This window comes from Rhinolophus sinicus, chromosome 15, assembly GCF_057876585.1.
Source record: "Rhinolophus sinicus isolate RSI-liver-muscle chromosome 15, RSI-T2T, whole genome shotgun sequence".
NCBI classification, from domain to species: Eukaryota; Metazoa; Chordata; class Mammalia; order Chiroptera; family Rhinolophidae; genus Rhinolophus; species Rhinolophus sinicus.
The window spans coordinates 110,335,190-110,474,860 of NC_142515.1; the positions used below are offsets into that span (position 1 = coordinate 110,335,190).

At 37.2% G+C, this 139,671-nt stretch overlaps 2 protein-coding genes across 8 annotated transcripts; one reads left to right on the plus strand and one right to left on the minus strand.

The window, feature by feature from the left end:
• Positions 1-3,812: 3,812 nt before the first annotated feature.
• Positions 3,813-86,922, minus strand: ARFIP1 (ARF interacting protein 1). 7 transcript variants are annotated; one of them, XM_019722648.3, is made up of 10 exons: positions 86,685-86,807; positions 73,061-73,140; positions 65,153-65,254; positions 50,099-50,207; positions 46,441-46,536; positions 44,800-44,912; positions 38,609-38,830; positions 31,416-31,573; positions 26,346-26,520; positions 3,813-5,674 (listed from the first exon to the last, which is right to left on the minus strand). In XM_019722648.3, exons 2-10 carry the CDS (start codon positions 73,136-73,138, stop codon positions 5,519-5,521), a joined length of 1,209 nt encoding a protein of 402 aa, XP_019578207.1. In that variant the 5' UTR covers positions 73,139-73,140; positions 86,685-86,807; the 3' UTR covers positions 3,813-5,518. The 7 variants fall into 7 exon arrangements, with proteins under 7 accessions (XP_019578207.1, XP_019578199.1, XP_019578222.1 ...); XM_019722640.3 differs by having other exon boundaries at positions 86,553-86,696; XM_019722663.3 differs by lacking the exon at positions 73,061-73,140 and having other exon boundaries at positions 86,685-86,818.
• A 7,290-nt stretch (positions 86,923-94,212) lies between these two features.
• On the plus strand, positions 94,213-96,035 carry TIGD4 (tigger transposable element derived 4). The gene has a single exon (XM_019722622.3). The coding sequence runs from the start codon at positions 94,357-94,359 to the stop codon at positions 95,893-95,895; it is 1,539 nt and encodes a 512-aa protein (XP_019578181.3). The 5' UTR covers positions 94,213-94,356; the 3' UTR covers positions 95,896-96,035.
• Positions 96,036-139,671: the final 43,636 nt, after the last annotated feature.

Here is a 139,671-nt window from a genome sequence, read left to right on the forward strand (position 1 = left end):
ATTTATGCAAACACATACACCTGTACCAAAAGCAAGATATGAAAGTCTAAGTCATGCAAAGTTACTTTTATCTAAGATCAACAAAAAAGTATCTTGTTCCTCTTTCTTCTTTCTTATGAATCAACAATTCATGATAAAACATCGTTGCAGAAAGGTCACAATATTATTACAGAATTGTACACTTGAAATCTATGCAACTTTACTAACAATTGTTGCCCCAATAAACTTTAAAGAAAAACAAAGCAAAAAAACAAAATAAAACAAAAAGTCACAATCTATAACAGAGGATCCTTATGGCCAAGCATAGCGTAGGCCCAAACAAAACAAACCATGGTTTTGATTTTTCTGGAAATTTCACTTGTAAAAATGTTATTGAAATTCCCAGAAAGGATAGTATATTAATCAATTAACTGCACAGAAATAGAGTTACAGTTCTCAGAATGGGTCTAATTTCCCTTCCTCATATGGATGGTCTCCTCTTTCCATATCAGAGTTACCACCAGAATAACAAATAATTCTCGTTTAATTTACATAACTAAGAGTCAACCTTTATTCCACAAAAACAAAGCTGAACTTCATAGTTTCCTGTACATTAGGAGGACCACTTAGTAATTTATTATAAAGACCCATTTGTGCCAGGAAACCTGTTGAGCAGGAAACCTTCAAGTGTAAACATAGAACAGAATTTAATGAAAGTCCTCAAAAGAGGAAAGTTGTTTGCATTGCCATTCTATTTTAATAGGTCTTGCTATATTGTAAAAATAGTCAAGGACCTGTGGCCCTTGGAAAAGCTTTGAACTAATGCAAAATATAACTGGCCTTTTGATCAGGAAATAGCCTATTCACAACTGGATAGTCTTCATCAATATAAAAATCTATAATCTTATAGGGGGAATCAGGTTTTTTAAAATATCTAAATATGATTAGAATTTAGTAATGAAAGCTCTCAGATGGTCTCAACTCTCCCAGACAACCCAAAAGGTTCAAGAAAACAGCTACTGGCAAAAGAAATTTAGGAATATTATTACAAAATAGGTCATTCTTAGTTACTTCACAAAAATTAGTACAAACTATATACAAATGCTGCACTGTACTAGCAATTTAAGTAAATTAATTTTTCACACCTATAGTCATATCCAGTGAAGGATAACAGAGCATGGGCACATTATGAGGTAGAAACATTCTTCTTCAAATTAACAGTCCCATGATTAAAAGACACTTATCTTTAGCTTTTCAATATACGTAATTTCACTTTATGTAGCACTTTTCAGGTTCACATTATTTCTTTTTCAGAATACCTTAAGATCAGCAGATTGAAAAGATGACCGTCAGACACACTTTGAAATGTACCTAGTATGAATCCATTTGGGGGTGAATGGATTATTTTTTTCGAACTAAGACATTGAATACACATGTATTTAACTTTAGAAGACACAACACTTTTGACCCATTGTTTTACTTATGCAGTTGAAACGGCAGGATTTAAAGGGGGAATTCATATATTTAGGGGCCTTCCTGTCTTCATCTGTAAAAAAAGGGTGTTAAATAGATAATCTCTATGGAACCTTCTATTTCACACTCTATGGGATAAGCTTCAGTAACATTATCAGTGCTTTGAGTATGGAAAAGATGCTTCTCAAAGTCTAGCTTTCAGCTAACTTGCCTCTGCAGGCTGTGGTCCTTCCTGGGCCCTAAGATTTGGAAGCTTTGGGATTGTTAATGAAGCAAGGGGACTATTAGATTGAGGTGCTTTCAATGCTTTAGTAACCTTGTAAGCCTGAAATGCCTCAAGATTAAGAAATCAAAATAACCAATCACAAATCGCCAACTTAGCCTTTCCCTAACCACTTAAGCTACAGCCAATCAAATAACTTCCTTGCTTTGCTTCCACCTCTTCTTTATAAAAGTATTTCCCCTTGCTCCTCTTGGTGGAGGGCTCCTAACCATTTCCGGTTTGGCACTGCCTGATTTGAATCAATTTTTGCTCGAATAAATTCTTAAAATTTTGTAACAGGCCTCAGTTTATTTTTAACAGGATGAAGAGTTCAATTTCACAGGCATGCTCTTCAGTGCATTTTTTTTCTTGAATAATTTCTATTTTAATAAAAGTCAACCATCTCTCTGCCCCATACTCCGTAACTCCCCCGAATCCTGACTGTTCACCGTTCCTTTCCTGACAGCTTTTCCCTCTCCACTTAAACCATTCATAAAGTGATGTTCTGATGGTTATATGCTTTATGTCCTTTTATGCATATTGGCTTTAAAAACATGCTAAACAGTCGTGTGTATGCTCTTGGAGGCATAACTTGATGAAATCTTTCTTGAAAGCCAATTGGCAATACATAACAAAGTCTTAAAATACGTAACACTTTGAGAGCTCATTTTCACTTCTAAGAATCTAATCTAAGGGAATAAATAGGTAAGAGTATAAAAATGAATGCATGCGTGTTAAAGGATATTCAAACTACAGTTTATAATGTAAATAATTGGTAACTAAAATAGGTAACTTCACAGGAGTTAGGTGGTCCCATGCAGTACTTATTGATGTGGGAAGTTATTTTGAAATTAACTTCTAATTTTTTGCTACAATGAATATGAATTACTTTCTTAACAAAGTAAATACGAGGTATAATCAAACAACATGGTGAATGTTTAATTAAAAAAAAATTATTACAGTAAAAGACACATTGCCATTTATCCCCCTCAAAATACCACCCCCCTTCGAATACACTTATCCCATTGTTCTTGCCACTTTCTGAAGCAGTTCTGGAAGTCCTCTTTCGTGAGTGTCTTTAGTTGCACTGTTGTGGCTGCCTCCGTGTCCCGAATCATTTTGACTTTGGGGAAGAGTCAGAAGTCACACAGTGCCAGATCCGGTGAATGAGGACACACCCTAATGTTTTTGACAGAAATTGTTGTACCAGAAGTAATGTGTGACACAGAGCGTGGTCATGATGGAGGATGATTTACGGCACTCTTTAAAACCTTCTTTCAACCGACTGACTGCACTGCACAAGTTGAAACTTGTCACACACTGTTACTAACTTTCAATGCGCCACTTCCCTATTGAAGATCCCTGCCTTTCCGTTGGATGGCACTGGGCAGCAGCATTCACTGTATTTTTTATCTCAATGTCACACATCACTTCTGGTATGGCAATTTCTGTCAAATAAAAACATTATAGTGTGTCCTCATCCACCTTATTCACCAGATCTGGGACCGTGTGACTTCTGGCTCTTCCCCAAAGTCAAAATGATTCGGGACATCGAGGCAGCCATGACAGCACAAGTAAAGATACTCACAAAAGAGGACTTCCAGAACTGCTTCAGAAAATGGCAAAAACAATGGCATAAATGTGTTCGAAGCAAGGGGGAGTATTTTGAGGGGGATTATTGGCAATGTGTCTTTTACTGTAATAATTTTTTTTTTTTTAAATTTAAACATTCACCACATTTTTTGAGCACACCTTGTATACTACTGGCTAATAAGTTAATTTACTTCCTTCTTTTGCACATGGACCCATGACTCAGAATCACTAATATTTTTAGTTTATTCTGAAAAAAACTCATCAATCCATGAAACTACTTGATTCCTCAGCTACTACAATTGTTACTCAAATGTGGTAAGAGTGGACATGTTCTCCCAAAAGAGATGCCAATTGAAGGAAAATAATAACTTACTGAAATAAAATAAGTGACAGAAGCATCATTTTTTGTTATTGTTTTTAAAGTTCAGAAAAGACAAATCCTATGTCTCAGAATTTCCGAGTCATTGCTTATTTTAAATTATGAATAGCCAGAGAAGCAAGGCACTGCAGCAAACACTTTTAATAAGAATACAAAATTCACACCAGAGGCACATTCTGGGGAATGTAAATGCACTATCACAAGTAGTAATTCTGCTGGAAGAATAAAATAAGGCTCTCTGAGTACAAATATACAGGAGGGAATGATTAAAACAGGTTTATGATTTACAATCACATTACACTGTATTAAGCACTGGAAACAGGCATATTATTTTAAAAGCCAGCTAGAAGGCATTTGAACATATATAACAAATCTTACAGTCCACAAAGTTCGTGTATAACAGTAATTTTAAGTACTTCATTTCAACACAAAAGAAATGAACAGATGAAGGGATACCTCTCAAAATATTAATTTAAATCTATGACAAAAATCAGAAGAACTTATATTTAAAAAGGATTACGTTCCTGATACAACCACGAAGCTGACAGGCCAACCACACACCACAAAAACAGTGCTGAGCAACTACGACAGCTATGGTCTCATCAATCCCCTTCTTGTTGCCACCACAATGGCCCATATGCTTTTCCATTACTCAAATGAAAAAAATCCCCCTGTCTTCCCATTCCACAAGAGGAACGAAGAAAAACCAAACAGCAAATTCAAAAGTTGGTTTCACCATAAACCCTAAACGTGGTTTAACAAATACAAAGAAACCCAACAGGTATACACAGTGCTCCTTTCCAAGGAAGGAACAGACATGTTGTACATTATCTGAAAGGGATTTCCTTAGGATTATGTACATTGGTTGAATGAGAATTACTGTATCTGAGAAGGCACATATCTGTGATTTAAGGCTTAACTGGTATTGTTACATATGGAAGTCAATGAAAGCTGTCTAGGAGTTCACTTCTGTCAAAATGGAATTTACCAAAAAATTAGCTTTCTAAGCACAGATTTCTATCCTAGGAACCATCAAGAATTTCTATTCCCAAATCCACCTGTCAAAAAAAATTCTCTTAAGCAGGTTTCATTATGAATCAAACGAAACTGCTAACACAACCGTCCTATGACTTTGGATAATGCAAATCCATAAGCTCAAATGCCTCATAGAAATGACAGTGTGATTCCTGCGTCTTAAAAAAAAAAAAAGTCTAAACAAAATTACAGTGGTACAGATTCATTTTTAAAAAGGTATCTGCCACAACTCCACAAGCCAATCATTCATTAGAGTGGCCACTCTGCGTGGACGCCGCAAGGACACCATATAATTTTACTCTGCAAAATAGGTTCTTTTTTCTTTAAGACAATACATGAAAATGAATCTCTTAAAGACGTTTAATATATTCATATATAAAATATCTGATGTTGATATAAATCATGTAAACCTCCCTTTGGAAAAGTTACAACTGGCCCTCATCATTTCCAGGACCAAAAACCTTGAATTTTTATCTGGTTAGTGCAAATCTACATTAGATGGTTTCAAACTACAGAAATAGCCATCAACCCTCACAATACAAAAGGATTTCTCAAAAAGGAAAATTTTTGTGTTCAGATTATAGAAATTCTGCTTAGATTAAAACCACCCATGTTCCCATCCAATTTAACAGTTTTTTTTTTTAAATATGAAAAAGGGATAAAATTAAAACTGTTTGTGCAAGAATCTCTACAATGGTTGTCACCCCTTCTTCTTTTCCCCAACTCTGCTTAATTCTTATTAGGTTTGTTTAGAAATATGACAACGTGACTTTCTTTCTTTTTCTCCAGAAGTGATTTTACTGTTCTTCAAGCCAAGATGGGGCATCCACTCCAGGAGTTTTCAATTTGATATGGAACTGTTTAAGTGTCTGTTCAAGCTGCTTCTGATTCCCAGCAAAGTAAGCGGCAATGGCATTGTGGAAAAGGACCAGCTGGTTGTGCAATACTTTGACCTGTGAACAGGGCAGAGTTACAAGACCAAGCATTAACACAAATGACAGTGAAATATAAGGTGATTTATTACATGTCTTAATTAGTGTCTCTCTCTTCAGGAAAAGCTGTTTCAATAATACAAAGTTAATTCACGCACACCTACAGTACACTGCTTTGCAAGGTCACTGAGCCTTTGAAGACTTAATTTCCCTAAAGGGAATAGGTCAGTTTAAGAAGCTAAATACGTATAGGGATACCTCGTTTTACTGTGGTTCACGATATTGCACTTCACAGATGTTGCATTTTTTACAAAGTGAAGGCAAACCCTTCACCAGCAAAAAGCTAACGACTCACTTCATTGTGGAGTGTGGGACCGAGCCTGCGATATCTCTGAGGCACACTTGTACTCTGTTAACCATTTTTAAACATTATTGAGGGCATTAATTAAAAACGTCAATCTCCTCTCAAACTAAGACTATTAAAAATCAAACACTGAAGAGGGAAAATTATATATAAATGATGGCTATATTACATATAGCTACATACCAAGTATGAACATCATTAAGTTAACTTTATGTAAAACTGAGCAGACTATACTTCTAAATACTGCAGTTCTCTGCAAAGAATCAAGAAAACAGCAGGAAGTGCTGTCCAGAAAGCCAATTTATTTAAGGTTCATGAATCTCAGTTATTTTCAATTGTTTATTTCTTGTAACGATATCAGGAGTATGTTTTTAACCAAATAACACTACCTCTATGAATCTTTCTTAAAGAAATCAGCAAAGCATCACAAAGACTTATGTTTCCAGGGGTCTTCTTTATAACTGTAAAATGTTTGATAGAGAAAGTACAAAATATACTCTTATTTAACCATCCAATCCAATTTTCATTGAAACTGAACTTTAATAATTTTTAATGCTGTAAGAATGTCTGATACATGTGCTAAGTGAAAAAAATAGGATATAACATTTTACATATATGACATCTGTAATTACTATATTATACACACATAAACACACACATGAATAGTCTCTCAAACCATATCTTCATCTACCTACTTCTATGAAGAAAATAACACAACATGCTTATATTGGATATTTTTGATTTGTAAAGTCTTTATTTTTAAAATTAACATATTATAAAAATAACATATGCTCAAAATTATAAATTAAAATCTCCCGATCCTCGATCCTCTCTCTGTACTTGTTGCCCTCCCCTCACAACTGAGAGGATCACTACAAAACATTTTATGGTGTATCCTTTGAGAAATTTTATACAATCTTTAAAAATACAAATGGACTGCACTATGCACACTTTCGTAATTGGTTTTTACTTGACATATTTTAGATATCTTTTTATCCCATTCATTTATTCATTCAATGAATATTAATTATCTTCTTGTATGTTCCAGGTATTGTTCTAGGTTTTGGGGATATAGGAAAAAAACCCATTCCTCACGAGCTTACACTCTTAGGGGATGGGGAAAGGGAGGGGGGAGGCAAGAAACCAGATCCGCAGTGACACCCTAGGGATTCGTCTGAAGCTGGGCTCACCTCTCACTCCTCAAACCTTAGGGTGCCTGGTGCTGCTGTTCATGTAGAAGTTGTTAAAAACAAAAGGAATGTTCTCTCCTCCTCTGACAAAGAAAGTTTCTGGCAGGAATATAGTTTAAGAGCACCAGGTAGCAGGAAGCAATGAAAACTAACAATATCTGTACGAACTAAAAGACGTATATCTTGAATTTATCTGGTCAGGCATTTGAGGCCTGCAAGCTTTCTAAACGAAAACCTTTGGTGCCAGTTGCAGCAAGGACCACAACTAAACATTTCACTGTATACAAGGATACATTTCACTGTGTACAAGGATACAAGAACACGAGGGTAAGTAAGGCACAAAATGATGATCACTGTGATAAATGGGTAGTAGAAATACATCAAGTGAACTTAAGAAAACCGCACGTACTATGGAGAGAAGAGGGTTTTTCCAAGATAGGCTGGAGAACATTGGGACACGAGAGCTCTACCTACCCTGACCCCTGGTTTTGAGGTACGGGGGATATTCAAAGGATGATCAGACTCAACCTAGAGGCAATTATTTAGTTAATAGGATAATTACAGGAAAAGCAGGTTTCTAGATGGTAATTTAGGAAGTGAGTGAAGTATTCTATATATAGTAGACTGTTACAGTAATGGCCCCAAAGAATCACCTCTCTCAATATCCACACCCTTGGTGAGTATTCCTCAATGTGTTAAAAAGAAAAAACCCCACAAACTCAAGATGGCGTGCCTCGCTTGTGCTAAAAGCCCATGATACCAAACCTGGATTTAATACTTACCCTAATTGCAGTTTCAGCCTATACCAGGCGTGGAATTTTAAACTCATCAATCTGAAATTTCCTGATCACTCTATTGAGGTAATCTGCCTGATAAGACCCCCTAAGGGAAGGGATCCTTGCCTGAAATAATCCACTCTTAACTTAGTCCACGCTCTTCCTGCACATAAAATCCTCCCATTTTGTACAATGGACCCCTTGGAGCACTCTTCTAGTTGTTAAATGGGATGCTGCCTGATTCATGAATCACTTAGTAAAGCCAATTAGATCTCCAAATTTACCCGGTGGAATTTTGTTTTTTACCAAATGAAAGTGAGCTTGGCCATGTAACATTAGAAAAGGAGGCCTGAAAACACCACCTTGTGAGGAAGCCCAGTCTAGCCTCCTTCGGGATGAAAGCCCCCAGGGAGAGAGGACCAGTCCACGCCAGCTGTGCCCAGCACCCAGCAGGCCTTCCAGCTGAAAGCGAACCCAGAAGAACCCACCTATCCAACCCACGTAATTGTTAAGAAATAATAAGTCACTGTTGTTCTAGGCCACTAAGTTTTGGGTGTCTTGTTATACATCAAAAGGTTAAGTGGTACATCTATGAAAAAGGTTAAGAACGCAGTTTCCTAGCAAGGAATAAGGGTTTTCGGTAACACAGCGAAAAGGAGGAAATCTAAAGGTGGAGAGGTTTGGAGAGAGGATAGGCTAAGTGGGTGATAAATAAAGGAAGTGAAGAAAAGCCTGTACCTGGGGAGGGTAGGAGTCAGGGGGGAAATTAAGAGAGAAAGCAGCTAGGGAGCACAGATTCAAACACGAGAGGGGAAACTGCTATCATCAGCCCCAAGATCTAACTGCAGTTTTGGAGTAAACGTAATATAGTATCTTTTAAAACTTTTACTTCCACCTCTCTGGGAAGACCTGCGTTAGGCATAGTCTGATACTGGTCACAGCCTTCCCAAATTCGTGTTGTTATTAATCAGGTCATTAGTTACATATCCCCATTATTAGTGCTCTTCCTTTATAGAAATTACCAGAAAGAGCTCTGGAATCAGGAGGCATGTGTGCCAATCTTGCTTGTACCACTTTCTAGTTGCTTCGTGACACCAGGCACAGGCTACTTCCAACTTCATTGGCCAAGGTCTGTATCTGTGTATCAGGGGTGCCGTTACCAAACGGAATTTGTAGTGCTGTTGTGAGGGTTAAATGACACGAGATACCACCTAGCGCACTGACACAGAGTAAGTACTCATTCAGTTTCAGTGCAATCTAAGTTTACCTAGTGGACAGTCAAATCTTCAAACGACACTAACTTCTTGTATATAGTGAGATATACTTGCATTTATTTAGAATCCACTGATTAGGAACTTGTAAGAAGTAAGATTATGATACTGTGATTCATAATAAGGAACATATACTTGGTTTTCTTCCTCATTCCTGGCACAGAGTACCTAAAACCCTTGTAGTTTCCTAAGTGATAAGATAGATGGGGGCATTTTTTATTATAATACTCGGTCTCTTGCCCTGTTTCTGCAATAGCCACAGAGCTATAAGGGTGAAAGGAGTGTCATCTGTTATTCATAATGAGTCCTTTTCAACTATACCCCACTTTATGTTAATGAGGTTTTTGGAAACTCCCTAGATAACCACAGGATGGGGGTTGGTTGCCAGGGGAACTAAATTGTGATTAGAGGTTGGGAATTTTCACCTCTACAGCCCAAAACTCCAGGGAGGCGAGAGAGGCTACAGACTGAATTAATCCCCAACAGTCGATGATTTAATCAATCGTGCCTCTGTAATGAAGCCTCCATAAAAATCCCGAGTACGGGGTTTGGAGAGCACCTGGGTTAGTGAACGCGTCCACATGCCAGGAGGGTGGGGCACCCCAAACTCCATGGGGAGTTTGTGCTCAGGACCCTTCCAGACCTTGCCCTGTGTACCTCCTCTTCATCTGGCTGTTTATTTGTATCCTTTAGTATTTGTACTAAACTTTTTATCAAGTAATAAACTGTTTTCCTGAGTTCTGTTAGCCACTCTAGGAAATGATCGGACCTGAGGAGAGGGTTATGGAAAGATGCCCAAGTGACAACCTGGACTTTCAACTGGTGTCTGAAGGTGGTGGTGGTGGTGTCCGCAGTGTCAGACTGAATTGAACTGTAGAATACCCAGCTGGTATCCAGAGAATTGGTCAGTGTGGGGAAAAAAATCCCACACATCTGGTGTCAGAAGAGTTTGAGAAGCGCTGTGAGTGTGAAAGAAGAGACACAGTTATTTCCTTTTCAAAGACAGAAACTGATGTGAAGTTTACTGAAGCACAATGAAAAACAGGGGCAGTGTGGAGGAGAGGTGGATTTCAACAGCTCAGTTTGGATAAGTGAAGTTTCAGATGCCTTTCAGGCACATACTTGGAAATGTGAGTAGGGAGCTGCATTTTGGAGACTGGATAGAGTTCAGGATATCAGTCAGGGCTGGAAATGTAAAATGGGAGTCAACAGAACACATCAATATACCGATGATATGCAAAGCCACCTGATTAGACAAGCTCATCAAGCGAGTGGGTAGACAGAAAACAGATCCAAGGATGGAGTCACGAAAAATGAACCTTGACCATTATACCTCACAACACCTACAGAATTTACCTTGAAATGGATCACAGGCCTAAATATCAGAGCTAAAAGCTATAAAACTTCTTAGAATAAGAAGAAAATCTTAATGGTCGGGTTTGGCAAAGATTTTTAAATAGTACAAAGCATAAATTATTTTTAAAGAATTAATAAACTGGACTTCATCAAAATCAAAATATTTTTCTCTTTAAAAGACACTTATATAAATGAAAAGGCAAGCCACATATTGAGGGACAATATTTGCAAAACATGTTTTAGACAAAGAACCTGATGCCACAATATATAAAGAATTCTTACAATTCAGTAAGATGACAAACAACCCAACTGAAAAAATGGGGAAAAGATCTGAACAGGCATTTCACCAAAGAAAATAGGCATACGGCAGACAAATACATGAAGATACTCAATGTCTTAAGTTATTAGAGAAATTCCAATTAAAACCACAATGAGATGCTACCGCACACCCACCAGAATGGTTAAAATTGAAGAGTAACTACACCTTATTGGTGAGGATGTGGAGCAAATGGATCTCTCACACACGATAGTGGGTATGTAAAATGGTATAACCACCTTGGAAAAGCCTGCCAGTTTCTTCAAAAGTTAACCATGAACTTACTATTCCCATGTGTATATATACATACAACACAGCTATTCCACTCCTAAGTACTGACCTGAGAGGAATGAAAATTGTATGTCCACACAAAGACCTGTGCATGAATGTTCATAGTAGCTTTATTTGTAATAGCCTACAACTGGAAACAACCCATATGTGTATCAATGGCTTAATAGATAAATTGTGGCATTTCTATACAATGGAATATTACTCAGCAATAAAAAAAGAAATGAACTGATATGTATTCAACATGAATGAATCACAGAAACATTATGCTTAGTGAAACAAACCAGAAAACAAACAGTAGAAACTGTTTGATTCCATTTATGTCAAATTTAGAACATTCCAACTAATTTATAGTAGCAGAAAGCAAATCAGTGGCTGCCTGGTAATGAGGATTTAGAATACAAAGGGGCTCAAGAAAGCTTTTGGGGCTGATGAACTTACTATCTTGTTTTGGTGATGGTTTCACAGGTGTCTGCATATTATCAAAAGTCGTCAAACTGTACACCTTAAATATGTGCAGTAATGCATGTCAATTATACTTCAGTAATGCCGTAGGGAAAAACCGTGGTGCTAGGAAAACTGGTTATCCACGTGGGGAGAAAACTGGATACCTTAACTCACATAATACTATAAATAAACCAGCTCAGGGTGGATTTGGAATTGCAAAAACCAAAAAAATTGAAAACTTTTAGAAGAAAATATAACCAAAAATCTTATAATGCTGGGGTGGAAAAGATTTCTTAAATAGGACACAAAAGGCATGAACAATATAAGATTGATAATTTAATCTACTTTAAGTTAAGACCTTTGGTTTGTCAAAAGCCATTGTAAAGAGGGTAAAAATCACAAGTCACAAAATGGTAGAAGATATCCATAACACATAACCAAAAAAATATTTGTATAAAAATATATGAAGAATGCCGACAAATCAGGAAAAAACCAACAACCTAGTGGAAGTATGGGCAAAGGCATAAATTGGCATTTTATACTGGAAGAAATAAACGTGGTCAATAAACAATGAGGGAAATAAAAAATGAAGAGCACACAAAAATATACCATTTTACTCACTTCGTTTGGAGAGCATGTGGACCAAAGGGATCTTGTACACACTGCTGGTGGGAACATAAATTGGTACATCCACATTGGAAAACAATCTGGCTTTATCTTACAAAGTTGCACACTCACAATATCCTAACAGGCATGGTCAGGAACATTCATAGCAGACACAGAAACAATGCAAATGGCCTTTAAGAGTACAATGAATGGATAGAACGCGAGGTATGGGGGCAAGGGGATGGGTCAAGGAAGGAACACGCAGAGAGGCACAAATCATCGGTAATGCTCTAGTTCTTGGGTTGGGTGGTGGGGTCACAGACGCTCATTATACTATTATGCTTTATAACTGAAATACACATTACATATATTATTTTATATGTATATCAAATGTAATTTTTTTTAAAAGATAAAGAAAACAGGAAAATGAACGAAGCATTATGACTCATTTCAGATATAGGATAAAAAAATATAAAGATGAGTTAATAGATCTGAAAATGAAACTAAATTAGAAAGTTTCAAACAATCTTTCCAAATTCTAATTCTCTGTATAGCCATAAATCAATTCTGTTTATAATCAAGACGTTCACCTTTACTTGTAGAGCCTGAAGTAATGGACCTCAGAGAATTCAAGAAAACTCGTATCTATCCCTAAAATACGATGTTACAATCCTCACGAACTGCTGCTATGTGATGCATTTTGAATTTCTGCAAACCATACTTAAGTAAAATTTCCTTCTCTAAAATGGCATTATCCAGATCAGGAACAAGGCAAATTTACGACAAATTAAACCACTTACTGGTTTTCTACTTTCTCTGTCCATTAAGTAGATAATCTTTTTTTTTTTTTTTTTGCCTGTGGAGACTCTTGTTAAATGCAGAAGGAAGCTTATATAGCTGAAGGATAATAAAAGACAGGAAAATCGGGCACCATTCCCATATCTGCCCCAAGTTTACTACAAGTTTACTCTCTTCTCATTTACATCATGAAGAAACTGAGATTAGGATAATTTTTATGGTTCCCTGCTAATAAAATTTTCTGGAAAAAGTAACTGCTTTCTAAATAGAGGTATATATATATTTGGAAACTCAAAGAGCTCTCAAAAATAGCCTTCTTTCTCTCAATAGAGAAACAGTATTCCTATTTATTTAAATTTGTTTTTTATTTTTTATTGGGGACTATTGGGGGAGTGTGTTTCTCCAGGGCCCAAGCAAGTCATTGTCCTTCAGTCTAGTTGTGGAGGGTGCAGCTCAGCTCCAAGTCAGTCCAGTTGCCTTTTTCAATCTGAGATGCAGAGGGCACAGCCCACCATCCCATGCGGGAATTGAACCGGCAGCCTTGTTATTAAGAGCTCGGGCTCTAACCAACTGAGCCATCTGGCTGCCCCTCTAGAAGCTCAGCAGCAGCCTGTTGTCTTCAATCTAGTTGTGGAGGGCGCAGCTCACTGGCCCATGTGGGAATCAAACTAGCAACTGTGTTGTTCAGAGCTCACGCTCTAACCAACTGAGCCATCCAGCTACCCATATTCCCATTTATTTTTAAGGATAAGAAATGGTTCCTCTTTCAGAGATTTTTTTTTTAAAGGCTTTCACACTTGTTGCCTACCTGGGTTATAAAGTAATTTTCTACCTTGCTCTATGATTATAATTTGGTTTTTCTTGTTTTACCTATTTCAGCTGATCCTTGGCTCCTGGAATTACAGAGCAACTAGGGGCTTCTGTATGTTCAGCGTGAAATACTCATTTTCAGAAATAGGTTCTAGCCAATTTATTGCTCTTTGAGTCACAAAAATGTTTTGACTTGAATTTTAATTCTCATGTTTTAGAATTAGAGGAGACAATAAAAGCAGAGTACAGGATTTGATTCATGTACTGGATCTCTAGAGAGCTGTTACAACAGTCTAGAAAGTTAGAGAGTCAGAAATAAAGTGGAGGGAGTGGCCTGATGGCTCAGTTGGTTAGAGAGCTCGCAATAATAAGGTTGCAGGTTCGATTCCCGCATGGGATGGTGGGCTGTGCCCTCTGCAACCAGATTGAAGGACAATGACGTGGAGCTGATGGGCCCTGGAGAAACACACTGCTCCCCAATAGTCCCCAATAAAAAATTAAAAAAAAAAAGTGGAAAGGGCATTAGACAATCTTTAGCTAAGTCTACAAATGTCAACATAAGCCAGCTTCCCCATTCCTTGGGGTAGATGACAAACCGAACACAGAGACACACCTCTTTTTGTAGCTGAGGAAATCTTGGTAGCTCACTAAAAAGCCTCAAACCAGGTGTTTTCAAAATGGCCTCCTAACCCCCAGTGAAACTTAATCCACGGGAAACCAAGGAAAGAAGGTGCTTTTTAGGACTGAATTCTAGTTTTCACAACAAATGATACAATACCCATTTTCACAAAAACATTACCCAGTAATTGTGAGAAGGTTGATGTGTAAAGCCTTTAAAAGCACACACACTTCAGAGCAGTTCCGTGGCATAAAGAGAGGCTTCGGGGATTCACAGCTTTTCAATTATAATTATGGAAATAAAGTATAAAATTTCATTGTCACTTTAATTGCAGAAGCTATTTTATACCAAAAGAGGTAACTTACTCTCATTTTTCTATTAGCACCGATTATGTGTTATCCTAGTACAAATTTTAGTTTTGGTAGTATGTCTTCAAAATCAGATACAAATTTAAATAAGAATGGTATTGACTCTTTTACCCAATCAAACCATTACTAAATAAAAAAGGGAAATTAAAATAAACTAATAGATCGATTTTTGATATGAATATACTTTCTAAATGAAATGAATTAAAAACAAAGTATTTTGCTTTTCTGGATATTTTTGATGAACAAATTTACACTATAATACGTATTCATAAAATGTCTTCAATGCAGTTCTGACTGGTATGCCACAGGAATTCTCAGAATATTTTGGTTATCAAATAAATATAAATTATTACCAATTAAAGGGAAGAATTAAGTAATATTAGAAAAGCAGCTGCAATACAATTTTAAAGATAATTAAGTTTTGCAATCTTGGTAACGGCTGTGCTGTTGTCACTATATATAAGGTGTTTTAACAAGACTTAAAAGTATTAAGTTACTTGGCTCGTTTATCAGGTTCGTTTTACTAGGCTATTTGGTTTTGTAAAGGTCAATCTAGGAAAGATTCTGGTTTATCAAACAGAACTGGCTTAGGGAGAAAGGAAGAAAGTGAGGCGGGAGAAAGGTCAAACCCTACTTTTGGGCAAAAAAGCCAAAATGTTAGAGGAAATATTTTAGGGTCATTACATTTTTTCAATTTACTTCTATATTTATGCTATCCAATCATGAGAAGTGATGAGCACACAGAATCAAAGAAACAAATATCTTTGGTAGACTATTCTTTGATATGGTAGATGCCTAACTTTTGCGAGGCACTTCCTATGTGACAGATAATATGTTACCCTTATGTCTACTCTGTACAGTCTTCTATTCTCTCCTTTAAAAAAAGCAGACTGAGACAGTTAAGTAACTTGCCTAAGGTGAGACCACTAGGAAGCAGATGGGTTGGGAGCTGGGAAAGTCAGGAATGTCTTCTTCCAAGACTGGCCCATGCTCTTTCACCTATTCCAACCCGCCTCTATTCATAAGGCAATTAACATTTTGGAAAGCTTTTAAACAAAGTCTGAAAAAAAAAAGAGATGACAGAGCACTTTTAAAGGAAAGGTAGAAATGTAGGAAATAAATACTTTAAGCTCCTCCCTAATTTTGTCTCTGCCCTGAAATTGCCTTTAAACATCCTCGGAACAAGGATCTAACACGAGGGTTAGAGCAGATGAAAGAAATGAAAGTTAATTTCTTTCTAAAATGATGAAGAACACAATATTAAATAAACTTTCATATACTCTTTTCATAATTACAGAGCAAGCAAAAAAATCTATGTGGAACTATTTATTGATGTATGTCACAACTTAGAAAAGATATAAAGTAGTTATAGGGATAAATAAAATACAACAGAAAAGCTGAAATTTAAAATAGGAGCAAAAAGAAGACAGAGGTAACAATTCTGGCCAGAAATGGGATGATGACAAATTTGACAAATTTTCAAAACCTAACATCAGAAACAATTATAGTAATTTACAAATACACGAAATCACTGTGAACTCAATTACAAAGGACTTTCATAAAGATCTGCCAAACAATGAGCAACCCAGATCAGACATAAGCAAAACCACTATAGCAACATCTGGTGAATGACCTAAAATGTAGCACACAATACTTTAATTGTTAAAGGGCAAAACAAACTTCAACACTGACTACTAAGGCAGAGACAAGTTGGGGTTTTAAATAGAAACTGGGTAAGAGAATTTTAAGAGCAGGACTGATAGATGATGTCAAGTGGATTACAGTGAAAACTTTCTCCTGCCTACACAGCATGTATCAATTTAAGATAAATACCATTTACAAAGTTACTGACTGAAAAACTTGAAGTATTACTTCATAGGCATCAAATCCATAAAAAGGCACTTCACTTCTACCAAATGAACTTCTTTCCAAATCAAATTTAGATTACATACCTTAACAGAGATACTAAAGTAATTGAGAAAAAGAGGCAATTTCTAGCTAAAAGTTATTAGTTTTAATATATTTACAATTGTTAAAGTCTTTAAACTAATTATTGGCTCTCCCAATAATTCCATAAATTGGTGTTAATATCACGTGTACAATAATATTGGGGTAGTAGCTTGGCTTAAACATGTGAGTAAAACCTGGAAGAAAATTGTTCTTTAGTGAGATGTCGCCAACCATTAATATGTAAAGTATTAACTCTTTTCTTTACCCCCAACTATTTAAAAATGTGTAATTACACATTCCTCTGCCCATCATTGACCCCTTTTCAGTAAGTAAGAGACCAGAAGAGTGACAAACAGGAAAGTATACCTGTCTTAGTCTTTCATTGGGTTTGTGATTTTATTACTTTGTAATAGATTTGGAAATGCCTGTCATGCCACAGCAACTACCAGTTAAGGCACTATCAAAAATAAGGGTGTGGGCACTGGGAGTCAGAGAAGGAAAGACAAATATGAACTACAAATGGAGGTGAAAGAACAGATTTTATTTTTCTGACTCATTGGGATAGGTTTCAACAAATCACTACAAGCAGGTTAAAAAAAAAATCACCGTAAGAGGGAAAAACGGGCAGTCCACCACTGACAAGAAGATAACTGATGAAACGTAATCTGTAAACTCCAGTAACGACAGGTCACAGAACTGTGGTAATGTCTTACAATTCTTTATTTAATGGTACATAAAATTCTCAATGCACAGGTTTTCTCCTCCTTAGCAAAAATGTGTCGACTTTTTGTTCTATGGTTTCCACTGTTAGCTCCCTCCCCTTCCTCCCGTCCTTCCAAGAGCTCCAGCTTTAGATGTGACCAATATGGCTTGTGTTTTACAAGAATCTATCTTCTTTCTCTGCTATTTTAAGAACCTTACGTGGAGCAGCATTGTAACTTCATGTCACTTAACTAAAAGCAGGCTATGAAGTCAAACAGTTCTATAGTTGAATCCTAGTCTGGCTGTGAAGCTCTGAGCAAGTTACTTCACCTCTCTGAACTGTAGCATCGTCACCTGTATACTTGTACCTGATCATCTAGGTCCCAGATTAGGTGGATATACCTATAGATGTTACACAAAACACTTATGGAGAGCTTCCTCCACATACAGATTACTCAGAGTAATATCAACTCCGTTGCTGTAGGAAGGGAAGGCTCTACAGATCATCCACGGAGCTTAGTTCTAGGGCAGGGGTGTCCAAACATTTTTCAACGTTTTTCACCAAGGGCCACACGCGGTAAAATACAGAAACAGCCGGGCCACTCACTCGAGGTGAAGTAAGTAGTGCCTCACCTGGTTTATTTAAGTAAACTATATATTTTTGGAATTTGCTGCGGGCCAATTAACAGTGGCTCATGGGCCGCAGTTGGCCTGCGGGCCGCAGTTTGGACACCCCTGGTCTACGGGAAGAAACATTAGCAGGCAGCACAACACAGTGTGACAGGCGCTTTAGGTGGAGAAGGCTCTGGGCACTACGCTAATACTTAGGGGAAGAAAGAAACTTTCAAGTTGCTAGAGGAAATATTAAGTAACATAAATCATTCAAGTTAGCATCTGCGCTCCTAGTTCCAAATCAATTTAGGTGCAGAAGAGTAGTTAAGAAACTAGGGATGTCCTCTCATTTGTTAGGTGACCCTTTCCTCACTGGCCTTAGGTCACTGGGCAACAGGAACTTACAGTTAAACCAATGGTCTATTCACACTCATCTTCACATTCACAAAATAGCTTTCCTTCATAAATACGGTTCTATAGTATACCTTGGAAAACTGTTTTTAAGATTGAGACCTCAATCTCTTATACAACTTACAAAATTCTGATCCTATGTACCTAACAACTATTTATAAACTAAATGGACAAGTTATTAAGATTTATGATAAAGCCATTATTTTTCTTTAAAAAATCCACAAGCAGTACTACTATGCTCTGTTTTCAGATGAGAACAGAAAATTTACCAAAAGTTAACAAATCATTTAAACTTATGATCCAGGGTTTCTTCAAGAATTTTTTTTTCTGACCTTTTCCCACCAATGCTCATGTTCCTCAATCTTGTGTGGTTCTGCTTAAGTCATGCTGCCACCATGCTGCCACCTCGTCATGCTGCCACCTAGCCTGGCAGGGATTTATCAGATTCGGTATTTCTTCTTTCTTATGCTTAACTCAGCATTTTGTATATAACAGATTTTACTAAACGTTCTCCATTAGGTTGTAAGTCACTTGTCAGCAGCGAGTTGGTCATAACACCTTCATACGATATTTTTTAGGATTAGGCATTATTATAATAGCTCAAAACAAGCACCATAAAAAAACTTACTGAATTTAAAAAAGAGCCTCTTTTGAAAACTTAAAGACAGAAATAACAACAGAAAACCAGGATGTTATAAGGTTTGAGAGGAAGAAAGGAGAAAGCTATTTATCAAATGATTTTTTTTAATCTAACAAAGTAAAATGTAGATGAGTCATGGAAGGAATACACACGCACACACACGCACACGCACGCAACAAGAAAGTGCCGAGTCATTACTGAGAGGACTTCAAGGAAAGGTTAAAGAGAACAACGCAAAGTCAAATTCTTAAACATTGCGAACGTCTTCTAAGATTTTACTCGGAAATACTATATAAAGGTTTTACTTTTAAGTAAACTGAAGAGACTGTAACTACTAAGAACTAAAAAAAAAGTGCAGCAATGCTACCACCAACAAAACAATGCAGATAGATTATCACTGATTTGTTCAAATTTTACACTGATCACTTTAAAAAAATCAACTTTATCACAAAACCTGGCCAATGACTTGGGAGATACCCAAGGTTCTTGGCAATATAAATGAAATGTGCACTTCAGTAGTACACAGGTATCAACCATTTTTACAGAATAGATACACTGCCGCAATAATGGTTAAGTAAATTTTTATAAATCAATCCTAGTCACTCAACGTAAAAGAACCAAACAATCCCCTCCCCTCTAACATACACAACAGAAAAATGAAATCCAGACCCTACCCTCCAAATGAGTTAATCACTTCTGACCAAAAAGCGTCAGAAAACACAAGAACCTCATAACTGCCAGAAAAAAAGGAAGCAAGTCAAATCTATAAAAACAGCAATTCATGATTATAAAGCTGTCACTCTTGGGAGGCTTTCAAATCGCCCTTATCTACCATCACCCTTATTCAAGCCCCCATCATCCCTTATCTAAACTACTATATTCACTCTTAGATTCTACTGAAATCTCAGCTCCATATTTCAGTCCTGTCATTTGCCAAGAATTCTTTCAATGGCTTCCCACTGATATTAAAATAAACTTTTCCTTCATGGGTCTATAAAGCCTGCATGGTCTGGCCCCTGCTTACCCCTATGCGCTTCTCCATGCTCTAGTCACATGCACTCTTTGAACATACCACATCCCTTCCAGCCACAGGGCTGTGACATATATTGTTCTTGCTATCTGGAATACTCTGCTTCTCACTTTAGTTAGCTAATGCTCAACCCACTTTCTCATGGAAGCTTGCCCTGACTACTACTTAACTGATCATCTACCTCTCCTTGAAAACACAGGTGATAAGCAAAATTATATGTCTATATTTTTGGTGTGATTTCATCAATGTTGTTTCTTTTACTAGCCTATAAGCTCTTCGAGGATAGAGTTTGTTTTTACTTTTGCTCACTGGATATCACCAATATCCAGAACACTTCCTGGTGAGGGGGTACTGAAGTTTTGCCACCCCAAACTATGCCTTTTGGAATACTGATTTTAGGCTGGTTATTCAGAAACAAAATACAAGGAAGAACCCTTACCTGAATCGCTTAAAGGAAGAGAGAATCACCTTAGCATTACAATGTAAACTGTGGCAGACAGGGAGAAATCCAGCCAATCCTGTTTGCGGAACATCCCTCTGCTGTGTGCTATTGTTTCTGGGTGGCCCAGCAAAAATTTATTTACCACTTCTGTTCTTTCTCATTTACCTGTAAATTGCCTACTTTCTCTTTGAAATCCCAGACCCCTGCCTCCCTTTTGTGTCCAAAATGACATATAAACTTCAACTGCCCAGCATCTTCGGGTCTCATATTCTTATGGCACCTCCGCACATACATCGTAATAAATTTTGGACATTTTCTTCTGTTAATCTGTCTCATGTTAATTTGATTACTAGCCCAGGTAGGAGAATTTATAAGGTAAGAGGGAAGTTATCCCATCTCCACTGGCACACAGTATGTATGTAAAAAAAAAGTTTGTTGAATGAAAAAAATAACAGTAACAACATGAAATTATGTCAAATTACATGATGAAATATACTCAGGAATTAAGTCTGGAAGTAAAGTTGCCTGAGTAAGGGAATGTTTCACAGGATCCAAATGTAGGTAATCCTATTTGGCACAGTTGTTGAGCTTGCTTATTACACTTACACATGTCAATCCATAAATGCTTATTTTTTATCTAGAACTAGCTAGGGTTCTTTTACCTATAGAACTTAATTTCATTTGACCTATGAGTAAATGGCAAGAGCAATACTGTTTATGCCTCCAGTTACAGAAGTAAAGACAACAATCAGTAAGTCATTGGAATGAATATTTCAAAAGTATCAAGAGTAAGAAGTTAAGGTTATTTTGTCAATGGGTAAAAAGATTTTCGGAATGTATCTGCTCATACATATTAAGTAATGATTAACGTGCTCCTTAAAATTTGGCAACAAATACCCATTATTTTAAATTCAGAGGGTTATACTTTTTCCTCTCAAAGAGAACTTTTAGTAAATAAAGAATACCTTTGCCCTCCAAGCACTTCCAAACATTTACAGCATATTTTTACAAAAATGAACTAGGCTTTGAGTATTTCCTATTACATTACGTATTTGTATAAAGTCACTGAGTCATCACAACTAGATATACAGTTGTCTCATATTACATAAGTATGTTTACTTCGTTGTACGTTTTTCATTCTCTGTGTATTCTCCTCTTTCTCCTGCCTCACTTCAGTTCACTGAATTTTCCTCTGAAAGTTAAACTCATAATAAGATGCATATGAAATAAGTCTGTCATATATTAGACAAATCCTAATATACGGATTATTACTGTATTATGATTATATGTGAAACACGGTGTGAATGAAAATGACAGTTATTTTCACCAACCTAAGATTCAGAATGACTATGATTTTTGAGAACAAAAAATTTAAGTAACTATATTAATCAAATACATACCCAGGACAGATCCCAAGTCTGTTCATCTTTTCCTGCCCGCCCACCCCCACTGACCGCCATCCTGTAAGTCATTAAACTATATTAATGGAAAAAACAATGCATGTAGTGGTTATAGCTAATTCATAGCTAATTCACTGACATTACCTTAAAATAAGAGTGTATTTTGTCCTTCTTGAAATAACAATATAATAAAATTAATGGAGGCCTTACTTTTTTATATGCTAAAACACTTTGTTGAATCTTTTGATACATTCAGGGTTTTCTTTTTTTCCCTACACTCCCAAGTTAAATTATAGTCATCTTAAGGGAACATTAATCTTAAATTACTTTTTTCACATTCCATGTGGTTCCAAGCCATATAAAAAGTTGTTTAAAAAAAACAAACATGGTTTGCTCAAAATGATCTGCATATTTTTCTCTTAAGTTTTTGCCTTCTCTTTCCATGCAAACAGTACCACTCAGACAACAGAAGAATTTCAGAGAGAGGATGCTTTGCCTTCATTAAAGCAGAGTGAGGTAATCAGGATTTGCCTTTCACCCCATGATAGTTGACTCTCATTTACTTCCATCTCATTCACTTGCCTTCAGCGAGCCTCTAATTCTGGGAAGAAATTCAAATGCACATTTACTAAATGATAACACACATGTAACAGCAAGGCCAGGCATCATGAGGGCGGTAAAAGAAGCCAAGGCACCTCTGCTCAGTCTACAAAGCACCAGAAATGTCTATTTTCTTTCTCTTTACAAAAGTAGCCTAGGTTTTGTTTTGAATCTTGAAAGGAACAATCAAAGGCAAATAAACTGCCTTAATCCACAAAATAGCTCAAGTTATATTATTTAAAGGTGTAGAAAAAGAGAAATATTGATGAAAGGAGAAACACTAGAAGAGCCTAATTAACTTTGTCCTTAATGCTATGCAACTCAGTGTTGTTTAGGAAATGAAGAAAAGATTATCAGAGAGTAGTAAGGGTTGTTTAGGTTATAGATAAACACAACATATCATGGGGGGGGGGTAGAGAGTATAGATTATAAATAGAAGAATCCAAGGTTTTCCATTCAAACTATTTGTAGAAATGTTAGAAATCTGAGACAAATACAGACATGTGCACATATCACTCAGGATTAATGCATGCACATAGACAGGAATGTGTGTATTTTACATACCTATTCTCTTTGTTTTGCCAGAGAAGGAAGGTTAGACTAACTACATATAAACACCTCAATTTTCTAAAATATAGCTACGAATCTACCTCTCAATCTCTCTCAAAATATTTTAAAAACATGTTCTAAGAACGAAACAAAAACATTCTCACAATGTTTGTCCACTAAAATTGACTGCAATAGTCACAGGACTGGTTCTTAATTCTTTACTCAATGACTATTTGCTTTTACTTTATGCATATTCTAGGTGTTTGGTTATCTGGCATCTCATTTTAGAAAAGAAGTGTTGCTATGGGAAGACACTTTCAAAGCCATGATATATGAACCAAAAGAAAGCACCCCTACTGCCTGCCCCAAGCTGCAAAAATAGCTTTAAAAAAAAACAACAGCAATGGTCAGGACATCAAGTTAGAAAACAGCATACTCATTGATGTTTCTGATAAGTTTTGTTTATAAAAAATGCAATATACAATATTTAAGAAATAGAGTGTATCACATTTTGTTAAAATTCAAGTGTTAAGTAGATTACCTGACAACGGCCTTTAAAAGAGATGTCAAGGTACAAATTCGGCTGTAGTTTAACAAAAGAACAAAAACCCCCTAGATTTGAGGCATTTCAAACTGCCAAGAAAGCAAACAAGGATGATAGACAGCTCTGTGGCCTAAAGGCTTGCTTTGTCTTCCCTTTGTTAGAGATTTTAAAGAAAAGGGTAAAAAGTTAACAACAACAAAAAACAAAAGTTTTCTCATGGATCTGTCTTTATCCAAATTATAGTTATTTATTGCTTAAAATAAATAAAAAAGATCAACACAATCTCTTTATAGTTTTGAAGAGTTAAATAAAAAAGGTAAAAAAACGTCATAGTTTTTTATAGATTCTATTTCAGACATAGCCAATTACTGAGTTCAAATTGACACTTAGCTTGATGACAACTGTGGAAAGCCAAAAACAAGTAATATCTCTAGGCTATCCTAGAACAGAAAATCCTTGAGAATAAAGGCAATTTAATTTTTTTATTTTTATAGTAAGGAAGGTCAAAAGAAGATGACAATGACGACGTTATTTTCAAAGCAGTGACTTCCAAACCTTGATCTCTGAAGCCCTGCTCATCCAAACTCCAAACCCACATCATTAACTTCTACCAATTCTTTCCACTTGAATATTTTGTCATGGTCTCAAACTAAACTGGGGTTAAAAAGAACACATGCCCATCCCTCTTCCCTCACAAACTGCCAGCCAAACTAGCTTCCTATGCTGATTTCCTAATCCCTGTCATGTAGTCTTGAAATCACTGTGTTCTTTCCTTTCTACAGCTAGTGCAATGAAGGTTGTTATGATTAAGTGAGAAAATTTATGTAAAATGCATAGTCACTGACAAATAAGAAGTGCCTTCTCTGATTCATGTTGAAATCTGGAGAGTCAATGCCAAGTTTCAAAAACAGTTACAGTAATGAGAAGTAACAGTCAATGGCCATTGTTTATCCTTGTGCAATTTGCTTATTTTTACTTTGGCAAGAACCATATAAGCATAGTAGCTGGTTTAAGGTTATTGATTCTTTCAAAATAAGTTTCCTTCCTTTTTATAAAGGCAACACAACCTTTCATAGAAATTGTCTAAAATACAGAAAAATTTATAGGCAACAAGAATGACCCATAACCTCACTATCCAGAGAATAGCACACAATACCATTAGATCCTAATGGAGTGCAATTACCATTGTATAGATTTCTAACATCATTTTCTCTATTTGTAGACATCCTGAACCCCCAAATTCTTTCTCTTCAAATTAACCTTGGACAAAGCCGTTAAAATTCTAGCATACTTCATTTACACTACACTGTCTAGTACTGATCCATTATAGGGCAGTATGTCAAAAATATTTTTATGTTTAAAATATACTTCTGTATCTAAGTATTGATATATTCCTACCCATCAAAATACTAAACAGTGTAACGCATCTATTATAAGGATAGATATAGGAATGACTAACATGAATGCCATCTTACATGCTCAGCTAATGAATGCTAAAAGGCTGCACTGCGCTCTTATTTGAATGATGCTGGGCAATCTGTCTGATAACTCTGCTGAAGTTTCCTTTATCGCCACTGCAATGTTTTTTACATGAATACTTTTCACCCATTGTAGCTAAAAAAAAGGGGGAGGCAAAGTGCTGGACTTGGCAGGTCTCAAGGAAATGTATCATTCCGCATTTTTTATGGGAATCAGAAGAGTTTCTAAGAAACTGTTAAGGAAAACAAGAAGATATCAATACACAATTAGAACTGAAGAATAACTTTAAGAGGGTACCTGGAAGAAAGCAGAGTTGAAGGCCTATCATAACTTTGGAGGATGTGAAAAGCACAGGATGGGGACGAGCCACGTGCAATGGTGAGACCTCATCTCCAGGGGACTGAGTTACACCTACTCTGGACTGTGCTCACTACTGGCTCTCCCATTTCCAGAACAGCAACCCCCCTGTCAAAATTGAATACACGTGCAATGGAAGAAATGTTAAACATGGAAACCCGTCCTTTACTTAAATCAAAACTCAGGAGCCTGTTATTATATGAATTCATTTCCAAGTAAAGCCTGTGGTTGGTCCATCTCAGCTCTCACTCTCTCAGTCCTTCAATGTGTTCATGTCACATGAAAATAATGTGGACAACTGATTTCTTGGCTTATTACTTTCAGGTTACACTAACTGGAGCCCTACGCTGGACCTTTTAGTCATTTCTCATCTATCAAGTTACTGGGAAGAATGCGGTTTTCTCTTCCTGAAATCTGTACCTACCGTTAATCAAAAGGTTTCAAAATATCCAGAGCAGAATCTACCATTATATAACTTTAAAGCACTTGACACGAACGGCAATCTGAAGATCAACGGTTAAACAGCAAGTATTTTTTGCCAATTGTTACATATGCAAGACTGGGATAGCAGAGTTGATGATGACTTTTATACAGAAAGGTAAATATATTTTGTGTACTTCTAAAAACTCAAACACTGATTATAAATGGAATTGTTTTGCAACTGTAATGAAAGAGAGTTAACAGAAACAAAAAAATTTCTATTTATTTCTCTTTAGCGTGACTTGAAAGTCCACAGAAAGATCTCAGAAGGTAAAAAATGAATTTACCTTATTTTCTTCCAGAAATTTCAACTTAATAGAAACGTCATTGCGCATTTTATCATATTTTTCCTTATGTGCTTGGAACAGATGTTGTGACTGCTCAATCTTTGGCAGAGTGTTTGCATCACGTGGTCCAAGATTCAGTTCTTCCAAATCAGTGCGATAGGCATCATATTCAATCCTGGAAAGAAGAGAAAAATGAAGCATACTACAAAAAGAGTGTGAAATAAGTTCAGGAGGTGAGTTGGAAATATACAGTAGTCTGATACTGTATATTAATATATAATAATTCACATACACATTTTACACCTCATGCTTTTAAAATAATTTCTTTAATACAAAGAACTATTAACATAATGGGGGGAGGAAGCTGCCTATTAATTTCAATATTCCTCCCAAAGTACAGTATTAACTGACAAGTAAAATTTCCAAAATTTAAAAACCAGTTTTAAAAAAAAACAGTGCTAAAATCTAATGGTAACAAGATCCTGGGTAGTCATCAATCCCCCACGTGAATTGGTTAATATCATTAAGGCCAAGCAGGTGAGGACAGCAGACTTTAGAATGACATATTTAAATTAACTGATAAAAGGAAGTTACACTGAGGGTCAGCAGTCCTTAAAGTATAGTCCAGGTCAGCAATGCACATCAGAAAGAATGTAAGCCACATATGTAACTTAAAGTTTTGTAGTAGTCACATTAAAATAATAAAAATGTATTGCACCTGTTTTTAACAATATATTTTATTTTTCAGAAATCTAAAATATTATCATTGTGATATGTAATCAATGTAAAACATTGTCAATGAACTATTTTACTTTTTTGAGGAAGGGTACTGAATCTTTGAAATCCACCATGTATTTTATACTTCTACCACAATTCAGTTCAGGCTAGCCACATTTTAAGGGCTCAATAGACACACATGGCTGGTGGCTACCATACAGGACAGCACAACTCTAGATGGATTTCCATAACATTAGCATTTAGAATGTGACATGGCAGTTACCACCTTGTGTTCCCTGGGATGCCTCATAATATTCTCCCACCACTAACTGAAATAGTTACCCTACCCATCGTTACTCCATGATCCCACAGCAAGAAATACCTAATTAGGTATCTGAAAGGCATCTCAGAAAAGAATTAAAACACTAGAATTAAATTTTAAAGGATGGCAAAAGCTTACAAGGTGGATTGGGGCAGGGGAATTGGTAGAACGTTCCAGGAAGAGAACAGTATGGACAAAGACATATTTATCCATTGTAAGACACCATGAAACATTTGGGATGTAATTCTGTACGTTAGAACATGATAATAGAAGGAATTAAAGTCAGACAGGTAGGCAGGATTGAAATTAAACAGGGCCTCACAGGCCATGCTGCAGGGATCAGGTTTAATCTGGGAGGACAAGTGATTGGGAAGCCAATGAAGAACTTTGATCTAGAAAGTGAACATGTTCTATTTGTTCAGGATAGGAAGATGACTATGGTGGTTGTATAAGGAGTGGAGGATGAACTGGAGTTGAAGATTAAGAAATCAGAAGTAAAGGAACCAATTAAAAGACTAAGGGCAAAAGACAAATGAGTCATTGAATCAGGACAGTGGTAGTGGAGCTACGGAGAGAGATAGATACTAAAGGTTTAGGATGCAAGACTGATCTGGTAATGATACCAAGTTACTAAATCCATGGGTTCTAGGCAACTGAATGACCACTTTGCCCTTCCCTGGCTCTAATGTCTTCAGCTAGCTATTTTTTCTCTTTCTGCTTTTGTTTTTTCATCTATAAATGGGAATAATAATCTCCATAAAAATTTCATGTATATAAAGTATACCTGAAGGTAATACTAATATCTTTAGTATTTAGTATTCAGGTAATAACTAATATCCTTAGAGTGCGTATTATTATGGCCAAATCAGAAGAGCGATAGCCAGAAGTAAATGTACTAAAAACAGTAAGAAATGAAAGAGACAAAAGTAGAATAAATATAAACAGTAATATGTGGTAATTTAATGTGAAGGCATATATAGCCTCGGAGCACATTTCTAAATAATAGGATTAATTTAAACATCATCAAAGTTGTAATACTGACCTTATATCCCTTAATTTTTATACCCAGAGTTTATACATGGTATCAAAGTAAAACTTTCCATAAGAGCTTCTCTAAACTAACAGTGCTCATTACAGCCAGGAAGCGCAGCACACTAAGGTTTCAAAATTCAACTCTTCACTTCAAGATTGCAAGTCTGAACTCAGTCCCTACCAATAAAGTTAGTGATAGTTGGTTACTTTATGGCTTATGTAAAACTTCTACAGAACAGGTGTCCACATCTGAAAAGTCTTGACCACAATTGACTCCCTTGTTTGTGCCGCTGTGGGGAAGTGTTGAATGGGCTGTTATAAGATTTTCTATACACGAAGCACCAGAGGGCTAGGAAATACTTGTACACAATGCATAATGGAGAGCATTAAAAGGCCAGCCGGACATTGGCCTAAATTGCCACTTTTTGTGCTGGATCAAATAGTTGACCCTTGCCCTCAAAGCCAGTAAATTCTGGTTTTGACAGGGAAGAAAATTCAGCTACCGAGAAATTTTTAATCTGGGATTCTTTTTTTAATGTTATCGCTTAGTAGGCAACGTCTTAGTGTTACAACTAGTTAATTCCCCAACTACTTTAGAAAAAGCACAGAAAAGTCAAATCTCAAGCTAAGCTTGATAAATAAAATCATATACTGTAATTTCAATAAAAAAGAATAAATTATGGGGTGAGGTCACTATTGGTGGGTTTTAAAGTACACACAGAGGTTGTCTAAAGGTTTCCTGATAACCAGCTACCAAGTACATATAACTTGATTTATATTTTTGTTCAAAAGGTTCAAACAAACCATATAGTGAATAAACTGAAATCTTATACCACATTGTACTTTAAGTAAGACTTTTCATTATAAGATGTGAAAATGTGAGATTAATTCAGTTCAAACTTTAGGCCTAATGATCAAAAGTAGAAGGTAGGGAGCCTACAGGTTCTTATTTTGGTTTTAAATTGGTTCCAAGTGAGCAAACCACTTAATCTCTAGAGGCGTATTTTTCTCCTCTACAAATTAAATATAAAATATTTTGTGTGTGAACAGTAACTTACCTAAAAAATTTGTCTTTCTTTAATATGGGTTAATATTTTTAAAAGCATGTTAGACATGAATGCTGAAGGGAAAGCTATGACATGCTTAAAATATATTTTATATCTTAAAATATTTTAGTGACTAAAATACATTTCAGAATAGGTGGACAATTAACAAAGTTGAGAAACAGAAACTAGATTCACGTAGTGCATAACTGGGAGGGAGGTGTGGGTACTTTTGGAACAATAGAATTTTCATCTCCAAAACCCAGAAATATTAAAACAATTTGAAAGACTAGAAAATAAGAATGATTAAAATGATTAAAGAGATAAAAGGAAGAGTATGCAAAAGGATGAGAATAAATTAGGACATTATGAGTAAGGAACAGGCAAATTTAGAAAAGAACCAAATAAAATATATAGAAATGAAAAATATACATAATAAATCTTTGGAAAAATACAGACAATGCCCATGAAAGGATTTAAACAGAGACTGGACAGCCAATTACTGGGAATGTTATGAAAGGAATGCCTATCAAAGGATATCTTATTGGAAGACTCCTTCAATGTTATTGAGGAAAATCCTATTGATAAGATTCCTTCTGTTTCTTCTTTTCCACCTTCTGATTTTAATACTATGTTAGTAAATAATTCAAACAATAAAGAAAAGAAAAACCCAGGTCAAAAACCTAAAAAAGGTGCACAGCTCCATCCTGCCCTCTCCCACCAGACAACCACAGTTATTTGTCTTGACCTTAATTTCTAAGTCAGTAAAAATCTCATATGTTAATACTAAACTGAAAATTAGAAACACAGCATAGGACAGAAGCATCTCTTCTTGTAAAAAGATCAAAGTTAATTTTCCAAGTGATTTGGGCTTTTACTTATGTGAAGCATAAGGAAATATTTATTTAAGAATAAGCACTCAAAAAAAAAAAAAAAAAAAGCACTCAATTGCAAAAAAAAAGACTAGCCAAAACGTAAAGTTATATTTCTAGAAGGTAAAGTTTGTACTTCAACTATTGTACCAAAGTGTAACAGAAAATAAAGATTTCAAGTGGTCAGAGGAAAAAAAACTCAAAGGGAAAAAAATTGGGCCTGGAATCAAAAGTTGAAAACACTATAATAGGTCTGCTACTTTTTAGACACTTATAAATATTTATTAATATATACTCTGTTTACCTAACAGGATGGTTATGAGAAAGATGAATCATATATGCATGTGTGTATGTATAGATATAAAATGTATGAAAACACTGTATTATAGACAGTTACGAAAATATAAGGCAAATATTTAATTAATGTAAAAGGTAACATTTGAAAGTTTAAAGGCTGGTTATAATCTGGATAAATGGAAAATCAGAGAGTTGGTATACACAACTGATTTGTATACACAACAAAATCATGGAGGCAGAAACGAGCTTGTACATTCAAGAGAAATCGGAATTGAGTCTGGCTGTTGCATAAGCTATGTAACTGCTTACACTGGGAAGCAGTGGTAATAAGGGGTGAAAGGTAGGCTTAGGCCAGATTACAGAAGACATCTAGGATCTACCTGTCCTGTTTTAAGGAAGGTGGAGCTGGGAGATTTATTCACCTCCTTATTCCCTAGCAGGCAGGGTTTGGGCACATGACCAAGGTTCAATCAGGCTATGAAGCAAAGTATTCAGGGACCTTTTAGAAATTATTTATGGTAGCTGTGGCAGGGGACCCAGTACCATGGGGCCCCGATTCAGGGTCTTAGATTCTTCTGAGGCATTATCTTGGCTTTGGTTCTTGCCTGCTTCTAGAATCTGTTCTCCTGCCTTTCTTGTTAGTGTTGTGGGAGATCCTATACCTTTCTAATACATCCTTTTCCTGCCTATATTGGCTAGAGTTGGTTTCTCTTATTTGCAACCAAAATTCTTAACTGAACTATGTACCGTCTATAAAACAGATAATATCATGCACATTTATACCAACCTGGCACTTTCATACTGTTTCACAGTCATTAATGTATCTTCAATTGTTTTATTCACCAAAGTGTTCACACTGGCAATGAAAAAATTAATGGCTCCAAGAAGAGTCTCTCCATTTTTAGCCAGCAACTTTTGGGTATCTGCGTTATAGCCAAATTCTTCCTGAAACAAAAAACTCACCTTAACTTATCCAGTGTTAAATTAGTAAATGTGACTAAACAAATGTCAAACACATCACTAATGGGAAAATATCTGATTTAGAAATCTAGCTATAGAAGTTTTTTCTTTTAATGTTTAAGTAAACAGGAATCTAAATCACAACTAACTATACAGTTACCAAAAAAGTCTAATAAACCAAAATTGTCATGAGCTCAGATGCACAGCTAAAATCAAATAGCTTAAAAAAGTTAAACTACTTTGTACTAGAATCAATATTTTCTTTTCTACATTTTGTTTCTATTACACTGTAAGCACAGCTGTTAAAAAGAAAAATATAGCAGATTATTAATCAGAGAACTATAACTTTCACAACCAAATTAGGTAACAATTGGCTAAAACTTTCAGACATAAAATAGATTGCAATTTTTGTGTTTTGACTAAATCTCTTCACAGTATAAATATTAACAATATACATTTCTTTGTAAACGTAGTGACCAGTGGACTTCTAAGCTCAGGTCTATGTAGGCACACAGCTGAGGAAGGATCACTCAACACCACTTTTAATTCATTTCGCTGAATAAACTGAATCTTGGCTTGGCAAACATTACACATGACTCCTTCAGATATGTCAAGGATTAACTCTAAATTTTCAGCAGTGAAAAATTTTCAGTTCAAGTTTGATTAATTAACAGATTACCAGGAATACATCTGTCCAAATAAAAAATTGGATCACATTGTAAGATATAGCACTCAATTTGAGAATTCTGAAATTTGTTATACAACATTTTTTAATTTCAGCTGGAAAAAATGTAATATTAAATTAACTAGAATCTTAGAAGATGCAAATTTAATGCTAGTGCTATAACGATAATTACATTTCTACGGATAAAATATTTGATCATTAATAAATAGCAAGAAAGTAAAACTCTTTATCATGCTAAAAGCATTTTCCATTTAAGAGAGGTCTAGTAATTCTTTATTCTGGACTCAGTCTTCAAAATTTTACAGACCTTGATTTGCAAATACTGGCAGATAATAGGATTACATGAAAGAAATATCAATCAATTTATATAAAAACTAAAATGAAGAGCAGGATAGCTGAAGATTATTGGTACCAAGTTTTTAAAGCTAAGTTACGTACTGAAGACTAAATAACTGTTACTAGAAACAGAATAATACGGGAGAAACATTTTTACAACTTTTAGAAAGAGTTTACATATTACAACTGTACTTACCACCTTTGGTATTCATTAAGAGGTAGAAGTTAAAAAAAATAATTAACAAGAGGAAAAAAAATATGAAAGTTGGACTACATATAAATATAAAAAGGAAGGAAAAAGAAAAGGAAAAGTAAATAAACTCAAAAAGTCAGAAAACTTGTTTTGCTCACTGCATAACAAAGGATATATATATATCTCATTATATCACATTCCTGTAACAATGTTCATGTCTAAAAGTCTTCAATATTCACAATTCTGCATTAGTAACTTTGAAAATGCCACAAGTCCTAATTTAGCCATAGGGAGCTCTACCGTGTTTCCCTGAAAATAAGACATAGCTGGACAATCAGCTCTAATGTGTCTTTTGGAGCAAAAATTAATATAATTTTTATTATATTATGTTATATTATATAAGACCCGGTCTTATATTATAGTATAATGGGTCTTACAGTAAAATAAGACAGGGTCTTATATTAATTTTTGCTCCAAAAGATGCATTTGAGCTGATTTTCCAGCTAGGTTTTATTTTCGGGGAAACACCGTCTACAACCTAGAAGGCTAATCACTTACTAAAAACAAACAACACTAGAATATAGTAAGATGAAATAGCAGCTGATTGAGATGTTATATAGCAGAATTTGGAATCCTATATTTACAGATGAGAAAAACAGGCCTAAATTCAAAGTAGACAGGAAGAGTAAACTGACACTGTTCTGTTTAACGAATGTAAATCTCACAAACAATTCTATAAAGAAAATGTGTATAAAACTTAAGAGTTTAATGTATAATTTGAAAACTTAACTAGTAGAAAACACTTTTTTATAGTAAGGCATAAAAGACAGATAAGAGATATAAAACAATTAGGAATGGAAAGAAATGAATATACATACATATATGAATTATAAATAATTAAACATGCTTTTCTTGGCACCAAAAAGAAGATAAACCATGACTCCTAAACTTCATTTAGTTGATAAGTTATATTAGTGTTCTCAGTTGGACAGGGGTACTACTGTAAATTGCCTTAGCGATTACGAATAAACTAAACAAAACAAATGAAGGGTATGGGTATATACATCAAGAACAGGGCTGAAGTTCTAATCTGCCACTGAAGAAGGAAGGCCAATACAATTCCTTGATCTAAAAATGTGCTTGCTTTGTATGCAGAGAGAACAACACTTGAATCTTTTCTTTACTCTTTCACAGCTCCTACATTGTTTACAACATTACCAGATGTGAATTCAGCAGATGTAAATTTCCATTAAATTTATACATTAGGACCAAATAACAGAAGCATCTGATTAGATCTAAAACATTAAGTCTTAGTAACAGAAATTATTACCTAATTTATAACAAATGGGTTATTTTAAACAATAATATAGAGCAGTAAAAAACTAGAATCACAAGTACTAACTGATAAATACAGTAATATGGATGGCGTGAACTTTCCTAATCTTGATGCAGCCATTACCCTCTAGATTGAGAAAATACAATTTAACGAGGTACCATGGTATAACAAAACTAGGAGTCAGAAGGCATGTGATAAAATAGGGTCTAGTTTGGGAATTCAGACAGCCTGGGAGTCACATCTTGACTCTGCCACTGACTGAGACTTGTGTCTTTTGTGAATTACTCAAATTCTTTGTGCTTCAATTTCCTAAACTAATAAAATGAAGATCATTCCCATACAAGTTTGATAGGAAGTATAATCAGATAACCTGTATAAAGATTCTGAAAGATGATAGGCATTCAGTAAAAGATCATTTTCTACTCCCTTCAGGAGATTTGCTTTTTTTACTGATGCGTTTTGGTTGTTTCTCTAGAAAACAAAAAAACTGGACTAATTTTTAAATTATTCCTCAACTCCCAAATGCTACAATCCCAACAACAGCTATCACAACATCATAAATTATTCAGTGCCAGGCCCTATGCTAAGTATTTTCCATGGATCTCAGTTAATATGGCATAAGACGGGAGGCAGTGGACACCAGCTTGCACCACTGCACTCCACAAACGTTTCCTCATAAAGAATTAACAAAGAAGGGAGGTACTTTGCTGGCTGGCATGATTGATTCTGATTACCAAGGGGAAACTGTACTGCTCTGCAATGGAGGTAAGGAAGAGCATGCCTGGGATACAGGCAATCCCTTAGTGCATCTCAGTACTGTCATGCTCAGTACAATGGAAAAGGCCAACAATCCATTTCAGACAGGACTACTAATGGCCTGGACCCTTCAGGAATGAAGGTTTGGGTCACCCCACCAGGCATAGAACCACAACTGGCTGAAGTGCTAGCTGAGGGCAAATGCTATATGGACTGGACAGTGGAAGCAGCTATGACCACGTGACCATTTGTAGAAAAGAGGACTATAATTGTTATGAGTAGTTCTTCCTTATTTTGTTATACCATCAGTCTAGATGTTGCTATTAAGGTACAGGTGTGTGTGTTTGTGTGTATGTGTAAAGCAAATACCTTTGTTTTCCTCCCTCTTATCCCCTTATCATGTAACATAAGATGTATTAACTTTACATCATAGTATTTAAGTATTAACTTTATATCACAGTATTTAAGTTATAGGATATCAAAGAAAAAAGTGAACATCACCCAAGGACTTTGCCTCCTCTTCTGGGGGAAAGGGTTCGTGTGTCTTTGACAGTATGCCGAATAGTTGTTATCACGTTAGCTGGAAGTAAGACTTTGTTACTGTCTTCTTTATTTGGAGATTAGTATGCTTTAAGGCAGGGGTGTCCAAACTGCGGCCCGTGGACCAACTGCGGCCCTCAATCCATTTTTAATTGGCCTGCAGCAAATTCCAAAAATATATTTAGTTTACTTAAATAAACTAGGTTAGGCAATACGTACTTCACCTCGAGTGAGTGGCCTGGCTGTTTGTGTATTTTACTGCATATGGCCCTTGGTAAAAAACGTTGAAAAAAGTTTGGACACCCCTGGTTGAAGGAGATGTGTATAAGTCTACACTGAAAAGGGTAGACTGTGACAGTTAATTTTACGTGTCAACCTGATTAGACTATTGCATCCAGTTGTTTGGTCAAACACCAGACTAAATGTTGCTATGAAGGTACATTGTTTTTGTTGATGTGATTAACATTCACTATGATAAACACCGTAGATGTGATTTAAAGATGACTTTAGGGAGATTATCCTCCATAATGTGGATGGGCCTCATCCAAACAGTTAAAGGCCTTTAAAGCAAAAGATTGAGGTTTCCTGGACAAGAAGGAATTCTGCCTTGAGACTCTAATAGAAATCCTGCTTGAGTTTCTAGCCTGCTGGCCTACTGTACAGATTTCATAATTGGGTGGGCAATTCCTTAATATAAATATATAAATCTCTGTGTGTATGCATGCATATGTGTGTGTGTATGTGTGTGTGTGTGTGTGTGTGTGTGTGTGTGTTATGTACATATCGCCTATTGGTTCTATTTCTCTGGAAAACCCTGACTGATACAAAAATATGCATCCTGTTAATGATTTCAGTTTTCAAATATATCTCCACCAGGTTCCAGTTTACCATTATTTCTACATTTATAAACATCAATTAGAATGTTCAATTCAATGAATTATCTATTTCCTTCAAAGGAATTCTGTTAGCAGACTGCCTTTGGACTCAAAATGTAACTCTTCTCTGGGTCTCCAGCCTGCCAATCTACCCTGCAGATTTTGAATGTATTGAGCCTCCACAGTCACAGGAACCAGTTTCTTAAAATAAATTTCTATATAGCTATACATCCTGTTGGTTCTATTTCTCTGGAGAATCCTGATTTCCTTTTTGTCCTTAATAATATATTGTGACTCACAGACTTGAATTTAAGAAAATTCATTTAGGATATCATGATCAGAAGACTCACAGACTAATATTTCACTTATATTATCAATTTTGCCATCATCAGTAAGAGTCAATACTCCTGTCTCTTTGCACTCATCTTCTGATTTGTCTAATAATTATGAAATGTCTTCCTCTGTATTGTCTTCTCTTTGCCATTATGGACAGGAAATGGAAAACTCTAAATTTTCAACTGTATTAAAAAAAGAAACATAGAAATGGTTTCTCCAGATTTGTTTTTGGCAACACAAAGTATCTGATTATCGTATCATTCTTCTAGGCAATACTGTCATTCTTTTGTTTTATTATTATCTTAAGCCATTTTTAACATGGTTGGAAATAACTAATAAGTAATGATGAAATAATTCTTAAGATGATGAAACAGCAAACTGTTTTAAGATATAGGAAAATAAGATCATAAAACTCCCATACTGTGTCTTTGATTTCTAACCGACCCATCTGAGGCTGCAATATAAAAAGTATTATTCTATTAAAAAAAATAAGTAAATTTTATCATTGGAAGGCCTCTAAGAAAAATAAAAGTCATGAAAATGTCAGTCCTTTCAAAGAGTTAGAAATGCTCAAAAAAGAAACTCAAAAATTAAAACTGGGTCCAACGGACTTGAATACTGAGGATTAACCTCTCAGTTCTGTAAAAAAAGGATTTTACATCTAGAAAAGAAAGATAATAAAAGTACTTACTAGCTCAGATTGAGCATTGGATGTACTAACACATATTTAAACCACTTGGAACTGTACCTGGCATACAGTAAGCACCCAATCTGTGTTGATGAATAATTCATAGGGTTTACTGAGTGTAGCATCACTGATAACACTGCTGCTATACTTCTCTAGACCTGATACCCTGGCTACCTCTTTCTATACTGTGGGGCTTTTTCTCTGGGTCACAGATCCTCTAAAGATTCTACTTAAAGAGACAGAAGAGCTCACGGAGAAACACAGACAGGCTGGATATAAATTCCAGTTCTACCTTTTATTTTTTTGTGTGATCTTATAAAAATTACCTAATGTCTCTTGGCCTCAGTTTCCTCATCTATAAAATTGGATAACATTTCTGGCAATGTTGTTAGATAAATTACGTGATATAATGTCTATAAAGCACACAGCCCATTATGCTGGAATTATGGACATTCAGTAACTGCAGTTGTTATGATTATTCCACTTCCCAAATATTAGTTAGTTCTTTATCTGTCTAATGACTCAGTTAGAATTGAACCTTAATATTTTTCACTATTATGACATATATTGCCATCTCTAACCAAACTTTCTTTGTCCAAGTTTCTATATATTATCAAATGACTTAATACTCTGGATTATCTAACTCTTCACGTTAGAAGTCTATAGGCAAGGGATTTCTGCACCTTTTGGCTCCAGGTGAGGGAAGAAAAAAAAGGACATAAAAGGAGTTACTTAAGATATCATAAGAAATTGTCAGAGATGCTTTACTGAATACTTACAGAGATATATGCAGAAAAATAATTCCATTCTAAAATTTATAATTTATATTATTTATAATTTATATTATTTATATTATAAATTATATGAATTATAATTTCAGTAAAGTGTATCACAAATCCAGTCAAACAAGTCACTATTTGTTTAAGACACTTGGAGACTACATAAGAGATTTTCAATAGGTGCCACAATTTACTTTTTATTCATGCCCAGCTATACATAGCTATGATTCTTTCTAGGCTCAGGCAGGCTGAGTCTCTTTTTCCTTTCCAAGTTCCCTTCCCCTGAAACCTCTGTACAATTGTTTCACTATGTTGACAGAAGTCAGTTGGGCCTTCTTAAAAATTATATGAAATATCTAAAAAGAACACCTCAAGATGTCAATTTTATTAAGAGTTCAGCAAATCAGAAATGCAACAAGTTACCTCTTAGACTACTCCTACCGTATTGCCATTCTCTGCCCCCTCACCTCCCAATATTTATTTAAAATAATCTTACATGGAGTTCTAGTGACTTCAAACTCAGGTCAGCAAATGCATCTCCAAGTTGCCTTTGGGTATGCACCATCTGGAAAAGCTGGGTTGACAATGTCTGAGCCAGTCTTAGAATATTTTCGTATTTTTTCTTGTTATCTCTTAATATATCAATCTGAGCTTCAAGTTCAAGGTCCACAGTTCTTGATCCACGGCCTAGCTTCTCAGAGATAATTTGTCGAGTGCACTAAAAGTAGAAAGATGCACTTTGTTTAGGAAGAAAAAAAAGAACAAAAGAAAAAAATAATGTAACAATCCAAAGTACAAATGCTAGAGCATATGGCATATACCATTTTTGGCTCTACACAAGCTAGCCTAATAAATTGAAAATTGTCAGCCCCCTTAAAGTTTATCAGGACTCAGAAAGTAAATTTACCAGACACGTCTAATAACTGTTAGTAATCATTGGAAGTTTTAAGACTTATCTAGCTAATTTACATACTGCCAGATGAGCTCTCTCACATAATCATATTTCAAGCTTAGTGCACTTGGGTAGATTATTTAAAACAACTGAGATATTTGTCATTGATTTAAGAACAATATTGGATTATTAACATAGGAATAATAAGAATACCAAAATTATACTCTCCTATTGGTTTCAAATGCTTTTTTCCATTCTATCTTCCCCTTACATCTCTGTATGTGTGTGAGTAGGAAGAATAAAGGGAAGAAAGGAGAAAGAGGAAAGATGAGTGGGTGGGACAGGGGGAAGAAGGAGGAGAGAGAAAGGGGAATGAACGGAGAGAGAAGGAAGGAGGGAAGAAGAGAAAGAAGTAGAGATAACATTCCTGAATTCTTCTTTTACTTTTGCCCAGGTAAAACAGTATTAGATTATGCTATTCTATTCTTCCCCAGAAATTATACAAAAACTTGTAATTTTTTAAAGTACCTAATTTCAGAGCACATAGAAATAAGTTTTCTAGTAAAAAACTGTAAGCCATTTCACTACTCAATAATACATTTTAAGAGTAACAACATAGGGCATTAATATACTCCTCATTTTTGAAAGTTAACAAAAACACTCTAAAAAATCGGCAAATAAGTATTGCAATTTTTTTGAAACTTGCACATTTGCTCTTTTATTTTTCCAAGTTTGGTTAGAATTAATGTTTGTTGTAAAAATTAAAATAATGAGTGAAATAAAAGATGAATTTCCTTTTCCTTAATTGCACTAAATAGCAGAAAACTACTATTAACAGTTTGATGGGTAGTCTAGATTCTCCTTTAAACCTATATAATTACACATATAATATTTTTAAAGTAAACGTAAGACCATACTATGTACTCAAAATATCCAAACTTCTTTTTTCTATGAACAAATACCTTGAGACTTTTCCTTGTCAATAAATATAAATCGGTATCTGTTTTCCTTTTTGGTTATATTTATCCTTTTAATATTAGCCTATTACATGCTACCTACATTTTTCTGTTTAAAATTGAAATGAATTCTCTATGACATATTCTCTAGTCTCATCAATTAAGGATCTTTATGAATAAACATTTTTTATAAAGGCGTTCTTTATTTTTAATAGTAGATAAATTATCTATATAGAAAACAAAAGAAAAGATGAGAGGCCAAACTCACAGAAGAGAGAGAAAACTACATCTATGGAAAACATACATACACTCTTGGGAGATGAAAATCACATCAAGAGAAAAGTTTAACTGCAGACATTGTGATTTTAATGAGAAAAGCATCAACAAGAAATACTATCTGAAATGGTAACAAAATTAAGGAGATATACCACTCTTTCCCTCTTTTCATCCACACCAGGATTTTCCCTGCGGAATATTACCAAAGACATTTACTCTACTCACAAGCCAAAGCATATGGTACCTTCCATAGCAACCCAGATATAATAATAGTCTGCTGAAAGTCAAGAAGTCAGAATTCACTGAAGGAATTTGGCAGACTGGGCAAAATGAAAGAAATGTTTACTGTTGTCTGAGTGGTGGTTTTTTTCATAGAAATAATGGTTATAAGCAGACAGTAGGGTCAAAAGTTTAATGAGGAAATTTTTTTTTTGTTCCCAGAAAGCTATGGCAGTAGGAAGAGTAAGACAATAGTGATTATGAGGCAAATTCAGATAAATCTGGACAGTTGAAACAAGTTTTGAAACTGAATTTACAAAGCCTGTATTCCAATACAGGGAACTAGACACTGTTAAGGGAAATTTAAGTAATGTGGAACTGAGAATACTACAGATGGCCTACATGGAGCTTTGTAAAGAAAGCTGTAGTGAGAAAATATAAAGTTGCAAGTCATTTCTCCACTGACTAGGGTCCCTGAACAAGTTTCTCATATGATCACTGAAGAACAGATTTTTATTTAAGTTGCTTCCTAGTGTGTACTAAAATCATAAATCAAGTTTAAAATAGGAAAGAATATAGAATCTCAGTTCTCTACCCTTCTTCAAAGTCCCTGAAAATGCAGATCACTTACAATGAGCTCGTGGTCTTATTCGGTTTTCCATGCTTATAAATTAAGAATTCATTTTGAAGATAATAGGACAAATGGAGCAGAGCAAAAGTAAATTATTGCTCTATGTAGATCTTCTACTTGGGGGAGGGTAGATAAAATAAAGGGATAAATACTGTACAAAATACCATAAATCACCATCAGTTCATGAATTTACAAGATAGTCACTGTGTACTCTGAGTATTTAAATAGCACCAAGAACTTTTCCTGTAATGCCAAAAATGAATAAAAACATTTAAGTTCAAGGAAAAAAATAATTTCAGAGCAACAACTGATAGATATTGAAAGCGTGAAGGACAGGGAGGAAGAGAACATAAAAGGAAATAATATAAAGTGAAAAGGGGAAATAGGTCAACCAGTAAATAAAGAAGGCAATATGACAGGAAAAACAGGAATGAAAACTTAAAAGACACTGGTTTAAAGACAACAAAGATTAACTTGATTAAGGTATAAACACTGATGGCAAATTCTTAAACATTTAAAAAAAGCATTTAGTGTTTGGAAAATATGCAAACAGTTATGAATAAAAGCGAGATTATTCTTTATAAAAGTAAGATTTTAAAAAGTAAGCAAAAGTACTCTATTCTACACTAGGAAAATACAAAAACAAACCAAAGAGACAAACCGGAGTTCATTATTCATAATTATTCCTGCAGATGAGGATACATAAGAAAATAAATAAATTTTGGGTTCAAATTTGTGAAAAAAATCAGGTGGATTAAAATCATATTTATAAAGATGGGTTCAAGGTCTAAACTTAAAATTGCTCCTATTTATTATATATTTGGTTTAATCCCTAGACTGTTCTTAGAGCCAAAATTAACAACTAATAAAGGATATGCTAAATGTTCTCTTTGAGGAAAAGCCTTAAAGTGTTTGCTTGAGAATGGAAACAGACAGAAGAAATTAAAGCTAGAAATCATGAAGGAACTGAGGTGTGAGGAAGAGAAAATCAAAGTCATAGCGAGAATCAAGATACCCAGGAGTAAAATGGGTAAAACAAGTACAGTCCTAAATCAACCCAATCAGAATCAATACTTGAAGGATTAGTCAAATGACAGTGAATGCCCTACATTAGCTCAAAATTGAACTGAAAAGGTAGAGTCACAAGAACCAATAAGGTCATTATATTCTGAGGCTCTTTTACTTGAGAGGCATGTGTCAGCACAGACTCACTGGGCTACAAACTCCATAAAATCAGATCATTAGAACATTCTTTTTCTCTTTTGACTTAGAGTGAAATACCCAATTAAGCTCTGATGAAACAAATTTTCAGTTAAAAATAGTGATCACTCTGAAGAGAATAACTCCTTCACATAGTATTATGCCATGTATACAATATTTTTAAAACTGATCATTTTCGTTAACACAAATTTTAAGAAAGGCTGAATGTGGTATGATAATATAAGAGATAAATATGGAATCTCAATAATAATGCAACTCAGATTATAGAGATAAGAGACAGAAGAAAAGCAACAGACAATAAACATATATATAAAGGAAAAAAAGATAAGGACCAACGAAAATGCAAACTAAATGACACAAGAGAGGAAGGATCAAATGAACAAAATCTTATACTTTGTAATTTGTAATTACTAGGATTTGGTTCAAAAATAAGGCTTGTATTCTTGGGGTTCAAAATGTTTGGCCATAGAGGGGCCGGCCCGGTGGCTCAGGTGGTTAGAGCTCCATGCTCCTAACTCTGAAGGCTGCCGGTTCGATTCCCACATGGGCCAGTGGGCTCTCAACCACAAGGTTGCCGGTTCGACTCCCGCAAGGGATGGTGGGGCTGCGCCCCCTGCAACTAGCAATGGCAACTGGACCTGGAGCTGAGCTGCGCCCTCCACAACTAAGACTGAAAGGACAACAACTTGAAGCTGAACGGCACCCTCCACAACTAAGATTGAAAGGACAACAATTTGACTTGGAAAAAAGTCCTGGAAGTACACACTGTTTCCCAATTAAAAAAAAAAAGAGGAAATTTTCATAAATAAGTGAACAAAGGAATGGCTGAATAAATTTAATAAATAAATGAAGCTTAGTCTGACATGAAAGATAAACAAGTGAAATGAAAGGGAGCACAGGGGAATTCCAAGCAGCAGGCAAAGGTAGCCTGATGAACAAAGTTGTAGGCGTGTGAGAAGGCATGGCTTGTTTAGGACGTCTCTGGGTAAGTTGGTATGGATAACTGGATCTATGGGTGGAAGAGAAGAGCAGCAGGAGATAAAGTTGGAAAAGGACATGGGCTCAGATTCATGACATTCTAAAGACAGTGGGGATAGACTGAAGGATTTTAAGCAAGAGTGAACCACATTAGGGCAAAGTAGAATATACAGTCTAAAGAGAATCTGTTAAGCTATTAGAATAATACATACAGGAGCTATGGCTGTGAAGGTTAGAATGGAGAGAAGGGGATAAAGTCAAAGAATATTAAAGAAGCAGAATTCATTTAATGACTAACTAGATATGTCAAATCAATGAGACGATGAGTCAAAATTTGAATATTTGGGTGAACTGTTGTGATATGAGGAAATACAAAGGGAAAAACAATACATGAAATGAGAGAATCTACATCCTTGAGAACAAAAGGAGTAATGATTAAATAGAATGTCCTGAATGAGGACACTATAAATAGACATCAATTTTTGACAACTACCATTGGAATTTCTCAGTTCTACAGAGCATGAGCTAAATAGTTTTTGGGAAGATTCATGTAGCATGTTTCAGGGCACTTTTACCATCTTAAGAAAACCTGTACTTTTGTAGAGGATTTCAGATCATATTAAAAAAGTATTAACTGAAAGAATAAATTCACTTCTGCCTTACTGTTAAGAAGACACATAAGAGACATGTGCTCTGTATAAAAATACAGACAATTCCTGATTTATAAAGACCCACAACCAATTCACAAATATAGAGAGCTTTATGGCTAATGCTCTGACCTGAGCTGCTGGGGGTTTTCCATCCACTTTTCTATGAATTCTACTGTCTTGTCCTTGTTAAGATTCAAAGATACTAAGTGGACTTGGAGCTTAAGCTATTTGTAATACATCAAATAAAATACAGATTAAATAATTTGTTTGTTTTATGGAGGACATTAACACATTGTGTACGGTGGGGTTTAAATCCCTCGGTGGGGTTTAAATCCCTCGTGAAGATTCTCGTGATCTGTATGCAACGTGTTAAGAAAAATTACCATCAATTATGTACTCTGAATCAATTCAAATAACAATGTTAGTAAACTTTTGAAATCCAACTGATTTGCAATCTGATGCTGTCTGTACAGTTAACGTTTAGTTACTACAATAAAATCAGAGAATTCCAAATTTGAAAAACTAATATATCCCAGTTGCTATAAAGTATCAAAAAGAGGGACAAATATATATACAGCAGTTCTACAGCTAAACATATTCTACGGCAATATATTTCTTTTTCAATTATGTGTTCTCTATCAATTAACGAGTATTTTAGTAGCTTTTTACTCTTTTGCTAGACTTTTAAAACTACATTTATGCAAAGATCAGTAATAAAACAAAATACTTCATTTTCTAATTGTATTTTTATGTTCAGATGGTATTTGCTCTCCTATATGTTCATGTAATTGCAAAATAATAATTTAAATTACAAATAAAAATGCTTAGTGTCAGTTAGGGTGGAAACATTAAAAAATTACAAACCTTATAGGTGTTTAGACTCCATTTTCTAACAAGTTCTAACTTTTCCATTGCGGGATTTTTAATTTCATCTGCTAGAACAACTGGTCCACTTTTTGTCTGTGTTCTCTGGCCACCTGCATGAGCATAACAAAAGATAAAAACACAAACCAGATAAAGACAAGTAGGGAAAGAAAACGAAACATTGATGCTGTTCAAACTACCTACTCATGCGTTTTAAAAAATGAAAAGGTTCCCACAAAGTGAAGGACTACAACTCCCTGGAATCACTGTGGATAATTTCCTAACACATAAAAAAAATATATTCCTATCTATTAAGCACAAATGTTGTCTGTTTTCTTAAAAATAAAAATGCTGCAATCAGCTTTCTTTTCTAAATAACTGCTGTTTACTTCATTTACAAAATTTCCACAATTAATCTTATAACCCAGTGACACTAAAAAAACTGTGTCAATAAAAATCTGAAAGGCCATATACTTCTTACAGGGATCTCTGTTCACTGTACTATGTTGAACAGAGCAACAATAGAATATTATTATAATTTTGGAGGATTTAAAAAGACAACTCAAACTTGAAATAGTCATTAAAAGTATCTTACCACCAGTATGAAAGGCTGGGTTAAAACAAGACCTACATTGTACCTCCTTTTTTTCTTGAGACCCTCTCCCATCAAAAAAAGAGCCATAATCAATAAAGGCAGTATGAAGCCCTGACATAAAAGCAACTCTACAGCTATATAGTCCCTAAGAGTAAATATTTTTCAGAGAAGAAAATATTAAACGTTTATGATACTAATGACTTGAGATGGAAACTCCAAAATAATTTTAAAACAATGAAATAAGGAGAAAAAGTTGTAACAAATAGTTTAAAAAAGTTAATCAGCAGAAATTTCTTTTCTTACTTACTCCTATATCACAGCTTTATCATAATCTAAGATCGAAAACAGTATATACAATCAAACACATTAAAGAATTTACAAAATTCTCAAAGAAACAAAATACAAAATGTTAACATATATAAAAATATGGAGTTCAATTTTTCCAATTGAATGGAGTTCAATTGTTTTTGTAGTCCACAATTAAAGTGCAGAGCAAATTCCATGCAAAGAAATGGATTTTTCCCAAATATTTTTCATTAGGCATAACTGGTAAATTACATACTATTTTGTCACAATCTGCAAACTATTTGTAAGCTGAGGCTGAAAATAGGATGACACACTGTTCCCACATGACCCATTCCAAACAATGAACAACCCAATTGTTGAAGGCTCCTTTCCTGTTTAACTGAAAATAGCAGATCTGCAAAGCTGAGAGTTTAAGGATCAATTAAGTGAACCTAAATTTTTCTAGAACAAAGAAAGGATGATTAAATGAATCAAATTTTACAATGTTTTTAAATCTTAAGTGAAATAAATTTTAGGTTTGAGATATAGTTAATAACTGAAAAGCCAGAAAGACAGGTATGGTTAGAAAGATTATTTCACTTATTGTTAAGGGGAAAAAAAAAAAAAAAAAGCAGCAGCCACCTAAAAAGCCAGAATAACACACACCTAAGAATATAAAGCAAGTGATTATGAAACTGAGTGAATTAGTTTAGCTTCAGCAGCAGCAAGAAGGGCTTTATCCAATCAGTGCAGTTGAATACCTGCAGGAACAATTATATCACTTCCTTGTTGAGCCAGTTGACTAGCTGGAACCCTGCTAGGAGACATAACAGATGGCAATGGTGGTGCTGGGGAACCTGAAAAGGGTAGATATTTAACTGTGAAAATCCTTTTCCTCTTCTACATACTATACATTTTGAATATAGGTTTATTGACATTTCCTTTAAAATATTCAAAAACTAGGATTAAAAACTGGAATTAATATATTTGCTTTCTTACATGAATGGAGTAATAAAAAATGGATGCTACCAGTTGAGTTCTTGTATACATTTTTCATTGAACTATTAAAACCAAACGAAACACATAATAACTATAAGAAGAAACTTGGCAAGATCATGTCTAAACAGGACTGTACCTGGACTCTGCTATTTTCAAATCAACTACTAGAATGTGATTCAAGTCCCATAGTTGACTGATTTAAAGCATAAGTAAATATTTTATAACTTGCTACTACTCTTACATATGAAGGAAAGCTCTTCAAGTATCAAATTTATAACTAAAATTCAAAGAAGAAATGTGAATAAATCATAGCCTTCACAGGAATTGTAGCCAAAACTTTCAAATCATAAATCAAATATCACATAGTGTAGATGATTGCTATTCACAGTATGAACGCAAGGGACTTATATCAATATGTTATCTGGGAGCTCATTAAAAAAGCAAAATCTCAGGCTCTGTCCCTTAATGAGGGGCTTAATAAGGCCCTGACCTTTAATAAATGTGAAAAACCTTAATTTAGACTGGATCTAACATTTAAAATCCAAACATGCAATAGACCTAATATATTGGCATCACCTTTCAAAGTGAGGGATACTTGTCTCTTTAAATCTGTTGAACCATAAAATTTAAAACTGGAAGAAATGAGGGAAATCACCTAGTTTGACATTAAACTATGGGAGAAACAACTATAGGCCCAGAGAGGCTAAAACAGCTTCTTATTAGAGACTCAGATGTCTGAATCCATACCATAATATCTCCACCATTAAATGCAATACAGAAAACACCAATCTATAAGTTACTTGTTGAGTCAGAAGGCACTTTAATAGGTTATCTAGTCCAATCACCATTTTAAACAAAGACTGTCTCTACTATCCAAGGCACAAGGGCTTCTATTATATAAGGAAGTGTTATTTAAAGATGACTACTCTAGTTCCACTTCTTGGAACTACAGGAACAAAGCTCTGTTGTTCAGGTTATTACTGTTTATTAAACTTGCATAAGACATAATCCCATGACACAACGGGAGATGTGTATAATATATGTAACAAATGATATAGAAGTTTCCAAAGTAAAATAGCAAAAGACAATCATGTTAAGTTTTTTTGCTTTACTTTCAAGGGTAATTATCACTTCTCTGTATCTTCAAACCTTTAAATCACTAATTTAGACTAAATTAGTTACTAAAATCATTCACTAATATCCAATAAATACAATTCTTAAAAGTCTAGGATCTTTCTAGTTGACTAAACTTGGGGTATCAGCTCTGTTTCATTTCAACAACAGAAATCTAGGAATATGAATATATGCATGTAATGAACAAAACAAAACTCAGGTGCCAACTACATTCTTATGAGCTTTGATCTATTCATGATTTCCACAATTATTGATTCTGCAACATATTTGTTAGGCAGATTTCAATATATGTTGTTGTTAGGATGAAGTGTAATTTCTTTTAAATTTGCTCAAAAGTTGGAAAAGTAAACAGCTAATACTCTTCTTGCAGTAACTGGTCAAGAAATAGAGTCAATGTTAAGTTACCATTCAGTCATTTTTCCAGAGAGCTAACACAGCCCCAACTCCTTTAACATTTTTTCCTAAGACCTTTCTCCTAAATTTTAATCATGTTGCTTTTTCGCATGTTCATTCCAATTTATCTATATATGTCTTAAAATAAAAGCACTTAAAACAACTACAACTTTCCAATAAATGCTTAACTAATCTGAGTATGGCAGAATGATTATCTTTTTAAACATATTGATCAACAATACAGTTTGTGTAAAAAAATGTTTTATAAAGTCAATTCAAAGACACATAAATTACTGCCATTATCATGAAATATATTTCTTATCCCAATTTAAAGGATTAGAATGTATCTGTGAGCAAGTGAAAAGTGACTGGCATTTCCATGCTCATGCCATAATAGCAGTTTATAATGGCCAGTTGATTTCCATTATTGCATGATACTATTCTGTTTATTAAGGGATTAAACCAAATGTCAGCAAAATAATTTCACTGAAAATACTTAAAATGTCTTAATAGTAAAAGTAGTTTTTCATTCTATGTTAATATTTAAATTTGGAAATTAGTGACTGCTCCAGAGATGGTGTCACATTGTACAAAGTTAGCCTTATATCTTTAAGCACTCATAATTTTAGGCACTCAAATATAGAATACTATTATTTACAAAACGGCTAAGGATTGCAAAGGCATGCAGATATTTTTTTTTTCTTTCATTTTGTGACATTACAATATATTATCAAAATTAATTTACTTCACTGAACATAATCTATAGCTACTACTTTACAGGTCTGTCAAGAAAACAATTCTTTTTTTAACATTCAAATGTTTACTTGATTTTACTTTCTTTCATTCATGTGGGGGGAAAAAAACACTTAGAAAGGTTGTTATTAGGCAAGAGCATTAAAAAAAGGAGACAACTTTGTCCTTTATATTAAAGATAGACAGACATATATATGAAATGTGCCCAGAAAAGAGTTAACACAGCAGGTATAACTGCTTATTCTTAAAAAGACCAGCTTACACGACTGGCCATTGGTTGGTGTCAGAATTTAAATTTTGGGAAGACTCCCTCCATTCCCAGAATGCTAAGACTGGCTCACTGTGCCTCAGCAGTTGGTACAAACAATGTGGTTTGTGCTGAATACCTGCCTTCCTTCTAAGAGTCTGGAATCTTGGTACATGCTAGGCAGAGGGTGCCTGTGGGAACAATGTCCAATAAAATCCCTGGGCACTGAGTCGCTAAGGAGCTTCCCTGGTTAGTAACACTTCACATACGCTGTCACAGCTCTGCGGGGTAGAATTAATTGTGTCCTGTGTGACTGCCCTGGGCCTCGTCCCCCCAGAACTTCTCCTCAGGCATCCTTTGCCTTTGCTGATGTGCTTGGTATGCTTTTGCTGAAATGATCATACAGTGTATACAGTCTGACTATATACTGAGTCCTGTGAGTCCTCTTAGCAAATTACTGATCTGATGGTGGTCGTAGAGACTTCCTGTATAGCAGTCACAGGACAAAAAAATAAAAGTTTTATTTTCCTAATTGCTTTGAAATAGGAAACATGTATTACACAAATCAATATTGACTTATAGCTATAAACTTAGTGGTTGTAAGCTAAAATAATTTAAATGTACATTTTTGACATAATTTTTGAGTTTTTATTTCAGTATTTTAAAACCAATTCCCAAATAATAATCAGTGAACTAATGCATTGATTTATACAAAGACTACTAAAATAATTCTTAAATTAGTTAAATTGAAGAGAAACAGGATTATGTTTATAATTGGTGTTTTATCACAGAATTAAAGGGTTCAACTCTTATGCTTTATTAATAAAGGTAGCATTTGATAAATTTCTCTCATCCTCCACCCCTGCCATCTTTAAAAATATATGGGCTCATACCTTGAAATGCTCCTGCTTCAGTAACCCCCTCTTTGGTACTGTCAAAGCCATGAGATGTAATTTGGGTTTCTGAGAGACCAAGTCCGGCTGGTAATGAACGTTTCAAATCCTTGGCAAAATGTGAAAGAAGAGAACATTTTTGTGAAAAAAATCTCACATCACAAAACAGTTCAGAATAATTGTTTCCTTTTAATCACATCTTAAAACTATTTTTCTCTCTACTATGTGTATTCCCTTATGCTGTCACGGTATTCTGTAATACATGATCAGCAGCAAACTCAGTGAGATATGCTATTAAGAGGTAAAGTGTATGTCAAATACAAAAATACTTTGATTATTCTAGAACAAACACCAGGCAGATATTAAAACACATTTTTCAAATTTCCAATCTATTGATACAAAATTATTCAAGAAATCACTCAAGAGAATCATTTTAAAGAAAAGAATTAAGATGACTAAAAAGCCATGTCTAGTGTTAAATATATATATTAGACTGATGTCTAATAGAATTATGATAGGCATGGCTAATGTCAGTATAAACATTTCATTCACTTGCAATATTAATTTCCCTTTGATTTCAAAGTCAGCTTGGTAAACAGGGCTTCTTGGACTTGAATCAGGGTGAGGAAAGGGAAATTTCCTGCTATTTGGATTTACATTAAACACTGATAGTAGTAAACCTAACTGTAAATTAGCTCATAATCGGAACTTAACTGCAATAAATATAATATTCGACACTCAGCCTTATCGTTAAAAAAAAGAGAAAGCCAAGGAACAAAAATTTCTAATTAAAAGTCCCATCTTTCCTCTGGTTTAGATATTATGAATTACCCATTCATAACCAGTCTATGAATGGATCCTATTGGTTTTCCACAATGACAAGTTTAGTGATACACTAAAAGATAAAGGTCTTTAAAATCCTTTTTGAATACTGTACCCCATCACATATAGTGTACAGTTATAATTTGAAAATTCAAAACTGACATTTTGAGTTTTCCAATTTGCAAAGTCAAAACTTAACAGACGCAGTCTCTCATAACTGACAAGTGTTGAAAAGGATTTTTCTTGAGAAGCTCATTAATTTTGCCTAGGCAATTTCCTGATTTGGTATGGGAGACACTGAGTAATTAGTGAGGTCAATTCTTATCTTAATGTGATTTGTCAAACAGCATCTGATACAGGTGACGTTCTCTCCTTGTTATACTTTCAACCCCCGGCATGTTCTGTTGTCTCCTTTGCTGATTCCTCCTCATCTCCTCAACCTCTAAATTCTGGAGGTGCCCCATGGTTCAGTCAGAGGACTTTTTCACCTATACTCATTTCTTGGATGATCCTATTGATTATTCTGGATTTAAAAATCATCTATACACTGACGACTGCCCAATTTATAAGTCCTACCTGGGTCTCCCTCTTTAACTACAATATATCTAACAACATACCTGTCTTTTCCACTTGGATATCAAATAGTCATTTCAAACTTAATGTGTCCAAAATCCATTGATTCCACAGTAAATCCCCACCCCCCAACAGACAAAACAAAAAAACATGACCAACAATTTTCATTCCTTTCAGTTAATGGCATCTCTACTACCAAAATCATAACCAAAAATCTTAGGAGTTACCTTTGACTCTTCTTTTTCTCCTATACCCCCATCGAAACCATCAGCAGACCCTATCAGACCTATCCTTGAAATATATCCAGGAGCAAGCCAATTCTCACCACCTCCACTGCTACCATCGTGGTGTAAGCCAGTATCCTATGTCACCTGGATTATCCAAGAGCCTTCCAACTGGTCTCCTTGCTTCTATCCATGACACACACCTCTAACTCCACACATCAACCAAAGTTATCCCCTATGCAAAACTCTCCAACAGCCCCAATCTCACTTGACTAAAACCCAGCCTATTAAATCTTCTTAAGGGATTACATGATTTGACTTCAATGTCCAATTAGCCTCAGTCTAGCAGCCACATTGTTTCTTCAAAAACAGTAAACCTCTCTCTATTTTAGGGCCTTTGTATTTGATGTGCTTTCTTTCTGCAATGCTCTTCTGCCAGAAATCCACAGGACTTGCTCCTTTATCTGTCTTGTCCTTTAACCAGAGGCTTTCCCCTGACAACATATAAAATAGCAGCTCCCGCAATCTTCACGCTGGAACTCCCTATTCTGCTCACCCTGTTTTACTTTTCTCATCGCAGTTATCACTAAGTAACATATTATGTGTATATTTATTTATTTTTGTCTCCCCTCACTATACTGTAAGCTTCATGAGAGCACGGAAGTTGCCTATTTTGTTTACTGCTATATATTTAGCACCTGAAATAGTGCCTGGGACACAGCAGGTGTTCAATAAATATGTGTTGAATAAATAAGTGAATTTGTTAAGTGAACTAAAGGATTTATGACTCAACATCATTAGAGGAAGAAGCTGCTATAGTATAGGTTTCTTTTAAAATTTAACTTAATGAATATTTGCTTACTCTTAACTGTACATTATAGATTTTCTGGGCAAAGAAAAAGATAAGATACAGTCCTTGCCTCACTGGAGAGACAAGATATACCAACATTAATGCAAAAGTTGAGCTTGGTACCAAAGTAAAGACAGCAAGTATCAGAGTAATTCAGAATAGGGACTAAGTCCATGAGAACCAAATAGACAAGAAGAAAGAAAGTACTGCTTGAGCTCTGGAAAATACAGGATTATTTACTAACTGAACCACATTTAGTGAGCATTCAGTTCATGACAGCCTCTGCTCTAGACACTACAGATACAGCAGTGTGGGAAACAGATCAAGTCTCTGCCCATATTAGACTCACATGGGGCTGGGGGGAGGAAGACACTGATAGTAAACAAATACATGTATATAAGATAATAGTAAATGGTGTGAGTAAGTAATAAGTACTAAATAAGTTGTTTTTGTTTTTTTAAAGGCAGGATAAGAGAGAAACAGAGTGACAGGCAAAGGGTGCTACTTTAGGTGGGGTACGCACGGAAGGTCTCTCTCAGGAGGTGAAATGTGGGAAGAATCCTGAACAAAGTGAGGGAGTGAGCTCTGTGGCTATGTGGGGCAAGGACAGTGATTTAAATGTTTTATTTCTTAATTGAATGGTAGACAAGTAGGTATTCACTGTACTGTGAATTCACTTCACTGAAATAAAATTCACATGCCATAAAATTCACCCTTTTAAAGTGTGTAAGTCAGTGGTTCTACTAGTACATTTAGAGTTGTGTAGCCATCATCACTAATTATAGAACATTTTCATCACCCAAAAAGAAACTCTGCATCCATTAGTAGTCACTCCCATTCCTACCCTTCCCCAGACCTAGAACCACTAACCTATTTTCTGTTTTTATGGATTTGCTCACTCTGGACAGTCATATAAATGGAATCATATAGTATGTGTCTTGTAGCATACTGTGTTCAAGATTCATTCATATTAGAGCATATGTCAGTTCATTTGTTTTTATGGTTGAATAATATTCCATTGTAAGGATATACCACCATTTGTTCATCCATTCACCAGTTAATGGCTCATCACTTAGATTGTTTCTACTTTTTGGCCATTATAAATAATGTTGCTATGAACATTAGTGCACATATTTTTGGCTGGGTTATGTGGTAATTCGCTGTTTCACCTTTTGAGAAATTGTCAGACTGTCTTCCAAAGTGGCCGCACCATCTTATATTCCCAAAAGCAATGTATGAGGGTTCTAATTTCCCTACATTCTCACCAACACTTGTTATTATCTGTCATTTTTTATTATAGCCATCCTAGCAAGAATGAAGTAGTATCTGAATGTAGTGTGGACCTGATTTCTCTCATGACTGATGATGCTGAGCATCTTTTCAGGTACTTATTGGCCATTTGTATATCTTCTTTGGAGAAATGTCTATTCAAATCTTTTGCTCTAGTTTCAGTTGGGTCATTTGTCATTTTACTGTTGAGTTGTAAGACACAAATCCATTCTCAGACATAAGATCTGTAAGTATTTTTTCTGTGGGCTGCCTTTTCACTTTCTTCTTCATGGTGTTCTTTGAAGCACAAAAGTTTTAAATGTTGATGAAGTCTAATTTATTTTTTGTTGTTCTTGCTTTTGGTGTCACATCTAAGAAACTAAAGTGCCTAATCCAAGGTCATGAAGATTCACATCTCTGTTTTTCTTCTGAGTTTTATAATTTTACCTCTTAACATTTAAGTCTTTGATCCACTTTGAGTTAACTTTGAGCATGGTGTGAAGTCTGGGCCCAACCTCTTTCTCTGCAGGTGCATATCCAGTCATCTTAGCACCATTTGTTGAAGACCATTCTTTCCACACTGAAAACTGCCTTGGCAACCTGTCGAAGCTCAACTGACCATAAATACAAGGGCCTATCTCTGTGCTACCGATTCTGTTCCATTGACCTACGTCTTCCTTATGCCAGTGCCACCCTGTTTTCATTACTGTAGCTTCACAGTAAGTTTCCAAATCAGAAGTAGTGAGTCCTACAACTCTATTTTTCTGTTTCAAAATTCTCTTGGCTATCCTGGATCCCTTGCATTTATATAATCAATTTGTAAATTTCTACAAAAAAGTAAGCTGGGATTTTGACAGAGATTATGTTGAATCTGATTAATTTGGGGAGCATTGCCATCTCAACAAATTAAGACGTCTGATCCATGAACATGAGATATCCTTCCATTTATTTAGATCTTCTTTAACTTCTTTTGATGATGTTCTATGGTTTTCGGTGTACAAGTACTGCACGTATTCCTGAGTATATCCTTATTTTTGATGCTATTGTAAATGGAATTGTTTTCTTAATTTTATTTTTGGGTTATTTATTTCTAGTGCATAGAAATAAAATTGAGTTTAGCATATTACTCTCATATCCTGCAACACTGCTGAACTTATTAGTTCTAAACACATTCAAACAACATACAAATGGCATAGAGGTCCAAGAGAGTTGTGTTTGCTGCATTCTTGGAACTTACCTGAAAGAACATTACTCATTTGAATCATTTGCCCTGTCACAAAATATTGTATTAATCTCCAGAAAGGAGATATAGTAGTAGCAGTAGTTGGGAAGAGCGGAGCTAGTAATAAATAGTAAATATGATGGATTGTCTCTGATTATCTAAATTTTCAAGAAGTTTCAGGAACACCTCCTATCTTGTCACGCGTAGCCCCCAGGATAAACGACTTCTAGTTAGTTGTCTACATCTCACTCAAACCCTTCCCACTGGTCTTCCAGAGGTCCTTTATTCAACAAGCAATAGTGCTTCCAGAAAACAAACAACAAAACCAAAACCCAAAAAAACACTTCTTGTCCTTTATGTAAAACAGTAAAATCTGAAAAGCACTAAGCCCTTCCTATGCGTAAGCTGTTAATAACAGAAGGAGTCTAACCAAAAGTGGTACAAATGGGCCTATTCAGATTCTGAACAGAATTATCATTTGATAGTGGTCTGGCAACTAAGAACAACACAAAATGATACAGACTATATGAGAGGAATGCATGACTTGTGAGATAACACTCATTATTATATGAGTTTTGTTGATTGTTGTTTTGTAAAATACATACTCTCCGAGTAATATAATTTAGCTTCATAGTTCACAAAAACTTAAAACATGCCATTACATTAACCCTTAAAAAATTTTAAAGTATCTCACTATAAGGCTGTGCCTAGCTTAGAAGCCTTTCAAATATCTGTGACTGCATTCACTCCTATAGTTTCTGGAATATATTTGAGAGACAATGAGCCCATTTATAACCAACAATGTAAAATCCCCAGTTTACATTTTGATGTCACTGGCATTCAACTCAAAGTTTAAGACTTTGCAAAGTTGTGCTTAACAACTATACAATAATACGGAATAAACCTAAAATAACTTTCTATTCAAGTTATGAGGATAATGCGGCAGAATTTAACAGTTTTTAAAAGTAAATTTTCAAATAACTAAACTAAATCAAAATATAATGCTTTTGGCAAAAAAAGTTTCATGTATATTTTAAGTCCTTTTCAAAGGATACAAAGTAACATTTGTAGTAATAGCTTCCATAAAGCTGTGAAGGGGTGCTTATTTTCAAAAATAACTTCTCTGTTTTGTATATTTTAAGAGAGGTAAGAATAGGAATAAGGTTAAAAATGTAACTTTGTAATTTATAGTTTAGCATGGTAATCTACTTTCGAACTAAAGTTAACGCAAGACCACCAACACATAAAGAACACAAAATGTTCAACAAATTTGCTTTAAAATACACATCCTTAATAAGATGCACAACACTACAATATATAAGCAGAACCTGAGATTCACTAATTAATCCTCCCCTTTTACTTAGGATGAGGAGAAATCTTGAGTAAAGGAGTGATTCTTAAAGCCTATACCGTAACCACCAACAATCTGTAAGGATTCTCCAAATACTTTATAAATTATACAAACTCTCTTCTCCCTTAGTTTCCTTACACTACCATATAGCCTCCCAGTTTTCCTCCTATCTACGAGTACATCTTTAAAAGTGGCTTGGTGTTCTTTACTAACCAGTTCTAGTCTCTCTACAAGAGGAAGTCCTAAATCTTCCTTCCCTTCCCCCTTGGTGACCTGATTGATCTGTTTCCTTGGTGTCTAGTCTTATCATTCCTGAATTTCATTATTCACACTGTAGGCAGAAACAACTTTCTAAACTGTGAATTGGACTGAGACACTTCCATTTTTATGTCATTTAGTGGCCCTCCACAGCCTTTTAGAAAAAGTCCAAACTCCTCAACATGGTTTTAAGGTTTTCTGGGATCTGGTCCCTACTTCTCTCTCTAGCCTCATTTCTCACACATCGGCCCCTACATTCTCAACTTCAACAATAAATGGTGAATTTGCAGTTCTGTGGTCTCACACCTCTTTCAGGTTGTTAGAGTTGCCCTGGTGGGAACATTCTTCACCCTTCTTCATCTGGCTGGCTCACCCTTCAGATTCAGCTTGGACAGCAATTCCTCCGGCAATCCTTCCATACGCCTCCAGTCTCAGATCACACTATACGTGGGCTATCACATCCCTTCTCACACGGCATTAAAATTAGTTTGTCTAGCTCTTCTCTCCCTGCTGCCTGTAAGCTCGCTAAGACCAGGTTGCTTACTGATCTTGTTCCCCTTTAGTATTTCTAGCATCTAGCAGATATAATACTAATATTTCATTTATAAAGAAATATTCTACATTTAAACATCCTATCTCATTCTTCAAAACAGATAAAACCTTCAAGCATTTACATAATTTTTTTAAAGAAACAGATTGAAAACTTTATGTTAAATGTTCTATGAATTTTGGTGATTTCAAATCCGCTTTGTTGTTTTAACAGTTAGTTGCCTATATGGAGCGGCCGCCAGAAGCAAGGCTATTCCTCAGACTCCACAGCCCCAGTTCTACTGTAAACACACTGCAACCTCTTCAGCCTCCTCAGAGTGGCCTCTCTGCCTCCTCTCTGCAATTACCTGGAGTCAAAGCCGATGATTCTCCAACATTCTACTTTTCAAGTGAGTGGAAGGCAGGGTAGGGTCAGCACTTTTCTCAGTCCTCCACTGGCACTTCTAAGCTATCAGTTCTCAAAAGTTATTTTGGGTAAGAATCACCTGAGAAACCTATTAAAAATGCAGATTCTTCTTAGCTGCCTGTTGCAATTGGCTTTAGGTTGGAACGTGGAGCCCAGAAGTCAGAATTTCAAACAAGTCAGCTCGGTGAGTCCGGTGCAGGTAATCCTTTATCTATATTTTGGGGAACTCTGCAGCACAGAACTGCTTTCCAGGCCTTGCACAATACTGACCCTCTCCCCACGTCACCCTACCTCACTGCGCTCTTCACACCTTAACACTGGCATCTGCGGTCTTTCCAGTCAATCTCCAATATTTATTGAGGGCTCTGGCATTCCAGGTCTTCTCCTCTATTCCCAACTCTTACCATCATCCTGGGTGTTCCCAATTTTTTGCATGCCATTGGGCACACTTTCAGGGAACGATTCTACATTCAGTTTGCAATTCCTTTCAAAGTGATATATATATAAGGTGTATAAGGTGAGTTTTCATAGCTCATCAAAACCATAGTCTACTAATGGCATGGTATGTAGTAAGTTACTTTTATTTTTTAAAAATACAAATAGTGAAACATTTAAAATGAAATAAAATCTATTGCATGAGCCTGTCTACCTATGTTGATGATGACTGGTTGTAGTAATAACAGTCCGTAAAGGTGTACAATTTTGTCCCCCTTAGTATACTTATAGGAAGCCTAAAGTTGGTAGTTTGATTCAGGTTTGGTAATTTGTAGTTGGATAAAGGGCCAAAAAATGTTGAAGGCAGATAAAAGATATATTAGACTAATATAGTACAACCCAACCTACACTTTATTCTCAGATTTCATTAACCTCTTCATCTCTAATGCCTCTCATCTTTCATGCCCCATTCTGTTTTGGCAACTGGAACTCCCATGGCCACTCCTTGGACCTTGTCACCAGTCAGGAAGAAACAATTCTGGAGTCTTAAGTCTTATAACTTACTTTATGATCACAATCTAATCCTATATTTGTTATTCCATTTAATCGAGATAGCAAATCTCTTGATTTATCTATTTTTTCCATTTTATTAACACACACACACACACACACACACACACACACACACACAATCTCATTTCTCTCTCTCCTGTTCCCCTCTTATTCATTCAACAAACATTTAACAAGAACTTATAGAATCACTTTTTTGTTTGGTGTTTTACTGCCTAACCTCTTGGTTTCACCCAACCCCTGCGAATCTCCTAAGTCTAGATTCTAAGTAGTACTGAGTTAGATAATAATGCAATCATGTACCAACTTGCATCAAGGAAATGCTGAACTGATTCAAAGACTATCACTGGAAATATTTATATGTATCTACATTCAAAAAATTCCTCCTAGAGATCAAAAAACTTATTTATGGTAGCGTTTGTTTATAAATAAAGGCACAATCTATGGATTCTAATTAAGATGGATAAGGTTTCAGCCTTCATTTATATTTATTCACAATTTTTAATAGATTTCCCAATCCAGAGTTAATTTAATATATATATATATATATATATATATATATATATATATATATATATATATAGTAAACACATATATTTTAAAACTTACCTTGTGGTAATAGTACTAAGAATATATTCTATACTTGAAAAGAAAATATAAAATGAATCTGGGTGACAATTTCTATTCCTTCCCAAATCTCACCTAGACTGCTAGAGTAAGTTATCCAGACTGATAAGTACAGGGGAATGGTGAAACTACTTATTTAAACAAAAGCATTAAAGAATAAAACAACAATAACAACAAAGACCTCACCAACTAAAACTTCAATAACAACAACAAAGATGATACATGCTGGGAAAGGACACAAGATATATCAAGTCTAAGAGTAGTATAATATCTCTTCCCTGTTGTTCTTAGTCTAGAAACCTTGTTTATAGTTCTGGCTCTAATATCCCCATTCATTCAGCCAACATGTAATGAAAGCCTCCATTACTACTACGTGCCAACAGTGTTCCCAGGGACTGGCGCTAAGGTAATGGGAGTGTTCTTACCCTCACCGGACTTACAGTCTAGTCACCTACGCTTTGGGTTAGCTAGGTTATATGGGCAATTCCATCACAACCTCAAGGACCCTTTTCCTCAGTTGTAAAAGTAGTGAGTCTTGGGGCTCTCTAACGTACTTCCACTGAACTAAAATCCTGTGATTTAACTCAAAACTTGTAGACCAGGAGTTTTTGAGACCCAGGGAACCTCAGGATCTACAGGTGGAGTTCAGGGAGTCCTAAACTCCCTAAAATTGGTATTTGGTATTTTGTGTATATATAAATTTTTTCTAGAGAAAAAATCCATAGGTGGAAAAATTGTGGATTTTAGTTTTGGGCCTACCACAGGAAAAGTTTCATTTTAGCTACATCTAAGGTAATTTCTGTAAATCTGTCAAATAGAATTTAAGTCACAAGAATTTTCAACCATCTGAAGCTAATATTTGCGTCTTCTCTTTAACTCATGGCACAAATTGCACATTTCTAATCTAATATTTTGACCAGGACCATAACAATAAACTATAAATAATATGCAGTTTACAAGTCAAAAAGTAATTTATATTTAGACATTAACTTTACTAATCTTTAAAAAATAGGAATTATTTTTTATTTAGAAGCAGAAATATTTTTGCTGTAAACAAACTGTGATGATACTAAGATTATCTTATCCTCTCTACATACAGCTGTTGCCCCTCATCTTAATAAAGAATAATAAATTTCAAAACATTAACATATGTTAAACTGTTGCCAGAGGATTCCTATGACAAGTTTTGCCATTATAATCCCTATATAAATGTGAAGAGTTGAACTTGAGCCTCTCAGACAGACTAAGAAGGGAAATCCAATGAAAAACGAAACATCTGCGATGAGACAGAAAAACAAAAACATTTATAATTTAACTGCCTATACCACAGTGACACCAACTGGCCAGCCAAGTTATGACAACTTAATACGCTACCACCTTCATTTTATACAAGATTTTACACCTTTTGAAGTGCATAATGCAGTGTGCATTAAATAAAAACCATTACATGACTTTAAACAACAAATAGATATAAAAGGAAGATGTATATAAGTAAAATGCCTCAGAAAACTATGGTTATGATCTAGTTTTACATATGAGATCTCTTTACTAGTCTATAAAATATAGTATAATGTGAAGCAATACATTTTAACACTTTCATGAACTTTTATCTACATCCAAATAGAAACACGGATTTGAAATGAAATTTCCCTTTCATTGCTCAAAAAATAAAGGAGGGAAACTATGTCGAAATTTAGTAACTATATGCCTAATAGAGCTTGACTGCAATTTATTCAAAAAGGTCAAAAGGTGCTTTTTTATTTTATTGGGGAAGGGGAACAGGACTTTATTGCGGAACAGTGTGTACTTCAGGACTATTTTTTCCAAGTCAAGTTGTTGTCCTTTCAATCTTAGTTGTGGAGGGTTCTGTTCAGCTTCAAGTTGTTGTCCTTTCAGTCTTAGTTGTGGAGGGCGCAGCTCAGCTCCAGGTCCAGTTGCCGTTTTCTAGTTGCAGGGGGCACAGCCCACCATCCCTTGCGGGAGTCAAACCGGCAACCTTGTGGTTGAGAGGACATGCTCCAACCAACTGAGCCATCTGGGAGCTCAGCGGCAGCTCAGCTCAAGGTGCCGTGTTCAATTTTTTAGTTGCAGGGGGCGCTGCCCACCATCCCTTGCGGGACTCGAGGAATTGAACTGGCAACCTTGTGGTTGAGAGCCCATTGGCCCATGTGGGAATCGAACCGGCAGCCTTAGGAGTTAGGAGCACGGAGCTCTAACCACCTGAGCCACTGGGCCGGCCCAAAAGGTGCTTTTGAAATATTGTTTTTACTCATGGTGAAAAGTATCACATAGCCAATTTTCATTTTAATTAAAGTATATTAAAAAACGTAAGAGACTTATGCATACATTTGTAATAAGAGCAAATACAACAGAAACAAGTTTTATGATGTTGAATTTCTTCAGGGAAGTGAAGTGGGATATACTGGTTGAAGTGGATTATTGCTTCTTATGAGCCTTGCACACTGGTAACGTTCATATCCAGTTAGGGAAAAATCCAAGCCAACATCTGATTTGTTTTTCCCTACCTTCCAATAGTAAGTGAAATAACATTGCAGGAGAATCTCCAAAAAGAGAATTTGACATTAACCAATGAGTAAACTTAGAAAGCAGTAAGTTAACTGGCTTTAACTGCATAAGCAAAGAACTTACATATATATATTATGGTTTAATTCACTTCATTCTACTAAGACCTCTTATTCTAAAGTTAAAATATGAAAAGATTAAAAGAAACATTTTTCAGTGTTACTCAAAGGCAAATAAAGGTTCTTAACTAAAGACTCACAAATAGGTTTAGGTACAAAGCAGAAGAAGAACAAAGGTGGAGGAATTAACTACCAGGTATCAAGGCTGAAGCTAATATATGTTCCAAACGTAATTATCATAGCAAGTAAGGAAGAAAGATGGTGTGGTATTATTGCAAGGATAGAAAAAAAGACCAAGAAATAAAACAAAGAATCCACATGTGATGACCTGATTAACAGCAAAAGCCCCCAGGGGATATAACCAATAGTCTTTTCAATAAACAGTGAATATTAATTCGGTATTTATGATTAAAAAAAAACACTTGACCCCCTACATTACACCATATACAAATTTTAATTCAAGATGAATCACAGATCTAAGTATTAGAAGCAAAAAAATAAAACTATTAGAGTAAAAGAGTATCTTCATCATACTGGGATAGGCAAAGATTTCCTAAAAGGGTCACAAAAATCACTAAAAGGAAACATTGATAAATTGGACTCCATTAACATGAACAACTTCTGTTCATCAAGATACCTTTAATAGAGCGCAAAAGCAAGCTACAGACTAGAAGAAAATATCTGCAGCACACATATTCAACTGAATGACTTATACCCAGAATATATAAAGAACTCCTACAAATGAATTAGAAAAGGCACACACCCAATAGAAAAATGGGCAAAGGAGCTGAAAAGGCAATTCATGAAAGGTAATACCCCAATGATCAATAAGAATATGAAAATATGCTCAGTATCATTAGTCATCAGGGAGGTGCGTATTACAACCACAATGAGATACCATTATACTTCTATCAGAATGGCTACAATTAAAAGGTATGACAATACCAAGAATTGGTAAGGATGTGGAAAAACTAGAACTCTCACTCATTGCTGGTAAGACTGTCAACTGGTTCAACCACTTTGAAAAACTAGTTGACAATATCTACCAAAGCCAAACATCATGTACCCACGACCTGGCAATTCCACTCTTAGGTATATACCCAATAGAAACAGGTGATTCTATACACCAGGAGACCTGCACCAGAAAGGACACAGCAGCTTTATTCATAATAGCCATGGACTGGAAACAACTTAGGTATCCATCAACTAAAGAATGGATATACAAATTGTGGTACATTAACACAATGGAAAACTACACTATAAAGAATTAAATACTACCACAAGCAACAATATGAATAAATTTCACAGGCATAATGTTGGGTGAAAGCCACTCAAAAAAAAAGTACATACTGTATGATTCCATTTACATTCAGTTCAGAAACAGTCAAAAGCTAAGAGTTAAAGTAGCAGCGATTACTCTGGGAGGGAGGAAGATAGGGAGGGGTGCTGCCTAGAGGAGAGCAAGAGAGAGCCAATTAAGGTCTTAGAAATGTTCTAAAACTTGATGTGGGTGCTGTGTATAAGCTAAAGCTTAAAAGATCAACAAGAAGACATTCAAGAAGGCAGGTGAATCTTCAAAACAATGCATTTTGTACGTTTCGCATTTTTCTTAGACAAAGGTCCTTAGCTCTCATTAGATTGTCTATTAGAATATCACCTCCCTGATGGCAGGTATTTTTGTCATTTCTGTTCACTATTATATCCCCAGTGCCTGGTATACAGCAGCTAATAAGTATCTTCAGAATAAATTTGCAAGAGGAGCTATTATGGAAAGATGAAGCAATCATTAACACTTTGGTATAATGAGTTATTTGAATTAATGTAAGTAATTGGTAGAGTCTAATGATGGTAACTTGAGTTTCTTTATTATTGCAGTTGTGTCTTAGTGTTTTCAAACACCTGAAAGGCTAAAACGTGAAGTGAAAATGTTTTTCGTGTTCAGAATTTAAGAGTCTTTTTCTTCTGTGAGTCACTCTATATTGGGGCCATAGGTGCTTAGAAACCAAGTTAAACCAGTTGCAATTAAAATAAATGTAAAGCTTGAAGCTATATTAATTTCCTCCAAAGGACTGCTGAGGCAAAAATAAGTGAAATTCAGTGGAATTTTCTAAAACCAATGAAAGTGATCTATCTAAAACAGTGGTTCTCAACCAGAAACGAGTTTCTCCCCACCTGTAGGGACATTTGGCAACACCTGGAGACACTGTTGTTTGTCACAACAGTAGGGTGTTACCGGTATCTAATAGCAAGCGGCCAGCGACGCTGCTAACTGTCCTCCATGCACAGACCAACCCTCCACAATAAAAAAATGTTGATAGTGCTGAGACCAAGAAACCCCTATCTAAAATATCACCTTCTATTAAACTAAAATACGTAAATGATTTTATTCTCAAACGTATGAAGTAAAGAGTCCTATTTAAACTGTAAAATAATTCAACTATCTTTCAACCATTACTTTAAGAATATGAAAACTACATTTTTAAAGTTTTATTCATGTGTCAAATGTCATAAAGAGGGATGCTTCATGAAAATACCTCCAAAAACAATAACCATCCATCACTACCATTTCTAGGACTATACTTGGCATGTTACTTATTTTATCTCACTTAATATTAATATCCTCATAAAAATAAGATTCTCATTTATAGAGATTAGAAAACAAAAACTAGAAAAAATTAAATACTAGTCCAAGGTTATACCACTAGAAATTGCAGAGCTAAAATCTGAACCCAGGTTATCTTCAAACCCAGGTGTTTCCATTAAAATGAATTAAATTTCAGTTTCAAAAAAGAGGCTGATCGAAATTACAAGGATCACATTTTCCACTGAGTCAAGATTGCCACTTTAGAAAGTGAACAGCAAAGTTAGGAGTAGTCTATCTAGGAATTATGTACTAAAGACACAGAGAAAAGAGATTAGATGGTGCCAATTTTTTCAAGGATAATCTATAGTTAGTATTCTTTCTTATCACAAATAAAATTAAGTAGTTTTATAAAGTTATATGCCAAAATCACCAGACACACTCTTGTTCTGGTAATCCAACAGAATTACCGATAACGTTAAAGCCAAAGTGCTTCCTGGCCTAAAGCTTAATCTTGACAAATCACTAACATGACCTACCTGATAACGTAAGATTACTGGCATTTTAGCCAATCTCAGGAAATGTTCCCATATTAAACTCTGTGTATTACTTTCATCTCAACATTTAAGGGCTTATCATGATTCTTTGCATGAAGAGAAAGAGAAGTGTTCTTACCCTATTAAAGCCATGTTCATGAGAGTCATCAACTTCTCCATTACTAGTCACTGAAATTTCTGCTGCTGAATTTTTGGGCGATTCTTGAGCCATGGTAGACTCCTGAAAAAAAGAGAAAAGAAATAGTCATAAATAACACCAAGTCAGAAAAGGCAAATATTCAAAAGACTATGTTCACGTTGATGGCACTGAAAAGCCATCATTATAACATTTTTAGAAATAATTACAACCTACCTAATACTTATGTATAATAAACATGATACTAATATAATAAAAAAATGCATCGAGCTTTTAAAACTGCACTCAAATTTCTTGACAAGCTACCTGTTATAGGTACAAGGGGGCAATATCCTTGCCTTGTAAATAACGTTGTGACAGACTATCACTTACAACTGGAAAAATATTACAGAAAGCCAAGCTTGATTATTAATTCAACTAAAGCAATTCTACTTTTCCTATTATATATAATGGATTTCTAAGTCAGCTTTTGCCTAAAGAATTTTCCCGATGTTATAAAAAATTTTAAACCTCCATACTAGGAGAATTGTGTTTTACACTCCGACTTTACTGTTCTAAAGGTCAAATTATGTTTAAAAATACATACCTTAATTTTATAACTATAGAAAATACAAATTTCTTTTAGAAACTAAATATATTAATCAATAACAGAACATTGATTACAGTTGGTAAAAATGTTTCTTGCTCCAATCGTATGAGATTTAAAAAAAGTGTGGCTATAAGTTAACATGAGCATTTCATCTCTGTAAAGGACCTTAAAAATAATCTATTTTCCCTTATTTCAGAAGTCAAAAAACTTCAGAGTAAGTAAACTAAACAATGTATTCCACTTTTCACAGAGAACTGGTGCCTGTCTCTCCTCATCCTTCCAGCTGGGGAGGAGAAACGGAACCGTTTTCAAATACACCAGAGCACTCCATTCTTCCAAGAAGGCCTACCCTCAGGAGAAACCAGAATCTAAGTTGCTTGGGTATCATCAGTGCCTAACTGACCTGAGGAGGGGATATAGGCCCCAATCCAGCACACTCTGGCCATCCTGCCCCCCCCCCCCAAGGGGGTGGGAAAGAAGCTGAGAAATGTAGGGGAAGTTCACAGTCCAGAGGCACAGGCTCACTGAAGGCTGAGACCTAAGCACAGGACTGTATATACAGGACACTTCCCTCCCCCCACACCTCACCACTCACTGTATTGCTAAAGGCCCATTTACAGTAGTTCCTTTCACCCAGCACATCACGTCTGGCATATTCACAGTAGCTTTACTCACAAGAACCCAAAACTAAAAACTAAAAAATGTCCAGCAACAGGTTAATGGAAAAACAAATTGTGATGTGTACATATAATGGAATAATGAATCATTGATATATGCGATAACTGTTGCTTAATCGCAAATCATTATGCTGAGCTTAAAAAGCCAGACATAAAAGAATACTTATTATATGATTCCAGTTATGTAGAACTCTAGAACATACAAAACACATCTATGACAGACCAGTTGGTACCTGGAGATAGGGGAGCAGCAGGGGAAGACTGAGTGCAAAGGGGCACAAGAAATGTGAGGAGGATGGAAATATTCTGTATCTTGATTGTCATTACGGTTTCCCAAGTTTATACAGTTGTCAAAATTCATTGGACTGTATATTTAAAATGGGGGACTTTACCATAAGCCAATCTTACCTCAATAAACTGCTGATTTTTTTTTAAAGGGTAAAATTCCATTCTATCATCTTTATTGGCACAGAACCTACTTTTTCCTACAAACCCAAAATCCACACACAGGGATCACACCCGTCTGGTGGGGAGGCATACGGCCCCATCATAGTGCCCACCCACAAGGAGGGGGCTGACTTGCAGCTCTACAACCCAGTAGCAAACAGTTTGTCATTTTCCAAAATATATCCATGACAAAAATATGTGAGACCAATACTCTCTCACCAGAAAAATCACTGCAGTCTTAAGTGTCATTAACAGACATCGTATATTCCGTTTGACTCAGAGTCTGAAAATCACAAGTACTTGCGTCTAAGAGGATATTTAAAGGACGGCAGAGTATTATCTCTGTTCCTCAGATCCCGGGTCCTCATCCTAGATCTTTCACAACAGCAAAAGATGAGGGCCTCGTTTTGGTTTGCCAAATCAGGCTTCAGACAAGCACTGCGTACGTCTCCTCCTTTTGGCTGCCCAGCCACAGCCCCCTTCCAACATTGGGAAAGCCTCCCCATGAGGAGGCTGAGGAGAGACAGAGCCTGAGTCCTTACTACATAAAAGCTCAAAATGCCAGATAATCAAACAAACTTTCTCAGCACTCCAATAGCTATAACATGGCTCTAAAACTGCTTATAATTGGACCCCTACCTAAGTACTTCGGAGGCTGCTTCTCATACCATACTCTCCCCTAACTCTCTCCATACTGGCCAATCAGCAACCAAATGTCTACTAACTTCATCTTCACCCTCAGAATGCACAGGAACTCTTCTGCCTGTCAATTCAAGTCCTAGTCTATAGCTTTTTCTGTACCGTGTTTCCCCCAAAATAAGACCTAGCCAGACCATCAGCTCTAATGCGTCTTTTGGAGCAAAAATTAATATAAGACCCAGTCTTATTTTAATATAAGACTGGGTATAATATAATATAATATAATATAATATAATTTAATTTAATTTAATTTAATTTAATTTAATGCCGGGTCTTATATTATTTTTTGCTCCAAAAGGCGCATTAGAGCTGATGGTTCAGCTAGGTCTTATTTTCGGGGAAACATGGTAGCTGACCAAGACCCAGGCTAAAAGAAAAAAAGCTCATGTAAGTTTTTTCTGGCACTACTTATGTTTTTCAAATCCTGAAAATACACCTTGACATAACATTACAAAAGACTTCACATTTGACAGCATTTATAGGTGAACACCCCATGGAAAATAAAAGATGAGATATTAACAAAAATTCATCCAAAGACTAAAAATCTATCTTAAAAATGTAAGAGAAGTCATACTGGAAATATTATTAGTGATATAAAACCTAATTTCTAAAATGCTTACAAACAAGGTAGAAACTTTCTAGAAAGGATGTAAAAGAATTTATCTTAGCCTTAATTAGACTTCTGGAACTGTAGTAGGCATTGCATCTTCTAAAACACACATTTAACAGTGCTCTTTAATTTACCACTGAGCAAACAAACACAAGGTGTTATAATAATAAGCTTACAGGTTTTCTAATTGTTTCATAAATCTACCACTTTAAAAAGTTATTTGAAAATTCATTAAGATACAGTGAAATATTTTCAGTGCTCAGTTTACTGGCAGTGTATGCTCAGCAGGGATTTTTGTTTTACTATCAAGTCGCAGTTATATTTTCTTCTAAGTTAAGGGACTACATGCTTAATTTCAGACAATTCTAGACAAAAGAGCAGTGAAGAAAGTAAAGCGTGTGAAAGAAGAAAGAAGCCACAAATATTCAACTCTAATTGTTATAGTCATGGCTTCAGACAATGAAGGTTGCAATGCTTAGTGGACTAATTATGTACGTCAACAGAGGCCATATTTTGTTCCAATACCAAAAAGCACAAATGCCTTCTGTGTCAGATGAAATTATTTAGATTTTTGTGTGCCTACAAAAAGACAAAGCAAATTCTATTAAACTCATATTTCAAACAATCTTTGAAATTTCCTTCTGTATTAGTAAAAATATGACCTTTTTAAAAAAATGGTTAATGTATTTATCACAAAGTGTTAATTTGATATGGTTCAAAAGCATTAAGTGAATAAGCCTACTGCATGAAATCTCAGGAGAACTAATGAAGGAATCTGGAGACATGAATTTAAGGCCTAGCTCTGTCCCTTTTTATAACTTCTTAGAAGTCCCTTTACTTCCGTAAGTTTTCGATTTCCTCATTTATAAAATGAGATTGTTAACCTCACCTATATATCACACAGCTATTATAAGAATCAAATGTGAAATTGCTTTGAAAACTGAAAATGCTATATAAAGATGTTATAATTACAGTCCCGATTTCAGCTCAGGACCAACAGGACAAATACTGGAATAGTTCCATCAACACTATTATTTACCAGTACAGCTACTCTCCCTAACTTTGCCACTATGGGTACCCTAAGTACACTTTTCTAAAACAGACCAGTATCAAGATAAGAGTTCAAATATGGTTACAAATGTTATTGTTTGTAGCCGTGTTTTGTTTTTTTTCTTTATTCTATCTTGGCAATTTCATGGTTTTAAAAGGAAGATGATCCCCAGACCTACCTAAATACTACCTTTCGAATCTTCTCCCAACTTTCTCCCCTTCTTCTGCCTGTCATTCTAGTTTCTATATCAAGCCAATCTCAGCTGCTAGTTACCACTTGGACCACATTTCCTCCGGCTCTTTCCTCACTGACACTCAGTTCCAGCCACAGATCCCTGCCACTATCCCTCAAACATACCAGTCTTATTTTTGCCCTTGCTGTTGCCTCTTTTTTGAAGGTTCTCACTCCCAGATTTTCACATGACTCTCTCCCTCATCTCATTCAGGTTTCTGCTCAAACTTCACCCAAGAAGGGAAGCCTGACCAACTAATGTAAATCAGCACTCTTCAACACTCTGTAGTCCCTTATTTTGCTTTATAGCAGTAAGGACTACTTTATATTATACAATAATGTATGTATATGTTGAACATGTTTGTCTCCCTCCCCAATGTTTCCAACATAAAAGCCAAGTCCTCTTGACACTCAAAATCCTTACGTGACCTGAACTATCTTCTTTCTACCAATTATACTTCTTCAGAGAACATATTAAATGAGACTTAACTCACACTTCCTCATACATGTCTCTCAATTTCCTTCCTGTGTCTCTGTTCAAGCAGCGACCATCATCACTCCTGTGCTCAAACTCTACCCACACGTAAGACCCAGTTTAAACGCGACCTTCACTGATCCTCCTGGCTGATTCTCCTCTGAACGGCCACAATGCTTCATCTGTACCACTCTAAAGGCATTATTACTCTACATTTATTTAAAAATTTCCTCTATTAATCAACATGCACCTTGAGCGCAGGATCTGCACTCAGTTCACTTTTTAGACCTCTGAGTTGCTTACATAACAGAAGAATGCAAATATCTGTATATTTTTCTTTGATATCAGAAACTGGTATATGTATTAGTGTTACTATACTGAAGTGCAGACAGAAAAGAAGAATTCAGTTAATAATCTGAGGATATGCTAATAAATACTTAACACACCTACTTTGCTTTCCTGTTTTGTTGTTGTTAAAAATACAGCTTACTTGTTTGTGCTCCAAACTTTCTTGCTTCTACCTTTAAATAATTTTTTCCTAATTAGTTTCTTAAATTTACTTATCTTTTCCACTTTCTTTGGGTTCAAATCACAGCTCTCTTCCTTATTAGCTATGTTAACCCTTCTAGGCCCCTGTTGCCTAACTTATAAAATGAGGGAGAAAACCTCAACTGCAAACAAGGTTACCGCAGCATTAAATGAGATAATATATGTAAAGCCCAGTACAGCACCTGGCACCAACAGGCTCTTGGTGAATGGTGCCTATTAGGCCATGATTTCTGCCACAGATACAGAAACAACAGTTTAAACACATTTCGAGGTATAAAGATGAATATAAAAAAAAAAACCACAAAGAACAAAATCTCCTTTTATCTTCTCTAATTAAGACTGGACTAGAGTACAAAGCAAGCAAAGCTCATATTTTCTTCTCTTTTTTAATTCAAAATGATTTTTAAAAAAACCTGATATCAGAAAAAAAAAACATGTAGAAGAAGAAAGTATTTTTATGGTCCCTGATGAGATAGACATTTTAATGGAAACATCATTAGATTGAGAGTTAGGAAATCACCCTGGGTTCTGTAATTAGCCAGCTAAGTGATCATAGGCAAGACAATTCACCTTACAGAACATAAGTCTCTTCTTGTTCAGGTTTGCCTCAGCACAAAATGCTGGAATTTTTGTTGTTTTGTTTTGCTTTTAAAGAAATGAAAACTATCACCCAGGTCATCATATTCCATTCCCAAGAAACCAATACCCGTATCACTTACACTATTAGAGTGAGAATTCATTCATTCATCAAATTGACCACCAGTGATGTGCCAAGCTCTGCTAGGATTAGTCTGAATTACTGAAAATTCTGGTGTATAGAACATTTAAATTAAGAGAACAGCCATAAAACATATAGAGCTATAATATATTAAAAGAAGAGTTCTTATGAGCAAATTTGACACCAAAAATGTTTTCAGTATGTATTTTGAAAAAAGAAGATTTAAGTTAGTACAATACTAATAAATAGGGAATTTGAAAATCACAAAATATTCCTAAATCCTACTTTGGTTAACTGTATAATGCTTTTATATTTGGGCATAAATTCGTATTATACTCACATACCTGGTCTTTTAAAAAAGGTACAATATTCCCTGTGGACACTGCACATTTGGTTATGGTTAAAAACACAGGCAATGCCTAACATGGATTTTATCGTTAATTTACAGACAAATTTGAACAATCAATTACTCGGTAGTTGATCACTGTCATCTAGGCTTAACTCTCTACTCTAGAGCAGGGAACTTCTAATTTAGCATCTATCTGAGTGACGTTCACACAGATGAAACTCACAGTGGTAAATCACAGAAAGAATACTTTCATTTATTATTATGAGGCCACTGTTGGCTAGGCTGCCAATCCTTCCTGTAGATCACATGCATCAAACTGCCTCTGATCGTCTCGCAACTGTATACATTCAGAGATCTGATCATAAAAAAATCAAATCCATGAGTTAAGATAAATATAGTATACATAACTCCCTAGTTTCCCAGAACTAAATATAACTAGAACACTGCTTTGACAAATGGTAAACAGCCAAACTATTTTATATCACAAAGAATTCCGAATCCTCTACAGATAATATTTATTTACCAACCAGAACTCGTCTCTGGCTTTTGGACTAAAAATGAACTATCTAGCTCTCAATCCTTTATTAAAGCCTTTCACACAGACTCACAGTGTCTTGGCTTGACTGAAGAAAGACTGTGTCTAGCTTTGTGCCACATGTACCGATGGCACATTGGTTCAGAAATACTGCAGCTGGAGTCAGAAAACCCCATGTTATGTCCCAGCCTTGCCAATTCCTACAAGTCAGTCATTTACCTCTCTGAAAGTTAAATGTTTGACAAATAAATGGAGAAAATAATAGTTGTTCTACTTACTTAACTGAATGATACCAAATTGTTCTAAGGACCAACGTGGGCCAACATGAAAGTGCTACTCTGTAAATCTTTCAGCGCTATAAATATGAGAGGTGTTACTAGCATTAGATATCCAAAAGACAGCTGGTGACTTGATTTCAATATTAAATTAACATATTTCTCCTTATTCTAAAGAACTAGTGGTTCTTACATGGTATATATTAGAATCACCTGTAGAACTTCCAAAAAGAAAAAAAATACACATGGCCCCATGTTTATCACTGTAGATTCAGATTCAGTGAGTCTAAAGTAAACTCCAGAACTCAATATTAAAAAAAACAAAACCCAAAACGCTACACTTGAATTCTGCTGCATACCTAACTAGAGAGAGCATACAGGAATAGATGAGCTCAGATGTGAACCTTTGACCACTATCATTTCAACAGAAACCTCATTTCATATTTAAACTTTACAATAGTTTGACCCTAACTTTTCTGTTCATTTTTATCTGAAAAGGCAAATGATAACTTACTTCTCATTATGAAGAAATCTCTCCCCTCCCACTCCTATCCTGTGTCAATGTGTGTAAAAGAGTTTATTTAGAACGGCATATGTTTAGACCAACTAAGTCAATTTGGACAGTCTAAAACTTTGATTGAGATGGGCTGACTTCAAATAACGGTAAAAATAACCACCCAATCACCTCAGAATTAGACTTGACTTCTTCTGTGGCTGGTTTAGACGCACCGAGAGCAGTAATATCATTGCTGCAGTCAGACATACCTAAAATTAAAATGTGTTAAGCATGCATTAAATAATTTAGTTAAGAACTGTTCTAGTTCATTAGAATAAAGAGAAATATATTAAGAAGTTAATTTTATATTGGAATTAAGCTTTAAACTTGGTGTACAGAAAGGCTTTCTAATTCTGACTAAGAATCAAGACAATTTTAAAAAATTGATAAATTTGATTAAATAAAAATGTTTTAAAAATTGTATAACACAAACACTACAAAGACAAAAGACAATAAATAAGCTAGGACAAAATATTCACAACATATTATATCATATGCCACAACAGGCTAACATCCCTAATATGTAACAAACTTAAAAGCAAAAGGAAAAGAAGACCAAAACCAGAGACAAAGAATAAACAAACAAAAAAAAGACATGAACAATTAACCAAAGAGAGATATTAGAATGGCCATGCACAATATAAAAAACGCTCAAATTCACTCGTAATTAGAGAAATTCAAGTTAAAACAACATTGAGATACCATTTCTCACCTATTAGACCAGCAAAAAATTTTAAATATAACAAAACATCCTGCTAGTGAGGACATACGGAAGCAGACACTCTTATGCATTGCTAATAGAAATTCGAACTGGTACAACCATTCTGGAGGGAACTTCGGTAATGCCTAAAAAAATCACATAGGCACTTACTTTTGAACCCGGCAAGCCCATTTCTAGGAATCTATCCTGGGAATACACCTCCAACAATATAAAAATATATACACATTGCAGCCTTTTTCATAATTGTAAAATATCAGAAATAGTTTAAATGTCTCTACACAGGAAAGCGATTGAATAAACATCCAAACAATGAAGTATTATGTAACTGTGAAAAAATGAGGACGATCTCTATGACGTGAAGGTTTCCCAGGACACACTGCTACATGGAAAAGGCAGTTACCTCTATGTATGCTACCTTCATGGAAGAAGAAAGGGCATACATGAAAATATATGTTTCTGCTCATTGAAACAAGAGAAATACAAGAAGGATAAACCAGAAACTAAGGAGATAGGTTAACTACAGGGCGCAGGTGGGAGAAAAGTGCAAAGAAGTAGGAAATGGGAACAGAGTAGCAGGGATAAATAAGGAGAGAGTGACACTTCTCTAAATATATATTTTTAAATAATTCTGACTCTTACAACCATAGTAATTTTCACATATCCTTCATTAAAAAAAATAATTAAAACCAACCATGATCAAAGGGGGAACTCAAAATGGTATAAAAACACTAACAAATGAACCTAACTGTATTATAAATGAATGACCCAAGGAGGCGGAAGGAGAAGGAAGGGTAAAGGAAGGAGGGAAAGAGAGAGAAATAGGGGAGGAGGTATGAATGGGAAAGGGAAGGAGAAAAGAGTATCTTGACCAGACACCATAAGACAAAAGACAAAAAGAATTGTACATAATGCTGTTAATCTAGTTAGTAAAAGTGTTTTCACAGGGTTATGGATTAATAATTCTGCAATTACATTATCTGCATAATAGAATTGAACAAATAAATAAATAGAATATAAATACTGAGAACTAGAAACAAAGGAGAAATGCTAAAATAAAACCTGTGGTGTTGGACTGGAATCAGTTATTAGTATAAATTCATGGTTTTTAATGTGTGTTTGTTAGTATGTGTGTGTATTATACACATACAAGATCAGATAGTTAAGTTCCCGAATTTGTTGCAAAGATGTTGCTAACCTTTTTTGATATCAGAGGGATTATTCATTATGAATTTGTACCAACTGGACAATTAACTAACTTTACTATTTGGAAGTGCTGAAAAGGCTGCATGAAAAAGTTGATCAACCTGAAATTTTCACCAATAATTCACGGCTCTTGCATCACGACAATGCACCAGCTCACACAGCACTGTCTGTGAGGGAGTTTTTAGCCAGGAGACAAATAACTGTATTGGAACACCCTCCCTACTCACCTGATCTGGCCCCCAATGACTTCTTTCTTTACCAGAAGATAAAGGAAATATTGAAAGGAAGACATTTTGATGACATTCAGGACATCAAGGGTAATACGGTGACAGCTCTGATGGCCATTCCAGAAAAAGAGTTCCAAAATTGCTTTGAAGGGTAGACTAGGTACTGGCGTCGGTGCATAGCGTCCCAAGGGGAGTACTTCGAAGGTGACCGTAGTGATATTCAGCAATGAGGTATGTAGCACGTTTTCTAGGATGAGTTCACAACTTAATTGTCTAACCTCGTATGTTTGTATGTTATGTACTGTGTTTCCCCGAAAATAAGACCTAGCTGTACCATCAGCTCTAATGCGTCTTTTGGAGCAAAAATTAATATAAGACCCGGTATTATATTATATTAATTATTTTATATTATACCCAGTCTTATAGTAAAACAAGACAGGGTCTTATATTAATTTTTGCTCCAAAAGACGCATTAGAGCTGACGGTCCAGCTAGGTCTTATTTTCGGGGAAACACGGTATGTATATGTGCAGGTTTCCTAGCTTTGTTCACCGAGAGGGCCTAGAAGCAGTGATACTCAGCTATAATAAGTAGACCTAATGCTCAGACCTTGGTCTCTAAACTCCATTCTCCAACAAAAGGAACTACAGCTCTTAAGGAGAACCAGTGGATTCTAAGACTGGGACAGGGGAAATACAAAATGAGCCTGGAACACTTTCTAGTGTCAGAAAGTAAGGAAAAGTTAAGGGGGAAAGAAAAAAGAGGGGGGGCTTGCTGAAAGAGTCAACCTGAAGGAGTCCCTAGTGGTCAATGCTGGAACAAACTGAGCAACAAAATAAATTATAGTACTGGATTTAAACCCATAGAATAAAGCAAAAATTAATGAGCACAGACTGCTATAAATAATCAAATAAATAAGTAAATGGGGGTAAAGAGATAATTCTTCCTCAGAACAGAATCTCAATTAATAAACGGAGAAAAGAAAGAGGGAAACAGCGCCACCACCAAGCAAACAGCACAGTAATAAATGTTGCAGACAAGATCCACTGATGAATACTAAAATTAGAGGGCAAAAGTGTGAGGACAAACAGGATTTACATCATCTTCAAGCACCTTCCACAAGGTAATTATTTACTAAAAAAAAAAGGGAAAGATAGTAAATACAGAAACTCGCAACTTACAGTGAAGAAATTCAACAGATCTCACTTAACCAAGTGATCGCGACATATCAACATTGCTGTAATCCCTTTGATGGGCTGCACTGAGAAGGAAGGACACAGCGTCATTTTTGTGGTATTCTTGCCAAAAACTGCGTAAGCTTAGTCCAATCATGAGAAAACACTGGACAAACCAAACCTGAGGAACATTCTACAAAATAACTGATCAGTACTCTTCAAAAGTGTCATTGGTCATAAAAGACAAGGAAAAGTGTGAGAAACTTATAGTTTAAAAGAGATTATAGAGAAATAACTCAATTCAATGTGGGTTCCTATACAAGATCCTGGAACAGAAAAGGGACAGTTAGTTGAAAATGTGGTAAAATTCTAATAACGTTTATAGTTTAGTTAATAATATTGTTCTGATGTTAATTTCCTATTCTTGATAATTATATTATGATTATGTAAGATGTTAGCATAGAGGAATGGGGGTGAGAATATAAGGACATTCTGAAAGGTTCTTCTTTCTGGGGCACTCAGTCAAAAAGCTGGAGAAGTACTATAAACACCATATATGGAATGACCAGGGAGTTCTGACCGCCAAGGACAAGGCTGAGGCAGTAAATACAAAAACGGGGCAACAATAGCAAAACTTGGGCTTGCTTTGATCCAAACTTGCACGTAGTTTCTTTAGACTGTTGTATCACTGACACTGCAGAGAATGGCTAACCAGGCTAAAGATTAAATAAAGTGACTCTATTTCTTTCATTCTCAGGAATCTGTTGGAATATGTCTATCTTTTCTCACTCATAAATAAATAGGAAGAGTGACTTGTTCTAATTTCATAATTGTTTTAATTTCATAATTCAATATTAACTTTCAAGTTGAACTGACTTATTTACAATAAAAAAATCTAGAGTTAAAACACACAGTGACTACATTAAGTAACTACATATGTTTAGAGTTGAAAAATAATATCTGAACTATGGAAGCTTTCTGTTTTAGTCAAAACAATTTAAAATAATTTTGTTTCTTTATAATGGTAGTTTTCTTTTTTTCTTTTCTTTTTTTTAAAGATTTTATTGGGGAAGGGGAACAGAACTTTATTGGGGAACAATGGTCAAATTGTTGTCCTTTCAATCTTAGTTGTGGAGGGTTCTGGTTCAGCTTCAAGTTGTTGTTCTTTCAGTCTTAGTTGTGGAGGGCGCAGCTCAGCTCCAGGTCCAGTTGCCATTGCTAGTTGCAGGGGGCACAGCCCACCATCCCTTGCGGGAGTTGAACCAGCAACCTTGTGGTTGAGAGGACAGGCTCCAACCAACTGAGCCATCTGGGAGCTCAGCGGCAGCTCAGCTCAAGGTGCCGTGTTTAATCTTAGTTGCAGGGGGCGCTGCCCACCATCCCTTGCGGGACTCGAGGAATTGAACTGGCAACCTTGTGGTTGAGAGCCCACTGGCCCATGTGGGAATCGAACCGGCAGCCTTCGGAGTTAGGAGCACGGAGCTCTAACCGCCTGAGCCACCGGGCCGGCCCGGTAGTTTTCTTAAAATAAGAAAAAAGCCCTTTTCCCTGCTGTCCAATGCAAATGATATTAAACTGAAAATGGTTTACAACACAATATGCTCACAGTACATTTCCTTTCATAAGTAGAATCAAGTAAAATGAAATAAGGTAATCATTTATGTTATGCTGCTGTCTTTATTCAACAACTATCTGGTATCTGCAAAAGCTAGACACCTATATATAAGTCCTCCTAGATAGTGATATTAAGTTCAGGTTGCTCATGAAGATAAACATATCGGTCTAAATAATTCAAAAGTAGAAAGCTTTAGAAAAATACATATAATTCTCAATTATATATAGTAGTGAAAAACAATTTAAAAATAAACCTAACAGATATTCAACAATTCCCATCCTCACCATCATTACCAACTTTTAACCAAGTAACTACATTAACTGTTTGGAGAAGTCTTTATATTTTCCCCACTCAGGTTGTGTTACAGAGAAACTAATGAGAAGTAAAATGATAAGACTCTCAAAACTACATTACTCCCTGAAAGAAAACTAGCTGTAAATAAAGTCTAAATTATTCAGTGTGCTGTGGCCTCATTCTTCATAGATGGCTAACTAAATTCCAGAACATTAGCAGTGAAGCCAACCAAGACCCAAGAGAACTGGAGAGTTATTTTAATTCTGTTTACTAAATTCCCCAAAACATCTAAAATGAACCCCTTAGTATTCACAGGTAATATTTTTCAGTGGAAAAAAGCTCAGAGTACATAATCTAAGAATATAGCTTAATATATAGTTACATACAGAAATACTTGTAGATATGTATATATATATGAGTTAGTTTATACTTCCTAGAAGCAACCCCAGCAATAGTAAGCACGTATAACGCTCAGATCTTGCTTTTCTAATGCCATTCTTCAATAAAGGGAACCAGTGTTCCTTCGAGAATTGGCTGATTCCAGGGCTGGGGCAAGAAATATACAATATGAGCCTGGAGCATCTTATAGTGCCAGAAAGTAAAAAGGTGCTTTTAAAAAAATAATATTAAGAACAACAACAAAAAAACTCACAATGATGGGGGTATGCCAAAGGAATATAGGAACCAACTGAAAGATCAGCTCCCAGTGGCCAAAGCTAGAACAATTCGAGCAACAATAAGTAAAGCAGCACTGGAGTACAAAATAACCATGCATGAGTCAATACTGATATATATATATATATATATATATATATATATATATATATATATATATATATATATATATAAATGATTGAATAAATTAATAAGGGGGGAAGAGGAAAATCTCCCTTGCCAAAGAATTTAAAAAATTCTCCACTGTTCAGGAGGCGGAACATAACTCCCCACTCCTTAAGTGTGCACTTCCCATAGGGACTTTCTAAAAAGTACAATATGCAAAAAAAAGGGGGAAAAGTAACTTTACAATGGACAAACCTGACCAACACTATCTCAAGCCAGGTGATCAAGGTTAACATCAACAGTGGGAAGGCATATGGACAGTATTTACTCTTCATAGGATGAGAATGGCACTTTACCACTGGAGTCTTCTTCCCAAAAGCACATTGCCCGGTCTACTCATGAAAAAATCACAGACAAATCCCAATTGAGGGACAGTCTACAAAACACCTGACCAATAATCCTTAAAACTATCAAGTTGTCATCAAAAACAAGGCGCCTGAGAAACTGTCAAAACTAAGAGGACACATGACAACTAAATGTAATGTGGTATCCTGGTTGGGATCCTGAAATAGGAACATTAGGAAAAAACAGAGGCAATGAGAACACACGTTAATAACACTGTATGAGTACTGGTTCATGAATTATGACAAATGTACCACCAATGTAATATGTTAATAACGGAAACTTGGCATAGGGTATATAAGAATCTCTATACTATCTCTGCAATATTCTATAAACCTAAAACTGTTCTAAAATATGAGTTTATTATTCATATAAAATAATCTAAGAAAACTGTGCTGTATTTTATAATTATTGTTTGTAAAAATAATATAAATATGTATTATTAAAATAATCTTTCATTTACTTAAAAAAACAGTATAACTGGCAGTTGAACTACTACTATCTTAACTACTATATTTATAAATATCATTATTTAAAATCCTATATTCCAAAAATCCATGAACTGAAATCTTTAATAACATTAACTTCGCAATTCAATAAGTATTTAGGTGTCAGGCACGTAGCTAGGTCTTAGGGACTCAACAGTGAGCCCCAAAAGAAAATAAGACGTGCTCCCTGTCTTCACGGCATTTGGAGGTAATGGAAGAGAAAGACAATCACGTAATCACGCAAATAAATGTAAATTGCAACTGTGGTAAATGTACGTTACTACCTACTTTGGGATTATTCCCTAAGGAAGCAAAACTTCAGTTGAGGCATGAAGGATGGCCATCAAGTGAAGTAAAAGTAAAGAAAGAGTGGTCCAGACAGGGAGAAAACCATGTGTAAGGAAAGGTCTTGTAATGGAAAGGACTAAAAGGAGGCCAGCTTGGCTGAAGTGGAGAGGTCAGCAGAACAAGGTCAATGATGAGGCTAGAGGGCTAAGCATTGTTACGGAGTTTCATTTTTACTCTAGAAGCAATGGGAAGCCATAAAAGGATTGAGGAGGAGGAGGGGAGAGTGACAATCAGATGTATGTTTCAAAATAAGTCACTGTGCCTTCGGGATGGATAATGGATTAGAGAAGGATGGATAGTAGGAGTGGGTAGACAAGAATGAAGGCTACTGTAGAAATTTCGGGCAAAATGATGGTAGTACACTAACGTGGTAGCAGTAGAAATGGGAAGAAGTACAGATTAAAGACATTAAAAAGTAAAATTAATAGAATTTAACAAACTGGCTGTATCAGGAAGAGGACTTATTAAGGATCACTCCTAGTTTTCTGGATTTTACAACTGGAAAGATAATGAAGTCATTCACTGAAATAAGGAACAAAGAAAGAAGACCAACATTTTGGGGTTTTGGGGGGAGTGAGGGAGAAATCAGTTTAGTTTTAGACGTTGTATTTGAGATACCTTTACTATATTCAAGAGAGGGTGCCGACTAGATAGCAAGATACTCGTATACAGGTCTAGAGCTCAAAGGGGACAGAAAACACTCATGCTCTTAGAAAAGCTATCATCTTTATCCTAGAAAAGCAGCTAACTATAATCCCCAAATATCCAAGAAAAACATTAGACTTTGACCATCTGGATTTAGTTAAAACAAAAAGCTAAGAGAGAACATGGCAATAATATTTTACCAGCTAAAACAAAAACTGGTAGGCTCCCTGGGGACACAGATTTTTTTAAATCTTGGTTCAATCGTATAGTAATTACGTCACTAATTACACAGTATTTTATTAAAGTTTAAGAAGGGCTGGCCAATGTTGTTGGAAATGCTTTATACTTGCGCTGTCCAATGAACTGGCCACTAGCCACATGTGCTACCGAGCACTTGCAATGTGCCTGATGTGACTAAGGAAATGAGTTTTTTAAAATCCTACTTTTAACTAATTTAAGTAGCCACATATGGCTAGTGGCTATGGTATTAGCATGGGTTTTGAGCTTCCTCAGGTATTTCATCTAATCCTCAACAACTACCTGTGAATTGACAGGCAGTAGGTGTGGGGAATAGTTTTCACTCCATCTGCTATTATTTTAATTTTTATTTCAAGAATATACAGAGGGTGCCAAAACTGTATACACAATTTAAGAAAGGAAAACTGTATTAAAATTGTAATACTCAGTATATACCGATAACAAGAGATGAATACAAGTCATGTTTGACTTCTGCTGTTACAAGAGGTGATCAAAGTGGTTCCCATCAGCATCCAGACACTTCTGATTACAGCGAACTACTGCTTGAGCAACGTTGAGCAAACTGTCCACTTGTATACATTTTTTTGGCATGCCCGGTATATTACTTTATAATTAAAACTATTTTTAATTTTAACAGTAATTAATATGCCGTATAGAAAAATTAGGAAATATGGAAAGAGGAAAATAAAAATAATCTGTAAACCTACCTTTAAGAAATAATCTACAATTAACATTAGCCATATAAAGAGTATCTACATTTTTAACCCTTTAGTTAGTAGTACCTATAGCACCAACGATCCAAGTTACTCACTTTGACTTCCAGCATATTTCTCTTCTACTTATGCCCATGCTCAAAAACCTTGGAAATCCTATTAGGTCGCCATCATCTCTAGAACTCTATCTCAAAACTACTAAGAATAAACATTTAATAGTCCACTTGCCTATCTTCCTTTCACCACTATCACATCACCCTCTTGCTACCAATGTCACACACTTTCATAGGAATCCAGCCCCTACCCTGCAATGTCCTGATATCATTTAGTCACTAGAGTGAAAAGAGTCCAAGCTTTGGAGTCAAGCAACTTTGGTTATGAGTTTTATGGTTCTCCTTTTACTACTTGGGTGACCTTGGACTAATTATTCCTGCTGGTTTCTATACCTGATTCTTCCATTGTTAACAGAAAATAAGAATTCCTAATACACAGACAGCATTTATAAGGCCTACCCAGAATAGCACTCAATAAATGACAACTATTATGGACTTCTCTGTGCCTAAAGCTGCCCTAGATGCTGAAGGTGGCACTCTGAAACAAAACAGAGATGGTCCTGGACATCCTAGAGGTCACAGGTCACTGATCCTAGAGGTCACAGGTCACTGGCTTAACCCCCAAGGACTCTTCGCACCTGGGATTTGAATTCCTGACCCATCCCTTTATAGCACTTTAGCTATAAAACCTCAATTTCTTCCTTTCTAACATGGTAATGTTACCTGCTTTACCCACTTGACATGACTGGAGTAAAAGTAAAATGAGAATATACATGAAAGTGCTTTGTAAATTATCATATGCTAAATAAACACAAGGTATTAAACAAACAGTAATATATTCTTCTTCTCTAGGGCAAAGCTTTCCAACCAGTGTGCCAAGAATAGATTGCAGATGTGGTGAAATTGTTGACCGCCCCCTCCTCACCCCCTCAGGGAGCCAGGAAGGGCCTGGCTATAGACTGTCATACAAATACAATCATTTTCTATGTGTGACACAATATGGAAAAGTTGGAAAACTTGCTCTAAAACACGACCTCATGCTAGCAGAAACGAGTTGGCCAACTTACTCCTTCCTCTGGATGAGTTAGGCCTCACCACCATTTGCAGTTCTTATGCTCCTGCTCCAAAGACAGTGTGTCAACTACCCAAAGAGGATCAAGCCTGAACATCAAAGGGCTGCTAGCCCAATGCTATCACAGATATGCAAAAATGAAACAAAATAAAAACTCTTTGGTGATAAAATGGCAAAGAGATTGCCATATTTTCACAAAAGATTTGAGCAATTTCCAGCAATACCAGCCTACAACTATCCTAAGATGAAGGTTTAGAAGTAATGGGGTAGAGGGGGGTAAAAGATGGAGGGAAGAAAAAGGACCAAACGAAAGAGAGAAAGAAAATACATACTTTTGTTTTGTAGAGAATAGCTGGGAACCTGCAAGAGCTATTCAATGGCTTCCATGACCGCCTAAAGCTTGTAGCGACCAAAGATAACAAGATCATTTTCACATTCTCTTGTTTTGCAGTTTTTTTCATACATCCTATAACTAATGCTGGTGCATATCTTTTAGACTGTCACGGTCCCTCATTCACCATCTTCCATATCATGTGGAACTACTCTTTCCAGTCTGTACAAATATTTTTAGTTTTTCATCTATAGCCATATTATCTTAAATTCACTGTTGACTTTACTCCTTACTTCATCTCAAATTTATCATTCTGGAATGTATTTATACCTCCAGACTTTCACAATGCCGAGTTTGTTTATTACTTAAAACCTTTATTTTCACATTTTTCACCCCTCATATGTCACAATACACACACATACACACACACACACACACACACACACACCACATACAGATTTATACCCATCCCCATGGGAAAAGTCTATCAAATAACATCACAAATTTATTTCTTTTTGTCAGTATGACATTCAATCAGGTGTTCATCCACTGAAGGTAAATAAAGGAAAAGATCTTCTTTTCTTAACATCTGATAGAAAATCAGGTGAGATAGATACCCCAAACTCATCCCAAAAAAAGATGTAAAGGAAATACAGCAGAAGCAGTCTAGCGTAGTAGCTAAGAGCTCACAGACTGGAGTCAGACAACCTAGGTTCAATCCTATCTCTACCAGTCTAATTCTGAGCAGATTAATTTAGCTCAGTTAATCATTCAACATCATTAGTAATCACTTAGTTTCTTCCTCTATAAAAATGGGGATTTCTATAAAAATAAAGTTGCTGTATTAGATGAGATAATCATGTAAAGCACTTAGCATAATCCCTGGCATGCAATAAACAATCGAATGTTAATTGTTGTTACGGTGTTATCTTCTGACTTTGTCCTTATATTAGAAGGAAACTAAGTTAGCATAATCTACTCTTTATAAAATTATGTTTTCTGCACCTACAAGTAAGAATGCTAGACAGAGGGAAAATTATTTTATTTTGTGAGCAGAAGAAACTGGTTACTCTATATGGATTATTATTTTATTTTGTGAGCAGAAGAAACTGGTTACTCTATATGGATTACTCTATATGAGCTGTATAGGTCTCTACAAGTTGTAACATTCTATGAAACAAGGATCAAACACTTAGAATTTCAATCCTTGATCTACAAACACTTCACAACCAAAGCAGTAAATTCAAATATGCACTCTAGACTGACATTAAGTTTGGAAGGATACAAGTTATTCATAAGAGAAAACGATCCTTAAGATACCTAATATAGAATAGAGAGCAAGAGGATTTCAAGATAAGCAGCAACATACTAAAAGCTTATAGACCACACTAGTGAAACATTTTATTTATCCTTTCTAGCAAAGCCAAGGCCAGAGTAGATGCTTCAAGTGACAAACAAGAAAATGAAAGCAAAATGCAACCAGAATTTAAATTTTTTACACTAAATTGTATCTAGCAGGTTGGTGATATTTAATATGTATTTTTAAAAATAATAAACATATTAATTTATAAATCCACTGGATCTCCACAGCATTGGCCACAAACAGCTATCCCTAAAAAGAAACCTCAAAACCGCAAATCAGGAACTGAAGTAGGCAGTCTTACTTCCTTCTCTAGGTGTAGGAAGGAATTTAGAAACACTGACATTTTGTTAGAGATTTCAGTATAAAGCTAGAATCTCTGCATTCTACTCGCCCAAAACAAGCTATTTACAATTTGAAAAACAGCCCCACAAAAAGTTTTCATTATCTTCAATAAGACACTAAGACATGGTTATATATCTGGAGGTTACATATCTCATATATATACACACTTTATATATATATATATGTATATATGTATATATTTTATATACATACATACATAATTTGGAAGTTATATATCTCCTTTGAGAATCTGATTTTTAAAAAAATGGATTCGCCCCCCTCCCCCCCACCCCCAATGCACCTCTTTGCACTTAATTTCAGGGTTGGGGAATGAGTCGGACCACATAAACGATGTACCCCAAGACATAGCCCAGGATTAACATAATTTATTAATTTGAAAAAGTAACTGAGATAGAGATTTTAATCCAGAAAATAAGATTAGAAATATTTTCTACTGTTACAGATAATAAGTGTCAGACGGTAGTTGGGAGAAGGTGTTGGTCATTTTAAGCAAGGAAAACAAACACAGGACAAACGGAAGAAAAGTGGAATTAAAAAGGTACTAATATATAGTGTGTTGTAATCACTCTGAGATAGTAGCAGTGAAATGGCCAATTCCTGCAACCTTAACACAGGACTGATTTAAAGGTAACCAATTCCGGTGCACATTTCCATGCCCATGAAGTTAATTAAATGACAAACGTGAACACACCCTTGCAGGTGAAAGCACAAGTTTAGGAAAAGTCTTGCAAATCTTCCATATTTCCTTACCAAATAAGAGTTAAGGGGCTTACATACTTTAGTTGAAAACTAAGGGAGGGGAAAAGAAATCCTACAAGTGGGGGTGGCTCAAGGATTTGCAGGAAGTTAAACTACAAACTTTTTGAGATCAAAGGGCTCAACAGGGAGATAAGAACAAAACAAAGGAAGTAATAATAAAGGGAAAAAGCCTCCAGAAACTGTTCTTTAAAATACTAAAAAAAAAACCCTCTTTCCTTGTCCTAGACACGTAAACAGTAGTAACTTGGCAAAGAGGAACAGACGAGAAGACGACAGCACAACTTCCTTCCCGAACGCCAGCATTCCTTGGACGTCCCCACCAGCACAGTCGGGCTTGGGACACTTGTAAGCAAGGCTCCTCTCTGCAACACTGCCCGACGAACCTCTCGGGGGGACTCTCACTATCTCCCTTCCTCTCACTGAGGGAGAGAGGAAGTGGGGGGATGCAGGGAGAGGAGAGAAATGAAGGCTGGACACAAAACTTGGCGGTGCCCCACTCCGAGACTTAGTCGAGAAAGACGTGGATCCTGCAACCCCTTTTCGCATCCAGTGCAGGCAAAGCCAAGAGGGTGCCGCCCTGGAAGGACCAGCCCTCCCTCTTCCTCCGGCTGTTTCAGCGGACACACTCCGGGGGACAGGAGGATCGAAGGGGCAGAAACCAAAGGTCGAATACTTGGGCAGATATGGTACAGACTAAGGATAAAAGTGCCCTGTGCAAGTCCGGAACCCCAAAGGCAACGTGTCCGCCACCGCCAACCACGTCAGACTAGTCCTCCCCCGTCTCTTGCCAGGTGGGCCAGCTCCGCCCTCACCTGTCCGCTGGGAAACCGGCAGCTCTCACGTCGAGGATTATCTTTGCCGCTGCTCTCTGGAATCGTCTCAACCCTGAGAAGTGAGCGGAAACGCGACGGGGTACTTTTCCTCTTTCCCCTCCCCCCACGCACCTCGGCTCCAGTGGGGCGGGGAGCAACTGCAGCTGTCACAGCCTCACACTGACCAACCGCCGAGGACACAGGCCGGCGATCTTCCCACCCGGCCTACGACACCAGCACCGAGAGGAGCGTAGCCGGAAGTGAGGAGACCGGAAGTAGCGCTGTCCAGGGCCCTGGACGGCCTCTCTCTTCCTCAATCTCGCCAGGCCCGGCCACGTCTCTATGGTGCCAGCGCTCCTCCCCCAAGGCCCCCTCCGCCCCTCTCCAGAGGCTGGCCCCGCCCCTCCACTGCGGCCTTAGCAACCACATCCGGGGCTCCGCTTCTGCCGTTGCCCGGGTAATTTTCTAGCTGTGGCGGAATCACCGAGGTCTGCCGGGGTTCCCATACACCTGCCAGAGCTCCCATACACCTTTCAGAGCGGGGAGCTTGCGGAAGGGCGCGCGGGCCTGATCTAGAGTGGTCGCAGGTCTCCAGGAGCCCTCAGCAGTCCTTCTTTCTCACGCACACACCCCAGCCTCACGTGTTAGGCGTCCCCCCAACACACGGTGAGCCGGTGGCGGGAGGGTGGAAGTGGACGTAGCTCACCGCCACGCATGTCATCGGAGAACCAAACCTTCTTTCTGAGCTGCGGGGTAGCGCGGAGGTTATTCCAGTCCCGCGGGTGGGGTGGGGTGGGAGGGTGCAGGGAAGGCGGGGTTAAGGGAGCAGACGGGATGCAGGCACCTTCCCTCACTTCTTCAGTGCCTAAAGGGCCCCCCTCCGCTACGTCACTCATGCCCACCCCTTTCAGGAAGACCAGACCCCCACGCCTGGCATCTCTGAGTTCTTGTTACTTGCTCCGTCTTTGTGATCACTTTCTGCTCTGCTCGCTCGCTGATAGTGGATCCCCGGTACTTTTCTTTCCTGCTCTTCTTTCTTTGTCCAGACGACCGATTTCTGCTTTCTTGCTCGCCCAGTTATTTCGTAAGTAGATGACTGCTCTGTCTACAGAAATCGCTGACAATCCCTTCTGTCAGAGGCCTTCGTCGTTTCCTAAGTCGAGGCCCCAGGCTGTACTTCGGGTGGCCTCCCTAGCCCCGGCACTGAATGGAGGGAACGTATGGCTCCGCAGTGCTGCCAGGCATAGCTGAAACTCATTACATACAGCTGATCCATCCACACACATCTCCCTTCAAGGTGCTGGACTGCTTTTCCTTTGACAGCCGTGGATGCTCTTTTTTGCCGCCATTTCACTTGTGGAAATTAGAAGGCTAACAGTGCCCCCCGTAGGGTTTACTTTTTTTGGTACTTCTCACCTGCCTTTACTTGTCACATTAGTTGACAAGACACTCTTAATAACTAAATGCCCAAAGGCAGAACTCTGCCTCTACTAATTTCTGGGAAATTTCAGCCCAGTGAACAGTATATCCCTGTACAGATATCTTCCCCGTACCTGTGAATAGTGAATACCCAAGACACCACAAATGTTTCAAAAGTAAAATAACAGTGTTTATTGTCTGAGATCTCCAGGACACCTCTTCTGACAAAAAACAGTACTTAAATCCCAAGTATAAATTTGTGTGGCGGAATCACTTGTGTATAAGAGCCCCTTATCTTCAATGGTTCTATCCTTAAAAGAAAAGACCAAATGCATATGACAAGTCACTCAACTTCAGTTCCATAACTTATTGTGGACTCTGCTGTTCAAAGCCATCCTGTTAGTCTTCTCAACAATAAAAGGATCCCAATGAAAATAATCACTGCTCTTACCGTGTAGGAACAGAATAGAATTCAGTAGCTACCTACAAGTGTTATTCTTAGGGTTTCAAAAGGGTGAGTAGGAAGAGGTAGCGCGCAGGGGTGCTTGACTGATGTGTACTGAACTGTTTGAGCGGGCTGGTGCTTTAAGGATTCCTGCTGGCTGTCCTGAGTTTGGGGATGCGTAGCTTACTACAATTAGTCTAACTATTAGTCTGTTACACTGAGAGATGTTTCTTATATTAGACAGGTGGACACCTGCTTTCGTTGTTAGCTGGATGGTTTTCTTGGAAGCTGCTGATGTTTTTGATAGAGATTCTGATGGAACTACTTGGAAGTAATGCTCACTTCTTCTTGATGAAGGTGCTATGAATCATGTTAGGCACCTTTTAGTCCAGTGTGATTCTGGTACTGTGTATGATTAGTCCTCATACACAGTGTATGTTCTGCAAAGCTATACACAGGATTCATCTTCCCAGGACTTCTGCTGCCCCAAGGAAAATGAGAATGTAGGTTGGCTTGAAGAAAACACTGGAAGCTACTTCAGCGAGTGATAGAAAACTGAAATTCTAGCACTTTCTTAGGGAAAAGGAAGCAATAACAGGTATTCTGTGGATATGGGGGAAAAATTTTCATTCTAACTAAAAGATCTGATTTTCAATCTAACCCTGCTTAGACACGTCCCTCCTTCCTTCCTTTCTCTCCCTCCCTCCCTCTGCTCCCTCCTTCCCTTCCTTCCTTCCTTCCTTCTTTCCTTCCTTCCTTCCTTCCTTCCTTCCTTTCTTCCTTTTTTCTCTTTCTTTCCCTAGAGCTTAGGGAATTCTACCTGCCCATTCTCTTTAGGAAGAATAGATAATAACTTCTCTCAGTTGGCAATTATGTTTGGAGAGGTAAGAAAAAGAATAGCTGCCTGCCATATATGCTTATGATGGGGATTTTCTACTTATGTACCTTTGCACTATTATTGGCTATTATTCAGCTTTCAAAAACTCAGGTACCATTTATTCCTTTGGCTTGAGGAGAACTCTATCAGCCTGTCTTTCATTATTGACCAGGAAGGAAATGATGCAACAGGTTCAAGGACATTGTTAATATTCCTTTCTGAATGAAGCAAAGGTGCATGCGACCTTTTCTCTTTGCTTTAGATTTTGAACATTGATACTGCTTATCAATATCACTTCCTCAAGAGAAAGGGGAAGATGCTACCTTTAGATCTTTTCTGGGGGAATTCTGGAAATGTTGCAATAATTTCGTCACCCTTTATCAACATCTCCCTTTTTATGGAGAGATATTTGTTGTTGATTGCACAGTGTAATTCTCTGGAAGCAAACCCTTTACTAGAGGATAATGATTAATGGAACACTCAAAAAAAAAGCCCATGAATAGTAGAATGAGTAGAACATAAGAGTAGAAATTATTTTCACTACGAAGAGATAAAAACTGAACTTACTCATAATTACATTACCTAGAGTTAACATTCAACATTTTGGTTAATGTCTTTCTCCCATGTTTATATATTTTTCTTCATTTATTTAACAAATTTTTACTGAGAGCTTTCTATTTGCTGAGCAGTAAGCAATGGAGGAGTAGCCATGAGTCTCTGGCCTCATGTAACTTTCAGTGTATGTTGTATTTGTTGGCATACAGTTTTGTATTTTGCTTTTTTCACTTAATATGTTAGAGAATTTTCCTCATATCATGTATTCTTCTGTAATGGCTCAGTAGTATTTTAGCATATAGATTTTCCTGAATTTATTTGCCTAAGACTTTTGGTTACACATTTAGGTTATTTCCAGTTTTGTCTATAATTATAAAACAACAACATGAGTAATAGTCTTGTATGGTAGAGTTCTAAGATGACTTCCAATGACCCTCACCTTGTATAATTTCCTTCCCTTGCAGACAGAATAGAATATCATTCCCTTGATTATGTTATATTATATACAAAAGGAATTTTGTAGATGTAATTAAGGTTATTAATCAGTTGACTTCGAGATAATCAAAAGGGTGAGCCGGAACTGATTTCATGGGCCTTTTAAGTGCAGAGAGTTTTCTCCTGTTGGTGGCAGCAGAGGAAGTCAGAGAGATTGGGAGCATGAGAGAGATTTGACATGAGGAAGGTTCTCTGTTGCTGAAAAGGTAAGCACTGGATATAGGCCTCTAGGAGCTGACAGCAATCTCTGCTGACAGTCAACAAAAAACCAGGGACCTTAGTCCCATGGCCTCAAGGAGCTAAAATCTGCAAATAACCTGAATGACCTTGAAAGCTGATTCTTCCCCAGAGCCTCCAGATAAGAGCCCTGCCTGACTGACATCTTGATTTCTTCCTTGTGAGACCCTAAGCCGACGACCCAGTTGAGCCACCTGGATTTCTGATGTACAGGACTGAGATAATAAATGGCTATTGTTTGAAGCCACTAAATGTGTAATCATTTCTTCTGTAGTAATAGAAAATGAATACATTTGTAAGCTAGATTTTTTACATCTATAATTATTCTTTTGGGATAATAGCCTAGGTATGGAACAGCTGGACAAAAGTTTTGCACATTTTAAAGGTTTTTATATCATATTGCTAATTTGCCCTCCGTAAGCTTTGTACCAATTTATGTGTCTATGTTACTGCATCCTGTTAAACACTAGATACCATTCTAATAAGCAAAAACAAAAACAAAAAGGTATCTTCTATTTTGAAAGAAGATTTACATTGCTCTTATTCACAGTAGAGTTGACCATTGTTTTCTTAATTTGGGGTTCAGTTGGTAAGTCTTTTTTAGTAAATGCCTATTCTTCAGTTAGTTTTACTGTTCATATGGAGAAAACAGTCCCAAACATATAGTACAGCATTTCTCTGCCATAATATTGTCAAGGGGTGGAATGATTAACAAGCTTAATTGAGAGAATGTGTACTTCTGAGAAATATTAGCTGCTGTCATAATTCCTGCAAAAAACATCCCAGATGTTATACTGTAGGAGAATAGAAAATGTCAGCTTCATTGTTTAGGCAGAAGGTGCCTTATTCTTTTCTAGGGAAAAAGTCTAGCTTGTCTGATTTGGCATTAGAAATGTGATTGTTTCAGGAATGACGATATATTGTATCTTACCATGGAAAATAATAGCTTTGTCTACTATTTTAGAAGAAAATATATACCATTAACTATCAGAAAAAAACTAATTATTTTCCTAAATAAACATATCACTATTTTCAATTTGATCAAGATAACCAGTAATCTCTGATTATGTATATTACATTGCTTTATTTGGGATGGGGTAATGGAGAAAATCCAAGTTACTTTTTCTGTAATCCTTGTTATTTGAGATGATAGGGTTTCTTTCTAACAAATTAAATAAGACAGAAGGAAAAAAGGAAGGAATAAAGAAAAAAAGAAAGGAGGAAAGAACAAAAGAAAGAAGGGAGAGAGAAGTTGGGAGATTAAAGAGTAGTTTTGCTTGGTTCTTGCTACCTCAATTTCTGGATTGGTGTCTTCCTAATAAGAACAAGATACTTCAAAATTTTTATTTTGAAATAATTGTAGATTTAAAAGAAATTGCAGAAAAAGATATAGGAGATCCCATATATGAACAAGATTTCTTTTTTTTAGTTGAATGGTCAAATATTATTTACTTAAAAAAGTCAACCCTCCGTAGGTTGCTATTTGTGTTCAAAGAATTCATAATGGCCTGTTCTTTTATGGAGGCCTGACATTGCTTTTTTTTGTTTTGTTGTTTGGTTAGGTTTGGTTAGGCATCAAAAATCAAAATGCTGACTTGGCTTGGTGCTAAGGGCATAGAATGTGTAACTATTATCAGAGGAGGCTACATCAGTGTGATTCAAGGACCCTATAATATAGTGAAAAAATGGTAAACTAGATACTAGAAAGCCTGGATTCTGGACTGCATTCAACTACATTATAACTATATGAGCTTTGAAATCCATTTTCACCTTCCTCCTGAGTGTTTTGAATATAGGAAGTAAAGCAGTTTGGAAACTAAAGCCTAGGCTATCATAATTATTATTGAGACAATTTTGCAGTAATAAGAACAAACTCCTTTACTGGTTGTAATTCCAATGATACAAATTACTTCTTTGATTTGGACAACAAAGCCAGAGGAATTCTGATAAGAAGTTTTTTTCAAAAAATTTGCAAAAAAAAGCATGTGTCCTCTTGGAACTTGGGAGGACAGAGAGAAAAACTAGAAGGATGGAGTGCCCACACTATTTCACACAGCAATAACACCCACTCGTCAAATTAGCTTATTACCCCGGCCTACAGTAGGCCGAAAGCCTATAGGTAGGGGAAACCCCACCTGGGAAGGTAGGGGCAAGCCTGTCTAGGTCCTGTGACTGTTCTCACAGTACAGTTCGGTTTAAGAAGCTCAGATCTAGTGTATATTGTAAATATGTGAATTTCTAGATTTACACAGCCAAAGGGACATTAGAGAGAAGATAATGATGAGATCATCACCAAACATTTATTGAACCTCGTAAGGTGCTAAATACTAAGTGCTTTACACTTTCTCATTGAATCCCATTGAATGTGCAATAATCCTATGAGATAGATGCTACAGTTAACCCCTATTTTACGAATAAGGAAGTTTAGGTCAAATGATTGAGTAAACTACCCAGGATCATGTAAGTACTAAGTGGAAGGGTCACTTGTCAATTCAAGTGTGTCTGCACCAAAACCCTTATCCTCACATGATAAGCCCATGGTCACTCTCCTTCCTTTTAGTCCAGGTCTTCTTCTACATTACATCCTCTTAATCATTTGTTTACTCCTATGCATTTTGTCAACTATTTCTGGCCTCTGTGCATCTAGCTAATGTGTCAAACTGATATAATAGTTATTAGGTTTTTAAGCTTTTAGATAGAATAAGATTTCGATTTTTAAACTATGTAATGAAATCATTTGATTTGATTTTTTGGTGAAGCATTTTCTACTAGACTCCTATAAAGGAGACACTGACTCCCACGTACTATTAAAAGTTGAACCTCGTGACTGCTGTCTGACTATGTTTTTCTTTTAGAGAAGTCGGAGGGGGCAGTCTGTGACTTCATGTAAAAAATAGCAACCAAAGATCTATCCAGCACCATTTTTAGTTCTTTAATTTTGGTAAGCCCACATTTTCAAAACAGATTAAATTTGTCTGGTTTATTTTGGAAGTATATATTACAAAGCATTCAAAGGCAAGTGAGAATTCGAATGCACAGAGCAGAGCTAAAGAGCTTTTTGCAGAGGCCCTTTGGTGGGTAAGCATTTCTCTTGCTTTGGTTACTGTATTTTCAGAAACGTAGTCCCATATTTTTAATATTAAAAGCATAACTAACTAGCATAAATATTCTTTTTGATATTCCATTGACATATTGCTAAAAATGCTGTTTGTTTGTTGTTGTTGTTTTACGTTTTCAAGAGACAGAAGATACACTGTCAAGCCCTAGAAGGATTCTACCATTTTCTTCTCTACCCTGAAGAGACTTGGATATTAATGGGTAACATTTTGCATGAAAATTTCTGAATGCTTTTTCTTCTTATCTCTGAGGCCTTCTGTGGAGAATTAATAGGAAGTTGAATGCGCAAATGGATAAAATGGATCGTCTTAAAGGATTGACATTCCAAAAATATATCAGCAGGACTGGACAGGTTTGACGTAATGAGATTTCTATTTTAGCTTGACTTTTGGAACTCTGAATAAACTATAAACTGAGCTACACACAGTCTTGGGAAGGAAGTTTCTCTTCTAAACTATTCTAGCTGCATATAACATTTTTCTTATTTAGAGCCTTTGAAAAAAATCTATTTAGTCATCAATTTCCAGAGGGATAAGATGATTAGACATGTACCAACTTTTAATATATAAAGCAGCAATTTATGTCTTACTGGTAAAAAAATTTAATTAAAGAAATAGACAATAGGAAGAGGAGAAATCTCTGTATAGGCACTGGCTGAGATGGCAGAAGCTTCTGTGGATGGTTCAACTCTGCCCGTAACAGTGAAGAAAAAGAAAAGTCTATCCATTGAAGAAAAGATTGACATCATAAATGCTGTAGAAAGTGGCAAGAAAAAAGCAGAGATTGCAGCTGAATATGGAATAAAGAAAAATTCATTGTCTTCTATTATGAAGAATAAAGATAAAGTTCTAGAAGCCTTTGAATCTCTGAGATTTGATCCAAAGAGAAAAAGACTGAGAACTGCTTTTTACACAGATCTGGAAGAAGCATTGATGAGGTGGTACAGAATTGCTCAGTGTCTAAATGTACCAGTTAATGGTCCAATGCTGCGTCTGAAAGCTAATGATTTTGCTCAGAAACTGGGACATAATGATTTTAAGTGCAGTAATGGTTGGCTGGATCGCTTTAAATCCAGGTATGGTTTAGTATTCAGAGCTCAACCTGTAGAAGCTACAGGTATATCAGTAGACCCTTCAACTGTCTGGCACCAAAATGTACTTCCTTATTATTTAAATGATTATCATCCTAAAAATGTTTTTAATATAAAAGAGACTGGGCTGCTTTATCGAATGTTACCTACGAATACATTTGCATTTAAAGGAGAAACATGCTCAATTGGGAAGTTATGCAAAGACAGAATAACTCTGATGGTTGGGTCAAACATGGATGGCTCAGAGAAACTTCCTTTACTGATCATTGGAAAAAACAGAAATCCACATTGTTTCAAAGGTATAAAATCTTTGCCTGTGTATTATGAAGCTAACAGAATGGCGTGGATGACCTCGGATATATTTGAACAATGGATGAGGAAGCTTGATGAGAAATTTCAAGCCCAGCAACGAAGAGTGGTGATTTTTGTTGATTCTTTTCCTGCACATCCAGAGGTAAAGAACCTAAAGTCCATTGAGTTAGCATTTTTTCCATCATGTTTATCTTCCAAATTTATAGCTATGAAACAAGGTGTTATTAAAAGCCTTAAAATCAAATATCGACATTGTCTTATCAAGAAATTTTTAAGTTCTGTTGAAAGCAGCAAAGAATTTACATTTTCCCTACTAGATGCAGTTGATACATTGCATCTCTGTTGGAGGGCTGTATCCCCAGAGATTATTGTTAAGAGCTATGAAGAGGCAGGATTTAAATCTCAGCAGGGAGAAAGTGACAAAACAAATGCAGAGACGGAGAAGGGTCTTGATTTGGTTGCTCATGCCCAAGCAGCAGGAGTGGAATTTCCTGAAGGTTTATCTCTAGAAGAGTACGCTGCCCTGGACGATGATTTGGAGACCTGTGAAGTGGCACCAGATGGTGATACGGTGTGGGCCAAAGAAAGTAAATCAGAAGAAAGTGTATTTTATACTTCTGACGAAGAAGATGATGCAGGATCTCTGGGAACTGAACTCCCTTTACCATCAAAAAATGAGGCAATAACTGCTTTAGATACTCTTAAAAATTTTTTTAGAAGTCAGGATATGAATGATGGGCTTCATAATTCTTTAGCAGACCTTGAAATTTTTATTAACTCTTTGCCATCTAAGTAATTACTTATTGTACAACATCTGAAGAGTAATAGCTTTTCCTGATGTATTTTACTATATGAGATCTGTAAAGGGAAAATACCACTTAAATGTAAAAAAATGAAAAACTAGTAATCTTTGGTTTAATTGCAAAGGTCTTTGGTCTGAATAGCAAAGTTCCCTAGGTAGATTAAATAATGATTAAGTAAGTAAAAAGTTTGAATTTAAATTTAGCAAGATTCTGGAAAGTAGAAATGTGTTTCAGAGGCCTTGTACTTATAATAAAATATATGGTATGTATGTTAAAAAATAAACTCTCCAGCTATCTGATTCATACAGGGTGAACTGGTGTTGCTATTTTCTCTCTCTCTCTCTCTTTTTTCTTATGTTCAGATCATGTTCCAGAATATTTTACTTTATCTACCTCATCTAAGAAACAAAATATCTATTATTGTTTATCTATTTTTATAAATACACATATATGCCATATATATTCTAACTAGACTCATAGGTGTCAAGTATTAACTTTAAATTACTTAATGTTTCTCATAATCTTCCTAATAAGAATAATCTTCCTAATAAGAAATTAAGAAAAACTACTGAAAATAAAATCTGAACTAATTATACACCAAAATGATTAAAAATTTATATCTTAACTATTTTAAACTTATTTCTGTATAAGGTTAAACAAAAGACTGTGACTTTAACAGATTTTTTTTGTCATCGATAACCAGAAGATGATATGGATTCTTCCTAAATATTTGTATGTATATGTTTGTATCTAATAGAAAAATACATTATTGAAACACTAAATTCTTATAATATTTATATTTTAATAAGACTACTCTCAAAAGTATATCTGAAGATTACATATGCTGTTACTAGAAAAGAAAATATCTTATATGGTTCTTAGAGAATTTTCTAATTTTAACAGCTGAAGCTTATGATCTGTAATATTTAATATTTTCTTGATTTTACTGAATTTTATTTTCAGGAAAAACTAAGTGTCCTTTCAGCATATTCTAATGTATTTCATCCCTCCCCCACCCATCTATGGTAACATTTTGGATTAAATTTCTTTTTGAGAAAGCTTTATCTACAGAATGTTTTAAAATATTGTATGAAATTATTTACTCTTTATACATAAAATAGCCTTTAAACAGTAGAAATACAACAATGTGACAGACTTTTCTATTGTTAAATTTTATGCTTATTTAACTTACAGCTAATTTAGGGTCCTCTTTGAAAAATATTTTGAAAAATGTAAAATGTTATACAAATTGTTTTTATTATGAATTATTATTAGTCTGCCAACAAAAGACACATTTGGAAGGAAATATTTATAGAAAATATTTTTTTTTTACTATTGATTTACTCTGTTTTGAGATTTAGTAATAGCAAGACTTAGAAATGTATTAATAAAGTTTCTTTTAGAGTGAAATATGCATGTATATATTTCCTCCAAGTTAAGCCCAATCAAAATCTCAATGTAGGTTTGTTGAAAACTGCTAATAAATATTATGTATCAATATCGAAAAATTTTGAGAAAAATATTGATTATTTGACTTACCACAAGTTTAAACAACATGGTATAGGTCATCAAAAGAATAATGTATGATGTCTAGGAAAAGACAAAGAATTTATCATATGATAAAAATAGTTTTTAAATTAGTGGTGAAAAAGATGGATTATTCAATAAGTGATATTGGGGAAACTGGCTAACAATGTAGGATTTTTTTTAAATTGTGTATTGAAATGAACTCTTGGAAGGAAGAAAAGAAGGAAGGAAGAAAGAAAGGAAGGGAGGAAAAGGAGAGGGAGAGAAGGAAAGAAACTTGCAAATACTAGGAAAATATAGGTAAATGTAAATATTTTAATATTTTAATAGGGAAGATCTTTTAAAGAGTGGGACACTCAAGTAAAATCATTGAGCATAAAATAGTAAAAGTATGAAAATATTTTCAACATCACTAGAAATCAAAGAAATGCAAGGAAAACATGGGATATATTTGGGGGGGACTGTCACATTAGACAAGATTGTAAAGAATGATAATAGGCAAAGCATAGAGATGTAAATACACTATTGTCAGAAATATCAATTGGTACACTCTGTTATGATTATAGCTGACATGTATTAAATGCTTAGTAATCACCAGACATTATTCTAAGTGTTTTGCATGTGTTACCTCACTTAATTCTCCGGATAAATCCAACTGTTATAATTCCCATTTTACTGCTGAGAAATATAGCTAATGAATGACAACTAGGATTCAAACCCAGAAAGTCTGACTTAGATATATATTGTACATGATGTAAATTTATCCTAACAAAACAAAAATACCAAGGACATTTGTTGTAGTGTACACACGTCTATAGTCCCTTATCCAAAACCCTAGGAGCATACAGGGTCAGACAATTAAATTCACGAACTCATCCTAGAAAAAGTGCTACATACCTCATTGCTGAATATCATAACGGTCAACTTTGAAGTACTCCCCTTGGGAAGTTATGCACTGACACCAGTGCCTAGTCCACCCTTCAAAACAATTTTGGAACTCTTTTTCTGAAACGGCCATCAAAGTTGTCATCACATTACCCTTGATGTCCTGAATGTCATCAAAATGTCTTCCTTTCAATATTTCCTTTATCTTCAGGTAAAGAAAGAGGTCATTGGGGGCCAGATCAGGTGAGTAGGGAGGGTGTTCCAATACACTTATTTGTTTACTGGCTAAAAATTCCCTCACAGACAGTGCCGTGTGTGAGCTGGTGCATTGTCGTGATGCAAGAGCCATGAATTGTTGGCGAAAAGTTCAGGTCGTTTAACTTTTTCACGCAACCTTTCAGCACATCCAAATAGTAAACTTGGTTAACTGTTTGTCCAGTTGGTACAAATTCATAATGAATAATCCCTCTGATACAAAAAAAAGTTAGCAACATCGTTGCAACAAGTTAACGATGTCATATATTTCAGAATTCAGAATTTCTCAAATTTGGAAAAGATAATGTGTATGTGGGGAACTAGGGCAACATGGCACAATCTAACATTAACAATTTTGCGGGGAACATATTCATATAAAGTCAGATGTGTAAAGGTTATAAATAGCTTAATAGCATCATATAGATTTATTGCCAAATGAGTTCATGTCAGGTCAGAGCTTTTCATGTTTCAGAATTCAGATAAAAGATTGTGGTCTTATAGTAGCTTAAAAGAAATACAAAGTGCAATTACAAAAGACTGAAAACTATTTGAATGTTCTACAGGATTGATTAAATATACACGTTTATATTGAACGAAACATCAAGGTCTACACTTTTTATTTAACTTCTTTTACGTGGGTGTGTATGCAGATTTGCCTGTCTGAAGTAGATATTTTCTAAGTTTGACTTGTAAATTCTGGAACACAAATCTCTTCCTGTGATTCTCCTTGTTGAACATTTTACTATCACCACAAAGGCTAGAAAATTCCTTGCCAAGTTAAACAGGACCTATAACACGGTATTGAATTGGTGAAAAACAAGACTTGCAGGTTTAACGTACTATAAATTACATATTATCGTCATGCATTAGCCCAATTTAAGTCCAAAGAAATCAGTTTCCTTGATCAGAGAACTCTCAGAAAATTCTCAGCCAATGTGTCAGTGACAAAAATTGAAAGGATAGGGACCCCACTTCATTCCACTTTTATTTTTTATTTATTTTAAAAAACAATATCTTGATTTATTTCTTTAAAGGTGGGACTGTTGTAAAATCCCTTTATATCTCCCCCAACAGTACCTATTAAACACAAGCAGTCTATTGATATGATTAAGTATTTGCTCAATTGAAGAACTAAATGCAAAGTTAGAGTCTTGTTTCCCGTACTAGGAATAGACAGCAGAGCTTTGTTTACACCAACTTCCTCTTTGTATGTCACTAAACTCTCCTTGTGAATGCAGAGTAACTGCCTGTGTAACTGGCTGGTACCACGCCTTATTTCCTGTATTGCAAAACAGAGAACTCATCGTAGAGATTGGAGCCATTTTCACGTTTCTACCTGTCCCAATGAGAAACAACTCCCCCAAAAGACCCAGAATTGCATCTCTCAACTCTTGGAGTGGTTTGCAGAGATATTTGCCCGAGACCTATACTCTAAAATGAGTATCTCAGAGAATTTCATGATGTTCATGTAATTATTAGTTACCACAAAGTAAAGAAACAAAATAAACCGAATAACAAGAAAAAGATTCAGACCCATGCACTACAACCACATTAATTTCTTATAATTACTGTAAAGTCAGCCAATGATAAACTTGGAAAAAGAAGACTCATGTAATATCACAAGAGAATAATCATTAACTTGACGTACTCTAATTTTAAAATTTTAATTAAAAAGTGTAGAAAAATAATATACAATATATATTTGCCAATTTACATAATGTTGATATTATCACATTTGTTTCAGATTATCATATCTATCCTTTATTTATTCCTCAATGTAGTTTAGCTGCTACTGTATATTTTCCCTTTTTTCTGATTACTACTAGTATAGAAAAAAGCAAATGATTTTTGACTGTTTTGTGTCTAGTCACATCAGCAAAGTTTCTTATTAATTCAAGTATGTTTTCTAGCCAGAGTATTTCATTCTCAGTTACAAATAAAGATCACTTAACTGTTTCTTTTATTTGTATTAATTATTTTCTTCTTGCCCTACTGAAGGCCATGAAATAGTCCTCTGTATTTTCTTCTACTAGTTTATAAGTTTTGTTTTCATATTTAGATTTATTTTGTGTGGTATAAGGCAATCTCTCTAATCTTATTTTTCTTATAGGGGAAGTAACCACCATATATTGACTAGTTTACTGATTCATAATGCCTTTTCTATTTATATCAAGTTCCTGTGCGGGTACCCAGAGGTAATGCTGGGGAAGAGTTTAATTCCTACAATGTCTGAATCATTACCAAGAAGAAATTGTTTTAAACCAAAAGACAGTTATATTTAAGTGGAAAGATTTTTTTTTATTGTTTTTTTGTTATTGAATGGAAATGGGGGCTTGTGGACATATAAAGTTTACTTTAAAAAAAATTATTTCTGAATTCCTGGAGTACAGTGTGTATAAGTTAAGTCTCCTACAAGGCTAATAACCTTTCACAATATCGACTTATTCTTAGCTGTGGAATTTCAACTTTGAGTCTTTTCTTTCAAATTTGATCATTGTCTGCCAGATTCAATTATTCTCTTAAGGAAATAATACAAAATCTCTGGAAATTCAGATTTATCTTACCTAACTTATTTAGCTATTTAGGGGGTTTTCCAAAAAGAATTGATTCAAGCCTAGTCACTCTAAAGATTGTAGTAAAGAAAAAAAATGACTGTTCTAGAAAAGCCTATTGCGCTCAGTATACTAGGCACTGAGGATTTAATGGTAAGCGTGATAAAAACATCCCTGCCATCATGGAATTTGCAGTCTAGTTGGGGGGTGGGGGCAGACATTACTCAATAATGACACAAACAATACTCTGAAAGAATAGTCCCTGCTTCCGTGAAATCATATCTGGGATTTTGACCCAGTCTCAAGGTCAGGAAAGGAATCACTGAAGAAGTGTCAGGAACTGAGACCTGAGATTTTAATGAGAAAGAGGAGTTAACCAGGCAAGGGAGTTAAAAGAGAAGATATCCAGGCAAAGGTTCTGAGAGGGAAGGAGAGTGAATCAGTTAAGGAGCTGAAAGAAAGCATCTTGAGTGAGGGTAAGTGTGATGAGGTGGGTGGAGAGGCCAGGCCTTGCAGGAACTGCCTAAGTTAGGGCCAGTTAAGCATTAGCTATCTTATTTATAGGGGAAAAAAATGTAGGGGAAAAGGAGAAGACTGCCTATCTTTGTTTTCTAAAGACTTGGCCATCGCAGAATAATGGGATTCAGAATATAGCCAAAATGTTAGAGAGAAAGTTGAGTTTGAGAAAAGTGGAGTCTCTTGCCCAGATGAAAAAAGATTTCCTCTGGGTGTGGGGAGAAAAGAAAGAAAGGCCCTGAGAGCAGAGATCAATGGGCCACACAGTAATGAGAAAAGGATTAAAGCCAAGGTTACTGACAGGGACATTATTTGAAGGTCCAGGAACTACAGGGGCTGAGTTGGTTCTGCAGATGGCTCCGTCCCCCCTGGAATGGGCCCTGGAATGGACAGCGTCCTTTTCCTGGGTCTGGAGCTGCGTCACCCCTCCTCCCTCCTCACAGCACCCCAGGAAAGTCTTCCTTTGACAGCAGCCATTATTTGCTTGGTGACCACCTTGCAGAAAAGATTATAGTCTTAGCTCCAAGACCGTGGCAGATCCTGTCCACTTCCCCATGTGAGCAACCTACCTTTTAAATGCCCCAGAGAAGGCAGATGGGCCCTGAACACTTCGTGAGATGGTGGGGTGAGGATTTAAGATCCATGTCTACCTCCCATTGGCTGACCTTCCCACTCTACTCTGCCCATCGAAATTTAGTGAAGGCCCAGCTTACATCCGATGTCCTCTGGTAAGCTCCTACTTCCTACATTGATCTCATCTCAGAACTGGTAAAGTATTAATTCATTGAACCCTGAAGAACAGTGCATTAATAAAACATGAAGTGGTAGGGATTTCACAACCTAATTATTCAGAGTGAAAGTGCCCCTCACCTCCCAATACACACTCCTATAGTAGTGAAACTATTTCCTTTATGCAAATAGTATCAATTATAACCTGGAAAGAAAGAGTGTGTGTGTGTATATATGTATATATATATTCATATTCATATGAATATATATGGAACAAATAGATAAGGTCTCATACTATAAGACATACATCTTTACAGAAATAATAAAATAGATTTCAAGTCTCATATTAACATTCTTGATTCCCTTTCTGCCACTTCTCCTTAAATATGTACGACTATAGTATGTAACAAGGAAGCACATTTTGAATAATAACCAAGATTCTCCTCTAACTCTCCATTTTGAGATGTGGTTTTTCATGGAGCAGCTTGAATTATGTTAGGCCAATCTCTCAAATGGCCTAATTGGGAATTAATATCCTACTTGGAATAAAACATCTCTAATGATGTTTAGAAATAACTAATCCACCTGAAAGCTGTGTACTTTAAGGTTCGAGCCTCAAAAGGAGGATTTGAAAACACGAGGAGGGGAGGAAAACATGGCAAATGGCAAAAATAAATGTTTATTTAAGAACAAATGATTCATTAATAAATGATCTCCCCCTCTTGTTTTTCCCTATCTAGTATAATAACAAGATGTGTTGTTCTATGTAACAGACTGGGGCTTGGGTGTCAAAAAGGAAGAATAAAATATTTTAGGACATGGAAATCAGAACAGTTCAGGTTCTTTCTCTAATTTTTTTTAGTTTGGATATTCTTTTTGGTATTTTAATCATATTCTGCAGCTATCCTTAATGTAAAAGATAGAAAATATATCTTTAGAACTATTTCCTGTCCTCTCCAAATGCTGCTGTCACTGGAGTGGCCACTGTTCTCCGATGGAGTGTCACTCACCGCTTTAAGATGGGCACGTCACTGGGAGTAAAATCTTTAAAACGACTTCCACTAAAAACCCGTTTTGCTCCACCTCCACCCTACTTAATTAATTAATAAGAAGCTAAAAGTTTGAGAAACTAACGTATGTCCCACAATGCCCCTGGTTACAAGATGGTTCTTCTGATTTTATTTTCTGTGAGAACTTTTCACACAAGCACAGGCCACTTCTCTTTTCTTTCAATAATGTGTGTAATAGACACACTGGGCAGAGCAGTTTGAAGACATCTTTGAGTCTAGAAAAGGGACAGCTTCTAATTAACTGTCTGTCCGGTGAATGGTTTCACTGTGTGGGAATCAGTTAAGTACTTCCAGTAGGTTTTGTGGGACCTGCGGGAGATGATACTACGTTTTTAATCAGGCAAACTAAAAAGCTAACACTTTTTAATGACTTAGCAGCCCCCGTCCTATGGAAACTCCAGATGGCCAAAGCTCTCAAGAGCAATTCTAGAAATCCTTGTCAAGTTCCGTAGGCCCCTGGGATCTTTATATGGTTAGCCTTTGAATAAATACTACCTGTGTTTGTTTTTTCTTTTAAATTTGAGCCTGTTAAAGATAGAAGGTTTTTTTGTTTAGTGTGAAATAAGTGAAAAATGCATTGGAACTTGAGAGATATATGAGATAAAGATAATTTGGAAGTGTCTCCATCTCTCCTTTTAAACTCAGAGTAGTGGGTAGGAAGAACACCTGTGTTTTTCAAATCTCTCCTGATTAAAAGCTCCTTTTAAGAATTCAAATAAAGCTTTGGATTTTCTCCAGAAAAAGAACGTGTATATAAAATTTGCTTAAAATTTCAGGAGATGCACTATTAAGAAACCCTGCTTCATCTTTCTACGATTTATAAAGTCTTCATTACTAAAAGCTATACAAAATGTTAAAAAAGAAATAAAAACAAAAACAAAAACTCGTCCCTGAGGCTATTGAGCAAACATCCCACATCTGACTCTTCTTTTTTTTAAACACTTCAGTGTTACCAATAAACTTAAAGTTTTTTAATAGAATTATTTTTTTAAACTTGTATGTGAGTTAAGCAACATGGCCTCCTTTTGCACATCTTTTTTAACTTTCTACTTTGAACGTTATTTTTAATGCTTGTGTATTTTTATAAGGTATTAGGTTCCTTTGCCAAATCCAATTAATAAATAGAATTGTTTGAGGCCTTGTGCTCTCTAAAAGCTAAACACGGGGTCTGGAATTAGGACCAGGCTGAGTCTCTATAACCAGAACTTGCTCATTGCCACGCTCTCAGGTATAACCCTCTCGTGAGGCATCAGAAACCCAGTATTTAAACACTGAGCATTACAGACCCCAAGCTAACTTCCCAGGAACAACGCGTTTTCTGTTTTTGGAGCAAAGAAAAAGAACGATTCAGTCATACAATCATTATTAGTCAAGCTATTTCAGAACTGGGAGAAGGACTGTGTTGCATGAGCATAACATATTATTTCCAGAGCCTTCTGTGCCAGTGCATTGCATTTACGTAGTGAAGAATAGAAAGGAGATGAAGAGCTGGTCTCTACCTTGCAATGTGCCATCTACGTGGGAAGACACAATGAACATGCTGGATAATGAAGCCATTATATGCTAAGTTTCACATCAGTGTGGCCAAACAAAAGAACCCAAGAGAGCAGACCAGAGCTTGGTGTATCGGGAAGGCTCATTCACTGGGTCCCAAGCCTGGCTGGTGAAGCGCAGGGTAAGAAACACAGGTTGGAAGAATTTCTTAAAGTGTTTTTAATGTGGTATCTTCTATGTCGTATGGAAGGAAGAAGGACTACATTTACAATATTTTCACAGGTAGATTGTAGAAGACGAGTCCATTGCCTCACCTGGGGCTTGTGTATGTCGTGGATGAATGCACAAAACTTCACACTTGATTTCATAAAGCTACAATGAGAAAACGCCCTTCCATCCAACTGTGCATGCAGTCTTCACAAAGAAACATGAACAAATGGTTAAAATAATAACTCCTGCCATACACACGAAAGGAAAAGTTAGACAGGTCTCAGCTCATGCTTCTATAAGATATTTGGGGTGGGGTTGGATGAAAGGATCAAGTAGGGAATGCAGGAGTCCGAAAGAGGTCAAGGAAATTATTTTGGGAGCTGGACATTTATATCGAGCATGTCAAAGAGGGGCTGGAAAGTAACTTGACTCATGTTACTTCTTGCTCCATGCCCCAGCAGCAGCAAGGTGACAAAAGGAGCACAACTCTGCCGGCATGAAAGGGTTGGAAGAAAGAGCGCATCCCCTCTCCACTGATCCAGTTTCCCAGCAACTTTAACATTAACCAATTTAAGTACAAAATGTATTCTAAGGAGTATACTCAAAATCAGTTCCTACTTCCCACACCACAGATCCAAACCATTAGAACTTAACGGTCCACTTAAACCAGGTTTGTGCTATTAAGGTCTTACGTAGGTGAAAAATGACCAAGTTAATGATATACTCTGGGGAGCCAGTTCTAGCTCCACTCTTGGATGGAATGGGCTAGTTTTCTCATCGTCTCACAAGCTTCTATTTCTGCCCTTCTATTTCTGCTATGGTAATAGTAATATTAGCTACTAGTATTGAATGCTTACTATGTGCCTGTCCCTGAATTTTACGTTCATTATTTCATATAACACCCTGTGAAGCAGATAGTGTTCTGATTTTACAGGTGGGAAAACTAGTAAATGGTCAAACTAGAAATTTAAGCATTTTGGAGGATGACTCTAAATCCATCCCCAGCTACACGTCTCCCTCCTGTTGGCTGACCTTCCCACTCTACTCTGCTCATCAAAATTTAGTGAAAGCCCAGCTTACATCCAATGTCCTCTGGTAAGCTCCTACTCCCTACATTGATCTCATCTCAGAACTGGTAAAGTATTAATTCATTGAACCCTGAAGAACAGTGCATTAATAAAACATGAAGTGGTGGAGATTTCACAACGTAATTAATCGGAGTTAAAGCATTTTGAGTGCTTACTATGCACAGGGCATTGTTCTAAGAATTATATATGGATTAACCAATTTCTCATATATGGATTAAACTATGAGGTCAGAACTATTATTTCCATTTTACAGATGTGTAAACAGGCAGAAAGAGGTTACATAACTTTCCTAAGGGCACAGGAGTTAATATCTGTGAACATGTAGAATGATACGTGGTACACAGAGTATTTAAGTGTGACTTATTATTACTATTTCACTCCACTGCCTCTCCAAAAGCATTCTCTGTCTCCATCCAGTTGATTCATCTTCCTAGAAAGAAAATAATGCGACTTCGATGAGCCAGATGCTCATTGTTGCATAGTTGTTGTCGTGCGGGGTGTCAGGTGGGGTCTCTGGTCCCGCTCCCCACATAAGAACGCAGGACACAGAGACCAAAAAGGAACACCCACGGAGCTACAGACAGGGGAGCCACACTACCATACTCTCGCTGGCGGCTGGGCCAGAGACACAGGAAGCAGGAGCCACACCATCCGCAACTCGCCATTCGCTTTTCTGCCAACCAACCAACCCCACTTGCTAGCTGCAATCTGCTGTACTAGCTGCAATCCGTGCTTGCTAGCTCAGCCACCATCTTCTTGCTGGCCCCCATTTGCTGCTAGCAGCAGTTATACTAGTGGCCAATGGCTCACTGTTTACAGCTGACAGCCAACTACACAGCTGATGACCATCCAAACACAGTTGATGGCCATTTACTACCCAAGTGAGCACCTTTCCATGTGAGGCTGAGAGCCTGGAAACTGCACTCCTGGCTCTGTCCCCACAGTTGTCATTTAATTTTATTCATTCAACAAATATTTATTGAGCACGTACCATGTATCAGGTACAATTCCAGGCATCAGGATACAGCAGTGAGATAAAACAAAGGGCCTCATCATGACAGTCCTGTAAAGGGGGTTATTAGCTCCATTATTATAAATGATAAAACTGAGGCTCGTATGAGCCAGTTGAAGGCTTGGTGTTTAAATATAAATCTCTCAAACTTAAACATTCTAGGTCTTTCTTCCAGAGGAGATAATGCTCCCTGTACCTGTGATTCACACAACCTATTCTCCCCCATGGGACACAATGCATTTGGAAATTAGGAAGCTGTTGTTTCTCTTTCCCATACTTAGTTTACGATTTCCCAATGATATCACCATCACCCCCAAGTTGTATTCATAGAATATATGCCTATGTCATCGGTGAGGCTGCTCCCTTCTACCCAAACCCCAGAAAGTCTTCAAGCAAATGAACTATTTGGGGATTAATTTGCTCTGGTTGGGGCACTGGGCAGGGGTAGGATGGGCCTTGAGCTCCAGTTGGTCTGCCTTCTCCTAGAGTCTTTAATAAATCCCCAAAGAACTCTACTGCTCCACAGGACACCAAAGAAACCATGGTGATCTAGAAAAAAGCTGTTTTTGGAATCAGAAAACCTATTTTATTAGCATCTTTCATTACTTCTGTGTATCACTTACTATGAACCAGACACTATTCAAGGAATTTTGTAAATATTAACCCCTCCTCGATCTCCATTTGAGTCCCAGTTTGTCACTTACAAGTTGTGTGATTCTGGTCAAGTCAGTTAACTTCTCTGAGCCTCCGTTTCTTTACATGTTAAATGATGATAATAAAAATCTCACATATTACAGGAATCAAGTGAAATTGAGTCAGTGCTTTAGAAACTAACAAATGTCAGTTATTGCCGTTTTTGTATTGTGGCTCTGCAAAAGAGTTAGACGTTTCTCCTCCCAGGAGGTCCTGAGCTATGATACTGGAGCAGACATGGACAAGTCTGAGCTCTAAAGACTGGGTGACAGAAGCTACAGCTCAGGTTTCAGAAGAGAATGAAATAGTCAGATGTGAGTTATAGATAGTCTACAGTGGTGAGTGTGTGTGTGTGTGTCTGTGTGTGTGTGTGTGTAGTGTGTGTGTGTATGCGTGTGTGTGTGTTTACTACAATAAACCTAGACAATGTCTAATCCACAGGAGACTTTCGATGTGGTCCCCTCACTATTCCTTTAAGGAAACTGTACTCACATTTTAGGTCTCAGCTTAGATATTGCTTCCTCTGGGATGCCCTCCTGCTTCCCAACACCTATGTAAGTGATTGTTTTTTCCTGTGTTCTCTCACAGCATTTTATACTTCCTCGCCCCTTTTCTTCATAGTTTTCTTCTCTGGCTCCTCAAACCAGATGAAAAGTTTTGTGAGGCACTAAGCCACACCTATCTTTTCCAGAATTGTATTCTCAGCATTTAATAGATATCCAGGCACTTAGTAGAACCTCAATAAATAATTGTGTGAAAAAGTGATTCTGCATCTGAACCAAGACGTAGGAGAACTTAGAGCCCTAGTATATGTATAGGAGACTTCCAGAAATTTGCTATGCTAGGAACACGGATCTCTTCTTACTATCATAAGCACATAGTGATCACGTGCTCCTAAGCTGACTCTGAGACCAGCCCAACATCCAAGGTCACACTGTGAGTGCTCCAAATACCTGTTGATCTGATTCCTAGATGACTTTTGTCCACTAGCCCATTAAAGACCTTCACGTGACAGCTTATCCTTGGGGATGTGTGTCTATAATGAAGGCTTAAGTCCAGTTCTGGAACTTGAGCTCAGGTGGGACAGGTGTTCCTTTTTAAGAACTCAGCCTCTTAGAAGAGACTGGAAGACAAACAATCTTGTATTATTGAACTTGTTTGGAGCGTACAAGTATCCTTGTCAGTTTTAGAAGGGTCAGTGAGTATTCTGTCCACTGAAAAATTTCATACATTGCAAGGAGATGCAGTGGTATTGAGAATGAAATGAAATGTCATCCACAGTGAAATGAAATGTCTGGGAAAGGGAAAAGGAGACAGAGAAGGATGATAGAGTTGACAGTCATGGGCAGACAGCCGTTTAGCATAAGTTAATTTACTGGCCAGCTCAATCCAAAAGGATACTTACATCTGGCTTACATTACACTATGAAATATTAGACTGACATGATGGTAGACAGAGACGGGATTTTAAAAAGGCCATTTCCAAGGGCATAATATATTTTACGTATGACTTGCAGAAGTGCAAGAAAGACCAAGAAGACACAGATACAGTATTTTTCATCTTTTTTAGACTCTTGCCATTCTTGTGTCTATGCCAGAGACTTCTCTGGAAGGCAGGGCTTAAGCAGTTTGATGCACCAAGTTAAACTGTGTATCTCCATGAAGGTGGAAAAGAGATTTCATTGGGAATCAGCCAGAAATATGCATATACTGGCACCCAAATATGTTAAGTACATGGTTAACTTTCCATAAGCATCAATTAGAGGCCAAGACAGCCATATTATGTTTATGTTTCTTAGAATATGACTTTTCTGCGACATTGGTAAATAAGGCCTCCGCTTACAATTCAAAACCATTTAAAAGGCAATGAATAAGACTTGGTTTCCAAAAGCTTGAAATATTCTGAAAGACTAACAGACAACTTGGTTTAGTGCTTTTCTAATTATAAGCAGCTGACAAAAATAATTCCTAGTAAGGCACCTGAAACTTTGCCTTTTCTCTCTAAGTACACAGAGAGGGAAGCACAGAAGCAGTTGCACAAAGAAACATCAAGAAAGTAATGAAGACAAAACATGATGAGGTGGTCAGCCCTTCCCCTTGGAGCACCCTGGACAGAGTAAGTACTCAGTACTTCTTTAAACGAGAGGGGTCAGAGTTTCCATCTGAAGGAAGACTGAGGTCATTGTGACATCTAGTGACTACTATCGCTATCAGTTTTTGTGACGTGGTGGGCAGAGTAAAGGCCCAGGGAAAAGAAAAGCCAATGTCCTGGGCAGAACACCTATGCCCAGTCCGGGTATGGCTCCCACCTCTGCTGTCCTTCTACCTACTTGATCTCAAAGTTCCTGGGAGCAATCAGGTGGGTAGGAGAGGGCAGTGCTGCACCTGGAATATCTTGTCAACTGACAGCTGCCTTGGAGAAAAAATAGTAGGTGTAACTTGATTAGTATAGTGTTAATGCTCTTGAAATTTTGGATTTAAATATAAAATGGAACCATAGTACAAATGTACTTTAGAAATTTATTGTGTAGGACATTCATGCCCTACCTTAAGTGCACTCTTTTACTTTGAAGCAAAACAATACAGATAATTTTTTCATCAATATATCCTTTAAGTTTAATTTTTAAATGGTAGGTTTTCTTATGGCGAAAACATTTATATTCTGAAATTTATTTCTGTAATCATTCTGTGTTCCAAAACCATAGAGTAATAAATCATCGAACTATAAAACATAGTCAGTAAATTTTTTTAAACTGCAGAACCAAACCAAAGTTGCCCCCTTTACATTTTGTGAGATAGAAATCTATTATTACTATTATTTCCTAAAATAAATAATAACTTGACATCCTAAAAGTAAAAAGGACATAGCATAAAAGACAGGTAATCTGACCACCAACACAGATGAAATATATTTTTACAAATATATACATCATTTTTGAGTTTAGAAGGATTGCAATATGAAATTTTACTTTACAATATTACACTGTATATAACTGTTAATTTGGTACACATTTATCAGCTTGTGGTTATATATTCAATGGGATACCATGAAGTAGAGCATAAATGTTCAATTTATTCTCATATTTTACCTTTGTCATTCATTATTAAACTTTGTTTCTCATAGATTTGTTTTAAAAAGTGGAAGTCACTGTCTTGGTGACATTTCCCTTTTTTTGGCATAGTCTGTGTAACCTAAAGCAAGTTTATTGAGAGCTCTGATGGTACCCTTATTCCTTGCTGGGCCCTGAACAATCTGGGAGGGGAGCCCAGGTGCCTATAAGAAGCTCCTACTCAGTGACTCCTCAAAGCTGAGGCCGGGCGGCTAGAGGTCATGGGGCCTCAACTCAGATTCCACAGGGTTTATGGGGAAACTTCCCTCGGGCCAGTGCTGTTCCATTGTCCAACATTTGGAAACCACTGTCCTACAGGATACACATAAAGGTCAAGTTTGCATTTGTTATCAACAATCATTAGACAGTTAGCTGTAGTAAGAATAACAAATTAACTACAATGACCAAATAAGTTTCTGGTCTTATATATGCACAAGCTCCCCCCTTTTGTCCATTTTCTACAATGGGTTACACACTGTAGTGGGTGGAATAATGTCACCCCATAATTCACGTCCACCCAGAACCTCACAATGTGGACTTATTTGGAAATAGAGTTTTTGCGGATGTTATTAGTTAAGGATCTAGAGAGGTAATCATCCTAGATTTAGGACAGGCCCTAAATGCAATGACTAATGGTTTTATAAAGAGGGGAAAGGACACAAAGAAACACACAGGGAAGAAGGCCATGTGAAGATCGAGGCAGAGATTGAAGCTATGCTGCCACAAGCCGTGCAATGCCAGGAGCCACCAGAAACTGGAAGAAGCAAGGAAAGACCATCCCTTAGAGTCTTCAGAAAGAGCACAGCTCTGCTGACACCTTGATTTGGGACTTCTGGCGCTCAGCACTGTGAGACAATAATTATTTTTATTTTTATTTTTGTGTGTGTGTGGTTTAAGTCACCACATTACAGCAGCCCTAGGAAAGTAATACAAACATCTTTTTGCTTTTTATGACTCAGTTCTTTTTCTGAGTCTCTGTATCCTTTGCAAGAATGAGGTTATTAAACCCAACAAGAGGTTCTTTATGGAATCTCTTTGTTGACTAAGTAACACTTCTTCACAGCTCCTTGCTAGCTGTCAGGCTCCATCTTTCATCATCTTGACTTCTCACCCTGTGCCATTTATACTGTTTTGGCTTCTGTCTGCTTCCTTGTGCCCTGAGAGGCACGAGCAGGAGTGTGTTTGTGCAGACAGATGGGTGCCTCATCTGCTGCCCTTTTTTGCACATGATGCCTAAGGAGACTCAGAACTAACTCAGTGGATTTATACTTAGAAGACTCATTTAGGCTCGGGTCTTTTCTAAGACAGCCGTGCTTTTACTCTTCATCTTCTTACATCAGCAGACAGGTATTTGCCATTGGTATTTATAACGACTGGCCCATTTCAGAGACTGTTTTTTACAGAAACAGTGTCTCCTTATTTGGTGACTCCTCCCTGGCCCCTGCATGTCTGCTCTGGAGCTATAGTAATCCCCTACTAAATTCAAGGCTGAAGGCAGACTGCTCTTTCTTTAAATAGCTCGTATCTTAACTTAGTCAAGAAAGTACACAAATATTGATTGATCACCGGGTAAAAGCTTGGCACTGTATCAGAGGGTTTCATGAGTATGTATCATCATGTATCCACCGAACAGAAAGAAGAGAAATCCCTTTGTCTTCACTTCCAGCCCGCTGACTGCCCCTCAATACTGGTCCTTTCTCCTGTAAGTCCCCAGGCACCACCACACCACAGACAGAGCTGCTGCCTTGCTCAGACACCTAGAGTTCCTCCAGCTACTGTGTTTCCCCGAAAATAAGACCTAGATGGACCATCAGCTCTAATGCGTCTTTTGGAGCAAAAATTAATATAAGACCTGGTCTTATTTTACTATAAGACTGGATCATAATATAATATAATATAATATAATATAATATAATATAATATAATATAATATAATGATACCGAGTCTTATATTAATTTTTGCTCCAAAAGACACATAAGAGCTGATGGTCCAGCTAAGTCTTATTTTCGGGGAAATACAGTAAAAATGAAAGAGAAAATACATTCTCTGCTATTTCTGAACCCTATTTTTGTCTTTTGGGTAATAACGCAAAGGGGAAACAAAACCACCTATGCAGCAGACACCCCTTCAAGTCTCCTGTTCTGGGTTGCCCTCTCCCCTCTGGCTACCTGCACTGCCCCTGCACCCACTCCTGCTTCCCCAGTGCCAGTTCCCAAGGCGAGCCTGCCAGGGTCGAGCGAAACCATCACTGGAGCAGGGGCCCCGGGAGCTGCTGGGCTATAGGGAGACCCGGAGGGCTTGCAGGGGAGGAGTCCAGGCAGCAGGAGTGATGGGGGCTCTTGGGCAGCTTGAGGCAGCAGCCATTGCCAACCTGTACAGAAAAATTTACCATTTGAATGACTGGTATGGCCATACTGGTGAGTGCCAACCAATATCAGCCCTGCCTCACTGTGTGACCAACTCTGAATGACTTAACCTCGCTGACACCCAAATTCCTCATGTGTCAAAGACTCATATTTGTCCTGCCTACCTTAGAGCTTTATAATGGGTCATCGTCTGTAATGAATATTTACTGCTTAATAGCAGAATTCCAATGACTTTTATGTAAAATTTAACCTTTATACTTATCAGGACTACAGTACAACCTTGAGCAATTTATTTACTCTATCTGTGCGTCTTTCCTCCCAGATAACATAAGAGGTAAAAATAGCTCCCACCCCTTATGGTGGTTGTGAAGATTACGTGAGTTGATAAGTGTCGGGTGGTTGAGCAGTGCCTGGTGCCATAGTAATAATTAGGGGGCACTCAACTGTCAGCTACCTAAGTCCTATAAATTGAAGGAGAGGCTCTGGTCTCCAGTTATGAAAATGAAAGCCCTGAGGATGACCAGAAGGGAGGCTGCACTTTTACTTTGTTGTCTTTGCTAGATATTTATATTACCAGATGCTGATAGCTACCAAAACAAACAGAAAAGGCAAAAAGGATTATGTTTCAACCCTTTCATGCCTTCTAAAAAAAATATCTCTGATTTTCTCGGTCATCAAATACCACGTGCCCTCTTTTCTCGACAACCTTGTTATTTTTCCACTATTCCCTATGGGAACTTGGGCAAGTCACTTCACTTCCTGGAGCCTCCCTTTCTGTTCTGCTAAACAGGAACAAACACGGGAGAATCCGGCAAAATGAGGCAGATGGAAGTCCTCTGAAAATGAGAAACATTGTGTAAATATTATGGAGGCTGACATTTTTATGATTTATTAATTCCATAAGCACAAACTTCTCTTTAGGATTGGAAATGCTCCCATAGGATGTATTAAAGCTTCAAGACAGACAAGAACTATGGAGATATTCAAAAGGATGGGGGACGATGTATCTTGTAGGCAGTTAGAGCAGAAGGCTGAAGATGGCTACATAACAGTGTTCACACATAGAAAAGTTTAGAGAGGATTATGTCCAACTGTTTCCCATCTTCACTGATGATGGAATAAAAGAAAATGAGCATCGACAGGAAGGATTTAGATTAGAAAGAATTTTTGTGCTAGTGAGGATTTCTAAAAATCGAAATACATGACTCATTCTGCATGGGGTTTCTTCTCTGAAGGTCCATAGATATGATATGTAATAAAGACACGAGCTAGCACATGGGGTCAGATGAGGAGTTTGCTAGGACGGAGGAACTCTGGGTGGGCGATTGTAGACTGAAAACATCCCAGATGTTCCCAATCTGCCATGTGCACATCCAAACTTTTCTTGAACAAATTTATATTCTTAGCTTTTGCCAATTCACTGATTTATGTGTATCCTATATGGAAATTAGCATTCCCACTTATTGAAATGCCGTTGCATGCAGAGGTTGGGAGCATAGACTTGGGAGTAAAAAGGGATGGGCTCCAATCCTGCTTTTGCCCCCTTTCAACTGTATCACCTCAACTAAATAATTGTTGCTATACCTTGGTTTCCTTACCTGTAAATGAACATAATAGTGGTTCTTACACTACGGATGGTTGTCAGCATACCTGACAAACAAACGCTTAAAAGTGGTAGCCAGGATTAACGCTAAAGCAAGTTCTTCGTAGTTTCAAGGAAGTACCTCTTAGATCTCGCCCTTGGAGATTTGCTTGTTCTGTTAGTTCAGTGTTTTGTATGTGTCAACTCTCTAGACTGTAGTGTATTCTTCTTCATTAAAAAAAAACACCCAAAGAACAAAAAAACTGTGCTCACAGGAAAATATATCTTCCTCCTTGTTTGCTCTAGTTGCCATTCTCTGAATTTTCTCAAGCTTCATTACATCTGCCTTGAAGGGAAGTGACCCGGAATTATTCAAGGGCTGTCCTCTCTAATGGGAGAGAAATGAACTGAATCATTTATTAAGGTACCTTATGGCAATAGGAATCTATGCAGTGACTCTTAGGTTGAGGGAATTTTCGTGTTCAGACTGCCTCATCAGTTAGCCAAGATCTCTTTGTAACACTAGAGGTCACTGTTAAAGCAATTTTTCAAAAGCAGAAGCCTTACACCAGCAATAAAATTGAGAAAGAATCCTTCAGAACACAGCGATGGAAAAGATATCATATGGGTAAGTCCGAGGGCAACAGCTGGGATTTTTATCAAGTTTCCTAAGTTGAAATCCATTTTTAATCTCTTCTTGTTTCTCACCCCTAGAAAACAATTCCATTTTCCCAGTGGTCATAAGACCTCTATCTGGAACCGAAAAGTCGGCTCTGGCTTGGACTCCTGACTTTCAAATCAGCCTCTCCAACCCTGACACACAAGCCAACCTGACTTCCATATTTCTGACCCTTGCCCACCTGTCAATCCCCTATGCCTGCACCTTCAATTCAACACCTGTTAAACAAGAATCCACTTCCCAGACCCTTTTTTCCCCTCCACTTTCACACCCGAGGAGACTCTCTTCTCGATTTCTTTACTGGTGATTAAGCCCAGATTCAACCTGCAATTTAAGGCCTGCATTTGCCAAGTTCTGTTGATTTCATGTCCTAATTGCTTTGTGAATATATCTTCTTCTGTAAAATCAGAATAACTACAGTACTGAGTTTATAGTGTTGAGTTTAAATAAGGCCAGCATTCGGCAGCAGCCAGGAGAGGGCTCGGCCCACTGTGAGACCACCCTGTGCTGGAGGCCACGGCTCTCCCAGCAGCAATCATGGGGGATGCCCAGAACCTATCCGGCTCCTGTCAAGATCCCCAGATCCCTCACTACCTCCCTTGTGACCACCAGGACTCACCCCATCATGTCCCTTATCTCTGTGGATGTCCATTCTCTCCAGACCCAGGACACTCAGTCATCTCTCATCCCTGAGAGTCTAATCCCCACATGAGTCTGTCTACCCCCTTTTCTGACTTCATCTGTCACCCCTCCCCATCTCCTGAAACCCTTTCTTTCACCTGCCCTCTGGAATTTGGGTTAATCACTAGCAAAATCCTTTCCCTCTGCCTCTCTTCTGAGTGTTCCCTTCACCTCCCTCACTGAAACTTGACTCTGTTCTCCAGAGACACTGCTTCCCCTGCAGCCCTTGGCTGTGATGGCTGGATTCTCTCTCATGGGGCCTGGAGGTGGGGTGGGGCTCCTCTTGCTCTCCTTGCTGCCTTGACCTTCCATGCTGGCTCGGCTTTGGATGATCTTATCATCAGCCTGTAAGACTTAGTCATTTTTATTACTCTTTGATGACTTTAGTACCTGCCTCACCTTCACTGTCTCCAATAGTACTCCTGTCTTGAGTCTTAGCAATTTCAAGTTACACACAGATGATCTTTCCAACACCCTGGCCTCTCCTCCAATGATGTTGTCCTTTACCCAACCTCAGCCACTTTGTTCCCGTGGCTGTATCCTAGGCCAGTGCTATCCGAAAGGGCTCTCGGGAATGATAACCATGTTTTACATCTGTTCTGTCCAAGAGGGTAGCCCCAGTCACATGTGGTCACCAAGCACTTAAAATGTGACAAGTGCGACTGAGGAACCGAATTTTGAACTTCATTTAATGTTTAACTAATTTCAATGTAAAGCATCTATCTGTACTGGTTTTCTCTTTGTGTTCTCCTGTTTCTGTAGGTGAACTTAGATCCTAATGGTCAACTCACCACTAGGGCCATATTCTCCCTCCTTTCTTCATCAGTTGTTTTCTCTACAAAATCTGTCTTCAGGGTCATTTCCATCAATCCACATACAGGCTGTTATTTCTCGCATCTTATGAAAAACCTCTCCTGACCCCTCCTTCCCACCTGGCAGTGCTGTATTCTCCTCTTTCCCTCTAGAGCAAAACTTCTCGAAAGAATTACCTGTACTCACAGACACCAATTTCTCTCCTCCTATTATTTCTTGAATCTCCACTCAGAAACTGCTCTTAACAAGGTACCAGTGACTCCATATTGACTAACCCAGCAATGATTTCCCAATCCTAATCTAACTTGATTCATCAGCAGCATTTTATGGTTTCTTGACGCTCTCCTCCTTGAGACACTTTTTCACTTGGCTTCCAGGACTGTAGTCTTGCCAGGTTTTCCTCCCAGCTTCCTGGGTGCTCCATCTTCGTTCCTTTAATAGTTTCTTCTTCCTCAACCTCTGACTGTCAGAAGCCCAGCGGCTTAGTCCCCAGGCACCCCCCATTTTTTCCTATTTATATACCCCCTAGTTGATCTCATCTAGCCTCATAGCTTTAAACATCACCTGTATGCTGATCATTCCTACATTTTTATCTCCAACTCAGACCACTCACCTGAAGTCCAGGCTGATACCGTGTTTCCCCCAAAATAAGACCTAGCCGAACAATCAGCTCTAATGTGTCTTTTGGAGCAAAAATTAATATGAGACCCAGTCTTATTTTACTATAAGATAAGACCCGGTATAATATAATATAATATAATATAATATAATATAATATAATATAATATAATATAATATAATATAATACCGGGTCTTATGTTAATTTTTGCTCCAAAAGATGCATTAGAGCTGATTGTCCGGCTAGGTCTTATTTTTGGGGAAACAGTATATCCAACTGCCAACTTGACATCTCTAATTTAACAGGTCCCAAATTGAACTCCTGATGTCCACCTCCCTGCAAAAATATAGTCTTCCCCATATCAGTTAAGGGCAATTCCCTTTTTCCAGCTGCTCAGCCCAAAACCCTTAGACATACCTTCGTTTCCTCCCCCTCCACCTACCGACACACGTTTTTTCTAAAGCTAACATTCACTGAGCATTTAATATGGGGTAAGCACTATGCTAAGACTTTACATGCATTACCATATTTAATTCTCATAACAACCTAATGAAAAATGGAATCTACATATGAAAAAGCAAACACAAAAAGAATAAATGCTTTGCCCAAGATCACACCACGTAACTGTTAGAGGTAGGATTTAAAAATAGGGAATCTGATTCCAAAACACCCCATATTCATCACAATAATAGATTGCCTTACCCTCCTGAATTTAATTGTCTTCAAATCCTATGCTCTCTGAAAGCTCAATTCTCACTTCCTTCATGAAGCCTTCCTGTCTACTCCAACACGCACTGAAGGGTCCCCTTCTCAACTCCCATAGCACTCACTGTTGGTGCCAAGTAATTCAACACTTGTCAACATGCTGTGCTATTATTTCAATTCAATATACTATGCTACAATACGTTGTGCTATTATTTAGTAGTTTCATACAGATTCAGGTTTTTTCCCTCCTCAATTCATTTCTGTTCCCTTAGAACCATCCAATACTTCTTTTGTATGCCACAGAATTAGGCTAGATGGGGTGCTGCATAGATCTTTCCATGGCATGGCAGGGCTTAACAAAATCTAGGGACTCGTGTTTTGAGGTGAATTCTATTACACTCTAGCTGAATTTTCAGCACTTACAGCACAAATAATAGATAGTACATCGGCTGTAGGGCCAGACTGACCCAGGTTCAGTGTAGTGCTGTCACTTCACGACCCAAACAGATGACTTGCTCGTGGAGCCCATTTCTTCACTTGTACAAATGGAGAAAATAACGAAAGTACATGATTACGGTGAGCGTTAAAGGTAATAAGCGAAGCCTGAAGTGCTCGTCCTGTGCATTGTGTCCCTGGCCCTGACCTCTAGTCACTAAATGCCAGTTGCACACCCCCACCCCTGTGTCCTGACAACCAAAAATGTCTCCAGACATTGCCTAATGTCCAGTGGGGGACAAAATAGCTCTGGTTAAGGACCACAGAGATAAGGGATATGAAGGCAATCTGTAGGACATGCAACCTATATAAATGACATACTATTTAGCAGTTTATTAAAAATCCTTTACAACTGAAAATTATATATTTGTAGCATAAGTAATTAGACAAAACCTTCGGGATCAGGTAGGGGCAACAGAATTGATACAAAGGCCTTTGCTTCTCCTTGAAGAAAGAAATTCCCTTTGACCTTTTGCCTCAACTGCCCCGGCCTCCTGTGGCGAGGCAGTGAGAGGCTGGCTATACCCAAGTCCTATACACAGTAGTGTCAGAACAGATAAACAGCTTTAAAGATCGCAAATACTTTCCTCTTCTCATTTGAAATCAAAATATATATAAAAAAAAAAACCAGAAGGAGATCTTTTCTATTCTTTTCCTACAGGCAACTTGTTCTTAGCCTGCTACAATACCTTGGTAAATGTTGAAAAAAAAAATCTGGCTTGATTAGTTATAATCAATAATTAAATTACAATAATTAATAGAGCACCTGACCACATTTCCAAGGTGAGCACTTTGAAGAGAAATGCAACTTATAATATGATTGTTTTTGGGGGAGATTTGAAGGACATTTTCAACAATCCAGCTTAAAATTTTTATTAGGAAAAAAGATTAATTTACAGTGAAAGTTTAAATATTCTTACATATAGCTGCATTCAGCCATTTTTACAAAACAGCTATTTTTCTCTTGCTTCTTTTTCTGTTTCAGAGAATTATAAAATTTCAAAACTGAAAAAACACTTTTGAGGCTTTTAAGGCGTTTTAAATCTTTTTCTGTCATGGACCCCTTTGGTATTCTTGTGAAACCTACTGATGCCTTTCAGAATAATATTTTTAAGGGCATAAAATAACATGCATAAGATTCCAGAAGTACAGTTATCAACATGTATTCATATTAAAATACAGTTATCAACATGTATTTTTTATTATTTTTAAAATTACAATAAAATATTCATAACATAAAATGTGCCATTCTAACCATTTTTAAATGTACTGTTCAGTGTCTTTAAGTGCATTCACATTGTTGTGTAACCATCACCACCATCCATCTCCAGAACTCTTTTTATCTTGCAAAACTGGAATTCTTTACCGATTAAATAATAACTCCCATTCTCCCTTCCTCCACCCTCCAGCCCCTGGTAACCACTATTCTACTTTCTGTCTCTGTGAATTTGACTACTCTAAGTACCTCGTAGAAGTAGATATTTATACAGCACAGTAGTCCCTGTTATCCACAGTTTTGCTTTCCACAGTTTCAGTTACCTGTGGTCCGAAAATACTAAATGGAAAATTCCAGAAGTAAACAACACATAAGTTTAAATTGCATAGCATTCTGAGTAGGGTGGTGAAATCTCGCGATGTCCGCTCAGTCCCACCCGGAACGTTAATCATCCCTTTATTCGGCGTCTTTACCCTGTATATGCTCCCTGACCGTTAGTCAGTTAGCAGCCATCTTCGTTATCAGATCCACTGTCTCTTATCACAGTGCTTTTGTTCAAGTAACCCTTATTTTACTTAATAATGGCCCGAAAACGCAAGAATAGTGATGCTGGCAATTCGGAAATGCCAAAGAGAAGTCATAAAGTGCTTTCTTTAAGTGAAGAGGTGAAAGTTCTTGACTTAATTAGGAAAGAAATAAGATCATACGCTGAGGTTGCTAAGATCTAAGGTAAGAACGAATTTTCTTATGTTAGTGAAATTGTGAAGAAGGAAAAGTAAATTTGTGTTAGTTTTGCTGTTGCTAAAGTTATAGCCACAGTGTATTATAAGTGCTTAGTTAAGATGGAAAAGGCATTACATTTGTGGGGAGCAGACATGAACAGAAAATGTTCTGATTGATGGCGACCTGTTGCACCAGAAAGCATTGAGCCTGTACAAGTGACCCCAGGCCATTTACTGCAAAAAAAGGGGTAGTTACACGGATTCAAGAATAGGTTTGGCATTTTATCATCTCCCATCATCACAAGAAAAGGAAAAGCTGAGTACAATACAATAAGCTATTTGAGAGAGGCCACATTCATACAACTTTTATTATAGTATATTGTTATAATTGTTCTATTTTATTATTAGTTGTTAATCTCTTCTGTGTCTAATTTGTAAATTATACTTTGTCATAGGCATGTATGTATAGGAAAAAGCAAAATATATGTAGGGTTCAGTACTATTTGAGGTTTCAGGCATTTACTGAGGGTTTTGGAACATATCCCCTGCAGATAAGGGGGGACTACTGTATTTGCCCTTTGGTGACTGGCTTATTTCATTTAGCATAATGTCCTCAAGTTTCATCCATGTTGTAGCATGTGTCATAATTTCCTTCCTTTTATGACTGAATAATATTCCATTATATGTATGTACCACATTTTATTTAGGCATCCATTGATAAACATTTGGGTTGTTTTAGCTATTGTGAATAGTGCTGCTTTAAACATGGGTGTACAAATATCTGTTTGAGTCCTTTTCAATTCTTTTGGGTATATACCCAGAAGTGGAATTGCTGGATCATATGGTAATTCTATTTTTAATTTTCTGAAGACCCATTATACTGTTTTCCATAGTTGCTGCACCATTTTACATTCCCACCAACAGTGTACAAGCGTTTGAATTTCTTCACATACTCATCAACACTTATTATTTTCTATTTTTGCAATAGTGCCCAATCTAATGGGTATGAGGTAGAGTTTTCAATATATTTTTTAAAACAAATTTGTAATATAACAAATACATCTATGCTATTTATTAACAATAGTTTAAAAATCTCTAGCAGCAGGTCTAATAACAACGACAATTTCTAAGTAATAATGAGTCTAAACAGTATTTCAAGATATCTGCAACAATTGCCATATAATATGAAGATACCTGTGATTTCTGTTGGTGACAAAACACAGATAATACATAGCTAATACTACTGTGGTTGGTTGCCTACATTCACAATGGAAGAAAATTTTCAGTTAGAGATTAGTGGAAATAAAATGCATTTTTTTGCCATACAAGTTTACAGACCCCGAAAATTATCTTTGAACACCTTGGGGGTTGTGTACCCCAGGTTAAGAACTAATCTAGTCCTTCCCTCATTTTATAGGTGAAGATAGTGAGACCTCCAGGGATTAAGTGATGTGCCAAGAGTCACCTGGTGGCAGAGCCAGGACTAGAACTCAATTTCCCAGTTCCTAATCCTGTGTGTTCCTTATTGTAAACATTCCACGCAAAATGACCCACATCTGAGCCATCTCTCTATATACCAAAGCCTTTAGTTTATTACTTCACATATAGTAAGTCTCAGTAAATTGATAGAGGATGAATGGTGTATGTTATAGGCAAGAGAGACCAAAGCTGAACACAGGATCAGCCCTCTTTGTTGAGAATCTCAGTGTGGGGACATTTTTTCTATCAAGCAGCAACAATAAGATAGAAATTACTTCATTTATATGAATGAAGAAAAGGAGATTAAAAATTACAGCTGTTTTTGTTCCAACATTTGTATGTAACATTTTTATTCATGATCTTTTAAAAAGTTATTTGACTAATATTTATACACAGGTCTTAGAAAATAGTTTCAGATTTCAAACTATTTTTTAAAAGACTATTATCATTTAAATCATATGTTTTGGAGGATGTCCCTAGATATGTTGTGTTCTTCTTACCTTTTAGTTTCTAAGACGTTACTGGGATACTAAGAAAGCACTGGCCCCAACCTGAAAACAAAAGAAACAGAAGCAAAGACCCAAAACAAAATAAGGCAAACTCAGCTTTTCCTTACATTTCCTAGGTCATCTTTAGATACTTCTTACCATCTAAAGGAATTTGCTTGCTCTTGCTAGTTATTTTAAGTTTGTTCTTAAAACTTAGAATGACTTGAGATGAAAATTTAGATGATAATTCTTCTAAAGCAGATGTCTATTCATGGTCAGATGTGTTTAGATTGGTTAGATTTGTCATTTTTCTAATACAAACTCTGCTGCAACCAAATATGTCATGCCAGATTTTCTAATTCCTAATGGGCTGGTTGACAGAACCAACTTTCTGTTTCTTTGACTGTGAGAGAAGCTATAGGAACTTTCAAGTTGTCTGTTTGCATCAGTTTTATCTGTCTGCCTGCAGGACGATTACCTATGCACTTGCCAAAAAGGCTAGACTGATATTTGTTCCTGGAAGGGAATCACCTCCATTTCTGATACGTCTGTGGACTTGGCGTGTCTAGCTTTTATCTGAGGCAAAGGGCCAAGCCTCTTAAGAAGTTTTACCTGTGTCAAGGCCAAGCGACTGTTGTTCTTTTTGTCTAAACAGATGGACTGTTCCCTAAAAAGATTTAAAACTCACCAGCAGAGAGAAACCTTGAAATAAGTTGGCATCATTTTTATTTTGTTTCCTTTGCTTTGGGGAATGATATAAAAACCCCTCTAGATTTTTAAGCTTCTAGCTCCTTAGATGCTTCCGATGTTTGCTCTGACATACAAGTCATATTTGGTTCACAAATCCTTATTTACAGGATATGACAAGCCCTATTTTTACTTTTTGATATTTGATAATCTCGAGGTGTTTTCAGATGAATAAGTGCACACATTTTCGCAAGGAGGGAAAGCAGCCTTACAGGTTTGCCTGTACCACACGTGGTGCTGCACTTAAAAACCTGCTGTTCTTAAATTATGTTCCCTGTGGCACCTGTCCAACTCTGATCTTTAGGCCCAGAATTATCATTTTATTTGATCTCCCAGACAGTTGTTTTCTTTTTTTTTTACATGGCACAAGAACAGGCCTGTATGCTCAAAATGGAAAAAAAAAAAAAAAAAAAAAAAGTGGCCCTGAAACTCACTGTATTCTGCCAGATCATCAATATTCTCAGCAGGTCAGTGTAAATCTGCCTTTAAATTGGGCCTGTTAGTGTGTGTTTCCAGATTGAAAAAACTATAATAATAAAATGTGTGTGTGTGGGTGTGGGGGGGGAGGGGTTATGCCTCAACCTTAGGAGACCAGTTCCAGCAGGTTATGTAGCCCACTGGGGAGCCTGATGGGGGGTCTGAGTGGTATTTTAACCCTTGGACCTTTGGATTCCTGTTTCGGATAAGAGAGGGCTGCTGAGCAAAGATGACATGACAGCCAGCAGCCCTCCTCCACCCTCCACTCACACACATTTTTTGCCTTTCTAGTAGTAATAGCACCATCCTCTCCCTTTGCTTTCTTTGCAGTGGGAGATCTGAAGAGTCTATATGATTGATATCACTGATTCCTTCCCCCCCCCTCCCCCCCAGGCCAGCAGTATGCAGAAGAACAAGGGAGAAGTGGGCCCTGGACAGGGTCTTGAGTTAACCGATCATTTTAGCCACTTACTCATACATGGTCACTCAGTCAGCAAATACTTAGTAAGTTCCTACTGTTGCAGCCCTGTTCTAGGTGCCGGGGTACAGTGGTACAGGGTGAATAAGAAAAACAAGGTTTCTTCTCTAATGAGCTCACGTTCTAGTGGGAAGAGAAACAAACAAATTACAGGGAGCAGGTTAAGTTAGTATAGTGATAAACACTATGATGGAATAAAGTGACATCTGTAAGGGATACCTGTTTGGTTTTGGAACCCCAAATTTAGGTTTTTAGCTCTGCCATGCTTGCTGCCTGGCTAAGGCCGCTTGGTTCAAGGTTTTGGTCCTGTGGTTCCCTGTTCTGGAAGGCTCTTTCCTCAGATTTCCACATGAACACTCTCAGAGAGGCCTTCCCTTACCACTACGTATATATGCTTCATATATATATATATATATATATATATATATATATATATATGGTGCCTACAAATGATTTTCTGATGGTTCAGGATATATATATATATATATATATATATATATATATATATATATATGTAGCGAACCATCTGAAAAGGAGTTGTAAGCATTTTGATGCTCTACCCCAAAATAAGCACGTATCTCTTAAGAACAAGAAAAATTTGGAGATAGGGCTCTTGGAACCTGAACTCCCCAGCTGTCATGCAGTGTAACCCAACATGAAATAGTTCCAGAGAGGCCTGGATACAGAGCTCAGACCTTTGCAACCTTGCCTCTAGGTCTCCATGAGTCGTGAGGAGGGAGTTTTAACATGTCAGTGTCTCATGGTGTTCCACAAAGAACTAGTGAGTTCTGGGGTTGGAAGTGCTCTTTTCTGTGGAGACGCCTGTCCTCCGGCCTGTAGGTGTGGTATTACACCTACAGTAAGTATTTCCCCATTTAACACTAAGGAGTATCACAGGAGAGACACCTGCACGACTCTGCACTCACACAGGGGCCCAGGGCATGATTTGAAGCTCTGCTGTTGCCGTCTTGAAGTGGTTAATAATTTTGAACAAGGGACCCCACAACTTCACACCTAGGCCTCATACCTATTACGTAGCTGGTTCTGATCACAGGGCACAGAGAGTTTTAATGGGTAAGAAACTTTGAGTTATTTTTTTTATAAGCAGCTGTTTATAAAGAACCTCAACAACATTGAAAAGTTAAAAGAAACGGGAGACTGAGATCTACGCAGACTACTTTGAACCTGAGTTCTGTGGAGATTCTGTTGTTAGAGCATGCCAAGTTAGCAGGATGCCATTTTCACAGCTGGCTGGTGCGCATTAAGCATGTTGGGGAGAAAAGAAATGGAAAGTGACTGAAAGTTGATATTTCATGGCATCCCTCTCCTTCTCAATTTGAAGCTCCTTTGTTTCAGGAAGAGGAACAGGGTCCTGTTACCTTTGGACTGACTAACTACTAGTTTCCACCAGGGTTGCAGATTCATTGGCAGGCCTGCATCTTCTGGGGGTGGGGAGGGGAAAGGATGGGGAGAAAACTGTGTCATTAACACAATGATGTTGTTTTCTAAGAATTCAACCAGATTCGGTCTGGTGCCTCCTCCCCTGTCTCAGCAGAAGCTCCTCTCATTTCTTCCTCGGTCATTGTAGGGAGAAAACACTTCTCTTGGAGAACTCTCTTGTAAGTAAGACCTTGGTATTGATTATAATACAGGGGGAAATGGATGGTAAAGTTAGGGAATGAAGACAAATCATGCAGAGAAAACATTTTACTCAAAATGGAGAGGGAGAAATATTACAAGAAGTAAATTCATAGGCTCTTAACTCACAAATGGTTCCATTTGTTTGACTGGCAGCTTCTTGCTGGGTCATTTAGGATGTATCTCATTCACTCTCCACTCGCTAAAGTTTGTCTATAAAGACATTCTCTACCAGCAGTGGTGACTCTTTGCACTTGAGTTATCTTCTTCTCACTTCCAGTGGCTGCTGAGAGAATACAGCTCAATACCCCGAGTCTTCTATCACTCAGCAAGAAAGCCCAATGGGGCTTGGAAAACCACGTTACTGCAAGGCTCACAGCCAGGTAGAGGGTGGTCCCCTGGGTAGGGCTGTTCCTGCAGGGACAGGTTTAACGAGTATCAGCAATGGCAATTATTTTTTCGTTTTTCTTTTTTTTTTAAGAAAGGAAATCTTGGAAGTCTTGGACCAATTTTTCAATGTCTTTGGAAGCTTCAGGTGTTTATTTTTTCTAAACGCATTCTTTGGAGAAGCCTGGTGAGGAAAGAAAAGTGGTGTAAGTGTACACAGATGGTAAACCCACAGCTCCCATCAACAGCAGCAAAAAAATCATCTTGACTCAAGCAGGCAACCTCTGAGACAGGAAATGAAGCCTCAGGGGGAACGTGGGGAAGGAAAGTCCCTGATCAGAATGACAGGTGGCTCCCAGGAGGCCCACAAAATGACACTGAGTTCTGTCTTTCTCCAAGAGGGACATTTTTTAAATGGCAGCAAAGTTGATATTGAGCTGGGCAATCAATTAAGTCAATGGATAAGTTGTTCTGATTTTCTACGGTTTTTCTCACTGGATCATAAAGTCATTAAAAATGACATTGTTTGGAAAGAACTGCAAGAAAATATAAGTGAATATTCATCTTCTCGTGAGATAAGGAAATCCTTTCCAAACATGGCATTAAAGATAGAACATAAGGGAAAAAGATCACTAAATTTGACACACTGTATATTTTTTGAAACCACTATAAAGAACATTAAGAGGCAAATGACAACTTTGAATAATGTTTCCAAACTACACAGCAGACATAAAATTTTACATCTAATATATATAAGGAACTCTTATAAATAAAGAGTATACCCTAATAGAAAAAATATGCACACAAATTGGCTATTTATGAAAGAAAAATGCAAATAGCCAATAAGTTTATGAAAAAAATCTATAAAACTAGTACAAGGAAATGCACATTAAAACAATCATGAGGAACCGTTTTCAAAAAATGAATTGCAAAGAAAAAAAGTCCAGCATTGGTAATTGTTCATAAAAAGAAGTACTTCCATATATGCAGAATATAAGTTGATATGTTTCTGAAATTTGGCAATATGTATCAAAAGTTTTAAAGGAAGTTTTCCTTTGGCCTTGGAATTAACTTTGCCAGAAGTAATTAAGCATGTGTACAAAAGTGTGTATTCAAGGATGTTCAAGTTAGTATTATTTATGATAGCAAAAAAAGCACCTGAGTTGGAACAATTCCCATCAACATGGAGTAGATTCAGTAAGTTACAATGCAATATGAGTAAGTAGTTAAGAGACTGCGCACTGAGATTGCTTGGATTCAAGTTCTGACTCTCCACTTAATAGCTGTGTGTCTTCTCTGTGCTTTAGTTTCCTCGATTGTAAAATGAGGATAATTTTATAGCATTTGCCTCATTAAGTTATTGTGAGAATTAAATGAGTTACTCTATGTAAAGTGCCTGCTATATTCTAAGAGTTAGCTGCTGTTATTATTATTCCTTCTGTGGATGCAACATGGTCATTAAATATATTGTAGAAGAACATCTAAAAACATGAGGAAATAGACATGATATGTGAAGTGGGGAAAAAAAACCCAGACTACAAAGGAATATCCATGATACTGATAACAATTTCATAAATACATAATATAGAGAGAGGCAAAGAAAAAAAAAAAGGCTGGCAACAGACCAAATGTTAACAGAGTTTATTTCTGGACGACTTTTATTTCTTCTTAATCCTTTTCAATATGTTACAAAATTTCCATCATAACAATTTTTTGCTTTTGATCAGAAATTTTAAAAATATGAATCTATTACTAAATGAGTATTACTTGGATGCTAGTCTGTGGCACAGTCCCCCTGTCTGACAGTGGCAGAGTGAGGAGCAACAACCTCCCTGCTCATTTGTTGAAGTCTTTCATTTCTTTCTACCTTGTGGTTGATATCTCTGCCTCTTGCTATGAACGACCCAAGGCTGGGCTGCTCTCTGGTCCTGGAGGAGCAGATAAAGCAGGAGGGATTGAGTCCTGGGAATCCCATTTGGGAAGGTAGGAACCAGGAACACGCATCTCCAGGGAGGGGTTTGGATGAGTGGAGACTACTGCTGGTCTCTGGCTGCTACCCTGTTTCCCCGAAAATAAGACCTAGCCAGACAATCAGCTCTAATGTGTCTTTTGGGGCAAAAATTAATATAAGACCGGGTCTTATATATTATATTATATATATATTATACATTATATTATATAAGACCCGGTTTTATAGTAAAATAAGACTGATATTAGATTAGATTAGATTAGATAAAATTTATACATAGAGTAAAATAAGATCGGGTCTTATATTAAGTTTTGCTCCAAAAGATGCATTAGAGCTGGTTTTCCGGCTAGGTCTTATTCTCGGGGAAACACTGTAAGCTGTGGACGGTTAAGAAGCCTCTGGTAATGGGGCTTCTAAAGGAGCAGGGCCTGGTGATAGATTTGGGTTTCAAATGTTACAAAATACTCGTTTTCCTGTTACCATGATGAGTAGGAGGAATGATTACGCAGGTAGCATTCATCCCAGCTCTAGATTTGCCAATCCAGTCAAGATCTTTAAATGAGTTGGCATCCTATCCTGGGCTTGTCTTGTTGCCCAGAATTGCCAAATAATGGCTTTGCTCACACCTCCTGGGGGAGAACTAGAAGTGAGAGAGGCATGAGATCCTAATTGGTTAAGGGAAGCTCCAGCACTGAGATGTGCGAATAAGAATAAAACAGGTTTTCCCCTTTCTCCCTGGAGAGAATTAGGGTGTGTCTAGGTCTCTGAGTCACTGATGGGCCAGTTTCAGTCTTTCCTGAGGCTTTCTCGGTGTTTTTGTCTGTTTCTGGAACCTGGCATATTATGGGTGCTTCACAAATTTTGTAGACTGGTAAACAGATAAATGAATGATTGAGAGGAGGCATAAATGAATAGGTAGGTGGATGGCTGACTGGCTGAAGAATGGAGCTCAGGCTGACCTGCTGGAACTCCGTAATCTTTCCTCTTCTTTAAACTTCCGGGAAGGATGCATCCCCCACTCACCTATGCTTTTTATCACAATTTCTCCTGCTCTCAACAGCAAGCTAAGTTAAACTGGAGAAAGCTCAATGCTAGTTCTAGTGCAAATAAGGCAATTTATTTTATAGCTGTGGGTTTAAAAGGTGTTTTCCATGTAAAGTGTCTTGGGAGGAAGACAACTAGCAATCTTTCCAAACCAAGTCCCAAGTCCTGGGTGTCAATGTAAAAAAGCTGGGGTTCAGTAGGAATCTAGGCAGACAAATGGTTAGTACTTAACAGAGCTGTCATTGAGTATCCGGGGATTCTGGTGGTCAGGACCAGGAAAACCAGTTTCTTGAGGTCTTTGAGTCTGATCAAGAGTTTACTTACAGGTGAGAATGCAGAAATAATGCTGCTAGGAAACTGGGCTTCAGGCCACTGATTCACTCTCAGGGAAAGGAAGTATAAGGAGAAACCACCGGGCAGGGCATGGCGGCTCCAGGAAAACTCAGGGTCCAACCAGAGGACTACTGACTGGGGGCCCCAATTTCCCCACTGAGGGCAGCCACCCAGGTGAGTAGTCAGGGAGAACTTTACACTCCCGTGCTGGAATCTAGTTTCTTAATTAGCTCCTCAATTTCTGAACATTCCCACTTCATTAGTTCCTTCTTCTCTGAATACCAACATGCTCCAGGCTTTCTTATCTTAAAAGAAACAAACAAACAACCCCTAAATTGCTCTTACCTTGAACTACCCCCATCATTTTTCCTTGTACTACCAAAATTCTCAAAAAAGACATCTCTTCTCGATGTTCCTCCGCTTCCTTATATCCACTCATTCCTTAATGCCTTAGAAGATGACTTTCTCTGATGCTTCTTAACTGAAATTGCTACAAAAGGTCACTATGACTTGTAAGTTCCCCAAATCAGTCATCTTCGCTCAGTTATTATCCTTCTTGACTTTTTGGTAGCATTTGACGTCGCTGGCCACTGCTATCATTTGAAATCATTTTCCTTTTGACTTCGGAGGCATCTCAGTATCTCGATTTCCTACCTTTGGAAGCTTTTCCCCCATCCATTTCCTTCTCTGACTAATTTCTCTCCTCTCCTTGCAGAATGCAGACATTGCATAGTGGGGCAGCGTGCACAGTGATCACAGTTCTGCACTTTGCAGCGCGTAGAGCAGCGCCTGGCCCATACTAAGCGCTCAAAAAATGTACGCCTGAGAGAAAAGTGCCTGCTCCCTTCCTGCCCCTGCCTCCTCAGTCCTTCCATCCACTCCAAGGCTTTCCCCACCATCAGCTGTGTTCCCATAGCACCCTGCATATACCTCTACTGCAGACGTGCACAGGCACTGGAATCTGTCACTGCAGGAGGGCCTGTTTCCTCCATTAATCTGAGAACTGCACGAGGGAAGGACTCTCTTTCTCCCTTTTGTAGCCATAGTGAATAGCACTCTGGAATACCAGAGATTGTCACGTTCTGTTTGCTTGCTTGCCGAAGGACTCAGTGTGAGAAACTAAATGTCTGTCTCCAGGAGGCGCTTGCTATCAAAGCTACAGATTTCTGTTTCTAACTGCCTGCTGGACATTTTCATATATTTGTCTCAGTTTTCCTAAAACAAAACTCATGGTTTGGAACTGTTATTCTCTCAGAAAAAATCAAAACCACAGCGTGATGACTGCCTTCTCTCCATCACCCCTGACATACAGCCACCCAATTTTGGGGTGTCTTCTTTCCCCATTCCCTCATCCAACCCACCTTTTCTATTCCCAAAAACCCAAGCTGGCTGAAGCCCTCCTGCCTAGACTGATACAGTAGCCTCCTAATTGTTCTCCTTACCTCCCCACTCTGATCCGTCAAAGCACTTGGGGGCCAAATCAACTTAATAACACCATTTTGGTTCTGTCACATCTGTATCCTCAATCAGCCACCAAATATAGTTCAGGTAGTGAGAGGGTGAAGGGAGGCCAGAGGCCACACTTTCTTGTTCCGTTTCTCCCCACACGAAGAGTGGGTGACTTCCTTTCCCCAAAGACAGTTGGCATGCCCACCTCTGCGCCTTTCACTTGGAGTACCCTCTCCCTAACTTCCCGCCTAACCAGCTCCTGGGGCCACCTGCTCCAGGCTGCCTTCCTCATTACCATCTTTGGAAGCACTCTTATCTGCTCTGATCTCCTAAAACACTTACCTTGTACCTACCAATGGGAATGAGTGTAGATATATCAGTTTATGTCCTGTCCTCCTTTGAGGGAAGGTACTTTATCCACAGTGATTTGCACATTACAGGAAGTAAACATTCATTTGCATGATTGAATGAATCACTTCATCAAAACTTTGCACCCGTCCATCTGTGATTTCCAGTTACCATTACCAGCTCATTTCCATCCTGCATAGCTAGGTCTGTGATAGTTAGTGCCTATGGAAACAAAGACTCTATTGGAGTTAGGTTTTAGGCAGAGTGTATGCAGCTGAAGAATGAGCCAAATACATGTAGCTGTTCCTGAAACAGTTATTGAGAGCCAATGGGAGGAAGGGCAGGGGTATTTAATGGGAACAGTGAACCAGGTGAGGCCCTTTTGGGAGGTTTCCATGGGGACCTAGGTTTCTTTGGTGTTGTTTGTTTTAGGTCTTCTATTTTTATTTTTCAATTACAGTTGACATATGTTAGTTTCAGGTGTACAACATAGTAATTAGACATTTATATAATTGAGGAACTGGTCACCCCAATAAGTCTAGTACCCATCTGACACCATATATAGTTATTATAAGATTACTGACTATATTCCCTATGCTGTACTTTACGTCCCTGTGACTGTTTTATAACTGGAAATTTGTACTTCTTAATCCCCTCCCCTTTTCCCTCAGCCCCCCATCCCCCCTCCCATGTTGCGACTATCAATTTGCCTGGGAATCTAGGTTTTAAACTTACAGCACATCTGAGATTTACCTTTCAGTTCTTGGACCTAAAGCTGGATCAGCCTTACGCACATAATTAGGAGTTCCTCCTCCCTTTCCTATCAACTCCCTTGTTTCCTTTTTTTTCCTTTTTCTTTTCTTTTTTTTTTTTTACAGTCTCTCAGCCTATCTCATAATCCATTTCTGCAAAGTGTAAGTCTAGTTCCAGAACTTAATATTCCCAGGAACTAAAGCATGGGGCAGAAAACAACAACAAAAAAGCAATAGATATTTTGCCAACAAGCGGTGCTGTTCTTGACACACTAAATTCTGACACTACCCAGCCCTAATTCCAGTCCTAACTTCTAGGGAGCATAGGAGGTATTCAAAGACAAAGGAGATTCTGGCCAATTCAGAATAGCTGCAGGGATCTCCAGGAGAGAGGAAGACTGGAATTAGCCTGTATTTAGTGGAGTTTTATAGGTAGTGATTAAGCACTTGTTAAAAAGCAATTATTAAATGATTAAACGCCTGTGACCGAGCCCGCCCAAGAGTGTGGTCTAAAGATCTGCAGCATCAAATCATCTAGGGTATTTCTAGAAATCAGGAATCTGAGGCCTCCATCCCAGGCCTACTGACTCAGCATCTGTGTTTGAGCACGATCTGTAATGATTTGTGTCCATAGATATTCTATATTGGTCTCTTAAAAACATGTCCTAAGAGCCAGTATTATAAAAGCTGTCAGCAACCTACCACTCTGCAGAGACTTGCCTTCTCAAAAGGCCAACAACAGTCGGAGAAGGTGTCACCATTGAACAGCCCCATTTCTCCCAGTCCTCATAGGGTCACCTCCCTTCCTGGCTCCCATCACGGGGCCGCTGTGATTTGAGAGACTGCCGAAATGGAGGCAGTGGGGAGGAGAGGGAAGCGGAGTGGTGTGTGGAGATGCCATGCCAGGTCTCCCTACAACTATTTCCATGCTCTGTGGAATGATTCCTGCCCCTCCCACTGTGGCAAGTCAGGAAGGGTCAGAGCAAGAAGCCTTGGCAGCAAGGAGTTCTGGGTGTTTTCTAAAGAACTGCCAACCTGACTCGTTTAAGAGAAAAGCTGCCCTAAACTTGGAAACAACTGAAATGTTCACCAAGAGATGAATGGATAAACTGATCATACGGTAGCCATATGCTGAAATACTGCTCAGAAATAAAAAGGGATAAATTATTGATACATGCAGCAACACGGATAAATCTCAAAATAATTTTTTTAAAGCAGTGAGACACCCCCCAAAAAAAGAAAAAGTGCGACATTGTATAATTGCGTTTATGTAAAACTCTAGAAAATGCCAACTAATCTATCGTGACACACAGCAGATCAGTGTTTCTTGAGAATGAGGGGCAAGCAAGGGCAGGAGGGAGAGATTATGAAGGGAGCACAGTGAAACTTTTGGGGTGATAGATGTATTACTCACCTTGATTCTGGTGATGGTTTCCTAGATGTATGCACATGTCAAAGTTTATTAACTGTATACTTTTAAATGTGCAGCTAGTTGTATGTCCATCATACGTCAACAAAGCTGAGAGAGAGAGAAGCTGCTGGTCAGAATAACCACAATCCAGGAAAGAACAATGAGAAGAAGAACAATGCTGAGAAGCCTGGAGCCAGGGCGAGGCAGAAACCAGAGGTAAGGTGAATCCTGGCCCCATTTGGCCTTCGCACTGTGGGAAGGTGGCCTGCCTTGTTAGGGCCTGGCCCTGGGCTTGGCAGACGAAAGAGGAACTCACCTGGGAGAGCCACCCAGGCCCCAGTTCATCTCCAGTCCAAAGGATTCATTTGAGAACTAGTGGCAGGCTGGCTCTCAGGAACGTATGTTTTATGTGATGGAGGGAACCCACGCTCCCAAACTGCCTCGGAAATAGACCTTGCTTCTTAGAGACAAAGGACAACAGGGGCCTGTCCATTCTGAGCCATGCCTGGATCTCTGTTTTCTAAGCCAAAGTCAGATGGCTTTCTGAACGTAGGCTGGGGTGTTGCTTACCATGACAGTGGCCTGTGTGGGGCAAGGGGAAGGATGGAGGGTAACCTGGATTTAGGGCGCTTCTTGAGCTTGTCATGTGCTGACCACATGGCAGGCAGGGCTGCCTCCAATCACTTTGACCCTAGAGGTTATCTTAGGTATTAAATGGCTTATAGTGACCATGTTCAACATCAGTGGCGGCAACTTGCTACATGACCGCTGATTATATGACATTGTTTATAAAAGGCAGCTCCGACAGAGCTCCTTCCCGTTGGATTTAACAAGCCACACAAGCTGTCTTTCGTTACTAGTGTCACCTCTGTCAGCTAAGCAGCAATAGCAGTGTCCTCCATAGCTAGAAGCCTGTGGGAAAGCTGCATTGATTTTCAGTGGCACTTAGGTGACCTTTCTCCTATATTGGGGAAAGAGAGAAGCCGTGACATGTCCCTTTAGGGAAGGCTGACTAGAGATGAGGCATCATGGGCATTTACACAGCCTGCTTGGAAACATTCCACATCTGGCTTCGTATTTTTAAAATTAATGTATAATTTACATACGGTAAAATTTATTCTAGGTGTATAGTTCAGTGGGTTTTGATACACAAGCACAGCAGTGTAACCCTCACCACAATTAAGATCTAGAAGAGCTCCATCACTCCCAGAATTCCCCCATGCCCATTTGTGGTCAACCACTCTGTTTTCTGTCCCTGAAGTTTTGCCTTTGCAAGAATATCACATACAAGTAAATATCCTATAAATGGAAACATACAGTACATGTGTAGACTTTGGAGTTTGTTTTGTGAATGTAGGTTTTTATTCTAATTAGGGGTGGAATTGTTGATCATATGGTAAATGTGTGTTTAACTTTATAAAAAACTGCTGAGCTCTTTTCTAAAGTGGTTGTACCGTTTTACGTTCCCACCAACAGTATATGAGAGTTCCAGATATTTCACTCATTATTGTTAGTTTTTTGTTTGTTTGTTTGTTTTTAGCCATTCTAATAGGTGGTGGTACCTCACTGTGGTATTAATTTGCATTTCTCTAATGAAAATGATATTGAGCATCTTTCTGTGTTGTCTGTCCATCTAGCTTTTTAGGTGACGCATCCAATGCTTTGCTCTAGCTTCCTTTTTAGTAGCAGAAGTTGAGGTTTTCTACACAATAGGGCTGTTTCTCTTGTACCTGCCTGCATACGCTGTCTTTGAAACTCAAAGTAAAAACATGCACCCTGAGAAATTGCTGGCAAGGGGGAGAGCAGATAACAGAATGTTGTAATGTTGCCAAAAGAAAGGGTGCTTAGTTGAAACGTACGCATAGAAGGACAGAGTGAATGTTTTCTCAGATGGATCTATAAGGAGGAGGACAGGAAGGAAGCCCTGGTTCTATAACTGGAGGAGCAGAGGTACGCTACCTGTGGCACGCAGGAGATGAGAAACTCTCTGCTGGTCTAGAAGAGATACTGGTCCCTTGGGTCTTTGGGTCGGAGAAGTAGGAGGCGAGCGCTGATATGGCGCGGCCAGGAGTTATAAATACAAATGTGGAACTAAGTATGAGACTGCGGCTAGAAAACAACTTTGTGCTTCATTGTGTTTGGCTTCTTGTCAAAGTTTCTAAAGAATCTTCCTAAGTAAGAGTCCTCATCCCCTTTGCGGATATGAGGTGATGGTTTTACTTCTGAAGTAAAGGTGTCGGAGGTAAAGTGCTGAAGCAGAGGCACTCTGACGAACTCTGCTCGTTTACTTCTTAGATTGTTGAAGAAATGTTCTCAGTGCTGGTTGAGCCAAGGGCTCGGTATGTGAGGTACTGTCAGGCTGGCCATTTCACTGCTGCCCCGCCTGCCTTTCTGCGGCTTCAGTCTGCACAGACCCTTTGAGTGCTGACAGGTGGGGAAGGAACAAGCCACGAACAACCTGCCATATTGCTGAAGGCTGGGCCTGAAATGTGGATTTCATTCACGGTAGGAAGGGAGGCTGAGGCGGAGAACAGTGTGTACCGTGGGGTTCCACGAGAGAGCTGGCGGAGAGCAGATGCCTTCCTCACATGTATCTTCCAAAAGATTACTGCAAAGAGGAAGTGAGTCTGGGATACAGTCAATCCAGCAATAGGCCAAGATATAATTCCGAAGAAATAGCTTCACCAAGCCCCCAGTGGAAACGTGGCATGTGCTGCCTTGCTCTTGGCCATCAGTGCCCACCTGCAAGTACGCCCTCACCGGCGGGACAGTGTGGGGAGTCATTCTTTCTGTATAGCTTGTTCCCACACCACATGGCCAACGATCCTGGATAAGGCTTAGGAGAAAAGCCCAGCATACCAGCAGTTGGCTCTCCCAGATAGAAAACATGAAATGGCTTTATTACTTTTGCTTTCCGTGAGAACTCTTTAGAAAACAGTCATTCCTTTAAGCAGCCAGCCTTCCAGCAGGCCCGGAGAAGGGGTGCCTTCTTTGTTTTCCTCAGGAGGGTTCTCGAGAGAAAGCACTTCAGAGTTGGGACCTGAGCCAGAAATGACTTTTACTCTCATGATCCTACTTTGAAGATTTATAGATTTTTATTTTCAGGCTAAGAGATGTTCTAGTTCCCCACATTTCTCTTTGCTCAGTGAATAATCACACACACACGCACACACACACACACACACACACACACACACACACACACCAATCCTTTCCATAAACTCACAAGAAGGAGACATATTCCTTCTGTTTCTGGCTCCAATAGCAGTAGAGGTCAAAGGTAGTTCTGTTCTTGGGGATACAGGATAGCCACCTCCCCCCTTTGTAGGGTGGGTGGTTCGATCCATGTGACTGAGCGAATTCACTGGAGCCCAGGGCCTCACCTAGAGCAGGGGTGTCCAAACTTTTTTCAACGTTTTTCACCAAGGGCCATATGCGGTAAAATACACAAACAGCTGGGCCACTCACTCGAGGTGAAGTACGTAGTGCCTCACCGGGTTTAAGTAAACTAAATATATTTTTGGAATTTGCTGTGGGCCAATTAACAATGGATTGCGGGCCGCAGTTTGGACACCCCTGACCTAGTGGTTTCTGTTTGACTAGAGAAAGAGGCCTGGACCTGAGGCTTTTCTTCAAGGAGCCCTGGCTTTACACTGCAGAATCTTCCTCCTTTGAACCTGCACAGCTGTGAGTCCCCACTGTACTGGAGTCTCAAGCAGACTCATGTGGGCAGAGAATTACTAAGATTTACTACCCTATCGAGGGCTTCAAACACCAGCTATTAATTCTTGAGCATTGTTTAGGCACTGCTGCAACATGTAAGCTTTGTTCATTGATTTCTATAAGTGTTTATTATGGTATATTTGCTGTGGCTATCAATCATTAGACACACCAGTTAGTATATTCCATGCTTACCCACACCCTGCAGAGCCCAAGAATGCTGAAGAAATCGTTATTATATACGTTCTGTTCTTAGATGTCCTTGAATAGTGCTCTCACTGCACACATAAAACGTGAGTCCAAGGGCAGATTTCGTAGCTGCCTTGTTTTCTCCTTGCACTGGACATCAGTGGGAGGCTGGGTTTTTTTCTTTCTGCTTCCAGAGCATTCTTATTTTCCGGTCTATAGAGAAGAACATGGAACTAAATATTTAATTAGGAGAACAAGCTCCAGGACCATGTAAAAAGCTTAGTGTGAAAAGAGAAGGGGGAATTTTAAGGACGGGCCAAAAAGGACTTCTTACACAAAATAATATACAGTTGACCCTTGAACAATGTAGGTTTAAACTGTGCATGACCACTTACGCAAGGATTTTATTCAGTAAATAGCTGAACTGTTTTCGATCCATGGTTTGGAATCTGTGGATACGGAGGGCCAACTGTATATGCATTGATCTGTGCCGTTCTCCACAGGAGACTGGAGCATCTGTGGATTTGGGTATCCACAGGGAGTCCTGGAACCAACCAATCTCTGAGGATACTGAGGGACAACTAAGTTTTTGGGGAGTCACAAGTTATATGCAGAAAAGACAGAAATTTATTCGGTGCTGTACCCAGCACGGTGCCGTGCGTAAATACGTGCTTTCCTTTCTTACGCCTTTGAAGGTGATCTCCATTCCAGAGTTAGCAAGTGTCAGTGACACTAGATACCCTGGGAACACACTGTAGCCTATTTCGATTCACTTGAATTTAGAATTGTAGTAATAAACCTATTTGGGTTAGTGTCAGATGATAGCTACTCATATGAGTATCTGTGCTATGACTTCACTTACCATGTACTTAAATAGGCACCCAAAAGGACAGCTGTACGCAGTGCTATTTTCATCTGCCTCCCATTTCTCAGTAAATTGTTTCATCCAAATTAGAGCAAAGCACTCCGTCCTCAATGAAAAACCACCAACATCAAAAGCAATGCTTTTAAAAACAATCCATTCTGTAATATGGTCAGGAGGAATAAATGTTATTTAAAAGGAATGTTCTTCATGGATTAAGTGTACTAAAATATTGGTCCAGTCATATCGCTCTTGCCCTTAAAAATGTCTGGGGTTCCTCACTGCCAATGGAATCCAGTTCCCTTCCTCACTAGAACTCCGGGACCTTGGAAAGGATTTCCAGCCTTCCTTTCCAGACTCATTGCCCACCGTGTCTCTTTCTACACCCCACTTTCTAATTACATAAAATTGCCGTTTCCTGAGCAAGCCAAGCACTTTCAGATTTCTGTGTATTAAAAATTCTTCCTGAGCCGTATAGACAATATGTGACCACGAGTCACTACCGAAGGGAAAACTCTGAGTTATTTCACTGCCACTTGAATAATTTTCTATCAGTTTCTTCCAATCGCAACACCCTGGGACTGGGACCTTTCTACGCTTTGCTTCCACAGCCGTCCCTTTCCCTAAGTCACCTTCTGGAACATAACACATATTCACTCAACCCTTGAGTTCAACGATGACTTCAGTGTGTACCGTGGGGTTCCACGAGAGACCTGGCAGAACACGGAGCTACGGCCAAAGACCCTCACTCCCAGCTGTGACCTTGGGTCAGTCCCTGGACTTCCACTTCCTCAGCTGCCACAGGGCCATAAGATGCCTACCGTGGGTTTGTGTTGAGGGGCAAGTGGATGCAGGAAAACCCCTTGTAAACTGTAAAGCAGGCACAGTGTGAGGCATGAACATCTCAATAAATGTCATTATTCCCTTTAGTTAACTGGGGGGTTTCTCAGCCTCAGCACTATTGACATTTTAGGCAGGA

Coding starts and splice junctions, on each gene's coding strand:
- ARFIP1 (XM_019722648.3), bottom strand. CDS start 73,138: ATGTCTGACTGCAGCAATGATATTACTGCTCTCGGTGCGTCTAAACCA. Junction 38,831..44,799: donor GGAGTCTAAACACCTATAAG/GTTTGTAATTTT, acceptor TTCTACTTTTAG/TGCACTCGACAAATTATCTC. Junction 31,574..38,608: donor TGAAGTCACTAGAACTCCAT/GTAAGATTATTT, acceptor TTTTTGTTTCAG/GAAGAATTTGGCTATAACGC.
- TIGD4 (XM_019722622.3), top strand. CDS start 94,357: ATGGCAGAAGCTTCTGTGGATGGTTCAACTCTGCCCGTAACAGTGAAG.